Source organism: Amborella trichopoda, chromosome 4 (assembly GCF_054954075.1).
Source record: "Amborella trichopoda isolate Santa Cruz 75 chromosome 4, AtrichopodaSantaCruz75HAP2 v2.0, whole genome shotgun sequence".
Taxonomy (NCBI): domain Eukaryota; kingdom Viridiplantae; phylum Streptophyta; class Magnoliopsida; order Amborellales; family Amborellaceae; genus Amborella; species Amborella trichopoda.
Window position 1 is genome coordinate 12379534 of NC_142339.1, and position 114467 is coordinate 12494000.

The 114467-nt window shown below is 38.1% G+C and overlaps 1 protein-coding gene and 2 long non-coding RNA genes across 17 annotated transcripts; 2 read left to right on the top strand and 1 right to left on the bottom strand.

Moving 5' to 3' along the window:
- Positions 1 to 13025: 13025 nt before the first annotated feature.
- On the top strand, positions 13026 to 14920 carry LOC148782300 (uncharacterized). The gene is made up of 4 exons (XR_016054757.1): positions 13026 to 13516; positions 13657 to 13788; positions 13901 to 14017; positions 14107 to 14920. It is a non-coding gene; the product is annotated as an uncharacterized LOC148782300 (long non-coding RNA).
- Positions 14921 to 25985: 11065 nt separating this feature from the next.
- Positions 25986 to 54536, bottom strand: LOC18423183 (uncharacterized). Of its 15 annotated transcripts, XR_016053215.1 has the most exons (9): positions 54074 to 54536; positions 49358 to 49499; positions 49014 to 49115; positions 44457 to 44587; positions 35917 to 36215; positions 35730 to 35820; positions 33114 to 33201; positions 32562 to 32952; positions 25986 to 26454 (listed from the first exon to the last, which is right to left on the bottom strand). XR_016053215.1 is itself a non-coding variant. In XM_020672534.2 (7 exons), exons 1-7 carry the CDS (start codon positions 54182 to 54184, stop codon positions 26110 to 26112), a joined length of 1221 nt encoding a protein of 406 aa, XP_020528193.1. In that variant the 5' UTR covers positions 54185 to 54536; the 3' UTR covers positions 25986 to 26109. The 15 variants fall into 15 exon arrangements, 5 of the variants coding, with proteins under 5 accessions (XP_020528193.1, XP_088719815.1, XP_088719817.1 ...); XR_016053217.1 differs by lacking the exon at positions 33114 to 33201 and having other exon boundaries at positions 32562 to 32821; positions 35730 to 35809; XR_016053213.1 differs by lacking the exon at positions 33114 to 33201 and having other exon boundaries at positions 32562 to 32821.
- Positions 54537 to 58293: 3757 nt separating this feature from the next.
- Positions 58294 to 79486, top strand: LOC148782301 (uncharacterized). The gene is made up of 4 exons (XR_016053223.1): positions 58294 to 58410; positions 59305 to 59378; positions 63014 to 63081; positions 79259 to 79486. It is a non-coding gene; the product is annotated as an uncharacterized LOC148782301 (long non-coding RNA).
- The last annotated feature ends 34981 nt before the right edge of the window (positions 79487 to 114467 follow it).

Sequence of the window (114467 nt, forward strand, 5' to 3'; positions counted from 1 at the left end):
GGAAAAGGCCCATGACCCCACAATTCAGTCCCTGGACCTTCTCCTGGCTTGCAAAAGAAAATTTGTATCAAAATAAAAATTTTAAAACTACCAAAAGAATATTTTGTTACAAAAACTGAAACAGTTTCAACTTGTGCAAGCTTCAATTTTGTTTTATTTTATTTGATCTCTTTATTTCACTGTTTTTCACTTTTTCTGAATCCAAAAAGACTCAAAACCATGTTTGTCTGGGGAGACACTACCTGTGCCTAGGAGTCACCACTTGTGTCGCCCGGGAGACACTCCCAGTGTCACCTAGACCCAAAGGTCTTGAAAAATTCCTAAGACCCCACAACCCTATTTTAGAAACTTTGTTCCTGTTGCACACCAATTTTGGGGTCAAAATAAAATGTTTAAAAATATGAAAAAAATATTTTTCTGGGAAGTAGTATTAGTGTTAACCCTGCAGGATTGTCATTTTATTTTATTTTAATTTATTTTTTCTCACAACCATGATTCCCCTCCTTTATCATGCTTAGTTTAACCCTGCTTAATCCAAATAACTAAATAAATAAATAATAACAAAAAAATTGAGGTTGCCTACACCCTTCTCGAACTGCAACAGGATCGAGCCACCCTTGCTGCACTCGACTAGACATACTGCACTCGACTAGACATAGACTGTGCCTGGTTTCACTGTTTTGATTGAACACCTTCTCAAGGGTTGCTTACCCCTCCACCTTTACTGTGCTCACGAGCGAGCTCCACCTCGAAGCACACATCGGTTGACACAATTTGTATTGAGCGCTCACATTATTTCTGCTATTTGGTGTTTGCTTGCTTGTCAATTCTTTTTGTTTGCATGCTTTGTTACACACTCTTGCACACAATGGACCTGAAAAGCCCGGGAAACTAACCAAACTTTTAGAAACCCCAAAATTCGGCATTAATTGTCGTGATGGGGGCCTAGCCTTGAGATCCAAGGTTGTTGGGACTTACGTAACTTTAACAGTGAGCGCCCCTCCGTAATCCTTAGCATCAAAACAACTCCACACAGAGTAGCACCTGCTTGATTTGGTCAGGACCTTTGTGGGGACCCACTCAGCTTAGCCGCATTTGTGTAGTTGGTAACCCACTCTGACCTAGCCTACCCATAGTTTAGGGAAAAGTTTTCGAGTGTTTTGTTTGCTTATCAGAATTTATTAGTTTTAGATCTCAGTCCAGATCCACTTATGGTCCAAGCTGAGCCTTGCTGGGTTCGAGTCTAGGCTTTACAACCAGGTCCGAACCTAGGCTCCCTCTTGGTGTGACCAAAGCTCACACCAAACCTCACGTAGATCTCAGTTTGGATCCACACCCGGTTGGAATTTAAAACCTTATGGGTCCGAGTCTAGGTTCACAACTGGGTCAAAACCTAAGCTTCTTCTTTGGTGCGAGGCAAGGCTCACAACAAATCTCATCTAAATGTCAGTCTGGGTCCACACCTTGTCTAAAGTCGAAACCCTCTAGGTCCAAGTCTAGGCTTGGACTCAGCTTAGTCTAAGTCCGAACCAAGTTCACACCCTGGTCTGAACCTAAACCCCCTCTTGGACCGAGCTAAAACTCATGCCGGTCTGGTCTAGATTTCAGTCTAGGTCCTAACCTAGGTCTTGATTTAGAGTTTCCTCTAGAACTAGACAAGGCTCATCTTACTTCAGGGTCTAAACCATAATCCATTGAGTCTAGCAAGATCTCGAGTTTGTCCTTGCTTCAGTCTGAACTTAAAGTTACCCCTAGGACTAGGTTGGGCTCACCTTCGTTCAGGATTCAAACTGAAGTCTATCAAGCCTAGCTAGGTCAAAGTCTAAGTCGGGCCCTAAGTCTATATCCAAGGTTTAAATAGGGAGAAGTTACCATGTCGGTCACCCAAGGCGACTATGATGATTGCTCCACAACCGACTCCAAACCTAATCTCCTCAAACCTAGGGACCAGTATGCCGCAATCCCATGGGATTGCGACCAAAACCAGGGTCTGTCCATTTTCAGTGCTCAGGTCGTCAACTTGAGGGAGAGTCTCAAGGATCAGTTCTAGATTCTGAAATTTGTGTTGTTCGAAAAGCTAGCTCCGTCCAAAAGACTTTGAATAGTCAAGAGGTTTGACCTGGGGTCGTCCTATAAGGGCTCTTAGGAACCCAAAGTAGGAATCGAGTGAGGGAACACATTCATGCAGTGTTAAATGCTCATAACTTTAAAGCACGACGGTCTCTAAACCAAGACCCACCTAGGTTTAGGGGATCTAATCCGGCTTCGAGCTACCACAACACAGTTCATGGCAACCTCAATGCCATAGAAAATAGAGGGATCGACTTGAATCGACCCATGGGTGATATAGGTGTCCAAGTGGCCCTTCAAAGTCTTGTTGATCGGGGCTATACTATTCATGTCGTAGCACATGCATCAGTCCCAACCCTGTTTAGTGTTATAGAATATCCCCTAGGATAACCGAGTCAACTGGTTCTTCAATCTGTTTCGACAGTCCGTCCGGTCCAACAAACCATGTAGTTTCCGCAACTTGTGGTGACACTTATGGTAAAATACTTCCCTCAAGCCATGTATATCAAACCGCTCTAATGACTACGACTCACCAACCTCAAGTCCATATTACCCAAACTCTACCCCAAGTTTTGACTCATCAGTCTACACTTGGGAACCCACCAACTAGTGGGCCTACCATCATGCCGAATGCCCAATACGAAAGCACCATGAAAGCAATGCAAGATATGCTTGTAAGATTGGAAATTCACACAGTTTTACCCCATAAGGCCTATTTTCATGAGACACTCAGAGGCATGGAGGACCTTCCCTTGGGATTTGGCATCCCACAATTCTGAAACAAGTTCAACCGGAAGAGCGATCCCAATACTCATGTTCATCCATCCCTCATATCCGTTCCAACTTTACGAGATACGCCAAATCTACTGAAGGCCACATTTTTGCAAACACTGTCTGGGCCCTGAACTGGCATCGAAGAATGATGTGTTCTCAACCGTACTTCACTCCAAATGAAATGTTCAACTTATTCATCTCCAACTATCATGGATTGACACCAAGACCTCTCTCCATGGGCGAACTCAGTGCAACAAGGCAATATCCTGGATAATCCATCGAGGACTTCATCAATAGATTCTGCGAGGCCGCAATGCGGGTCATCGAATGTCCACTCACAGACCTGACCAAGATCTCCATGGCCCTAGAAAATGTCGTTCCCAAATACATGACCTTCTTCAGCCAATGTCTTATCCCCTACTCTTTCGACTCTATGATTGAGCAGGTGGAACGTCACGAAAGAACTAGAGGAACACCCCTTAACACCAAGCCATAGAACAAACCTAGAACCACTCCCCAAAACAAGATAAATAAGAACAACAACAACAGGAGTAATACTTCCGATCAGGTTAATGAAATTGTCATTAGCACGTCGGCTTGAGGTTTAGCCACTCAGCGTAACTATCAAAATCAAAATCAGAGGGGTCGACCTAGAGCCAATGCTCAAAAGAACAACCAAAGATGAGATGATAATTTTACTCCACTCAAAGGCCCTCTAGAAAAAGTGCTTGAACTATGGTTTACCTCCCAGCGCCATCCGAGTCACCATTCCAAGTTACGCACAAGAGCAAGTGGTGTAAATGACACAAATCATACTCATGACACCCAAAATTGCTATAATTTGAAACGGGTTGTTCAAGGGTTGATTGATAGGGGGTACATCACTGTCCCGCCAAAAACTCAGCCTGTTGAAGAGCCAATTTAAAAGATGTGTATCTCCACAGACCCTCTTCTGGAAATACGACCACAATGGCCGAAAAGACGGAAGCTCAAAACAACTCTAAGGGGAACATCGTCATCCATATATTCGATGATGGAGTCAAACAAGAAGACCTGACTCAATTTATATTCCCTCGTGATCACCACCTTCAAGAGCCCCAAGAGGATCTATTGGGTCACCCCTTCACCTCAAAACCTCGACAACCCACCTAAGTGGGACCAAGATGAGGATGATGTGTTGGAAATTGATGTGGTCCAGATTAACAAGAAGGGACCCTCCTCCAGTCGAGGGGCCAACGTCTCAAAGTTCCCCATTACTCTTGCTAGGGCAACCCCTATTGAGCTTCATGTTGTTGAGGTCAAGTCCTTTACTCGAGGAGGATGAATCTTGAAATCCATCCAACTGATGACCAATATCCTCGAAGAAAGGCTGGGAAACGCCTCTAAATCCAAAAAACCAACAGGAACCACAAATCATGAACCCCACAAAGATTCATAGGGATCCGCAAGCACCTACGATCTACGACTTACCTTGAGAAGATTCAGGCTCAGATCTCCATCTTGGAGCTGCTTAATAACTCATCGTCACATAGGGCCCAGATTGAGAAAGTCCTCGCTAAGACACACATCCTGAGAAACACACAACCGGAGGAGCTGTGTGGAATGATCAACCAGTTGACAACACGAACTTCGATCGTGTTCACGGATGAAGACATCCCGGGCAACTTCAATCGCTTTCATGTCCAACCATTGCACATCATTATTTTCATGCAAGAGTATGAGATACGAAGGGTATTGGTTGACAATGGGGTATCCTTAAATATATGCCCTATGAAATCGGTGAAACAGATAGGCAAGAGCCCAAATGATTTCGAACCGTGTCTGCTCAATATCGTTGCGTACGATATGACCAAGAGACAAACTGAAGGAATATTGTGGCTTACTCTAAAGATCGGTCCCGTCATCCAAGTGATACAATTTTATGTCTTAGGCATAAAACCCTCATTCAACATGATGCTAGGAAGGTCGTGACTGCAAGAGAATCTTATGGTAGCCTCTACTCTCTATCAATGCCTCAAATTTCCAGCCAAGAGCGGCATCACTAAGGTATGTGTTGATCTCTCTTCTCTTCCAAGCTCTAGTGTGGATAATGGGAAGCTAGCCGTGGGAGTCGAGCTCGGAGAAATTCCACTTGTTTCCTTCGAGCAAGTTAATTGTGCCACCTTACGACTAGAGGCCAGTGACCCCATTCCTCAAATTCTTAAAAATTCAGCATCAATGGAAGCCATCATCCGATGTCAATATTGATACAGTTTTGGTCCCGCGAGGCTTGACACATGCTCTTCTTCCAAGGCTTCCAGCCAAGCTAAGGCTTTCAAAGCCGGATGAACCCTTTATGTCATTTGGGATTTGTATCTAGAGAGATTGAAAGCTTCGATCCTCTCGATGCATGTCCTTTGAAACTGCCAAAGGTGATCCTTAATCCCCCAACAACAGATGATTCTCCTTCTACACATCAGCACACATAAGAACAACTAGGAATTGAAGACCTTCTTGCTGACCTGGATTTGAAAGTATACACAATTAGCTCTGACAAAGCCAATCGTGCTCATTCACCTATTCAAACCCAGGGGTGGAATTGCTCAATCACTCTTTTGTCTCAAGAATCGCTAGAATCATACCATTGGTACCTTCAAGTCCCAATGCAAAAAACTGGATAGGCGCGGGGTGGCCACTTAACCACCCCATGCATCCCGTCCCCAATATATCTCTTGTGAGTCCCATAAGGGACACCTCTTGTAACATCTTAAAAAACAGTGAAAATTCAAAACATGATAAAAATGATAAACGGAAAAATAGTTTTCAAAAATGACAAACACTTAGAGTAGCCAATTAACGGTGCAAAACACCCAAGTTGATGAATCAGATGACCTGGATGAAGATCAAGAGAACCAAAAGTCCCAAGAAATCCCTCAACCTGAGCAGTTCAAGAGACGGTTCGATGGTGACCCAACGGCTATCATCAAAGAGAAAATCGACGTCAACCTAGAAACAAAGAAGGACCCAAGGTTAACCAAGATTGGAACATCTCTATCTCCTGAGGAGCGGAAAAATATGATTTCATTTCTTAAGGAATACCGTGATGTCTTCGCCTGATCATACGATGATATGCCAGGGTTAGATTCCAAATTAGTGCAACACAACTAGTATTATTCGAAGGGCCAAAGCTAGTAAGGCAGAAACTTCAATATCAAAAGACCCACCTTGAGCTCAAAATCAAAGAAGAAATCGATAAATTGCTCAAGACAAAATTCATCGCCCCTGTTGATTACTCAGAATGGTTAGTCAACATAGTGGTCGTATCCAAGAAAGATGAGAAGATTCGAGTGTGTGTCGACTATAGAGGCCTAAACAATGCATATCTGAAAGACAATTTTCCCTACCAAATATAGATGCCTTGATCGATGATATTGCAAGGCACGAGATGTTGTTGTTCGTGGACGGCTCCTCGGGTTACAACCAGATCCTTATGGCAGAAGAAAACCAGATCAAAACATTGTTCATAACGCAATGGATACCTACTTCTACGTGTCATGCCCTTTGGCCTAAAAGATGCAGGGGCAACTTATCAATAGGCAACGACGAGCATCTTCAACAACTTAATGCACACCATCATGGAAGACTGTGTCAACAACATTCTGAAGTCAGATCACCTCACTTACCTAAGAACCATTTTCGAAAGACTCTAAAAACATCAACTCAAATTCAATCCACAAAAACATGCATTTGAAGTTTAATCCGCCAAATTACTAGGCTTTATAGTAAGCCAAATGGGCATTGAGTTGGACTCATCCAAAATACGAGCCATCATTGAAATGCTCCCTTCTCAGAACATCAAAGAAATTTGTGGGCTTCAATGTTACATACAGACCATAAAGCGTTTTATCTCACAACTAACAAACAAGAGTGCACCCTTCAATAGGCTCCTTAACACCATTTGTATGAGGCAATGAATGTCAAGAGGCGTTCGACCAAATCAAGGAGTACCTAACCAGACAATCCATACATATATATGAAAGACAATCCATGGGAGCAATGTAAAGAACAAACCATGTACTACATTAGCAAAGTCATGGTCGACTATGAGACGAGATACACGTATGTGAAGAAACATTACTTATCGCTTGTGTGGGCTATGCAAAAATCAAGACCCTATGTCTTATCTCATACAATCAAACTCATCTAAAAAATAGACCCACTCAAGTACCTATTGGAAAGACCAATCCTTAACGGACGTTTGATGAAGTGGAGAACGCTATTGAGCGAGTTTGAGATCGAATATGTCACTAAAAAATCGGTCGAAGGAAAGCCATTGCTAGCCACTTAGCTGAACACGCACTGCCAGATAACACTCCCATTAACACGGATCTCCCTGATGAGGACCTCTTCACAATTGAGGATCAACTTGGAAGCTATACTTTGATGGTGAAAGGAACAAATATGAGTCAGATGTAGGGGTTATACTATGCTCACCCGAGAAGGTTTTAATGCCAATAACAATCAGACTGAATTTCCCTTGTACCAATAACATTGCTGAATACGAAGCCTTGATAGCCGGGCTCGAGAATGTCATGGAACTAAAAATCCAACAAATATGAGTCATTGGTGATACCTTGCTTGTTATAAACCAAGTTTAGGGGATTTGGAATGTTAAAAAAGAAAAGCTCATACCCTATCAAGAAAAGGTAAAAAAAAATTATAAATTATTTTAAGCAAATCATCATCCCACACGTAACTAGGGAAAACAATTAATTCACTAATCCCCTTGCAACCCTTGCTTTGATGGTTGACATTCTTTTAGAAATCACCACATTGCCCTTTTACATCAGGCACAAACACAACCCTTCCCCACCAAGGATAAAAAAAGAAATAGAGTAAGAAAATGAGAATGATAAGGAAGTGTCTTTCGTGGCCTCGGATGCGCTGGTCAAAGCAAAACCATGGTTCCACAATGTATTGTCCCTGTTGAAGATGGGTCATACCCCGACGGAGCCCCTCCGAAGGTTTTCTATGGGTTTCTTATAAGAGACGATCTTCTGTTCAAGAAATCCTTTGATGACATCATCTTGCGGTGCCTCGATCAACTATAAATCAACCAAGTATTAACAGAATTAGCTAATGAAGGAGGTCACTCCAGGGCTATTTTTGGACCACCATGACTGAAGATTATTGGAAATTTATTAAGAGGTGTCCTAAATATCAACTTTATGGAGACCTCATTCATGCACCGTCTATACCACTTAACTAAACACCGCCCGTATAGTCTTTTGCCATGTGGGGTCTTGATATTATCGAAATGATTTCAACCAAAGCCTCGAACAGCCACCGTTACATACTAACTACGAAAGAATACTTCACAAAATGGTTAGATGCCGCATCATTTGTCTAAATTGAAGGTCAACATGTTGCCCGTTTCATAAAAAATAACATTGCATTCAGATTTGACGTTCCATAATCAATCATTACTGACAATGGAAGCAACTTCAAAAATGAAAGGGTCACTAAGGTATGCAAAAGGTTTGAGATAACTCATAAATTCTCTACACCCTACTACCCTCAAGGAAACGAACAAGCAGAGGCTACAAACAAAGGACTTCTCATCATTATAAATAGAATAATAGAAAGTGGCAAAGACTGGTACGATAAACTAAATGACGCACTATGAACCTATCGGACAAATGAGAAGACTCCTACTGGCATGACCCCATACTCATTATTGTATGGTATGGGCGCTATGTTACCCATTGAAGTTGAGATATTGTCCCTTTGAGTGCTCATTCATAATGATTTAAATGAGGAACAAAAGATCAAAGCACAAGTCGCTGCCCTTGATACTTTAGATGAAATATGACAACGAGCATAATATCGTAGCTTACCATCGTAGAATTGAGAGGGCCTACCAAAGAAAAGTTGTTCTCCGACAATTCATAGAAGGAGACATGGTACTCAAGAATATCTTCCACACTCCTGCAAATCCACACCCACTAGGCAAATTCAACCCTAATTTGGAGAGGCCATTCGTGGTAACCCGAGTGCATGCAGACAATTCCTATAAAATAAAAAATCATGAGGGGTATGAACTCAACGGCCCCATTAATGCAATGTATCTCATAAAATACTACCCATAACGGGCTTTAAAAACAAAAAACGTGGTAAAAACCTAAAAAGGCATCATGAAAAGAAAAAAAAATGATGGACGTAGCGAAAACTTGAAAAGGCCACCATAGGTAAAAATAGAGTCATGAAAAGAAAATCCTCAAAAAAGGTGGCCATATTTCAAGACCTCAAGTACAAACAGGTACTTGCAAGTTACAACAATACTGCATAAGCAAACCCTGAGGATGGAAACTCCTCCTAATCCCTACATGTTCCGAACAGAACCAACATCGAAAAGATATGGGAAGGTGACATGAATTGGAAACACAAGAGAATTCAATGAACCTCGAGAAGAACATAGAGACCTCTCCAATAAGGGAGCCTAACAAGAACCCAGATAACTCCTCATGGCTATGCGAACACATGATAGAAGTGCCACAGGCCAAGGAAAACTTCAAGTCCCTTGAGCTCACAACCTCACAAGAAAATCTATTTCATCATCTTTAAATAAATGAATAAAAAAGAAATAGAGAAAATGATCACCAATGGGGCCACAGGTGGCAAAACTCTAAGGCCCGTCCCTCTTTCGAAAATGCTTTCCAAAGTAATCTTTCATTTTCTCATAAATAAAATAAAATAAAAATTTCTTGGGCGACACAGCTCATGTCGCCTAGCCCAGTAGGACACGTGAGGTGTCCCCCCCTTTTCCTCCAAAATAAATAAAAAATAAAAAAATAAATTCTAGGTAGACATAGCCCGTGTTGCCCAGCCTAGGAGGACACTAGAGTTGTCGATGTTTCCCCCCCCCCCCTCCCCTTTTACTCCAAAATACTTTTTTAAAAGAAATCTTGGGCGACACTACCTGGTCTCCCCAAGAGGACACCTGAGGTGTCCTTCCCCCCCCCCCCCTGTCGTCTAGCCCAAGAGGACACCTGAGGTGTCCCCCCTTTTCCTCCAATATATATATATATATATATATATATATATATATATATATATATATTTTTATTTATTTATTTTATTTATTTATTTTTTTATTTTTTTATTCTTTGCAACATTACCCATGTCACCCAGCCCAGGAGGACACTTAAGGTTTACCCTCCTTTTCTCCAAAATATATATAGAACAAACAAAGTTTTTTTGGGCGACATAGCTTGTGTCACCTAGCGCAGGAAGACACCTTAGATGTCCCCCCCTTTTCCTCCAAATATATACAATTTTCTTTTTTTTTGAGCGACACTACTTGGATCGCCCAGCCCAGGAGGACACTTGAGGTGTCCCCCCTTTCCTCCAAAATATAATTTTTTTTTTTTGGCGACACTACCCTTGTTGCCTAGCCCAGGAGGACCGTGAGGTGTCCTCCTATGGGCGACATTATTGGTGTCGTCCAAAAACTTTCGAACAAAAATGCCCCTGCTCCAATTCTGGAGCCTTCTGAGAACCGAAATAGGTTTTGTTATGGATTTTTCTTTCAATAAAAGATTGTTTTCAAGCAATTAATTGATTTTCAACAAGTTTTAATATCCTCCTCAGTGGCATGAGTCTAAACTACTAACCAAATTGTTTTGAAAATAAACATCTATTAAAAAAAAAACAAAATGCTCCTTGGTCACACAAGCCTAAACTGCCAACCAAAATCCAGTTAAAAAAAATGTCCAACTCAAACGACGTAAAAGAGCCGAGACAGGAAAAACGTTTAACCTCGTATGATGTTAAAGGCCGAGTGTATTCAGAAAATATTTAGCCTCGTATGACATAAAAGGTCGCGTGTATCCGTCTAGCCTCATATGATGTAAAGGGTCGGGTGTATTTGTCCATCACCGCATGACACTAAACTGCTTAGAGGGCTCTATAGTTGCAGGAGCTAAAATTGCTAATTAAAAATTTGTTTTTCAAAATATCTTTCTCTTTTCGAAATGATTCACTATATGTCTTGCGTTTTCAAAAACCTTAATTTCTTTGTTAAAATCGTAAAATGTCCAAACCTTTTACTTCTATTTCAAAACTCTCCCTATATTCAAAATTTTAAAACGTCTTTTAAAACAAAGGAGCTTGGACACCCGTATATGATGATCACCGCGTTGTCGCCTCATCTCTCTCTCTCTCTTCATAATTGACCACAACAACATTTTCCTAAACAAGTAAAACCTATATAAGACATTAGGAAATACTAAGGGAATCAAAGAAAATGCCAGACTCAAGAATTATAAGTGAAAACCTCTAAAGTCAAGTGGCATGGTCAGAAAATCCAACTCGAGTTTCAAGCTTGTGTAATTGACCAGAACATCTCACGTCGAAAACCTTAGGATGAAAATGCCCTAGGTGGGTGAGCGGGGAGTGCATTGCCTTGGAAGGAAAGTTAGTGTGCCATTTAATCACGTGACATCAGATAAATTAAAATGTCAACAGTGTCTACTTCTTTGACACTCACCTGTCCCTCGAATGATAGGTAGCGCCAAAGAGGGGCAATTTTAGACATCCCATTTTGAAACCTGCCAAATTCAATGGTTTTTTATACCATAGACAACCTTAAGGCCACACTATCTCGGTAAACCCTCGGACCATAGACCACTATAGTCCATACTGCTTGCCCTATGATCCAGAATCCTACAGGACACATTATTCTAGTAATAAATCAAGTAAAAATAGAAAAACAACTTATTTTTACCTGATTTTTAGCAAGAACCATTTCAAAAGCCCCTGGATCAGCTTGGAACTGGAACTTGCTAATCTTGGGCAGATTTGGCTTGGGCGACCAGCCCAGATTGACCCAATTCATGTCATTTTTGGTATCAGCCAAGACAATAATTTTCCAATTCTAAGCATATTTGGTCTAGGTGACACACCTAGACTGGCCCAAATCGATTGAGTTTTTGCAGGCAGCATCCCAACAACCCCAAAATCAGTCTGGACAAGAATCTGATAGTTTTGGGTAGATTTGATCTCCCAGCCTAGGTTGGCCCAAATCGGTTGATTTTTGGCAGGCAGCATCCCAACAACCCCAAAATCACCCAAGACTGGAATCTGCCAATTCGGAATAGATTTGGTTTGGGCAACACCACTAGTGTCGCTCAGCCTAGACTGGCCCAAATCGGCTAATTTTTTTGTGGGTAGCATCCTAACAAGCCAAAAATCATAATGTTTTTGTGGGTAGCATCCTAACAAGCCAAAAATCACCCCAAATTGTAAACTACCAATTCGGAGCAGATTTGGCTACCCCGAATTGGCAGTTTCCTCATGTCAACCCCTCCCAGATCAGTTTTGGCCAGGTTCATTGAACCTAGACCAATTTGGTCTGGGCGACATAGGTAGTGTCACCCAAGCCTTTGACCACCAAAATGGCAGTCCAGGCTGAGAAAGCCTTTTGTTACGGGTTGTTACCCATTTTAGCTGTTTTCGCCTTTAAAAAGATGATTTCAGGACCCATTTTAGGATAGACCTTGATAAACTATTTAAGCTTTAGACTCCTTAGACTCTAAAAAATCACATGCTAAGAAACCTTATACCATGAGAAAACCCTAGATCTAGGAAAGCCTTAGCTTTAGGCCATTAAACCTGCAGCCTTCAAGCTAAGAAAGTCATTCAACCAAGCCAAGGTCTGGTCAAAACCTGAAGAGAAACAAAGAAGACACACAGCATAAACTCAATCTCTTGATACGGGAGAGGACTCGAATTCTCAGGAGTCCCAGGCCAACTGGCCTCATTTCATATATTTTTACTCTTCCTTGAATTTCTTGTCATTTGTATTTATTTTATTAGAATTAAAACATTTTTTATTGCATTTTATGGAGTATTTCGTATTTCGGATCAATGCTGGCTCTACCACTGATCCGAGAGCAGATCTTCTCATTTCTATGTAGATCTTGCCTTAGATCAAAATTTGATTGTCCCCACTCTCTATCACTCTTAAAATAACAAGTTTGTGGTTCATATCTGGTCGAATCTTATCTCGAGATCGTCCCGATCTGCATCGTGAACAATCTTTAAGTTGGATGCTTTATACTTCAAGGACCACAAATGTAAAAATGCGATCCTCGCCGCATGAAACGATTTTTCTCCCTAGTATTGTACCCATCCTCTCTCTCTAGCTGCATTCTATCTTCCTGATTTCTACAATAAGAGTTCGCCAAGCTTGGATTTCTCCAGCCATGGCAAACGATTCAGGCACTCGTGAGTACTGCCTTCGTGATTACTACCTAAGTATGGCAAAATTAGCTGATGTAGCCGAGCGCTACAGCGACATGGTTGAGTACATGACGCTCCTGATGTGCTGTGAGCATGGAGTGGTGCTTAACCCAGAGGAGCTTGAAATGCTCTGGATGGCCTACAAGAACTTCACCAACTGTCAGTGGTCGTCTTTGTGTGCCACCATTGTATCTCAAGCCAGCGAGCTAGACACACACCGTCCAACCATTATTCGAGATTATCGCTATCGCCTAGAGTCGGAGCTCAACTCTATTCTGGTGCTCCTTAACTCACACCTCATCCCTTCTTTTGTTAACTATTGGGTGTCACGGATTCAGTATTTGAAGATGAAAGGAGACTATCACCTCCACTTTGCTCGGATGATTCGTGGGTATGAGGCCAGCCAAGCTGCTATAGCCGCTTATTTTGCATATAAAGAAGCATGAGCAAATTAATCCTTGGTTTCTTGTTTCTTATTTTTTGTTTCTGGTTTTCTTTTTCATTGATGGGCTGCGGGTTTACGTTTGTTAGGGCTTGGGACAAGAGGAACACTCCCCACTCACCACATGGCTTGGCATGGATCTCAATTTCTCACTTTTGTGGCCCTTGTACCTCTACTCTGAAATTTTACACAAGCAAACTGTTACTGCAATTGCACAAACGGTGCACTTCTCCTCTCCATCCCATTTCATTGTTTTTATGTATTTCTGTTTCACTTTGAGTCCTTTATTTCTTTATTTCTTTTGTTCTTGGGTTCATTGGAAGGGGTTTTCAGGTCTTGGATGAGTACACCGTTGCGTCTTTGGAGAATGAGGAAAAGGACAAGAGCAGTAAACCCATCATTGTAACCCTCAGTGAAATCCTTGCTTCCTTGCTTCCTGGAGCTTGAAAGGTCACAATTTCACCCTCTCCTTTGAGACCAAACTCTAGCCCATGAACCTCGCTTTTTGACTTCTTTCTGCTTTCTTGATTTGGTTTCAGGGACACGAAGTTGCAGATGGACAACTAGCTTTTAGTGGAGAATACCGGATCTGGTTTTAGAATATGCTGCACGGCTTTCTTTCTTTTCATGTTTCAATTGCAAGTTCCACGATGGTGATAATTTGTTCTGAAATTCAAATTGAATGTGGATTCATTTTTGGAAATTGATATGTGCATTTGGATTTATATATAGCCATGCAAACCTTGATCTATGCATTTGGATTTATATATAACCATGCAAACCTTGATCTATGCATTTGGATTTATATATAGCCTTGCTCTTGATTTGTATATGTGTTCTCTCGTGCTGAAAATGAATCTACGTTTGGATCTTTCTTGATGATTGACCTCTGAATTGTGTTTTGTGAAGTTTTATGATACTGATCAATCGATAGCTAGCTCATTCATCAACGAATTCATCAACTGAAGAAGCAAGTTCCATATAGCAGAGAGGGCAGGCCCCAAAGAGTTCATGTGTCATATTATGCTGTTGGTGGTTACTGCTAGCGGGCAGGTGAGTAGACCCCTAGGGGGAGGAGCGAAAGCCAAGTAAAGAAAGGAGTGTGGTCCATTGGTGCTAAAAATTTGTCTTAGATTTGAAAGTTACTTTTTAGCCATAATTTTTCGTGAGGCAAATCAAGAGGCTGAGGCACTTGCCACAGTAGTTGGTGATTTGGTTTTAAACTATAGAGGTTATCAGGGTAGAATCCACTGTCTATTTTGATGTAAATAGGCTCAATTTTGTATTTGGAAGGATTTATATGTGTAAATCAATTTTGTGGGAAATAAAATCCTTTTTTAACATAAGAAAAAACTTGATAGAGATTTTCTGAAAATCTACCTCGATTTTGTTGAATTTGTGATCTTGAATCTACCTCTATTTTATTAAAAACTTGAATTTAACCATGGCGTGATCTTGATTTCCACCTTTTTAGCTATCTTTTTCGTGAGGCAGATCAGGAGGTTGAGGCACTTGCTAAAGTAGTTGGTGACTTGGTTTTAAACTATAGAGGTATCAAGCTACAATATAATGTCTATTTTGATGTAAATAGACTCAAATTTGTATTTGAAAGGACAGGGTCCCTGGGAGCGATGAAATCGAGAGGCGACCAGTTGGCGACTCCACTGGGGACACGCCACCCCCAAGTCGGTCTGCTTCGCTTCACCTAACACACATAATAATATGGCTTCGGAGTTATTTAACTCCTACTTTCAAGTCGGGGATTTCATTATCTCCACACCTGTCCACTAGTCCTCCAGGAATGGGATTTCAAAAACCTTGCTTCTCACTTTCCTTCTACGTACAAAACCGGACTGCATGCTCCTGGGCTCTGGCCCAGTCTCAGGTGAGAAGGGAACTAAAAGTCCCATCTTCCCAACCTACTGGCATCAATGGCCACGCCATTGGTGTCACTTGCATCGGTGGCTAAAGGCCACCTCCCTTTCCATTCACCTTGTTTTTTTTTGTTGAAAAGTTGCATTCACCTTGTTACTGGTGGTTCACCCTCCAATCCTAATGCTCGGGGCAGCCGAAAGGCCACCCCTCTTCCTCTCACAATCGATAGTTTGCCTGCCGTTGTCACATGTGCGTGTCGGCATTTTATATGCCACCGCCCCTTACACACATCAAACTAGTGGTTTGTTTACCAACTCATCACGATTGGGTCGCCACAAAGCCACTCCACACACCCACTCATCTCGAACTAGCAATTTTCTTGTTAGTTCAACACGAAAGGGAGGCCTTAGCGCCCCTCCCTCACACACACCTTCAAGGATTAGCGGTCCACTCGCTGGTCCCATATCTCGAGGAAAGCCTAGGGTCAGCCCGACTCACTCACACGTGCTAGGCCTCTTAGGACTCAGCCCCACACTGAAGGGCGGCCCAAAAGCCACCTCGCCCTCCATGTTGCATGACACTGACACTACTCGGGGTAGCCGAAAGGCCATGCCCAAATGAGCACACGATCGGTGACCCGCTCATTGGTTACAAATGCACATGCATGCTCACGCTTTGAGCAATATTCACAAGGCTACTACCTCACACACGCTCCAAGCAAGGCCGTAATTTCCAGAGTTGAACCCTTTGCCCCAAGTCAGGTCGACCGTAAAGCCACTTGAAACACCCTCTCAAGCCATGCACACACACACGGACTTGATAATGTCCTGAGCTTTGAGGGCAAAGGTCGGTGGTTTGCACTCTCTCCCCCTCATAACCCTTCTGCTCCACTTAAACCCCTCACCACATGGTACTCCTAGACCTTCCCACCAAGTACCCTTCTCAAAACCCCCCAATGTCCAACGCACTTGGTGGCCTTCGAGGACGAGCTTGGTGTAAAGCCCCTCTTCTCAAGAAGTTCGAGCCATCCCTTTTTTTTCCCACCAAATAGGGGCCAACCAAGACGGCAACAAAGCCTTCTCCCCTAACTCACCATACCCTCCCCAAGCACATGGAAGTGACCCTAACTTGCATAAGAAGGGCAAACCGCCTAGAAACCGACTCTCAATTCAAGTTCAGGGAGAGGGTATACTGCAATCTAAAGACCCAACACAATAAGGGTGTGAAGATTCCCTCGAAGAAGAAGAGCAAGGCACCTACGGTACCCAAACCCCTCGACCTTCTTAAGGAAAATCCCTTTTACCCATTGCAAGCAGCAACTGAGCGAAAGAGGAAGGAGAAGGCCTACTACATGGCCATTGAAGTCATTGAAGATAACCTCAATCATCGGATCCCACGGTCCCAAGACCATCACGAACAGGTGATAACTGGGTCGTTAAGTTAGGGTACTCATACATGTGACTATTTACTTATGGAAATTTGTTTCATGCGGGGTGGACTGCATTTCTACAATATAGGGTCTAGAGTTATAAAGCATCCATCTTAAAGATGGATGCAAATAGGTGGTCCAAATGTTATTTTAATATAATTATTATTTCCAATTTTCATTTTTGTTTTTCATATTCATGATCTCCATTTTAAAGATTATATACTCTAAAAATTAGGATCAAATCATATTTAAAATATATATTTTGTGTCAAGCCCGCATTTCTACAATATGCAGGCTGGCAGAGTAGAAACTATGTCCTTTATTTAATGTGCTTACCCAATAATATAGAAATTTTTTGTTTACGGGTATTTTAAGTAATTATTTAGGAGCAAAGTATAAATTTATGACAGAACGAAATAACATTTATTAACTATAATAAAAGATGACACCATCATAACATCACTCACATTGAGCAATGATTGTTTTTTAACCATTAATACATATCACTAGTTTATTAAGAAAATATCTATCCTACATCTACTAATGATGAAAAATACCTTATCCAGAATATTTTGTATTATAAAACAAGGGTATATGAGTATCCAAAGAAGATAAGTACAATAAAGGAATACTCATATGTACTAACATAATCTTATATATATATATATATATATATATATATATATATATATATATATATATATATATATATATAGGAAAATTCTTCCCAATGCCTATAGGAGAAAATGAATAGTAATTTCTCCTACCTTCATCACCGTCCAAATTTCATCGCAAGGTCATGATCGTCTGATAGTGTTTTATTTTTCATTTTTTTTCTACTAATCGGAATGACCTAAAATTTGGAGAGCATGTATATATTACTGAGACGCATCTAATAAAAATATAAAACAATTATCTACAAAAACAAATTGACCAAAATACCCCTAAAACTTTTCAGGGTATTTTGGTCAATGTTTTTCATATAAAATATTTGTTTAATATTTTTCGTAGATTCATCTATTTTTAATGAATAGACGTTCCAAATTTCAGGTATTCCTATTTGTAGAAGAAAAATGAAAAATGAAACACTACTGGACAATCGTGACCGCACGATGAACTTTGAACGGTGATGGGGGTAGGCGAAATCACTGTTCATTTTTTCCTATAAACGTTGCGTTGTATTTTCCATATATAAGTGTTTTCCATGAAAATATTGACCAAAATACCCCTGAAATATTTTAGAGGTATTTTGGTCAATTTGTTTTCACGAGTTATTTTTTTTATATTTTTATTAGGTGCGCCTCACTAATATCTACACACACTCGAATTTTCAGATCATTCCGATTTGTAAAAAAAATGAAATATAAAATACTACCAGACAATCGTGACCATATGATAAACTTTGAATGGTGATGAAGGTAGATGAAGTCACTATTCATTTTCGCCATAGGTGTTGGGAAGAGTTTTCCTACATATATATATATATATATATATATATATATACACACACTGGTAGAAAACCTAACCTTACTAACTTGAAAGCTTGGGGTTTTTGGGTATATGTGCTTATACCACCACAAAATAAAGATAAACTACAAAATAAATCTATCAAATGCTCCTTTATAGGTTATTCAGAAAATTTTAACAGATATAGATTCTATAACCATGATACTAGATCCTTAATACAGAGTTGTGATGCTCATTTCTAAGAAAATATAGAGGATGAACATATTTTAAATAAGCTTATTGACTTACATAAAATTGATAAAAGGTTAGGGTCTCGAAGACCCTGTTTCTCAACCTCCCTATACAATTGATGAGAATGATTCAATTGAAACTAGTATACTAGATAAACCTAAGAACTAGAGCCCCACCTACCATTTAAGAAAATCTTTAGGTGTTTATGAATGCAAAAAATTATTCTCCCATGAGTGAGGATACAATAAATGAACCTCAAAACAGCAGTGAAGCTATTAGCTCACATGACTCAATTGAGTGGACTCAAGTCATAGGTGGTGAACTTAAAAGGAATCAAGTTTGGGAGTTGATTGACCTTCCTAAAGATAGAAATGTCATTAGTTGCAAATGGGTCCTAACAAAAAACCTTAATGCAAATAGATCTATAGATAAATATAAAACGAGGTTGGTAGCTAAATGATTTATCAGAATTATTTAAAGACCTATTCTCCAGTAGTAAAATTTTCATAAGATCATCCTAACGTTAGTTGCATATTATGATATATAATTATTTTAAATTGATGTTCTTGAATGGAAAATTAAAAAAAGATATATACATGATATAATTAGAAGGTTATATAATTAAAAGCTAATAAGACAAAGTATACAAAATTAAAAAATATTTATATGAACTTAAAAAGTCTTTTAGGCAGTGGTCCTTTACATTTTATAACACAATCACTGAAATTGGTTATGTGGCCAATAAATTAGATAATTGCGTATATGCTTGGAATAGTGGTAGCAATTTCGTTATCTTATCATTATATGCAGATGATATTTTGCTAGCTGGTAATGATATTGGCATAATTAAATACCAAATCATGGCTAAGTTCCTACTTTGAGATGAAAGATATAGGAGAAGCCTGATATGTAGTACTAGCCATTACGATAACAAGAGATAGAAGTTCGAGACTCCTATGTTTATCTCAAGAAAATTATCTAGAAAATATTTTAAAGGCATTTAAGATGGAAAATTATAAGCCCATAGATATACCCACTTGTAAAAGCTTAAAATTGTCAAAAAGAAAAAGTGCCCATTAAATAACAATGACAAAACTGAAATGGAAAGAATTCCATATGCTCGAGCCTTTTTAACCATGCATATGGCCTTGTCAGTGGATTTTAGAATAATCCTTAAATGGTTCATTAGCAAGCTGTAAAAAAATACTCTTATATATTCAGAAAACTAAGAACTACAAATTATACTCACATACTGATAATGTAGAGGTTATTGGGTACTCTGATGCAGACTTTACAAGAGACCTAGATGATAGAATATCAACCCTAGGGCTTTTATTCCTCGTAAGAGGTGAATGTGTTTATTGGTCAAACAAGAAACAAGGTAGTGTAGCTCGGTATAATGTGACAGCCGAGTATATTGCTTGCAGTATTGCTACAACTTATGTTGTCTAGATTAAACGCTTCATAAATGACTTAAAGTTGCATATAGCTGACAGACCAGTTGAAATTTTCTTGATAATCAGATTGACATCTCATTAATTAGAAATGGAGCTTATATCTCTAAGGGTATGCATATTAAAATTGGTTATCAATATATTTATGATATTATGGAAAATAATATGATATTATGGAAAATAATCAAATAACTATAAGTTATTTGTCATCATCAAATATAATTGCAGACTCTTTAAACAATGGATTAAATGCAAAAATAGTTTCAAAACATGTAACTTTAATGGGATTTAGGAACATCTAAGTCAAGAACTCCCAAAAGAGATATTTTTTTCTTTAATGTCTTGGTCATGAAAGTAAAAACAACATTAACATGAAAAACCCCATGACATAATTGTCGATGATTTTTTATGTCATGAGATGTATAATCGTACTAGCGTGAAAAAAGCCCCATTATAAAGATTAAACCTCTAAGTGGAACAAACTTTATAGTATATCAATGTATTCAACCCTCATGGCCAAGTGGGAGATGTTGATATGTGTATGTAGCCCTATGGCCTCACTTGTACCACATTTTTTTTAATCTAATTAATATTTTAAAAAATACTATGTATTAATTAGTATTTATCTTTAAAAAGTTTTTTAGAGAGAAAATCATTTTTCCTAGGTATAATAGATAACTCCTCATCTCCCAATTATTAAAAACCACTTCTTGGAGATTCCATGAAGGGAAGGTGAACGTTAAAACGACATCCTCCCATCCCTCTATACATTATGGTTTCATAGCCATGGAGATAATCGTTCTAAAAAAACCTTAGCTCTTTACAATTTACAATCCAATGAAGTTCCTTTCAATGCCTTGAATTTTTCGGGAGTTCACCTACTCTCCTTTAAAGTTCAACATTCTATAAAGAGAAAACCGACTTGATTCCCCAACTCTATAAGCAAGGTATGTGGAGTCTATGTAGATTCCCAAGTCTGATATTTGTAATCGATCTTCTTTCTTAGGTCCTCGTACGACTTCGTGACCCCGAGATAAAGTGTTTTCCTTCCTTGTATAAACATTGTATATAAATGAACAAATGTGCTTATAAGCACTTGGAACTCTTCTTGAACTCATTTTATTTGAAGTTCTTGATTTCTTCGTGAAAACCTTAAGTGAGCTTGCTCCTTAGTGTGCTTCCCAAATTTTTGATTGGGGTCGTATTTACTTTCAATTTCTATTTAGTACAAGTTTAGGCGAAACACCCGCGTTTTTAAAGTTACTCCCTTCATTAAAACCGAATCTAGGAGTATGTTTAGGACCCATAATGTAACCTCTTCAACCTAGTGGCTAACCTCAAAAACAAAATAAAAACATTCCAAAACTGCATCTCAAAAATTGAAAAGAAAACAACAACCAATTTCAGAGGGTAAGATTCAAGTGTTGAAAAATTAAATATCTATTTTTATTTTTATTTTGAAAATTATCTCTCTCTTTTTTTCCCTTTCTTAGGGCTTCTTGCATAATCGGAAGTTCCCAAAAAATTTCACCCCCGTCCCTTCCGCACGTGTCAAAACCTTTTTCTTTTTATTTTCCCTAAAATTACCCATATAAAATTGATGTGTTCCTGTCAATTTTTATAAACCTATCCATCACACAATCTCTGTGTCTGTTACTCAGCAACCCTCATCCTGACACAAAACAAAGAAAAGAGAAACTCCGCTCATTTTTTCTTTTACATTGTTCTCATTCACTCTCATTGGGCGATTTTTAGAACATAATCCACTCAAGATTATAGAAAGAGAAAGAAACTCAGTCTTGGAGCCCCTACCTCTAGCAAGAATCACTGTGGACATGGGTTCATCTGCTGAACGTAATGGCATTTGCCATTAACATGCTTGCCAAAAATTGCACTTTGGACATTTATCTCCCAAAGATGCAAAAGAAAAATCAAAGACAGAGAAAGATGTAACGATGCACGAGAAAATGAGAGCGAGAGAGATGGAGCTCTTAGTGATGCAAGAGAAAACCAGAGAGACAGAGATTGAGATTGGGAGACCAATACTAGTGTTACAATAAACATGTAGCTCCCAATGATGCAAAAGATAAATGAGAGAGAGAGAGAGAACTGTTTGATAGGCCAATATTGATGTTTCAAGGTTCAAACTTCTAACATTTTAAATAGAAAGTGAGCTCAATGTTCCAGAGGGCCAGATTCCAACCGCGCACAAAATCCTAAATTCGTCAAAGATTAAAAAATAAAAAACCAGAGACCCAATTTCGCCTAAAGCACGTGAAAGCCAAGGACCCAAGTTTGCATAAAGCCCCAACTTCCTCCATTAGAAATTCCTCACCAAGGACCCCTAATTTCCTTCAATACCCATCAACAAGACCCTTATCCATTCAATCAAGAAACAAACCACAGAAAAATACACATAAACCTTCAGTTTTGGGAGCCTTTTAACGGTGTCTTTTCCACTAAATCTATGGGCTCTACTTTTGAGGGTGAGGACTTTTGAACTTTCCCTTAACATGTCTCAAGCCCGAATAAAAGGGCTAGATTGTGGTAGGTAGGCAGCTAACGTAAAACCTTGCCAAAACATTCATGAATCCTGAATATATGTGATATGTTTATGTTAGGGCATTTCTTGTAAGCAAAGCATTATATTAAAACATGGGTAGAGTAAGAAATGAGCAAGGGATGGCAAGGGTGTTTCCCAGAAGCGACGTGCCACGACATTGTCAGGTTATGGTGAAAAAAATGCAGGGGTTCCCTCCACATTCTAGACGAGCAAGGGTAAATAAGCCAGTCTAAAAAAATATGATTCATTTAACCACATAGAATATAGGAAAGCTTACAAATAAGAGTATGGAGCTAGTGAATACGATGAGACGAAGCAAAGTAAACATAGCTTGTTTACAAGAAACTAGGTGGAAAGGGAAAAAAGCTAAAGAAATAGATGAGTATAGACTTTGATATATAAAAAATATAATAATAAAAATAACAAGTATAATAGTAAGCTAAGATTTAAAAGATAAAGTAGTTCATGTCAAGATAATAGATAACAAGCTCCTATTAATTAAACTTATTTTAGAAGAAAAGATAATTAATGTAATTAGTGCTTATGCACTACAAGTAGGACAAGGGATAGAGTTCAAAGATACTTCCAGGATGACATGAATGGACTTAGTCCAAAACATTCCGAACGGAGAGAGGACATTATTAGGAGGTGGCTTAAGTAGTCATGTAGGGAAAGATATGAGAGGATATGAAAGCGTGCATGTGGAATAGGTTTGGTGAAAGATATGAGATAGATGAGATTATTCTAAATTTTGCTATGATCTTCAACCTAGCAATAGCAAACAATTACTTTAAAAAACGATATGAATATTTAATAACCTTTGAAAGTGGATCATATTAAAGCCAAATAGTCTTCTTTCTAGTTAAAAAGGTAAACCGACTATAATGTAAAGACTGTAAAGTTATCTCAGGAGAGAGTTTGAGTACACAATATAGGCTTGTGGTTATGGACGTATGCATAACGAGATGCAAGAGAATGGGTGAAATTAATATGTGCCTAAGAACATGCGATGGAATTTTAAAAATCATAAAGTAGAGTTATTTAAAAACAAATTAGTTAAAGAAGAAAAATAGAACTCTGAACATGAGGTCAACACTAGGTGAAATGAGATGGCTGACTGTAATAAGAAAATGACAAAAGAAACTTTAGTAGAAACTAGATGGAAAAGAAATTCTAGTAAGGAAATTGATGGTGGAGTGATGATGTTCAAAAGGCCATTAGCAAAAAAAAGATCACATTATAAAACTTAGCAATGAAATAGAAATGATCAAAACTTAGAAGAATATAAAAATACTAAAAAAGAGTATTAAACAAATAGTAAGGATAAACTTTAAAGCATGCGATAATCTATAAAGTAATCTGAAAACAAGAAAATGTGAAAAAAATGTTTTCGAATTAGCAAAAATAAGAGAGAAAAAAATATACCGATCTAAACCATATTAAATGCATTAAAAGTGAAGAGCAAAAGGTCTTGGTGAATGATGAAGACGTCAAAGAAAGATGAAGAACGTATTTAAAAAATTTATTGAATGACGAATATAATAGAAACACATGAGAGATTGACATTTAATAGCTGATCAAGCTATTCAACAAGGTGTTGAGAACAGAGGAACAGAGGGAAACTATTATAGTTTCTATTTACAAGAATAAATAAAGCATACAAAATTGTGCATACTATCTAGGGATCTAATTTATGAGCCACATTATGAACTTGTGGGAGAGAGTGATCGAGCAACGACTAAGGCACGAACCAAGTGTATCAAAAAATTAATTCGGTTTTATGCCAAGGAGGTCAACAATTAACACTAGTTTGCTATTTAAGCATTTGATTGATAAGTCTACGGCAAAGGAAAAATATATCCACATGGTCCTTATTGATCTAGATAAAGCTTATGACAAAGTACCTTGAGATTTAATTAGGTGGGCGTTCGAAAAGAAAAGAGTCTCCTGATACTATTTCAACTTGGTGAGAGACGTACAAGAGAACGCTAACTAGTAAAGAGGAGTGAATTTTCAATAACAATAGGTCTACAATCAACATTGACCCCATACCTCGTTGTATTATTTATTAACGATTTAACTAGGCACCTACAAGATGAAATACCGTGGCGTAGATTGCTCGCAGATGACATGGTTTTGATTGACGAGACTCAAAGCAACGTCAATACAAAATTAAAATTTTGGAACGATGCTTTAAAATCTAAAAGTTTTGAAACTATCCAGACTAAGACAAAGTAAATGGAATGCAAGTTTAGTAATAATAGGAGTAGAGACGAAGTAGTTATGATTGACGCTCAAGAAATACAAAAAAGATTGCACTTTTGATATCTTGGGTCGATAATCCAAAAAAATTCAGATATTTGAAAAAATTAGAGCTAGATGGGCAAAGTGAAATGTGCAACTGAAATTTTATGTGATCGCCGCACACCGATGAAGCTGAAACGATAGTTCTATAGACCAGCTATGAAACCAACGTTGCTTTTATGAGCCGGAATGGTAAGCGAACAAAAAACAACATACCATGGGATGTGTAGTAGAGATGAAGATGTTGACATAGATGATCGACAAGATAAGAAGGGATAAAATTTGAAATTAATACTTTCTCGAGAACTTTGGTATGACTCAAATAGGCAATAAGATGAAAAGAAGTAGACGTAAGTGGGCTAACAATGTGCAACACAAACCCAATACATAACCTATTAGGAAGTTCAAGTTAGTTCAAGTAGAAAGCTCTAAAAAAGCGGGAGGTAGACTCAAAATGACATGGTTAGAAGTAGTGAAAAACGATATAAGAACTCATTAACCTCACTGAAAGTAAGAGCATAATAGCAAACTAAGATTAACCGACCCCAAATAGTTGGAATAAAGCTTTGTGATGATGATTATATTGGCTCAATTTCTCTTTTGTTTCTTTTTTATTCTTTTGGAGTCTTCTTACCAATATTACAAACAAGCCTCTTAACTTGATTTTCTGCAACAAAATCTCCACCAAAAAAGAAAACTATGGGTTGGAAGGGGGGACAACGACCGGTACTTTGAGAGAGCAAAAGACGTAGACTTGAAAAACAGAAAACGACATGTTAGTATTCATAAATGTAATTTTAAGAAAAACAAAAAAGGGATTGGGCATTTAAGAAGGGGGTGGAGTGAAATATTTTGGAAGATTCTATTGCCCCTAGGGAAAAAAAAAAAAAGGCGGTTGAAAGGTAAAATATTCATTACTGGGGGGGGTTAAAAGTTAAAATTCCCCATTGTGGAAAACTGTTTGGTGACTCTTAGATTGATCCTTAAGATTGAAAAAAATGCTCCTGCATAGGTCTTTCACCCGAGGGAGTAATCACACAGTATATTCCAACGGGTGCAGAGTATGTGTCGGCTTCAATTATAGTCTTAACTCTAAAATAACCAACACTTTCCGGTAGATATCATTATATATTATTTGATTCCTCATAAGCCAATGTTTCCTATCATTTGAAAGCAAATGAACACGTACAAAATTCACGGCTATGAACCAAAAACAAACTTACTGCATTCTTTTGTGGGCACTAAATGAGATCAGCTCAAATTTATCATCACCCTGATCTTTGGAGCAATGTACAAGAACTTCGAACTTGAATGGGCTGTTCTTCCCCTGCCTGAGCAACATTTTGAGTAAAATCAACCATATTCTGTAAAGGTTTGAGCCGTTGCAACTTGCAGAGCCTTGAGTTGAATTCTTTGCAAGATGAGGGTTGCATATACTCATGGGCTTCTGGTATTGATCAAAACTTAAAGAAACCTTCTCTGCAGAAATGTTGCAAAATAATAGTTCTGCAGCCATGTTCTTCACAAGAATGGGTATATATGTTGATTGGTCCCACACATATAGCTGCATTGTTCATATGAAATATTAAATATCTAATAATGTCGTAAGGTCTATCGATTTTCACTAGAAAATCACTAATTTGTAAGACCCAAATACACCTCTCTTATAAAAATAAGCTGTTATCTTCATTCTTAATGTAAGAATAGCCTCAAGTCACCGATTCAACACACACACCCACGCACACAAACTGAAGATCATATGCTCATCAAGGAGCAAATGTACATTTGCTACCCTGGGCAAAAACCTAGGTAGGAGTATTTTTTGGGGCCACAAATATTGTGGTTGTGACCTATTCAACCTACGAACCACCCTTTAAAAGAAAAAAGTTGAATAGAGACGTTGAATCAGCCTAAAAAGAATCAAGCCCAAGGATTTCATACAAGCCCTCCAATTTTCAGAACATAGATCTAGGTATTTAGGTACTTAAATCCATTTTTACTTTTTTGAAAACATTCATCTTGTGATTTTTTTCCTCCACCAAAGAATGGTATTTGTGCTAATACAAAAAGATGCTAAACTCACTAATTTGAACCATTTTATTGAGGTCAGCGAGTAAATGTACTAGTGTAAAGACAGAAAGTAGATGAAAAGCAAAGAAAATTATAGTTGTCTGGAAGCTAGCTCTCTTATTAAAGAGATGCTTCTAAGGTTAGAGAGCTAAAGAGTTTTTCTATTTCAAATGATTGATATCTCTTCATTTTCAGTGTTTTTTTTTATTTATAATGTTAACCTTTAATTAAGAAAAGAGTGTACAAAAGCCTTGACGAACCACCAAAAATGAGCTCAAGGAGAGAAGAAAGGAGAGAAAGTGGGATCGAGGCTCCTTCGAGAAGTTAGTGTTAAGGGACAGCAACCTAAGAAAAGAAGCCGAACCACCATACAAAAAGAGTAGAAAAAGAAAAAAAAACAAAAAAGAGGGAAAGCCTTCTAGTTTCCAGTCATCTCCGCTGCTTCTTTTGCAAGGGTATCAGCTTCCTGGTTTCCTTCCCTCCAAATATGTGTCCACACGACAAACGTATTCTTGCGGAGGTAAAGAATCTGATCAACTGTATGAGCCAAAAACCAGGGGGGGAGGTTGTAGGATTGTGAGCCCAGGTGTTCCTGGAGTCACCCGCTACGATGAGAGAGGGCAAGTTGAAATGTTGGATGAGTTGTAAGCCTTCTAGAAGGGCTATCACCTCGGCCTACATCGAGTCTTTATGGCCAATGTGTTTGGAAACTGAAGCCACAGTAGAGCCGAGGTGGTCTCTAAGGATGGCTCCAATTCCTGACGGCCCTAGGTTGCCGAGGGAACATCCGTCGATGTTGAGTTTAAGCATCCCCTGGGGAGCTGGCTTCCAAAGAGAAGACCTGGAAGGGCGAGAGCAGTGATGTCGAACGACATTACTCCAACATTGGTGAAAGGCCGAGGTCGGGATGCCTTTGAATCGAGGGTGATTTGTGGCCTAGAAGATGATGGTAGATTTGAGCTTGTTGAAGATTTTGGACCAAGGGGAGTACTCCCCCTGAAAATCCTGTGGTTACGCTCAATTCATAAGGCCCACATGGATGCAGCCACCGCTGATTTCCAGAGGATAATCCTTTAATTGGGACAAGGAAAAGGCTTGATGGAGGAGAGAATCAAAGTCACTTCTGCAGGCAGTACCCATTCGACGTTGAACAACATGAGGACTGCTACCCAAAAATTGAAGGCGTAGGGACAGTGTAAAAAGAGGTGATTATCAGTTTCCTCCTCGGCTAGACACAAGACACAACGATTGGGAAGTGGGATGCCACGTCTTTGGAGCTGATCAACAGTCAGTACTCCCTTGAAGAGGGCCAACCACAAAAAAATCTTAATATTTGGGGGAGCTAAGAAATCCCAGGCCTGGGCCGCAATAGATGTGGGTGCTAGGGGAAATGTGGGAGGTAGCGACAGGCTACGATAAAAGGAGGACACCGTGAAGGAGCCACTACTAGGAGTCATCCAGATGAAGCGATCGTTGACCGCAAGAGCTAAGAAGCAGGCTTGTAGTTCTACCGATAGAGAGGCGAAACTTGAAAGCTCTAGGTCATTGAGAGTTCTCCTAAAGACTAGGTTCCAAGTGCGAGGGATCCCAGTCAACAGCATTTCTTGGGCTGTTGTTGTCCCTTGATCTCTAGCAAGATGGTAGAGATCAAGATGTTTGTCTCTAAGAGGGGTGTGACCCAGACATAGATCAACCAAAAGAGGATTCGGTTCCCTGATCTAGGATGAAATCTAATTCAAGGTATCACACCCCAAATTTACTAACATTCTTGCGGTGAGACATACTATTCTTATATATATATATATATAACAATATTCAGAATTTCTACTTATGTATTGCACCAAAACGAATTTTTCCATTTCTAAAAATTTGTACAAGTTCTACTCACAACCAATATTAACAGGAAGGTTCATTCAGAAGTTTCCCAACTGTACAAAGTACACTTTTAACTTGTGTTAGCATGAAGGTTCATACATTTACAATTTTGATAGAACAAAAATTACAAAAATATTTGATCTTGAGTACAATTTCTTCGAAGCTACTCCTGTTGTACAACGCATGATAAGGCTGTCATTACTCTGAAAAGAATTCACAACAGTTTGATGAGCTTGACTACTCAGTAAGTGGCCATCATTATCCCAAATTCATAATTGGAAAATGTAATAGTTTTTAAAAGACTTCATATTAAAACAATACGAAGAGGAACATAGATGAAGAACAGTTTTAAGTTCAGAAACACACAATTTAATATAATCCCAAGCATTGAGCTGCATACAAATACTTTGACAAAAATGCATAATACAAGAGATTTCACAAAATACCCTACTGGCGTCCCAAGTAGGTAACCTATATATCCCACTAGCGTCCTGGATGGGTCCACTTCATCCCTGCAGGTCCAATCATACCTCACCAGCGTACCGGATGAATCCACTTAATCCCTACCGACGTACTGGATAGGTTCACTTAATACCTGCAGGTCCAATCATACCTCACCGGCGTACCGGATGAGTCCACTTTATCCCTACTGGCGTACCAGGTAGGTCTACTTATACGTAAATTATCTCTGGAACTCTTTAAACATCATAAAGCAACAATATCGTATATTTAAAACATCATTGAAATCCTTAACGTGAATTCACATGAATCATTTCATAATAATCACTTTCATTGAAATATCTACAAGTCGCCAGTCAAACATTTTGGGTAATAATTTCAGAAAGGTAGTAGTTTGAAAAGACATTCTTGAAATAAAACATGATAGACAGTCTAATATCAATAGAAAAACTCTTATGAGAACTCAAAATTAAATACGGAATTCTCATAATTTATGGGAATGCAAATACGCAAATAATCATTTCACATGAATAGATAGTGTTCAGACGGACAAAATACAATTAAATACAGAAATACGTGAATCTTACAGTAGTGGCAATACTACAATCGAGATACATATCTCATGATTAGAGTGAGGTGTCTCATGGTGGCTATTATTCAAATAAAAAAAAATGACACATGGATGCCATGTGTCAAGTGTATATTGAGTCCAACCCTTATAAATACCCCATTGGCCCCTTAAAAAAAGCATCAATTGGTCCTCTCTCTCCTCTCCAATAGGAGCTCCTCTCTCTCTCTACATAAGTTCCTTCTCTCTCTCACTCATTTCAATTTCAATTATTCTTTCCCTCCCTCATCATGCTCTCATAATAGTGCAATTTTAATAAGTGGTTATTATCATCTCATCATGCTCTCATAATAGTGTAATTTTAATAAGTTATTATCATCTCATCATGCTCTCATAATAGTGTAATTTTAATCAGTTTTTATTATCATCTCATCATGCTCTTGTAATTTTCATTCTCATCTCTCCCTCATCATCTCTCATTATAATCATCATGAGCATAATTTTAATAGTTTTCAATTATTCTCTCTCTCCCTCATCATACTCTCATCATGAGCATAATTTTAATAGTTTTCATTATTGTCTCTCCCTCATCAAATCTCTCTCATAATGATAGTAATGATGTTCTCATTATTATAAAATATTACCTTCTTAGAATAGTAGTCTTAATTTCATGACATTCTCATACATTATAGTATAATGATTTCATTCCCATATATCATTGTATTCATATCGTGAATATATTAAATTATAATATTTCACTCTCATACATGATATTATTCTCATATCATCCCCATATAGTATATCATTGTCAATCCCAGAGTATTTCTATAATAGTATTTTCATTCCCATATCATTCTCATATATTATATTATTATGATAGTTTGTTCATTTTCATGACATTCTCACGCATCATCTCTCATAATTTGAATAATATACTCACGAAGTACTATTTTCTCATAACGATAGTATTATTTTAATGATTCTGTAATATTTCCTCTTCCTTATGAATATATTCTCTCTCCATAAAAAGAAAACTCATTTGACCCTTGTCCCACACCTTTAATTGAACACCAGTAATCTCGATCAAACTCTGATAGCAGTAGCCATATACCCAACTCGTGACCTATAAATATAAGTGACCTCATTCTCCTGAAAATTAGTTCGCTTTTAATAAAATTATGATATTCTGTACATCACTTTTATAAGTGTTATGCGTAAATGATTTCATTTTCTTGTAAAGTAGAACTAGTAATTCCTCTTTTAGTAAAATTGTGAGATTTCCTTTTATTGTTTTGAATATTTAGACACTGTAAAATTCATGTGCAAATGACTTCATTCTCCTATAAAATCATTATTCGAAAAACTGATATTTCTGCACTTGATTGTAGTATTGTCACTACTGTAAGATTCACACATTTCAGTATTTAATTGTATTTTGTTTGTTTGAACGCTATTTATTCCTGTGAAATGATTACGTATTTGCATTCCCATAAATTGTGATGATTCCGTATTTAATTTTGAGTTCTCATAAGAGTTCTTCTATTGATACTAGACTGTCTATCATATTACATTTCAAGAATGTCTTTTCGAACTGCTACCTTTCTGAAATTATTGCCCAAAATGGTTGACTGACTACTTATAGATATTTCAATAAAAGTGATTATAATTAATTTGTTCAAGTGAATTCACGTTAAGGATTTTCATGACATTTTAAATATATAATATTGCTGCTTTCTGATATTTAAAGAGTTCCAGAGATAATTTAAGTATAAGTAAACCTACCTGGTATGCCGGTAGGGATTAAGTGGACTCATCAAGTACGCTCGTGAGGTATGATTGGACCTGCAAGGATTAAGTTGAGCTATCCGGTACGCAGGTAGGGATTAAGTGGACTCATCCCGTATGCCGGTGAGGTATGATTGGACCTATAGGGATTAAGTGAACCTATCTAGTACGCCGATAGGGATTAAGTGGACTCATCCAATATGCCGATGAAGTATGATTGGACCTGCAGGGATTAAGAAGACCCATATAGGACGCTAGTGGGATATATAGGTGACCTACTTGGGACGCCAGTAGGGTATTTTGTGAAATCTCCTTAATTATGCATTTCTGTCAAAGTGTTTATATGTAGCTCAATCCTTGGAATAATATTAAATTGTATGTTTCTGAACTTAAAACTGTTCTTCATGTATGTTCCTCTTCGTATTGTTTTAATATGAATTCTTTTAAAAACTATTGCATTTTCCAATTAGGATGAAGACAATCACTTACTGAGTAGTCAAGCTCATCAAACTGTTGTGAATTCTTTTCAGAGTAATGGCAGCCTTATCATGCGTTGTATAGCAAGAGTAACTTGAGAGAAATTGTACTCGGGATCAAATATTTTTGTAACTTTTGTTCTATCAAAATTGTAAATGTATGAACCTTCATGTTAACATAAGTTGCAAATGTACTTCATACAGTTGGGAAACTTCTGAATTGACCTTCCTGTTAATATTAGTTGTGAGTACAACTTGTAAAAAATTTTAGAAATGGAAAAATCCGTTTTGGTGCAATACATAAGTAGAAATTCTGAATATTGTTCTATATATATATAGTATAAGAATAACCTGTCGCACCTCAAGAATGTTAGTAATCTTGGGGTGTGACACAAGGTTTAAAGAACTGAAAAGCAGAGAAGATAAACCTCCAAATACCTGAAGACCCATAGTTGGTTCTGAATTCAAGGAGCCAAGGAGAGTCATGTAGGCGATATTTGGTTTTGAGAACGTCAATCCATAGGTGGTTGCTTAGAGTCACCAGCCGCCAACACCATTTGCCAAGGAGAGCTAACACCATTTGCCAAGGAGGGCTAAATTCTGGGTTCTCAATTTTTTGATCCCGAGCCCTCCCCATTTCTTAGGTTGGCAAAGTTTATCCCAAGCTATCGAGTGGAATTTATTGTCAGAGTCTTCTCCTGACCAAAAGAACCTCCTCATTAATTGATCAATCCTAGTTCTTCATTTTCAGTGTTCCAACACTATATCCTCTTTATATCCTTAGAACTAGATCTCAACTAGTAATTTTAGTACTTAGTGGAAAAGCAATCTGGACTTAGTCAAAGGCAACAACAGAAAAGAGAAATCACGAGATAAATAGCCAACTTAATGGGCCTTAAGATGATAAAACATCAAATTTGACATTTTGTAAGGAGCGTAAGGGCAAAACTGCATTTATGCATCAAGCTACAATAAAGAACAAAGGGATACAAAGGGATAATACAGGAGGAGCTCCTGCAATTCAAACATACTCCTCCCATTCAAACATACTAAGCATTGCAGCAGCCCATCAGATCTCCTGCACAGAAGAAAGAAAGCACCTTCTAAATAAACTGAAAAATTCACCTCAATCTATTCTATTTTTTGGTTAGGTACCTCTCTCTCTCTCTCTCTCTCTCTCTCTCTCTCTCTCTCTCCCACAGCTTGGTCTTAAATACTTAAATCCACTTAAATCAGCTACAAACTTGTAATCAAGACTAAGAAAAACCCAATTCATTGCATCACCATCCGGCAATCTGGAACAAGCTTCTTAGTGGCTCTGGCATGACTGTATTCATGCATACATTGTGGTCGAATTAGACAAGTGGAACTACTGGAGTGCTGCCACCTTGGCAGGAAGAACCCACAGTTGCTCTACCACTAGTGAGTTGTGACCTAGCAAGGACTCCTTCACTGTCCTCAATGGCTTCATCATGTGCAGGAATTTCCCTCCCTCTACCCAAAAAGTCCATAGGTGGACACATGCACCCTAATTTATCTCTCAGTACCATCGTCACCTTAAGCCTCCATATTACTCTAGTGTCTATCATTACATTCTCTGTTTCTGATTTACAAAGTTACTACTCAGGAAAATTGATCCGAGCAATCCTCTCCCCAAGCCCTAGGAAAAAGCACCAATTTTACATACCATTTTTTCCTTGATTTGCATGGTTCAAGAAACAAAACCTCAGAACCCTGCTATACCAACTTTCACCAAGCTTTGACCTGCTGTATGAAGAATGTTTTTTGTTGTCCATCCCTACTTCCTCTGCACCCAGGAGACCCTTCTCATTCAAGCACAACCCTCTCAATCATCATGGCGAGGATGTAGCCAAACCAAAAACGGGCAGTGGAGGACAAGACCAAGGGCAGCTCACACCAATAGTGTCTTGGAGCAGCCTCGAAGAGAGCCTTTCCTGTCAAGTCCTTGGCAAAAAGCTCAAGACATCAGTTCTATCCTTATTTCACCCTCCTCACAAAAAAGATGTTTAGCACCAGGTAGCTTCCATGTCTCTCACTTTTATACAACATGCCGGGATCAGAGAACTGCATGGAGCCAACTGGCATGGGGTGGGAATCTGTAAGCATCTGGGACTTCCAATCTAATACCTAAAGCTACTAGAGTAAGTTTTACTGTTGCTTTAGGAAACTAATGCATTGAGCATGGCCCCCACCGAAACAAATGACAATTGGTTCAACGAATAGAAATACATCTCTATTTGATCATGGTAAGTAGTTAGTGAACCCAACCGCATTGGGATGGCAACAAACTAATTCACAAAACCTTTCCATTCATTTGTTCTCTGCCCTCTAGGATGATGCATTCTGAACCTCAGATTAGCTTCAAGTTACGGGCTGAGCAAAGTGACCAAAAATAAAATAGAATGAGATGTTTCAGTAGAACTGCACTAAAATGAGGGATGTTTTGATCTTTCCTTCTCTCAAAAATTAGCTTGCCCTTGATATCAGAGAAAGCGAAACACAATAACATAAACTGGTGAGATATTAAATTGGAAAAGTATACAAGGAGACCATTTACTTTTGGTACAAGGAGGTCACAATCACTTTTATCCCTCGGATTTCAAATCGAGTAGTTGTAAGAGTCATTGACTAGACTCAAAGTCCAAAAAAGGAAATTTCAAACTTTGTGACAAACCCCAAGCCATTCAATTTGACATCTCATGACTAGAAAGCAATTGGGATCTCCTTGTAATCAGGATAAATGGTCTCATAGTATATAATCCCTATTAAATTTCGTAAAGAAAGTAATATAGTTATTTTCATATCAAAAGGGAGGGTATTTTGAGAAAAACATTCAAAGAGTCCACCACTAAGGGTGGCAATGGTTCGGATCCGGGTCTACCCAAATAGTATTCGGGTCCAGGTTTTGGATCCAAAATTTGGGCCCATATCGGGACCCGAGGTCAAGTCTACCTGTCTGGTCCCGAGTCTGATCGGGTCCATTGCCACCCTATGACGATGAGCTTCTTTTTTTCTTTTTCGTTTGCCCTTTAGTTACCATCATACACCCACATATTATTAGCAACATTTACAGTATTACACAACATTTATGAATACCACATTCCTTACTGTTTTATGTAATAACTGAAAATTTCAAAGAAACAAACATATTGGCAACATTATGAATACCCATAAAATTCGGGTCGGGTCCAGGTTTTGGACCCGAACCCGACCTTTCGAGTCCAAATTTTGGACCCATACTTGGACTCGAGGTTGGGTCTACTCGTCAGGTCCCGGGTCTGGTCGGGTCCATTGCCACCGCTCTCCACCACAACTCCAAAGTGCATATTCGCCCAATTCCTTTTTCCAAAGTAGCAGAACTACCTTAACTTTGAATAGTAACAACACAGTTTCTTTTAAAAAGACGAAGTATAATCTATCATTCTGCACCTGTATACTAGTGAAGAGAAAGTAGAAATAGCTTTTGAGAGCAAGAGGATGATTCTTTATTGTTTTCTGAGAATGGAGAGCAAATCAAAATGTTGTATCGAACTGAAGAGTGAATGCAATAAATAATATCAAAGAAGATTCAAAAGTGTTCCTCACCAGAAATGGTGTATATATTTGGCCTACAGTATGAAGATGGTTGGAGCTCTTCTCGCAGTAGAGTTGAGCTGGATCATGCTCTGCTAAAGAACTGTTGCCAGTGCTCAATGAATTTCAAAGAAGATGCTCTAGTTGATTGTGCAAATTGGATAAAAGCAACAAAAATGAAACCCAACATCTACACTACCTCAATTTCATGGGAGAACCACAATACTTGCAACCACTGCAGATGAGGTCATCTCCAATCTTGTCATCTGCCATTACAAAGAGTCTCTTGCCAATGAACAGCTTCTCCCGTCTAAATTCTGAAGCAGGCTTTGAATTGCAAGGCAGGAAGATTTCACCAATGTTCCCATAGAAGCTCACACTGCAGGATTCTCTTAGAAAAGAAACTTCTGAAATTGACAAGCACTCCCTTGATTTGCTTTTCGCACTCAACTTCCAGTTCTTCAGTTGTCTCCCATTGGAAACACCAACCTCCATAACCTGCAGGGCATTAGGCAATTATGCACACTTTAAACTTGCATTATCTGCATAACCCCAATGTCGAGTTCATGCATGTATCTAGAGAATTTTTAAGAAGTATGGCCTTCTTGAAAAGTCTTGATCTCAGTTTGGTTTGCCTCACTTGAATATTCATTAAAAGAGCTTCATATAGTCGTGCTGATGACAAGCAAATTAAAATTGGAATTATTTGCAGTGAACTATAACCATTAGGCTGCCAACATTAATAGGGATTTGTCACTTCATCGTAGTGTCAAATACAAAAGATAGAAACTCTGTTAGATCAAACATATCAGATCACAGTAGCCTTCAATATGTTACCATCGGGACCACTCATCTTGCACTTATGGAGAGCACTAGAATTGACCTTAACAATTACATTCAGATTTCCAATGCATAACCAAGAGCTATAATAACAAGCAAACAAATGCTATGACAAAAAGGCAAACAATAAGATACACAAATGTGGGTAAGAAATGCAAAAGTAACACAAATGTTAATCATGGTTATCGCTTATCAGGCTATGGAAGAAAACCTACATTGGTTAAAAAACTGCCGACTGCATGGGTTTATTTGAGTTGAGAGAAAAGACTTTGAAAAGTAGATATAGCATACTGCTTTTCCAATTGAGAGGAAATGCAATGCCATAGTGATTGCATAAAAGGGTCAATTCCTGATGTGAAGTTAAAGATGTCATTTCATAGGAGATATACCATAACAATGTTGGAAGTGATATCACAAATCCCAAAAAGGTAGAAGGCACCATCTCATTGATTTTGTTCTTTTCTTTTTTAATGTGACATCGTCTCATTGATGCTTATAAAATAGTTTTTATTATTGCCATATTTTATGGAGTTTCAATTAAATATCGTATTTTAAACAATAACACTATGTATGAATGCTGGCATTAGTTCATGTTAGGCATGAATCATGATGGAACTAAATTGTAGAGAGCTTAAAGCATGAACCGAATGTAATAATTTGGATCCCACATTTTGAGCCCTAGTTGCAGTTCACCATGTAGTGAGCAATCTGGGGTACATTTTGAGCAAGTTAATTGCTAAGCTTAGTATCTTTTTCAAGAAGCATTGCTAAACTTCATATTGTTCCCATGAATCATGATTGATTACAAATTGTATATTTGAAGTATCAATTCACCTGCAGAGTTTATCTAGAAAATAAAAGAAAAATTATTAATTTATTACTCAGGTCACAACTCGAAGAATGCCAAACCAAGTTGATAAGAACATAGTTCCTGGAACCTTGAAGGAAAGGTCACGGACCCGCTCCGGAACCTCGATTCCGCGGTTCCTGCTAGGAATCTTGGATGGAACGCGGATCCCTATACTGTGATCGGCATTCCCAGCAGGTTCGAACCATGGTTCTCAAGTGTATGACACAATGCATATGATTTTTTCTCTATTTGGCACTGATTCATATTCAATAATTCAGTTTTGTGCCCAATGGTACTGTGAACCCACGCATCATTCTTGATCCCTTAAAACATACCATCGCGCTTCCCTCCCCATGGAATCGCGCTTCCCTGTGACAAGGATCGTGCTCCTTTGATATAGGATCGTACGGACGACGATCCCAACCACAAGGAGCTTCCAACAATTCACGGTTCCACTGGCCCGAGAACGCACGCGCACCCGCTCCCGGGAACGCACCTGCACCCACACCCGCTCCCGCTCCCGACAACTATGGATAAGAAACTTGAGCAAATCAACATATATTTTCCCTATTTTCTTGGATTTTGGAAAAACTTAAACAGAAAATAAAAAATCTAGAATTCTAGACAATTGTGGATAAGTAATCCATTCATTGATAATGTAAATTCCATCTAATTTTATCAAGTACACAAAATGTTTCTAGCTGTCAAAAAATTATCGTTGTTGTTGTTGTTGTTATAGTTGTTACTATTATCGTTATTTTTATTTTTTTACTTTTTGTTTTTTATTATTATTATTGTGGCCATTTTTGTTGTTACTATTATCATTATTATTAATAGTTGTTACTAACATCATCATTATTATTATTATTGTTGTCATTTTTGTTGTTACTATGATCATTATTGTTGTTGTTGTTGTTGTTGTTGTTATAGTTGTTACTAATATCATTATTATTATTGTTGTTGTTGTTATTGCTACTACTGCTGCTGTTGTTGTTGTTGTTATTGTGATTGTTATTATTGTCGTCCTAGTTATTATTGTTTTTATCATCATCATCATCATCATTGTCATGATCATCATCACTATTACTAGCACCACCATGACCACCACCACAACTATCACTACTATTGCAACTTCTCTTTAGGTGAAAATTACAATTAATTATGAATATCATCATGACTTGATAAATAATATTAATAGTAAAATTATCAGCATTAATTGTCAATTTGTGACAAGTATCTATACCAGAGTGTGATAAATTTGACCATATTTACTAAAAGAACATGATGTATAAAATTCACAAACTCGGCATGCTTAATTGTGAATCTAATCCAATTTCCAAATCTATCTATGATACAATAGGCAGCTCATCTAAGACCTGGGACTCACTTTCCAAGTCCCAGTCTACCTAGAAAAACAAAATGTGCACACAAGAAAAAATCGTCTGACATGGATAAAAAAATAACTTTAGAAACCAAGAAAGTTAATTTCAAGAAGCATACTTGACCAACATTTTGTTCTTAATTCAATGCTGAGATAAACCACCTAAAGGCCAGTTTTAATCACATATAAAGCGCTAATATGGCAGCTTTATATGCAGGTCCCAATCTATTGGGCGTTTGGTGCAGGATTGCTACAGAAAATCAACCCTGCTCAAGCATAAAATACGGGTAATTGCAGGTATGAATAAAACTTCTTTAGAAACATCAGGGATAAGGTGGCTTGGTGCAGTGACTTATAAGACAGAAAAGGTTAAATGATCTTAAAATAAGTGTGATACTATCAATGTCTTAAGAAGGGAGCAAAAAGCTAAACCTACTCATCATGAAGTGTATTGGTAAATTCAGGCTTTCAATCAACCCAAGAAGGCGTACTAGATTACAATAATCCAGAACTATAGACTCAATGGTGGAGGAGGCTGATTCAAAGGAAACCAAGAAAGATAAAACATGGAAAATACTAATGATTTTGATGTCAGATGATGGCATGAGATCATGGACTTACAAACTGAGTTGGGTCTGATTGAATTTGAGTCCATGAATATTGATGATTTAATTTTATTTTGCGACACTTACGAGAGATTTGTTTAGTTGTCCACTTCATAGACATGTCCAATTTTTAGGGACCATATACCATGCCTCCTAGGGAGGAAACCATCGCAATCCCTCAAAGGGAATCCACCATCCAAGGAAGGATAGCTAAGTGCCTTGTGAGCATGGTCTACATTTGCCTAATTATTCAACCTTTCAAGTTATCAAAATCTTTTCTGTCGTATGATTTTTTAATTCATAAGTCATTCTCTTTTAGAGTTCCACTTACGAACTTTATTCAATGTTCCAAAAAACGCCGGGCAGCGCCGAGGCGGGCCGGTGGGTCTAGTCTGCCCAGTGCCTAGGTAGATGCCCAAAACCTGGGCGGCCCAGGTAGAATAAAAAGCATAGGACTCAATTGTCCGACTGTTTTAGGGTCAGATTCTGTGTAAACATTAGAAATGTATATCGAGACATATAACACATTAAGAATACATAATATATAGTTCATCCATAGTCTATTAGTCCATAATTCCATACATTTCAAAATCAAAAATTAAATTTCAAAGCTCAAAGACATTAGACATTAGAGTATTAGACCATACTTCATAGTCCATACTATAATCCAAACTCCATCCACTCCATAGTCCATACACACAGTAAAAATAGGAAAATATAATCCAAGACAGTAAAACATTGATTCATCATCAAGAAAAGAAAATAAATAACACACTAATATGTCCATAGTCAACAACTCCACATACACTCCATACTCCATAAGTCCATATCGATAGTCCATACAAAGGCACAACTTTACATACATACAACTAAAAGGAGGAAAAGAAGAATGAAAGAAATATAGATTTGAAGACTCAAAGACTCTTTAGTCATCGCTCATCATCAGAAAAGCATGGTTAGCTGCATCATATGCATCGGAGTCAAGCCCATCCCTTCTCAACATAATGGTCGTCCTCCTCTGTCTCTTCTAAATCTACCTCTGCTTCCTCCTCCACCCTCGTCCTCTATGAAGAAGATCTAGTGGCCCTAAGAGGATCGGCTGCTGTCCCCGAGGCCTCCATGATCATATCCCTTGTCAATCCTAATATGTAGTATAATTTGAATTATGTACGAATTATGTACTGCAATACATATAACTGATATTGACATAACTGCAGAATCTTTATTTGGATTCAACTAGGCCGCACAGGTTCTAGGCGCCCGCCTAGGCGCTGGGCGGCCTGGAGCCCCCAGGCCGCCTAGGATCCGCCTGGTGCTTTTTGAAACACTGGTCATTTGTGTGTATATACCTATCAACGTAAAAAAAACTTGGTTAAAAAATTAACCAGCCGCATGCAATGGCCGATGTAGCTGCTTATCCCATTTCTCATCAATAATCTTCCAAACTAGCTCATAGCACCTCACATCATCATGTAAATTATGGGCTATCTCTCTCTTGCAGCTCTACATTGCCTCGTACATGTAGCCCATGAAGGGCTTGTCACTATCAACCATGCAAAGGACGTTAACAAGAAGAAAAAATACCTTAAGAGCCCTTCACCCCTCGCCAAAAAGACTTAGAAAGGATAATATCTCTCACCTTCTTCCCTTTCTGATCCTTGGCCCACTTTCATGCTCTTCAATCCTCATAAGTAAACATCTGCCACAACTGGACTCTCCTCGAATATATGTTATCTAAGCACAGGTATCAGGTAACAAATCTCGTGACCTCAAGCCTCATAATCTCCTCCTTCTTTATAAATTTGTGCATCATGCTGAAGGTGAGGGTGTGGCTATAAATGAAAGTCGTAATTAACCTAGCCTTCTTAACTGCACCAGCAATCTCGCTCAAACCTCCAATAGCCTCAAGCATGAGGTCTATACAGTGTATTGCTCATGGTGTCCAAAAGATACTAGGGTAAGTTATGGCAACAAATTAGCAGTAGCAGCATTATTTGTGACAACCTATATAACATGTTGCTCCCCAACCTCCTTGATGCAATTCTCCATCACTTTAAATATGTAATGAGCATCATGGCTATCATCAAAGGCATTAATAGACATAAAAAAAACAATCCCTAACGGACAATTCACCAGCAAATTCATCTGACTTTTTCTCTTCTTATCACTCCAAGTATCAGTCATAGTAGAAACCCCATACTGAGTGCATGCATCCTTTTGTAACTCCATAATCTCCCTCATGACATTTACCTCTTTTTTTAAAACAGGCTCTAAAGCTCATATAGGGTTGGAGGTTTCAACTCAGGCTGAAATTGGCCAATTGCCTCTACCAAGGTATAGAAGCTGCTTAGGCGAGCGGCTTTGAAAGGAATGCCGCCTCATAGAACCATCTAGCAATGCATTGCATAGTTCTCTCCCTCTCTCTCTTTCTCTCTCTCTCTTCCTTCTTGATTATGTTCTCAATAGTTGTTTGCTTCTTTGTTTTCTCACTTGCAACCTCAGGGCCAGGCCAAGGCAAAAAACAATCCATAGGCCCTAACCCAAGCCCTCTTAGGCCCCCTACCCCAAGCCCTCTTAGGCCCCTTACCCCAAGCCGTCTTAGGTCCCCCACCCCGAGAACCAACTAAAACTCCCTTTCCCTTTCCCCAAGTTTGGGATATAGCAAACTGCTCCACCTCTTCACACCCATCCTGATCATTATCATCGTCATCATAATTGACACAAACCCTAGACCTTAGCTCCATTATGGATAACTCTCTCTCCTTTTTTTCCTTTTTTACTATGCTCATATTATTTTTTATTTCCTCCCTAATCGCATCAGAAGCTTTTTTACATTGGGGCCACATCCCCCCTGATGCCAGCAAGATGTTTCTTAAACTGGTTTATACAGATTCATATGCTTCTCACAATAATTGCATCTTATGCAATTTTTATCTAAAGGATTTGGGTTATAGCCATATTTCCCACCTGAATCACCACTTCTATTGGATCCCGAAGAAGACATCTCAAAATAATCCAAGCAATTTGAAAAACAAAATTTTTCACTAACCTTGATTGCTTGATCTTCAAACTTCTACCTTTGAGAAGTTTGCCAATCTCAAAATCTTCTAAAATACCCTCTAATAGTCCTAAAAAATCTCCAAAACTAAATCTAAACTCAATAGGTGATGTTTGGATCGATTTCTCAGAACTTTGAGAACATTTGATCCTATGGAAATCACAAATTACCAATTTTTTTGGGGCTTCTCTTTCTCTAAAATGGTTCAAATGGGGTTTAGGTTGAATATGAACCTAAACCCCATGTTTTAGATACTTAAAATTAAAACAAAAATGCCCCTCAACGATGGGCATTTTTGCCCCTGGACTGCCGCCCAAGGCCGGGAGCCCGCCTAGGAAAGGGCCTAAGAGCCCGCCCAGGGACTAGCCGCCCTGCTTGCCCTCCTAGGCCTGGGTGCACCCAGGCCCCCCTAGCTCGCCTATGCACTAGGCAGGCCACTTTTTGGAACACTTGATTTTATTAAAGAGTTCATCTATGTATTATTCATATTCCACTTATAACTTTTCATTAAAAAAAAATGGCATAGGCAGTCCCTTGTCTTTGGTCCTTTGGAAGACATCCAGATCACAACCTTGAAGGTTTGCTAAAAACAAACGACACCGACCAACACTCTTTAGAAATGCTCTCATGAAATGCCCTGCAGAAGCAAATGTTGCTTCTTACTAGCAAAATTTGTTCTTTACATTTAAGAATCTAAAAATGTGAATTAAATGTTTCATAGTTTTAGTAAGTCGTAAGTTACATTTTTTCTTTAATAATGATTAAGATGCTAAGATAATTATGCATTCATTTTAATCAACTGACACATAAACACGTGTGCGCGCACACACACACACAACCATAAACAGGGGACACATGTGCGAGCACACCTGGCTTAACAACATAGCCCTGGTACATTTGTACACAACCACCTACATGCCTCTTAGCACTCTGATGTGAGAGTTTGGGGATTCTAGGCAGGGTAAACCCCAAAATAAATAGAGCAACCCTGCATTTAATGGCCTTGATTTTACAGATGGGAATTGGATGCACACGTATACAGAATTTCAGATGCTTACATAGATTGCTGTGCACAAACACGGAAATACTTGGATAGCTACGGCTTCCTGGTTGGTACTAATAGGCACTCACCTGGGTGAGCAGCAAGTGCCTCTGGACTGGTGGAGGTCAATGCACCCCAGGCCAACACAGCACTCCTTGCAGTTACAATGAACTCCAGAAACTTGGTGCACGCATGTCGCATGATATTTTATTTTTGTATTCTTGCACAGTACAGCTCTTTCTTAGTAAGAAATTGTTTGAGAAATATTTCTATGGATAATTTCAGCTCCTTAAATATCATAATGTTCAGTATATTTGAGGCCAAGCAAAATCTAATCTTAGTATCAAACATTATAACATATAAATCGATTAGGGCACTCAGAATATAATTCTTCCCAGGGAAAATTAAATACAAATCCCATTCTATTTTTTATATTTAAAACTAGCCTCATATATTTCATATTTTACAAACACGTCCCATTTTACAAGAACATAAAGTGTATATTAATTTTATCTTTTTTTCTATATATAATATTAAGCTGAAATTTGGTAGGTTCATAATTTTCATCACCATATACCTATAAAAATATTCAAAAATTAAAACAAATAAAATTACCCAACTACCATCATATCAAGGGGTCGTTTGATAATTATATTTATTTTAAATTATTTTTTAATAGTTTTATGGGTGTATGATGGTGAGAAGTATAGAGAGACCAAATATAAGCTTAATCCAATATATAAAAAAGAGATAAAATTAAAATATAATTTAAGTTCTAAAAAATGAGACTTGATTGTAAAATATAAAATATATGGGACTATTTTTAAATATAAAAAATAAAACAGGATTTATATGTAAATTTCCCTTCTTCTTATTACATTTAAAAAAAAAAAATGTATATAACATGTTTCATAATATTTCAATGACGTAAAGGATAATCAGATTAGCAGCAAAGATAAATACCGGACAGAGATGCATATGATTCAAATTACGAAGAAGTGTTGCTTGAGTTTGGCGTGCCCATTGTACCACCAACTTCATCTTATCTTTTGTTGGTCCCCCAAATCTGCAACAGGCTACTACTTCTTCCACATCTATAGAAAAAAAATAAAGTAAAATAAAATAAAATTGTTCAAGAAAAGTTTATCATCAGTTGCTCCATATAGGTTAAAATATAAAAATCTAACCTAGAAAAAACCTAAATAAAAAACTTGTGGTCAAGTATCAGTTGTATTTTGCTCAAAGAGTAGTCAATATCATGCTGGTAGATATGCCACTAGTTTAATTTGAAGTTTTGAACTGCATGTTTTAAAGGTTCTGCTGCTATTGTTGTAGATAGTAATCAACTTCTTATTACAGAACTTTTAAAGACACATGCAAGCTCCATGGATGCTGCATATAACCAGTGCTATATGTAAGATGGTTCGACACAAGGTTCAAGGATCCAGTAAACCATCTAAAACAGATGGGGCTGCATTAAAAGATGAGATGGTAAACTTCGACATGTAACCGTACATTCAAAATTTAAAGACCAAAAAAAAAACCCACTCATTGTATCTTTGAAATTAAAATACATATGCTCAATACAAATAAAGTCCTCAAGCTTTCCAAGGCACATGGAATCATGTCAATACAACATCTTGCCGCAAAGTTATAGAAGCCAAAAACAGAAGAAAAAGATGCATCTCTAAGTTGTTTTTTAATTAGGACACATTTCGAAGTTGTATCCCACAAAAATTTCAAACTATGGTAATTTAATTTCTTTATCAGAAGTGGACATGATAAAGAAGCATGATCCACACAACACCTTATCACTTCCCTTGGCCAAAACCCATTTTTCATGGGTCACACCAGGTTAAGTTACAGTAAGAGCATTTTTTGTCAAAACCACATAAGCCGAATTGACTTTCACCCAAATGACTGATAAGTCAATTTTTTTGTAGCATCACTAGAGGGCATCATTTTACATGTGACATGAACAAAAATGCCCTATGTCCTTCTGAAAAAGTAAAGGGCCTATGACATGCATGAAAACAAAATTAGAGGCGAGACACATTAAGATAACTTGTCCAAGAACAAGAGACCTTGTTGTGTGCTTTTACCTTGGAATACCAAGACTGCAGGATGTAGGATAGATTTGTTTCCATATAAACCCACAAATTCGTTATGCCATGGGACATCCTTCAAAGGAATCTCATTTTCAATATGAGTGCTGGCTCGATTAATGAAACGCCTGCCATGACGCAGACCTATATACTTTAAAGGGATTCCCTTTTGGCAAAAAATTTCATGGGATGCAGCACATAAAGACAAAAAAACAGTTTCTTACTCAAAAGTTTCAAGAGATTTTGGAGTGTAACTGCCAGAAACTAGAAGAAACAGAAAAAGAAGCCATGTGGGTGCACCCATTTCTGGTACCCAAGCCAAACTTATGCACACATTTTCGAGCAACCCAAGATTAGCAACAGAGCTGCATCTTGAGCTGAGTTGGAAAGCTGACTTTTAAGCTTTTGTTCATTTACTTCTTTAGAAGCCTTCTTTTTTGGATAATATAGAAGTCTTATGTGTGGGTGCAACCCTTCATTAGAAGTCTATTCTTCTCTTCTTTTTTCTTTTTTCTTTTTTCGATTTTCTACTTCTTCTTCTTCTTTTTCTTTTTCTTGGAATTTGTCTCCTTACTTGTCTAGGAAAGTTCCTTGTTGAATTATCCCATTTAAAAAGCATTTGCAACACCAACATATGTTTGAAGAATTTAAGTAAGATACTTGAAACTGTTTGTTATGCCGCTCAGCATTAAAGCACACTCACTCCCTTCTCAGTGCACTAAATTTATTTTCTTTGAAGCTCCTCTTCAGGTACCTTCAGCATTTGTGATAATCGACTTGTACATCAGAAGGCATGCCCTGGGTGTAAGCAAGTTGACCTACGCTCAGCAAAGCAGTCGATCTTTAAGTGTTTTGTAACACAGCTTAGGATTCTAAAGAATGGTCGAATTAAGGTCTATAAAGTGGCTTGTTGGATCAGCCTCTAAATGCGTAAGCAATTCTCTAGCTGAAGTAGACTGTGTACAAGTCATTTTGATAAAAATTCACATCTGCTCCTTCTTAATTCCATTCAAAGTTTGTATAGATTCCTCAACCTATGTGAACTCCTCTCCAGGTCCCCATGGTCGTAATCCTAGGTGATTATCCCAATATTTGCATAGGTTTCGCTCACAAATTTCTTAAAATTTTAGGTTAATTCCTCAATTTCAAAAACTAGTTGAGCTAGACCTCTAAGGCCCAACCTGTAGCGGCCATTTCATGTGTCACTTCAATGGGTAGAGACTGAAACAGTTTGCTCCTTGGATGTGCAGGGAGAAATTCCAAAGAGTTTACCCCCTGTACCCTCTCTAAGAACCTCATCAACGGCCTAAAATTAGAGACCACAACAAGACATAGCGGCATGGCTCCCAATAGATGCAAAGTGAAAACTAGTGTCTAAACAGAACTGCAAGTATGCACCCCCGGTGGAGTTTCAAACTCAATTCAGTAAAACACTGTTAGTTATGCGGGACATCACTCGTCTTATTCAACAGGTTCATGCCATTAGGCTTCAATAAAATGGGGAATTATGCTAAGATATCATTTTCAAATTAAGAGGTTTTCTAACTTCGGTTACTAATAAAAGAAACAGGGTTCCACAGGGACATAATCCCCCTTTAATGTGAAAGTGACCCAGAAGCCAACCAAACTAGACAAAAGAAAAACACTAGATACAACTCCTCATAGTTAATAATTGCCTAGACAGTTCAAACCTAACATAACAAATTTGCAAATTTAGGCAAAAATACCATATTACAAGCGCCGTTCTCTAACCACTCAAATTTATAAAAATTCCACATAATTCTCAAACTAGTTTTTCACCCTTCAATACAATGCCTTCATGTTTTTATTTTTATTTTATTTTGGGTAGTTCAGTGGTAGGAATCACACTTGAGATGCAGCATTACTAACCACTCAAGCCCAAGCCTGATACCTAATGCCTTCATGATTACTCATAAACATAATCAACCTTCTCAAATCAAACCACATCCTCATATGCCTCCTCCATGTCCAGGTGCTCTTTTAGATCCACAATTCTGGTACTTCTAGCTCATCACGATGATCATGCTGTACTCAGACCTGGGACTGTGAAAACTTAAGTAGCCTTTTCAATAGTCCCAATCAATAGTATTTAACCATACACTTGTTGCATATGATCATGCTGTAGTCAGACCTGGGATTGCGGAAACTTAAGTAGCCTTTTCAATGCCCAATCAATAGGATTTAACCATACACTTGTTCCATTTGTCAATGTCCAGAGTTGGAATCAAGTGATCAAGTCCATGCAGCTTCTTGGAAGAAAGTGTCCTCACAGCCATTGATTGTAGTGTAGAACAAGACACCATTTGATTTCCATTTATTCAAGAAAAAGATGTCACTTGATTTCTTCATCATCATCATAGCCTTTTTCCAATTAATTGGGGTCGGCTACATGAATCTTGGTTCGTCATTCTACTCTATTTAAGGCCATACCCTCAGTGAGGCTATAAGTCCCCATATCTTTTCATACTACTTTCAACCACATCCTTTTGAGCCTACCCCTTGCCCTTTTCAATCCTTCCACTTGAACTAACGCGCACCTCCTAACAGGTGTTGTATTAGGTCGGCGCCACACATGGCCAGCCCACCTAAGTCTAATCTCTCTAATCTTATCGCCTATCAGTGCCACACCTAAACTTTCCCGAATGAATTCATTTTGGATTCTATCCCTTCCTGTCTTGCCATTCATCCATCTCAACATCCTCATCTGGGTATATTGTTTTTTGTCCGCCCAACATTCCGCCCTATAAAGCAAAGCTGGTCCCACAGCTGTCCTATAGACTTGATTTCTTCTTAATCAATATAATTCATTTATTCTAATAATATGCAACATTATGAATAAATGAAAAGAATCATTTGGACTGGGAATGTATCTTACAAATTGCAATTGGTATAATGATAGCAACTGATATTGAATGTGCATGGCACGAATTATTCTTCAAAAAGTATGTGCATGATATGAACTTAGTTTTCAGATATACGGCCCATACAGATCTACACATGACCTCAAATTAAATAGTACCATATGGATTAACAATAGGACAATTCAAATCTCAAGGACTAGGTAGCAACACAGAAGAAAGAACAAAGGGCTGTCTGTTGACACAAATTTCACAAATAAAGAAGAGCACACAAAGGATTAGCTTTCAAAAGTTACACAGATCTTGATTACAATAGACGCATCCTTTTTAACAATTATGACAGATGAACCAAAAGAATATGCATTTCTTACCAATTTAAGGTGTGGAGATGCAATCTGCTAGATATATCATACCAGGACTGGTATATCAGTGACATCACTCAACCACAGAGACCATTTTAGTAAATTGAAAAAGAAGTTAGTTATGCCATTTCTGGAAAGAACAACCTATGTATATTATAACAAGCGATAATATACCTTTAGCTGCAACTAGTTCTTGTGAATGGACTAAATGCATCAGTGATGAATATTGAATTGTCAAAGCCTCCACAATACCGCAAAACTCTGAAATCCTGAAGTCTGTATAAATCCAAAGGTAACAACTTATCAAGATGTACCACAGATGTAAGCAAGACAGTTTATGCGAAACAAATGAGCGACACACTCAACTTCCAATAATATGAGTACAAAGATATGAGACAGAAGCCTATATAGATAGGGCCTTGCAAGTACAAGAGACAACCAAATTTACTTCTTACATGATGATTAAATATTAATCCATTTAAAACATCAAATATTAAGGATCAAGGGAAAGATCTCACTTTGTAATAAAACAATATCACCAGCAGATACAGTGGAGCCCATTTGTTTCTGCCACAGCGACACAGTAAAGTATGGGCATGTATTGTCACCAACCTGGACAACAATCCTCATCAATCTTCGACCATACAAAGCTTTAATCATCTGCAATTTCATCATTTTCAATTTCAGAACCAAGGCATTGCTGCTTACAAAAGTCAAATAAAAAAAGAGTAAAAAAACAGGGCTTCTCACTTAAAATACACTGTCAGATGTCTTACAAAATTATTGTAAAGGATATGCGGCTTTTTTTTTTTTTTCCTTTCCATGGGTAAATTCATAGTCATGATTTTTACCAAAATTTCAATAAATAAGCTTTGCAGATTTACAAGATAAAAAAATATCTTACTAGAAGTAATACTCGCAGAATACAGGCAGGCATGCACCACAGTCAGTCATCTGGTATTCACTTAGGTTAATGGTTCTGTGAGTCCATTGCTTCTACAATGTGCTAAAATATTTATTAAAAATCAAAAAAGTATAACTAGCGAATAAAACCAAAAAAAAAGTGAAAAAGATGTAAATCAAGTATAAAAGTGATTGCTTAATATATTAAACTCTAGAAATATTAAATGGATAGATTAATTAATACCCAGGAATATCCCAAGAAAGCGGAGAATGGCTGAAGCGGAGAATGGCTGGAGTGGTCTTTCGCCATGTATAGCTTAGCCAAGGGAGAGCCCCGGTGCTGTATGGACCCCCTGTTGTTCCAGCACATTTCGAACATGCTGGAGGATAAGTTACAGCTTATGTTCAAGGAATTTTATGACAGGAAAATCAATACAGCAACGAATTCTTCTTTCCTTGCATCGTTGTTGAAACAGTAGAAAACATTAATGACGTCTGAGCGATCAGCCTTCTCAGAAGTCTACACAAACTGATGGCCCATATTTTGTCTTCAATGTTAAGGTGCTGCCTCAGGTGATTTCATTATCCCAATTGGCCTTTGTAAAAGACAAACAAATTTTGGACCATTAAGAACTCACGAGGGCATGCGCTCTAAGTATCAGGCACCCCAAAAGAGATCTGCAAGGTAAATTTACGAAAGGCCCATGACAGGTTGGACCTAGATTTTCTGAACAGCTCACTGAGGCTGATGGGGTTCAGCAGAAAACGATGCAATAGAACTACGGAGCATCTGTCCTTCTGCCCATTACTCTATACTCATCAATCGGTTCCTGGAGGACCAAGTTCTGGGGGCATGAAACCAGTGGATGCCCTTCTTGTTCCCTATATTAGCCAAACCTGCTAGATGGGGTATACACATCATCATCGTCAGAGCCTTTTCCCTACTAATTTGGGTTGGCTAAGATGGGGTATACTGGTACTCATAATTGGTCAAGTGTACATTGACAATTTTGTATACTGCTGTAACTTACTATTGCAATTGTAGTTCATATTCATAGTAAAGCACAAATATTTCATTTCCGTATTTACTTGTATGCCCTTATCTAACCCGTAATTAATTAGAGTATGAAACAATATAAATATATATATTTGAGTGCAGCCTTTCAAAAATTGATTATATCACTCTTCTTTGGCTTCCCCTCCATCTCTCTCTACTGTGCCACAACTTGCTATTGTCTCTCAAGTATTCAAGGTGATATATTAACATGGTATCTGCGCAAGGTTCAATTACTAATGTGACCCATTGATCAAAGGTATCAAGATCTCTCCCTTTCCCTACAATGGATGGGTCACATTGATGGATCGTGCAAGGCACCACCATAGTTCATCACCAAAGTGGAAGTGAGTACAGAAGAAAAGAGAAAAGAACTTGTAACTCTTAACCCTAGATTTGATCATTGGCTTGTCAAGGATCAAGGATTAATTGGGTGGACTAACTCCACATTGTCAAAAGCACAAGTGGTTGATATAGACACTGCTGAAGAATTGTGGAAGGAATTACAAAACTCATACGCCCAACAGTCCCGAGCTAGTCTAGTGCACTTGAGACAGGAACTTTTGAATTGCAAAAAGGAAGATTGGTCCATATCTGAGTACTTGGTCCAAATCAAAGGAATATGTGATCAGCTTGCTATAATTCAACATCCCATTAGGGAGACTAACAAGGTGTGCATTGCCTTAAAGGGTCTCGGAGGTCAATATGAGATTTTTGTTCCTAGTGTTACCTCTAGACCACCATATCCACTTTTGCTGAATCATGTCCTCCACTTGTTCAATGTGAAGCTATGTTCCCCAATAAAAAAGATGGGACAAAATCAAGTTTGAATTTCTTATGATTTTTGTTTACCAACAACAATTATTCATCTTGTGAGAATGGTTTTTGCAGAGGTGGCTGAGGAAGAAATGACAGAGTATGAGATGGTCGTCGTAGAGGTGGAATCTATAGAAATACTGCTGGGTGTGACATCCTACCTCCACCTAACAATAACCAGAATGGGAGTTCCAGTCAAGTGGTATAATGTCTTAGATATATGGAAGGCGTAACCACCAGACTGCTAACTGTTATACTAAATATGATAGATACCTGGGACACGATTAAGGAATCAACCAGCATACTATAAATATTTATGTTGATAAGTCCTGTGAGTAATGAAGATGGAGATCATAATGTTGGAGCACAGTAGCTACACTGAAAATATATATCTGCTTCCAAACGTGAACATTGTGTGGTATACTTCATCTGCATTAACTCTCTTGTCATAGATTCACAGCACAAACACAATATCTGCTTCCAAGAGTGAACATTATGTGGTATATTGTTTCTTACTTTCTTGGCCTTTGAGGGAACAAGAGTTTTGCCCCACCAAAAAAGATAGCAGCAGCAAACTGTGAATCATGTAGACTTCTGCCACATTAACACCTACTTAGACAACAATCAACTTGACCAACGCAGAGAAAGATGTTTCGTCTTGAATCAGAGAGAACGCCCTTTCTGAAGGTCATGAAGTTCTAGAGACAACAGCCAAAGAGTGGCATCCTTGGGTCCCATTTCAACTATAGCTAAATGATCCAAGAAAATTGTTGATGACTAGTTTGGTGAAGGTGAGATAAATAAGAACCCCTCCTATCTAGTACTAAAGGTGTACTTTAGGGGATCCAACTCCTATTAAACTAGTTCAAAATCTTTAGAATAAGCTAAACTGTACAGAATTTTCTTGTTATAACAAGGCACATTTTGGGGATATCCTTCTCTCAACCACTCCCAAGCTTAACTTGCCCCACCTCATCGGAATGAGGTTTCCATGTTTAAAATATTAATAAGTTTTTTTCTTTTTCCTTTTTGGTAGTTCAGCAGCAGGATTCGAACTCGAGATGTAGTGTTGAAATCATCAACACCTTAAACATTCAAGCCGAAACCCAAATTCATAATGAAAGCACACATCTAAGCTTATTAATTGATAAATTACAATTATAAAGGGACATGCTAAGCTCTGAGAGGATAAGTAACTGTATAGACTTTAGAGCTAATGAAAGCAACAACATATACAAAAAAAAAAGAATCAAACTATGGGACTTGCTTAAGACTCTGTACATACAAAGAGATGGTATATTAATTTATGCTTCTAGTATCAAACAACGGAACATCAATATATACATAATTTTTGTCCCTTTCTTTTGTATATAAACTAATTTAAATTAGGGAGGAACTGAATACAGTATATGGAATGCAAGTTTAGTAATAATAGGAGTCGAGCTGTAGAGACGAGGAAGTAGTTAAGATTGACAGCCAGGAAGTACCAAAAAGACCGCACTCTCGATATCTTGGGTTGATAATCCAAGAAATTTGAGAGATTGGGTAAGATGTTGCACATAGAATTAGAGTTGGGTGGGCGACGTGGAGATGTGTAACCAAAATTTTATGTGATCGCCACAATACCAATGAAGCTGAAGGGTAAGTTCTATAGGACAGATGTGAGACTAGCTTTGTTCTATGAAGTAAAATGTTGGGCAGTCAAAAAATAATATACCCATAGAATGAGTATAGCAAAGATGAGGATGTTGAGATGGATGAGAGGTAAGACAAGAAGGAATAGAATTCGAAATGAATACATTCGAAAAATTTTAGGTGTGGAATAAGTAGTAAGAAGGGAAAGAGTAGACTTAGTTGGGCTGGCCATGTGTGACATAGACCCTGTATAGCACCTGTTAGAAGGTACAAGTTAATTCAAGTGAAAAGCTCAAAAAGGGCAAAGGGTAGGCCCAAAAGGATTAAATGGAAGTAGTGAGGGTAATGACCCTTAATAGCGTAGAATAGCATATCAGATACGTGTAGCCAATCCCAATTAGTTGGAAAAAGGCTTTGACGACGAAAACAATGAGGAACCGGACCTTCGATCTTACTCATACAAATTAGGTGTCACACCACGTATGGATTTCATAGAAGTTATCGAATTAGGTAAAAACAAAATAACCAACACGAAGAAATACCTTCAAATATTATCACGACTTTTTGGAATATATACTGAAAACTAGCTCAATCAAATCAAGAGAATGCTATAAAAAGATAAGTTTCTCCAATGTCCCAACCCCTAAAGCAATTGCTTTTCTTTATATTCTAACACAAATCTGGTCTATCAATATCAAGTCGAAACGTTTCCTCAAAGTATCAATAAGAAGTATCACCTCAATTAAACCCCAAAAAGGGAAAGAACAAAAATGCATTATAAAAAAAGAAATACGACTACAGAAGTAAAGAGCACGAAACATGGAACCTGAGGAGGTCGACACATATGAACGAATACCAGGAGCTGAACATAGCTACCAATGTGAGAACCCGCATCCTTGAGATCAATCAGAGGTCCATACCAGTCTACAGCCGCCATTACTGTGCTTAGCCAGTGAGTAGTTCTTTGTTGCTATTAAATACAGTACGAACTAACCCTAAATTGGCCAAAGAGACTAAGAATGATGACATTCCAGAAACCCTAATATTTCAGCAGATTGAGTTAAGGATCTCTGTAAATTAGGGCATATTCTTCGGCAGGTTAGGATAACTAATTCAGTAAATTAGGGCCATATTAGACGACTACTTCAATCTCTGCAACTCACAACATAATGCTTCTAGCGAGCGTTTGAGCAACTTCTCACCATTTCAGTGTGCAGACCCATGCACCACTGGTGTATGCACGTTTGGCATCGATTACCTGTTCCTAGACATCGACCACAGGACCGTTCGACACCATTGTTCCAATCAATAGTTTAAAAAGCGGACCGGAGACTCCGATCGGGCACCTCAAAAATCGATTCGGGTCCGAAAATCGGTTGAATCGGTCGGATTAAAGCTTCAAATAAATCCAAAAAAATTATTAAAATTCATTATAAATGTTGTTTTTTACGAATCCAATAAAAAATTAAAGTACTACATTATTAACTTTCATTTTTTTTATCAATTTGTGAATATTGAGATGTTCTTTCCCTGTATAAATTTATTTTAACTATTAAATTTGCATCACATAAAAGAAAAATCATGGAATTATTATGGATAAAATATATAATTATATATGGACTATTATAAAGAGTAGACTAATCAGTGAAAGAATGGCCATTAAAATCTCGTTTTGGCGAAAAACCATAACCAACTAAAAAAGCCCAAACTATTACAGCCTAATTAATTATAATCCAAAATTATTACAACTTCACTAATTATAATATTATATATTGAAATTATAATTATTAGTTTATATTTTATAATTATTTTATTAGACAAATAATAACAAATTAAAAATATTTTATAATATTATCTAATTTAAAATGTATTATTGACAACTGTAAGAAAAATAGTATATTACATGATTTATAACGTAAAAATTCATAAATAAAATAAAAGATTTGGTTATCAATATAAAAATTATTAAAATGCGTACAAATTTTGAAAATAACACTTCAATTTTTCAAAAATTTATTTTTTTAGGTTTCTATGATAAATTTAGTAAGAGAGATTGTTAGTAGAAAGATGGAGATTTCAAATAGAATAAACTTTTTATTTTTATTTTTTTATGCCTTTCATATTATTTACAAAAATAATTATACCACTATATACAACAAAAATTAACTGTTATATGAAAAATTAAATTTTTTTTTTTTCATTTTTTTATGTCTTTTATATTATTTACAAAAATATTTATATTTATACCAACCATTATATACACAACAAAAATATTTATATTTATAGCAACCATTATATATAAAACAAAAATGCAACACATACCCAAGGGGATTCGAATACAACAAAAATATTTATATTTATACCAACCACTATATACAAAAAACAAAGTCATAACCATCAAACCATCTAATTACATGTGATTATAAATTGCTGCTTAATAGACTATATTTACATTTCATTTTCATTTAATGATGTTTGGAAATTATCCCACATCGAAAGATGGGTATTCAACTTTGGTAGATAAATACCTATGCAATATGAACTATAAAATGTATATAAGAATATTAGGGCAACCTCGCACGTGCGTTTGGAAACACGTGTGAGTGTGTGTGGGGCACGCTCGTACGTACGCTCAGACACACGTGTGCCCGTGTGAGTGTGCGTGGGGCACGCTCGCATGTGCGCTCGGATACACGTGTGCGCGTGTGAGTGTGCGTGGGGCACGCTTGCACGTACGCTCAAACACACGTGTGCGCGTATGAGTGTGCGTGGGGCACACTCGCACTTGCGTGTCACACGTTACGTGTGTGAACCGGGCTGAACCGGATGGGAACCGACGGTTCCACTCTAGAATCGGGCTGAATCGAATGGGAACCGGCAGTTCCACTCTAAAACCGGGCTGAACCAGATGGGAACAGGCAGTTCCACTCTAAAACCGGGCTGAACCGGATGGGAACCGGCTGTTCCACTCTAGAACCACACTGGCACGTGCGTGTCACACGTTACGTGTGTGAACCGGGCTGAACCAGATGGGAACCGACGGTTCCACTCTAGAACCGGGCTGAACCGGATGGAAACCGGCAGTTCCACTCTAAAACCGGGCTGAACCGGATGGGAACAGGCAGTTCCACTCTAAAATCGGGCTGAACCGGATGGGAACAGGTGGTTCCACTCTAGAACCGGGCTGAACCGGATGGGAACCAGCTGTTCCACTCTAGAACCGGGCGGTTCCCAGTTTTTGGGTGGAACCGGCACGGGCCAGCGTGTTTCCCAGTCGAACCGGACAGTATTTTAAAACACTGGTTCCAATTAAAAGACGATTTTTTAAAGGGTGCGGTTTCTATAAGGTTGCAACCTTAAACAATCCAATTAAGGTGCACCTCTAAATTTATTATAACATGTACTTTTGATGTAAACAATTATGAGGATTATCTTAAGATCTATTTTCATATCTAATTAGAAAATCTTAAACTTTAAAAATAGCTAAAATCAAGGAGATTTATAAACATATGAAAATCTTGAAAATGAACGACCTAGATAATCTTGAAAATGAACGACCTAGATAATCTTGAAAATGAACGACCAATTAAGGTGCACCTCTAAATTTATTATATCATGTACTTTTGATGTAAACATTTCTAAGGATTATCTTAAGATCTATTTTCATATCTAATTAGAAAATTTTAAACTTTAAAAATAGTTAAAATCAAAGAGATCTATAAACATATGAAAATATTGAAAATGAACGACCTAGATAATGTGTTACAAGATGCATTATTTCTGAGACTCAAAAACTTTTTGCTTTAGCAACCTCTTGATCCGGATTGCCTGCCATTTACTTTGCAGAAGCAAACATTGTCATGTGTCTCATGACATCTAATATTTTTAATTCAGATAAACCATCTATTGTCTAATTTACTATTGATCTTCCTGAATAGGACACAACTTGTTGTATAGCATCTTCTTCAAGTTGAACACCAACAGGTGTAGGTCTTTTATAATATGGTAAAGCTGTAATTGGTTTCCAAGTTTTATCATAAGCTATTCTGTTTAGATCAATAGGTGTGGTATCCATAAAAGCATTTTCTTGGTTTTGGATAGTATCCTCTATGATTGGTTCTATTTCTTTCTGGAGCATCATTGTTTCATGCTCTGGTATTTTGGATTTTCCTTTATCTGAAGATTCTGGTAATGGACTAGGAATAGTTGGCATGGGCATACTGAGTTTGGGAGAAGGAATTCCTTTTATGTCTAATTGGGCTAATTTGGCTATCAACTGATCCATTAAAGTTTTATTATTTTCACCAATATGGAATTTATTTTTATTCAATTCTGGTGGTGGTTTGAATATGACTGCTTTAGGAAGGGATGGAGTTACCTCCTTTGAGACTAGTCGTTCTATTCTTTCTGCTTGTTTCCCTAAAGACTGCATATATAAATTAGTATAATTGTTTTGTTCCACAATATGAGGAATTAGTTCTTGTTTTTTCCCTAATTCTTTGGGTAAAACTTCATATAGTGTAGCAATGATATCATATAATGACTGTGGTGGTTCTCCTTTACTTGATGGAGTTACTCCTTTGAGTATTATACTTTTTTCAGGAGGGTGTGTACTAGCAGTAGTAGTACCATCTGTGCTTATATATGTTTTTTCTTCTAGTGTTTGAAGATTATCAAATGAAGGAATATTTATTTTATATTGAATACATATTTCTTTTAGCCATATAAAAAATCATTTTGTTTCTCTTTCTTTTTTGAGAAATTTGTTATATTTTTTATGCATTAATTCTATTAATCTTGGTTGAAAGGTTTGAAGATACCATTTTCTAATATTTTGATTTTCTATAGACAGATAATCTTTTTTCAGATAATCAATATTAATTTTCTTCTTTTTTCTCTCTATTTTAGCAGCTAAATATGCTGCGATATATTCATCATTATATGTGTTACTAGTATTTATTTCTTCCTCTATTTCATCTTCTATTTGTAATGTAAGGATTTGGAATTCTTCTATATTTGGTTCAATAATATATGTAGGAAGAACTACATGATCAGCCGTTTTTCTTACTCCTTGTAGTTGAAAGTCTGAAGATGGTGTCGTTTGGGAAGAAGAAGAAGGGAGTATGATGACATCAGGAGTAATATGACAGGATTTTCTAGTAGGTATTAATGGTTTTTTATTTCTTTTTCTATTAAGATCTATATCATCCTTTACGCTAGATTGTTGGAACTTTATTTCAATATTTCCGTCTGGATGTTCAATTATTTGGTTTGGAATATTATTTCTCGGTACTTCTTGGGGTTGGTTTGCATGTTGTAATGCCCAAGACTAAGGTAGAATAATATTTGACCAATTAATTGTTTTGGGTACAATTGCATGTGATTTTTCTATATTTGTTTGAAATAATATAGTCTGATCTTTTTTATCCATTTGCATAATATTAGGACAGAGAGTATTCATTACTTTGTAATAAATTCTATAGACTATTGCTAAATTCTGAGAGCCATGCATCATATTGAATCCATGAGTTTTCAGATTTATAGATAGTATATCTAATATGTTTGGATCTGTTAAAGAAACAGAAAAATTTGGAAAACAATTAAAGTATATTGGTCCACTACATAGGCTGAATTCGACCATATCTAGGAATGAATCTGCGAAGTTATTGTGTCTTGTATCTCTTAGGCATACAAGTACAGAAGTGTTTAACCCTAGTCGGGTTAAAGGTTTGATGGCTATTTGAATTAACCCAATGTGTAAATATTTATAATTATTTTCTTTATGTTTTCAATAATTTTTCTTGAGCATAGTGGAAAGTCTTCTTGATTCTGTGTTACAGATAAACTTTCTTCTACTGTTTTTATAGCATATCCTAATTTGAATTTAAATGATCCTTTTTGATAAATATCTTTTATTGGTACCTTAGGAATATTCCAATTTTAGATATGATCTTCAATATCATTTATAATGATCTGTTCTTTATTTTTAACTCTTAATGTTTGAGATTGAATTGCAATATTACCTTTAAGATTCCTAATTAAATTTGTCATCTGTAGGTTGCGGATAATGACAATCTGGACGATCAAGGGTCCAGCGTGTTTCCCTAAGCGGCTCTTCTTGGCCTTAGCGGGTACTTTGCCTAGACTTGTCCTTTCGTCTCTTGTCTTAACTCTCGGACCAACTTTCTTAGATGTAAATTTAAGTAGGTTTCTACAGTAATATTGTAACTTTTTACTCTTAACAGTTTTCTATTTTACTGTGGCTCTGATACCAAAACGCGTCAAGATCTCCAGTAAAATCTTATGTATTTGTTTAGAGTAAATATGTGAATATTAAACTGTTATATTCAACTATTTCTTGTAGAATTTTGTAAAAATTTAGACAAAAGAGAACTATGCAAATAAAAGGTAGATTGATATATCAATAACTATCCACTGTGTGTGGTTGAAATCTCCTATTTTCAAACTAAATAATATTTTAAATTGCATAACATCAATATTTCATTTAAGCAATAACTATATTCAAATTGATACCAACTGGTACAAACTGTTACAGACAATTACAAAGAAAACTATATGAAATATAATAACACACTTACTGTTTACATATGCAACAACTAGAAAATAGTTTCCAGTGTTGAGGGCAATAGGAGGGAAGAGAATTCAGATTGCAATCACACATGCTGTTATAAAGATAAGGAGGAGAGATAGAACCTGGTAGGTAAATTGAATATGGAGCTATGAGGTCAGGATAGCTTGATGAAGTATCTTCAGGTAAAAGAGAGAGAAGAAGGGGAAATACTGAGAAGAAAAAAGAGAAGAGGGAGAGTAGTAGAGCGGAGCAAAGCTAAGGAAAAACTCGGAGAGGCTTGCGACCTGCGAGCTGACTTGCGACCTGAGGTAGGAATAAGAGGGAGCCTCCTTATATAGAGGAGTTTACTTCGGGATGAAGCAAATGAGTGATGAGACCGAAAGGGGGAGAGGACATAAAGTAGAACCGGAGAAGACATAAAGTAAAAGCAAAAAAGGAAAAAGACAAAAAAAAGAAAAGATGATGCTTAAAAGAGCATCATGTACAGTGACTTGTTTGTTTCTTATGGAAGTGGCCACAGTAAAAGGCATCTTTGAACAGTGGCTTCTTGTCTTTTTCTGTCGGTGGTGATGGTGAAAGGGTATCCTTATACAGTATGTCGGTGGCTTCTGTCGGTGAGTACTGTGGAGCATTTGTTAGGGTCTTTGGCTAAACTCATCTGGGTCTTCTTCTTCTGGATCTGTTTCTTCTTCTGGATTTGCTTCGTCGATATATTCAACTTATACACTTGGAGAACTCTCAGCAGAAATATGTGCTGAAGGATTAGCCTTATGTACTGATCTTAAACTCAAAAGGCAATTAGATAAACAACAAATTACCAAACGTAAAGAACTTGGTGATTTTTGTGAACAATTTGGATACTATTTAGATAGGAAAAATATGCCTGAAAAATTATATAAGAAAAAGAAAAAATATAAAAAAGAAAAATATAAATCCAAATCAAATAAAGTACATAAACAATATAAAAAGTCTAAGAAAAAATTTATAAATAAATTCTCTCCAAATACAAAGAATAAAAAGAAACTTCCAGTATGTTATAAATGTGGAAAGGTTGGTCATTATAAACACCAATGCAAATTAAAAAAGAAAATAGAATCATTACATTTAGACGATTCAATTAAATCAAAATTATATAACATAATTAATTATAATTCCCTATCTTCAGATTCCACTGAATCACATATAGAACATATTCAAGATGATGATCTTTTATGGACAGAATCATCTGATTCCTCAGACTCCTCAACAAACACCGAATCATCCAATCCAATGAAAGATACTAATTGTAGTTGTCCTATACCTACACATAATCTTCATATGCTTACTCAATAAGATAATTTAATATTAGATATTATTGAAAAAATTACAGATCCAGAGGAAAAAAGATCTGTAATCACAAAATTTATTACATTAACTAAAACAAAAGCAAAAACACCTTATATATATATATATATATATATATATTTATATATTAATACATCTCGATGTCGAGATGATCAAATAGAGGGTTTTTCAACATTAAAACAACTTTTTCGATAGATTTTTGAGGTGCACCTGTAATTCTACATTTTAAGGTTGCAACCTTATATAAACCTTTTCCTTTTTTAAAAATGAAAAATTGGTATAGAGTCGTGCTCTAATTAATCAATTTAGAGCCTACCTCAAAAATTTCACTAGAAGAGGTTGTTTTGATGCCCAAATATTTTCAAATTGACCATCTCGACATCAAGATGCATGGATACGAGAAAAAAATAGAATTTAAGTTTTGGAAATAATGTATATTGTAACGTATTTTTGGGCTGTTAATTTAAAAAAAAATCCAAAAAAATTATTAAAATTCATTAGAAATATTGTTTTTTAGGAATCCAATAAAAAATGGGGGTACTCCATTAAGAATTTTCATTTTTTTTATCAATATGCGAATATTGAAATGTTATTTTCCTGTACGAATTACTGTTAATCAATAAAGTTACATCACACAAAAGTAGAAACATTGTATTATCATAGATGAAGTATATAATCATACATAGATTACAATAAATTAATAATACAAACAAATTAATTTACTGTTATAACAAAAAGAATACATTATAATACTTTATAACACAAAAAAAGTAATAAATAAAATACAAGATTTGATTATCAATGTATATTTATTATTTATAATATTATAACAACTATGATTCAAAAAATATTAAAAAATACTTCCATATCATACGATAAAAATTAAAATAAAATCCCTTATAAATGTAAATATTATGACATTACAAAATTATTCAAGAAAAGATTTTCACCTAAGAATACAAACTAACTATGTCAATGTTAAGAAAAAAATATAAATTACACTTCATATATCCTAGTATTTTGCAAAGTATAAGATATATGCTACACTTTTTATGTCAATAAACATTGACAAGGGGAATCTGAAATTAGTCCCACATCATTTTCATTGAGAAGTAACTCTACCTATAAAACGTAGATTCGAATTTGTTTAAGCATTTTGTTACTCTTTCAACACATAAAAAAGCTAATGCTTTTTTTATGCATAAAAAAGTTTGATTAATTTCATTTTTATTTTTTATTTTTTATTTCATTGATGTACACAATCTAACATTTTGGATGGAGTATTATTTTATATATTTGGGTATTTGTATTTTCTTTAAATTAACTACGAACCTATATTGAGGGTTTTTTATTTTTTTCTTTGAAAAATAATCTTATACCTTGGTTTACCATTCTTGTTATTTGCTAATTAGTTATTGTATTCAATATTGTTGTTATTGTTTCATTTTATGCTTCTAATAAATTTATAATAGGTTTTGTGTTGTGACAGCATAGTAAGAATTGTTGCTAGATTTATTAAAAGTTCAACAAAAAATTGTCAAGTATTGCTCTAATAACATTACTAAGGCTCTAAAATTATTGTTTAATTGCTGTAATATATCTATACAATAGATGCAAATCGTAATCTCATATTGTATCATATTTATATAATCTGATTTTTTCACTACGCTTTTTTAACCAAATTTGAAATATTCATGATCCTATAATTTACCTTATTTTCTTGCGATCTCTTTTTTTACCCAATTTTTCCTCCAACTTTTTAAAATAAAACCGATTTATTACCTATGTTTTGGTCTGCTGATATTTTATTATTATCCGACTTGCTACTAGGTTTGAGATTAGATATTGAGATAATGTCGATTGATGTCGGATCTTGTCGCCCATCATCTGTACAGACGGTAAATATAAATCGATACCATTTTATTATTCCATGCAATAGTGGTGTATGGTTTGATATTACTAATTGATACCCCTGAACTTATGTTTTGGATATTATTGAAAAGTATTTGATGTGCCAGCACCCGTTCATTTATAATTGACTATGGAAGTGAGGTCTCAATCTCAATTTTTGGGTGTGATTTTTATCATTGATGGATATGGCAAGGGATGCACTCTAGAATTATATCTCATGAGGCCTAAAACTGGACACTTATATAGAGGGATTGTGCTTTATAATACTATTTTTCTAATTTTGGAAGTGCTTCTTTGCAATTATAAGAAAGAAAGATGAGTCAAGATAATTTAGTTTATTCAATGAAGAAACAAAGTAAATTATTGAGTTTCTCTCACTCACTCGCTCTTGTTATAAAAAATAGAAGAGAAGTCCAAGCACAAACCTCATAATCTTGAAAGCTCAAATGATCTATCCAAATCAAGGATTGGAGTAAACTACTACATTATTAACAAGATTGGACATATGAAAATAGAGTGTCGAAAATTTAAGATAGAGATCAGGGAAGGAAAAGGTGAGGAAAAATGAGAAAACAAGGAAATTGCTGTAGTTTTTTTTATTATGATACTATTATCCTCTCATCTAGTGATAAGGTTTTTCCAGGGGCTACATGTCATGATACAAACAATATTATTGATACCAATACTTCCTACTATGGAAATGATAACTTTACATCTTACAAAATCTTAAGACCTTGGCATTGTAGGGATGAGGAATAATGGGACATCAAAATTTATGTGCAGATAACTTAGTTTACTTAACGAGGAAACGAACTAAATTATTGAGTTTGTCTCACTCACTCGCTCTTGTCACAAAAAATAGAGGAGAAATCCAAGCACGAAACCTCATAATCTTGAAAGCTCAAATGGTCTATCCAAATCAAGGATTGGAGTAAACTACTACATTATTAGCAAGATTGGACATATCAAAATAGAGTGTCGAAAATTTAAGATAGAGATCAGGAAAGGAAAAGGCGAATAAAAAGGAAAAAACAAAGAAATCGCTATAGTTCTTTTGATTATGTTGCTATTATCCTCTCATCTGGTGATAAGGTTTGTCCAGCGGCTACATGTCACGATATAGACAATATTATTGATGCCAGTACTTCCTACTATGGAATGATATCTTTACATCTTAAAAAATCTTAAGACCTTGGCATTGTAGGGATGAGAAATAATGGGACATCAAAATTATGTGTAGATAACTTAGTTTATTTAACGAGGAAACAAACTAAATTATTGAGTTCCTCTCACTCAGTTGCTCTTGTCACAAAAAATAGAGGAGAAGTCAAAGCACGAAACCTCGGAATCTTGAAAGTTCAAAAGGTCTGTCCAAATCAAGGATTGGAGTAAACTACTACATTATTAGCAAGATTGGACATATGAAAATAGAGTGTCGAAAATTTAAGATAGAGATCAGGGAAGGAAAAGGCGAAGAAAAATGAGAAAACAAGGAAATCGTTATAGTTCTTTTGATTATGATATTATTATCCTCTCATTTGGTAATAAGGATTGTCCAGGAGCTACATGTAACGATACAGACAATATTATTGATAACAATACTTCCTACTATAGACTGATATCTTTATATCTTACAAAATCTTAAGACCTTGGCGTTCTAGGGATGAAAAATAATGGGCCATCAAAAATGATGTGAATGAGTAATATTTGTATTGAAAACAATGTTAGGTACAAATTGGGTCTCATGAAGGTAAGCATGTATTAGATTCTAGCCCGAATTTAATTTTAGCGACAAGTTATTTGAATAAGGCTATAATAATTACTTTCTCTTCTAGTGGCAAGAGGAAAGAACGGTGCAACTCTTTATATGGTGCAAGTATCGTTATATATAAATAAATATTATTGAGAAAACTATCAGCTGATCTGTGACATAAGCGCCTTGGTCACATGAGTGAGAAGGGCTTATAAATTCTAATAGACAAATAGATTCTCCTCGGCTTGAAAGGTATCACCTTTAAACCACTATGGTCCCATGAATGTTAAATATGTTAATGTTGCTTCTTATTTTGTTGCTTTTATAAACTATGTTTAGAGAAAAATATGGACATTAGTTATAACAAAAGATGAAGGCCTTTACATTTTTTAAATATTTTCATAGTAAAATTGGAAGAGAAACGGGAAAAGCCTTAGGGCTTGATAGTTAAATGAGAAAGTTGTTTTCCTGGAGAACCTCTAAGAAATTAGAAAGCTTGATAAAAAGGAAGAAATAGAAAACTCATAATGGAAGTTGGAAACCCTTGTTTGGTAACATGTATATTAAAAGCAAAGAAAGCTTGGGCTAGAGCTTATGCAAAGAGAGATTGAGAGGGGATAGAGATCATGAGGTTAAAGAAATAAAAGGGTGGAGATGGGGCGCTCGCATTCCCCCCCTTTACCTAAGAAATTAGCGGCAAAGGGTGTGTGGCAGTTTTCTATAAAATTGAGGAAAAGTGGAGAAATGCGCTGCTCAGCGTTTCCATGCTTTTTCCCATTCCCAAATAGGGAAAGCATGGTAACTAAGAAAACAAGTCGTTTTCTCTTGTTTCCTCAATGGTCAAATAGGACCTTAAAGTGTATTTCACATATAGTTGTGGGATATATGCAGTAAAGTTATTTAGGGAATAATGCAGAAAGCACAACATCAGATATGAAAAGACTATTCCTAATACCCATCAACATAATGGTATAGCAGAAAGAATGAATCACATTGTTGTTGAAAGAATCAAGTGTATGCTCTCAGTTGCCAATCTGTCACATCCTTTTATGGTGCAAGTATGTGCACCACATACTATTTAATTCCCTTTCTCCTTCAAATCCTTTGGAGGAAGATTATCTAAGAATAGTGTGGACCAAAAAAGATACAATATATGAACATTTGAAAGTGTTTGGTTGTAACGTGTTTGCTCATATACCAAAAGAACAGAGGCGAAAACTTGATGACAAATACATAATTTTTGGGCTACACAGATGAAGAGTTTGGCTACCGATTGTAAGAACCAGTAGAAAAGAAAATGATCAGAAGTTGGAATGTGGTATTTTATGACGACCAAATAATTGAAGATTTTGAAAAAGTCGAGAAACCACAAGCTTTTGTGGATGACTTTATAGATCTCAATTCAGTCCTTCCTATGATGGCATGTGATGCTAAGGAGATGTACATGAAGATCATAGAGAGTAGTTGGTGATAATTCTCCCATACAATGATGTTGAGTAAGAGGAGCAAGCCACTAAAGAACTCCCACAAATGGCTCAATTGAGAAGGTCAACTAGGGTGAGTCAATCGTCAAAAAACTACTTTGCTACTGAGTATGCTAGAGCCGTAAGCTTAGATCTATATGTGAAACAATTGAATGTCAAAATTACCTTCCTGGTGACTTGAAGGAAGAGATTTATGTGGAACAGTTAGAAGGCTTTGAAGTAAGGGTACGTTTGCAAGCTAAATAATGGATTGATTATTATGAGCCATGAGTATAAAAAAACAATTGCAAATCATTGTGTTCATTTTTTTAAAAAAATTTAATAGTGACTTTATTATTCTTCTACTTTATGTTGATGATAAGTTATTGGGCTTGATCTTCAAATGATTAACATGTTAAAGAAAGAATTAAGCAAGTCCTCTGACATGAAGGATTCGGGGTCAACGCAATAGCTTTTAGGCATGAAGATCAAACATGACATGAAAACAAAGAAGTTGTAAATTATATTAAGAGAATGCTTGAAAAGTACAATATGAAGAATGCAAGGCAGTTAACACGTACATGCATGTCACTTTAAGTTGAGTGCAAGATAGAGTTCTTCAAACTAAAAGAAAAATAAAACAATGAAAGATGACCCCTACGCTTCAACAATATGGAGTTTGATATATTTCATGGTGTTTAATGAGCCAGATATTACACATGTAGTAACGTGGTCAGTAGATATATCGAGGAACATTAGAAACGGTGAATTGAATTCTTGAATATCTCAATGACACATCAAAAATATGATTACGCTCTAGAAGTAAAAACTTGTGCTTGAAGGATATGCAAATACAAATAGGGATGGAGATATCAACACCAGGAAGTCCACGATGGGACACTTGTTTGCTATTGCAGAGGAAGGTAGGTTATGGAGGAACAAATTGTAAAAATTTGTTGTTGTCTCTACAACGAATGTAGAATATATGACAACTACTGAAGCAGACAAAGAAAGGTCTTAGATGAAGAGGAACTTAAAAGATATGGATTTGAAGCAAGAAACGTATGTAGTTCAGTGTGATGGTCAAAGTGCTTATACCTAAGTAAGAACATTGTATATCATGTTGAGATATAACACATAGATGTCTTGAAGAATCATTTAATGAGATTAGAGAAAATCCATATCGACAACTGGTTGAATATTGATGATGACCAAGGCCCTAACAAACGACCAACAAGAACTTCGTAAGGACTTGACAAGCATGAATGCTACTTAAGAACTTGTACATTGGGCACAAGATTAATTAAGCCAGTAAAACCCTCCTCATGGATCCAAAAAGGGAGATTATTATGGTATTTTAGCCCCATCTGAAAATAGCCGATTTTGAAAAAAAACAAAACTAAAAAGGGAAACAATGCTAAGGAAAAACAATGCCAAGGAAATTAAGGTTTTTTTTTTTTTTTGTCGGATGATCAAAGAAAAGGAGAGATGTTTGGGTTTTCTCATGGGTGCAGTTGGCATACGGATGCATCCGTATTTGTAGAAGTAAGGTGCACCTTCAAATTTTATCATGGTACATAATTTTGATGTAAAATGTTATTAAGATTATCTCAAAATCTATTTTTATATGTAATTATAAAATTTTAAATTTCAAAAATGGTTTAAATCAAGTAGATCTATAAACATATGAAGATCTTGAAATCTTGAAAGTGGACAGTGTAGATAATATGTTGTAAAATGCACTTAAAATCGTTTTATTTTTCATGGTCATACATCTCGATGTCGAGATGATCAATCAAAGGGTTTTTCAACATTAAAACTACACTTTCCGATGGATTTTTGTGGTGCATCCATAGCTATAGAGGTAAGGTTGCAACCTTATATAAGCCTTTTCCTTTTCTCACTCTAGGTTTTGGAAGTGTTGAAAATTATAGGGCTAATCTTTTACTACTTAGTTAAGTGCCTCGATCTCGCCCTCCGGATCTGGATGATCTGGCAGCACGTATCTCGGGTTTTTAGCGAACCCGGGATTTGAGATCGCTCTCTTAGAACCTTGCTCGAGAGCAAGGGCAGGTATATCAACCGATGAGAGAGAAATTGAAGATGGGTTCGGGACTTACTCGGGCTGGCTCGCGTGGGCGCCCTCTTAGATCACGAAGAAAGCCTTCGGAATCGTCTCCCTTGACCTGATCCTCTTGTTTTCTGCACAACACTTTTATGGTTAATTTGTAAGACATGTGGGTCAAAGAGACCCACCCTTGTCTTAGAACAACGTACGTTCATGCGAGAGGGTGATCAAGTGTAAGGCTTAAATAAAGATAGAAAAGAGAAGAAAACTTGATGAAGAGGTGAGACTAGCGTGACAGCCGGGAAGTTATCAACTCGGAGTGGTAGCAAGATAGGTATGGTTCTCAAGACCAGTACTGCGGCACTACTATTCGAAACCGAGACCGATATGGAGGTGCTAGGCTAAGTCTACCCTCAGTCAAGTGAAAAGAGAAAAGAGAGTGAAAAGAAGACATGAGATGACAGAGAGATAAGGTCCCAACGACACTAGGTGTCGCCACTCACAATCGTGGAGTAGCAGCGTTGTGGCCCTTGGGTGGTGCTCGACGTTATTGCTCATGGCTAGAGAGTGAAAAATGAACTACAGATGGTGCTAGGTATCGCCATTGGCAACATAAGAAGACAACACGACCCCCGGCGGGCGCCGATAGTCTCTGATGAAGGGCGAGGCGATGGTCATTCATGAAGCGAGCGATGGTAATCCTCACAAGACGCAAGGTGATAGGCGTTGCCGAGGCCTCTAGCAGGCGACGAAGGGTATTGCCATCTACTATAGACACACAACGAGGAAAGACCCCTTTGGGCGGCAACGTGTTTCGCCGTCTAGATTCTTCATTGAGATGTCAAAGCTACGTCTGTGAATAGCGATGGGCAGCACCATCTACAGGCCTCACTGAACAAAAGAGATAGAAAGAAAAAAAAAATAGGAGAAGGAGACTTGCGCATGGCATTGCCATCACCATGCGTGACCGGTGAGACCTCAGGGGAGGCATGCACGACACTGCCACTGCCGTGCATGACCCCTACGAGGTATTCAAATGGAGAAAGAGGGGGAAAGAGAGGAAAGAAGAGAGAGAGAAGAAGAAAAAGAAAAGAAGAGAGAGAAGGTTTACTTCAAACCTAGGGGTACCGGTCGAAAGTTTCTCTCACCTCACTCACTCTCTCAAACGTGACCCAATAATGAGAAAGAGAACCTTGTAGTAAGTAAAAACTCTTTCTTTTGTGAAAGGTTGATTCCTCTGGTGCGTACAATGTTGGTACGTATATATAGAATTTGCCCCAAACATGATTGGATGATCAAAACTAACCCTAATTGCTGGAAATTACAATTAAATTGAATTAAAAAAATTAAAAAAAAGGGTACAAAATGATAGATTTGCCCCTTTCTAACAATTCATGAAATTTCAAAACAGTCCCTGTGCTGCCCTAGAACTTGTGTGATCTTGCATGGCTGATCCGGGGTCATTCTGATGCCCGGTTGATCATAAGATGATAGTTTTCTTGTAAGGCCCGGCATGGCGATTGATTTGATATCAATTTTGAGCCATGGATCGTGTTTTTAGTGCACAATCATGTGTCTTAAAATTTGAATGGATCTTGAAACTTTGGATTGATAGTGTATTCGCTCCTTGATGTTTTTCGGTGATCTCTGCACTATATTACACTGAGCATGCCATTACAATCGCGGGGCAACAAACGCAGCTCGATTTCGTGTCTGAACGAATATTTTGCAACTTTGGAATTTTGGCCGGAATCTGAAATTCCAACGACGGAATTTGTAGTTATTTCTTTGGCTTTGCGTCCAGAATCCGACCATTCATCACGCCCGAGGTTTGGGTCAGTGATAGCCTGAGACCTTACGGACACTAGGGAATTGGTCTCACGACGATCGGGCTCGCGAGCTGTGTGATTTGGCCACTTGAGCGAGGCAAAACGCTACAGAATTTCCTGCACTTTTTTCACGAATCAGCAACTTCTCTCTATCTTTTTTCGTGCTCGAGTGTCGTCACAGGGCGTGCCACATATCGAATCGCTCATCTTGACTAGATGAACATGCTCACCAAATTTGAGCACGATCCGACTTGGGATGGGTGAGATATAAGCATCGAAATTCATTGGTCGTGACTTTCCCTTCCATGGCGTGGAGTTGCAAGGTGGCCGCACGGGAATAGCGGGCGGCCCCTCCTGTTTCACTCTTTTGCCTATAACGTCTTCCTGGGGGTTTTCGGTTGTGTCGGATCCAATGGTAGTGGTCTGATATTGATTAGAGACACCAACAATGTAGCTCTAGTTATAGGGGCCGTTTCAGGATGCTAGAGGTCGATTTTGCCGGAACTGTTTCTCAATCTGCACTGCCTTAGACATGTTGGACTATGAAGAAACTTGGCAGGAGACTTTTGAGAGACCTTATGAAGATCTTGGCCGATTCTTGTGCTATAATGAGACTGCCGAAATTTCCACTATTTGCTAGGCTTTATTGAGCGGAGGCCTCCTGTTGATAAAAATACCTTCCAACAGCATGCCCTGCCGAATGTTGTGCTTCTAGAGAACCGAGAAGTACAATCATTCGAGAATTTTTGAGGGATCTTGTCGAAGTCCTCACCCTCAATGGACTACCACGCCTTTTTTGAAGGCCGAATACTATGAACCTTTAGTCGGCGTTGTTCGTTGCTACACCAGGTTTTCTTTTGATGCTCAGGGTATCTCTGTAGGTCCCATCTAGCGAGGTCCAGTTGGGGGCTTCTGACCTATCCAGAAAGTCTGGTCCCATGTAGGCTAGGGGGTTTTGGCGAGACGTACCCTAAAGCTTGTGGCAAGTTAGACCCTGGCTTCGTTAGTTTCTTGCCTTCGTGATAGTCCTTAGCATTTCTGGAGGAATATTTTAGTCATCATCCTTACCCTCAAGGACTTTTATTGTTGTTGAACTTGGGAGATCTTATGCAGCTCTCACTCCTTGATGAGCCATGTTGAAGCGTGGGGGATCTTATGCGGCGCTCACCCCTTGATGAGCCATGATGGTTGGGAGATCTTATGCGGCTCTCACTCCATGATGATCCATGTTGAAACGTGGGGGATCTTATACAGCTCTCACCCCCTGATGAGCCATGATGGTTGGAAGATCTTATGCGGCTCTCACTCCCTGATGAGCTATGTTGAAACGTGGGAGATCTTATACGGCTCTCACCCCTTGATGAGCCATAATAGTGTTGCAATTAAATGCTAGCTTTTGAGTATTTTAGGCAGACCTCATTAGCCACGATTGTGACTATTTGGAGATTGAATGCTGGCTGAGGCGGTGGTCGTGCATCAGCCTGTCTTGTCGGTCCAAGCGTCCTTTTGCAGTTTTCACTTGAACAGGGGAAATGGCACCGTGAAGACGGTTTTCACCAACTTCTGCTATTTTCGGGCTCTTTTATCCATGACCTACAGTCATATCCACCCTTTTCATCCATTTTTACTCACGATGCCCTTTTGGGGTTTTCACCGTGCCTGGATTTTGTTTTCCATGGAACTCTCTTACTCATGGTTTCGTGACCATACCCGTCCGTCATTTTTACTCATGGCTTTCCCTTGTCAGGTGTACACCTTGCCCATTTTTTTTTCATGTGAAGGTGTATTTAGAGTCGTGCCTTCGAGACCTGTGCGAAGCCTTTTAACGTCATGCAGCCAGGACACACACTATAGTTTAGAGTCATACAACTGGACTGTAATAATGGTGAATGGTAGTTTGTGGAGGCCATAGAGTGAGCTTAGTGATGACTTTGACTCACTTGGGAAGATGGCATGAAGTCACCTTGTAAAGAGTTGATGATGGATGGATGGTGGGTGAACAATGGTGACCCACTAGCTGACGGCGAGCATGGCTCATGGAAGGGTCGCCGTTTGGTGAGAATGAGTAAGACTCACTAGAGGAAAAGATGGTAATGATGGTGACGGTGGTGCGTGCACACGAATGGTCCGGCTAAGGAAGGCGTGCATGAAGATGCACGTAAAGGGCGTGTGCACGTATGAAGGCTCACCGGGGAGGAAATGGATGTGGTATGCCCACACGAATGGGTCGGTTAGGGAGGACGTGTGTGAAGATGCACGAAAAAGGGGGTGTGCACATATGTGAGGGCGTCTTTAAGGTCATGCCTCTTGGATCTGTGCAAAACAGTTTAACGTCATGCGGCTATGACATGCACTATAGTTTAGGGTCATACAGCTGGACTGTGGTTATGCAGTTTAAAGTCATGCAACTAGGACCGTGCAGTTTAAGATCATGCAACTAGACCTTTGCTACAGTTTATCGTATAGTTTGGACCATGGTTATGCAGTTTAAGGTTATGCAGCATAGACCATGGCTACGCAGTTTAAGGTCATGCAACATGGACCATGGCTATGCAGTTTAAGGTCATGCAGTATGAACCAGTGTGTGGGTCGTCATGTAGGTAGAGCTACATGGGGGATGGGTTGTGGATAGCAATCTGACTCCCTGGGGATAGAGTATACACAAGTGAGAGGTTTAAATAGAGATGGTGGCACTCGAGGAGTGGCAAACGGACGTGATTTCACCGAGGATTAGGTGGTCAAGTGTGACCTCTTGGGGATGATGAGCAATGGCAAGCATGTGACTCTGCTAAGGTTGACAGGCCAGAGCGCAGATGAACCTCATGAGGGTTGAGAGGATAAGAAGGGCCCTAAGCTCCTTGAGGATAGTGGGTCATAGTAAGACGTGACTCTTACTGGGATGTTGGCGTGAAACAAACCCATCAGGGCTTAAAGGGGTAGGTATGACTTTTGCACATATCTAACTCCACCGGGGATGTTGATGAAATACCCTTTCAGCGAGGAGGTGTTCTATCTCTCAATTGGAGTTGTGCATGTGGACCCTTTGTCGTGCCGTGCGTTACTATTTTAGGGTCTTGTAGCTTGGACCATGGCTACGTAGTTTAAAGTTATGCGGCTAGGACCGTGTAGTTTAAGGTCGTGCAACTAGACTTTCGCTACAGTTTAAGGTCGTATAGTTTAGACCATGGCTGTGCAGTTTAAAGTCATGTAGCATGGACCGTGGTCGTACAATTTTGAGTCATGATACAAAGACTATGTAGTTTCAGGTCGTGCAACTAGACCTTTGCTATAGTTTAAGGTCATATAGTTCGAACCATAGCTGGACAATTTAAGGTCATGTGGCACAGACCATGATCGTACAGTTTTGAGTCATGAGACAAGGACTATGCAGTTTAAGGTCATGCAACTAGACCTTCACTATAGTTTAAGGTCATATAGCTCGGACTATGCAGTTTAGGGTCATGCATCTGGACCGTGGCATAGTGAGGGAATTTGACTCCATGGGGAATAGAGCCATCACCGGAGGATGGACGGCCCGAGGAGTGAGGCTGTGTTGCAGGGGATGAACTTCCTAAGAGTACAGGTCGATGGTCCAGCTGAGAGTGCCATGGCGTGTGTGGCAGTAAGTGTCAGATGGCACACGCGACATTAGGCCCCTTGGTGAAGCATGCAGTAGTGGCCCTTGGCAAAACGTGCAGCAATAATTCTTTCAATGAGGCACACGATGATGGCCCGTGACGAAGGCATGTGGCGATGACCCTTTGATGAGGGCGTGCTGTGATGACCCTTGACGAAGGCGCGCGACGATGGCACTCTAGATGAAGGGCAGGGCGCGGCGATAACCCTCTCGAGTCTCGGGCTTGACCCGCCCCGACCTAGTCTTATTGCTGCCAAGAACTAGGGACGGGAGCATCATTTCATGTTTGTCGAGGGCAGTTTACGGCCCTGCTGGGTATAAAAGGGGGGAAAACCCCACTTTACTATGTTACCGAAGGGTAAAACAGTATAGGGTTTTTAGAGAGGGAGGGCCAAAGCTTTTGGGAAGGTTTTCGACGAGAACTTCCCAACCAAAATTTGCAGAGACAGGCGGTTAGGAGCTTTTCTAGTGAGCTTCAGGAGGTTGCGAAGCTTCGTGCCATGATTGTGATCCTTTTCGAGGAGTGCCGAGGCTTTCTGAGCAAGGAACAGAGCTTCTTGGGGCCTTAGCAGGATTTGCAAAGGTGCCCTGTTAGGGTTTGAATGCTTCTCCGATCGTTCTGCTTCTGAAGGGGAGATTGCAGCAAGTCTAGAGGGCTTTGTCGGTCCTCTGGTTATCAAAGGAGAACAACAGTGGGCTCACCGGGAACTTAGCAGAATTCTGGTGAGTCGGTGGTGAACTCACTGAAGTGGGAAGAGCAGGGAAAAGGGAGATCCGCAGGGTCTCAGGGAAGTCTTCTGGGAATTCCGATGGTTTTTCGCTAACTCTAGCAGCGAGTGGAAGGCAGGGAAGGGGTTTTCCTGGTGGACGAGAGTGGATTCTTGGTCAGGAGGGGAAACATCGGTGGGAACTCGAAGGGTGGTGGGGCCGTAATGGTCGAAGAGACGAAGGGTCGCAGGACGGCGAACGATTGTCCATTGCATGCGTGGTGACAGGTCACGTCGCAAGTGTCAGGCGGCGTGCCCAAATTTCAAGGGAGGCACGTGCGACACCTGTTGACAGCTGGAGCGAGGCATTAATACACCTTGGTCGTGGAATGGCGATAGCCCTTGATTGATTTTGAGGTGGCGATTCCCTCCTGGTGGCAAACGATGATAGTCCGGCCTTTGACTATAATTAGTGTCCTCCATCAAATGTCTTCTCGACGATCGGCCAAGGCTTATAAAGCTGCCAGGAGGCAGGCTTCTTCAAGTAGGGACCCTATGGTTTTTCAGGACGAGGAGCCTCTTGTTACTGAGAATGAACCGCATCCCTCTCCTCAACCTTCTGTCTCTAGAGGTGAGAGCGAGTATGACCTGATAATCGTGGGAAACAAGGCGATCCCTCTTGCCACCTTGAGAGGGAGCCACACATCTCCTGCTCGAAGGGAACTTATCATAGGCTCAGCTTTTATAGTCACCTTCTTTTCAGGACAAGTTATTCATCCTATTGTCTGACGCATCCGGGGAGGCTTTGTTGCTTCGCAGGCCATGATGCCTTTCCCTAAACAACTCACTAGGCTCAATAGCAGTAATGTCTCTATAGACAACGGACGTGATCTTCTTAGAGCCGCTTATCAACTTTTCAGCTGGGCTTCTCTCTTTGAGCTGATCATGTTCCCCTCTTTGGCGAAGAGGCTGATAGACAACCTTTTAGACTTCAAGGTTCCTTCCATAGACCTGTTTGAAACGAAGGTGGCTGAAATGGGTCGATAGGCTCGGGAAGTTCTGTCTTTAGAAGAATCGGCTTTTATTGAAAAATATCCCTCTATTAGGTGTTTACTTAAGTTCTTTCCTGGGCCTTTGACTGTTACCAATTCTGCGATGGCACACTTGGGTAACATTAGAACCAACTTGCTCATATGTCAGTTCGTTCACCCTGATTTCAAGATTTTGCCTTTAGAAGTTCATTCGATTGTTAAAGAAATCGCATGTTTTGAGAATTAGAATGACATGGTGATTCTTGAATGTAACATCAACGATTTGGAAGGCTTGCTTGCTGTTGCCCGTGAGGTAGGAAAAGACACATTTTCTCCTCAGTTGGTACGTGGGGAATATCCTCCTTTGGTTGCCCTCCTTCAGGCGGCAGCCCTGAAGGATGGAATTAAGTGGACAAAACGAGATCATTATAGGCTTAGTCTTGAGGCTTGAGTGAACAATCTCACTTATCACTCTTTGTACACCAATTCTTGGTATTGATAATGTCGACTATTGTATGAATTTTGGGTTTTATGAATGAAATGTCACTTTTTGCTTAGAGTGTTATGCGACATGTCTCTCGCTCTTCTGTCTTCTTCTGTTTTATTGCTTTCATCCTTTGTTAGTGTGAGACGAAAAAGAATATCCCACCCCTTGCTTTACCTTGTGGCAACCTGTTGTGGCTTCAATGGCCTCGAATGGTGGAGCAGTTGCTTCCTCACCCCTTAGTGTTTGATTGGAGAGGGGTTCGTAATTCATGGTTCTCATGATTTGAGGAGCTTGTTCGCTATAAATGCTCTAGTCTGGCTTCGATTCAAGGTGCATTAGTCTTGAGCTCGTCATAAGTCTTAGTCTCAAGGACAAACCCCTTTAAGTGCTTTGAAGCAATATGCATGACTTTCAATTGGCTCTAGAGGTTGCGAACCTCACTTCTCAGCTCTGCTGTGACGTCTTGTTCTTAGGAGCCAGAGGGATGCCTCTTGTCTGACTGAACTTCTTCAACAACCCCCGAGAAGTGTAGGAACTTCTTTTGGCTACTGATAACACCTTGTTCAAGGAGGATGGAACTTGGAGTACCTTCCTTGGTGGTTGGTATGTCAGTTCTGCTTCTAGAAGAGCGATAGGAACATGTAGGACCTTTTGCTGGTCTGATGTATAGGTGACCCTCGGTATTGGAAGGTTGACCTCTGGGGCTTCCTCAGGCTCGGGGGCCACTTCTAGCTCGCCATTTCGTTCTGGAGGAGTAGAAGTAGAAGGGGAAGCTTTGTCTTCAGGAGAGGATACCATGACCTCGGAGAGTTGGCAAGGTATACTTGGGTGGATAGGGGTCAAGGGGAGGATCTTGCCTTATCTTTCCTCTTCTTTGAATATTTCCGTGATCATTTGCCCCAGATCCTCAACGCCATCATGAGACGAAGGTCCTGTCTCTCTCACAGGCTTCCAATCGTCATCCTTTGACTTTTCTTACGTTGAAAGTTCTGTGAAATAGTACTTGGCTTCGGCATAGTGAGTCTCAGCTACGGGGAACGATCTTTTATCAACATAGACCGTGTGTTGCCTTCCATCTTGGCTGTATTTGAAGCATTGGTGGAGTGTGGAAGGAACCACCCCCTGGTTGTGAAGCCAAGGATGACCAAGCAAAACATTGTAGGAGGTATCGATGTCGATTACGTGGAATTGGGTGTAATAATTGAGATCTCCGATCTCGAGACGAAGGTGCACTATGTCGGCTGGCTTTCCTCTTGACTAGTTAAACCCTTGCACAGTGATGTGGGTAGGAGTGATGACCCAAACTCAACGCCGGTTGAGTTGTGGCCAGTGTCGATTGAGTTGTGGCTAGCGTAGGCTGAGTTGTAGGCAGCGCCGGTTGAGTTGTGGCCAACGCCAGTTGAGTTGTGGCCAGCGCCGATTGAGTTATCGTGGGCAGCGTCGGTTGAGTTGTGGGCAGTGACGACTGAGTTGAGGGCAATGCCGGTTGAGTTGAGGCCAGCACCGGTTGAGTTGTGGCCAGTGCCGGCTGAGTTGTTGTGGGCAGCGCCGGTCGAGTTGTTGCCAAAGCCAGCTAAGTTGTGGGCAGCGTTGGTTAAGTTGTGGTGGGCAGCGTCGGTTGAGTTTCCGACGTGCATGTGTTGATGATGCAACTTGTTGAATGCATGTTGTTTGAGTGCCACTTGTTCAGCTTTTGAAGTCTTTTGGCACCAGGTGGGCTGCCACCCCACCTTTACAAGTTCTTAAGCCTCTTCTCTCACCCATGCTATTTCATCTGTCTCTCTAAAACTCATGGTGTGAAGAAGTGACTGTTGGAGGGCAGCCATTGTTGGGCGGGTGAGAGTTGTGAGAAGAGGATTGGAGAAGGCACCGTTGTTGTTTAGGTAAGTGGATCCATCATCATTGCATGGCAGTCATAAGGAGTCATGGGAATTTATGCATGTGAAATAAGCAAGGAAAGTATATGTGATGTAGAAAAATTTTCATTGAAATTTGGGGGTTTTGTTCTATGATGAAAGTGGTTGCTAAGACTGAATATATGATTCTAAGATTTGTGAGAAATGCATGTTATGTGTGTACATTGTGAGCAAATGGTTGTTATCATGTTCCTCACCATGAAATGAAGGTCATGGAATGTATTCTTGAGACATGTTATATGCCACTATGAAATTCCTGAAATAGGTGTATTCTTGAAAGAGGTTTTTGAATTGCCAAATGGGGTCCGATTAACCTCAAACCATTGCCATTGGGAAGATATGCGAGTCTAGTAAAATGTTTGTTTTTTCCCATTGCTGAAATTCTTTACAAAAATGAAGTTATGTTTCAAAATGAGAAGGTATATCATTATCGATTGTTTTCCTGGGTTTTCACTAATACCACTGTGGTCACTGATTTTAACTAACCAAATGAAGTGAATTTTCAGCCAAACCATAGCCATTTTGAAAGATCATTGAAAGGGCTAAAACTTGCTTGAAGAAACTATTTTTCTTTTTAGATTGAAAGTTATACTTCATTTTCTGAAGGTATGTCACTGTTGATAGTGTTGATAAAAATTAAGAACTATCACCTTATTTGGCACGAATCTTTGAAGCAACCAACGAAACCCAAATAATTTCCAACCTGCTTTGTTAAAAAGATATATATGTCTCAGCTTAAAATTTTATTTTGGAATCGTTACAAGTTGCTTTACGGTTTGAAAGTTAAAGTAATATGAAGTAGGGTACATCATTGTCCATTGTACATAGCAGGGTGCAGTTAGTTAACCCTGGCCTCTTTTGCCCTTTAAGAGGTCAAACGGGGCCCAATTTTCGTCAAACCAATTTTATTTTAAGGATAGGAGTGTTTAGTACAAAATTGGTTTTGGAATCATCTTCAAACTCTAAACGGTCTAAAAGCCTTATCGATGTGCCTTCTACTTCGAGAGTAGGGCCTTACTAGTTTTGTAACTATGATATGTTATCCTTATTGTTTTGCTTTAAGTAAAGTGGTTATGGCTTATGTATTGTTTATTGAACTGCTTTTATCATATTACTATTAGAGTATTAAGAAGCATGATGAGAGACTTCCCTTGATACCTTGTGAATATAGATGCATTACATATTGTTATCACTGTTATGCTAGTTGAAATGCAATGGTGTTGATTTGCTTATTGGGCTTTTAGCTCACCCCACCTCATTTACATAACTGTAGAGTGAAGGCTGGTGGCGTCTCTATTAAAGGTAGGTGGCAGTTTGAGGGCTTGAAGCCCGAAATTAAGAAGTTGAGGAGCCGTCTTCTGAAGACTTTCACAGTATGTTTCGGTGGTTTTAACAACATGATGTATACTTCATCTTGTGTATGTTAGGCCAGTAGTGCCTTGATGAAATTGTAAAGACTTTTAATCTTGAATGAATGAGATGACTGCATCGTTTGGATTGATTTTTGTTTTATGAGTGGATTTATTCTAGTTTTCTTTCTTGGTTTGCTCTCGATTCCGTGTTTTTATGCGTTAAGCCACTCCTACCTGTGTGACATTCGTGACCTTCGATCACGATCCATCGCTCTGTCGCCCTTCAAAAGGGGTCAGGGAGCGGGGTCGTGATAGTTATGGTATCATAACAGCTAGAATAGGATTTTTGGCCTAGGGAGTCTTAGGAGTGTCTGTGGGAAAGTTCTTTGATAGGTCAGTAACTTGATGTTTATGTTTTAGGTTGGAGATGCAGACGACTCGTACCAACCATGCGAGTTCAAGTGATGGGAACACCAAGGGATTAGGTGAACTCATCAGAGCTTTGGGGGTTGTGACCCAAGCAATGAGAAACGCTGTACCCCCATTTATTTGATTGACGATTTCGGGGACCAAATATTTTTTAAGGGGGGATGATGTGATAACCCAAACTCAGTGCCGGTTGACTTGTGGCCAGCGCGGGCTGAGTTGTAGGTAGCGTCGGTAGAGTTATGGGCAGCACCGGTTGAGTTGTGGGCAGCGTCGGTAGAGTTATTGTAGGCAGCACTACGTTGTGGCCAGCGATGACTGAGTTGTGGGCAGCGCCGGTTGAGTTGTGCCCAACGTCAACTGAGTTGGGGGCAGCACCGATTGAGTTGCTGTGGGCAACGCAGGTTGAGTTGTTGCTAGAGTCGGTTGAGTTGTGGGCAATGCCACTTGAGTTGTGGTGGGCAACACCGGTTGAGTTTCTGACGTGCTTGTGTTGATGATGCAACTTGTTGAATGCATGTTGTTTGAGTGTCACTAGTCAAGTTTTTGAAGTCATTTTGCACCACGTGGGCAGCCACCCCACCCTTATGAGTAATTAAGCCTCTTCTCTCACCCACGCCACTCATTCTTACTTCATCTCTCTCTCTCTCTCTCTCAAAAACTCAAGGTATGAAGAAGTGACTGTTGGAGGGCAACCATTATTGGGCAGGTGAGAGCTATGAGAAATGGATTGGAGAAGGCACCATTGTTGTTTAGGTAAGTGGATCCATCACCATGGCATGGTAGTCTTAAGGATTCATGGAAATTTATGCATGTGAAATAAGCAAGGAAAGTGTATGTGATGTAGAAAACTTTTCACTGAAATTTGGGGGTCTTGTTCTATAATGAAAGTGGATGCTAAGGCTGAATATATGATTCTTAGAGTATGTGAGAAATGCAAGTCATGTATGTACATTTTGGGTGAATGGTTGTTGTCATGTTCCTCACCGTGAAATGAAGGTCATGGAATGTATTCTTGAGCAATGTTATATGCCAGTATGAAATTCCAAGAATAGGTGTATCATTGAAAGATGCTTTTGTACTGTAAATGGGGCCCGATTGACCTCAAACCACCACCATTGGGAAGATATGTGAGTCGAATAAAATATTTGTTTTTGCCCACTGCTGAAATTCTTTACAAAAATGAAGTTATATTGCAATATGAGAAAATATATCATTATCGACGGTTTTCCTGGAATTTCTCTAATACCACTTTGGTCACTGATTTTAACTAACAAAACGTGAATTTTAGGCCAAACCACATCCATTTTAAAGATATTTGAAAAGGCTAAAACTTGCATGAAGGAACTATTTTGAAATTCTTTTTAGATTGAAAGTTATACTCCATTTTATGAAGGTATGTCACTGTTGACAGTGTTGCAGAACTATCACCTTGTTTGGCATGAATCTTTGAACCACAAAACGGAACCCAAATGCTTTCCAACCTGCTTTGTTAGAAATATATACGTCTTGGCTTAAACTTTGATTGTGGTACCGTCACAAGTTGCTTTACGGTTTGAAAGTCTTAGTATTATATGAAGTAGGGTACATCGATGTCCACCATACAAAGCAGGGTGCAGCTAGTTAACCGTCACCTCTGTGGACCTTCAAGAGGACATACGGGGTCCAATATCTTCAAACCAATTCCATTTGAAGAATAGGAGTGTCTAGTACAAAATTGGTTTTGGAATCATCTTCAAACTCTAAACGGTCTAAAAGTTACGACCCTCACGGTGAGCGCATGTTATTGCCTCTGATGGCAGGAAATCGAGCTATAAGTCTTAACTGGAATAATGTCATCATTACTATGGTACAGTCATTATGATATTACTTAAATGTGATATGCCACTATCTAATGTGATATTGTTGCTATCATGATGAAATATTGAGATCGTCATAATGTGATATCATGACGTTATTGTGATATGTGAATGGATACTTACTGTATGAATGATGGTATGATGTTGTTTATGTGAATGGATACCTACTATGTGAATGATGGTATCATGGTGTTTATGTGAATGGATACCTATTGTGTTAATGATGGTATCATGTTGTTTATATGAATGGATACCTGCTGTGTGAATGATGGTATCATACTGTTCATGTGAATGGATACCTATTGTGTGAATGATGGTATCACATTATTTATGTGAATGGATACCTACTGTGTGAATGATGGTATCATGATGCTTATGTGAATGGATGCCTGCTGTGTGAATGATGGTATCATGTTATATGAATGGGCACCTACTGTGTGAATGATGGTGTTGGCAGCTGCTTGTTGAGAAGGGTACTTACTGTTTGAATGATGGTACCGGCAGCAGCAATCTTCCCTTGACTCCCCATGATAGGATGAGACTCTTGATGTGAGTAGTTGAGAGGGTCGCACCCCCCAGATCTATGTGGGCACTACGCATTAGGTCACCTAATGGTAGTGTAACGCTCTCTCACTAGAAGGGCATAAGGAGCGACTTGTGTCTTGCAAGGCCTCTGCCTATCAAAACCCCAAAGCGCGATGGGGATTTGTGCGTGTGTAAGGGCATTACGGAGTGGGCCATCCACTTGTCAATGTCCTCCCTCCTGAATGAGGGTAGAAGTTCCAAGCTTTGGATTGGCTTAGCTTGATCGATGTGGCTTCTATTTCAGGAGTAGGGCCTTACTAGTTTTGTAACTATGATATGTTATCCTTACTGTTTTACTTTAAGTAAAGTGGTTATGGCTTATGTATTGTTTATTGAACTGCTTTTATCATATGACTTTTACAGTGTTGAGAAGCATGTTGAGAGACTTCCCTTGATACCTTGCGAATATATGTGCATTGCATAATGTTATCACTGTTATGCTAGTTGAAATGCAATGGTGTTGATCTTCTTACTGGGCTTTTAGCTCACCCCACCTCATTTACGTAACTGTAGAGTGAAGGGTGGTGGCATCTGTGCTAAAGGAAGGTGGCTGTTTGAGGGCTTGAAGCCCGAAATTAAGAAGTTGAGGAGCCATCTTTCGAAGACGTTCACAGTATGTTTTGGTGGTTTCAGAAAACATGATGTATACTTCATCTTGTGTATTTTGAGCCAGTAGTGCCTTGAAGAAATTGTAAGGACTTTTAATCTTGAATAAATGAGATGATTGTACCTTATGGATTGAGTCTTCTTTGATGAGTGGATTTATTCTAGTTTTCTTTCATGGTTTGCTCTCGATTTTGTGTTTTTATGCGTTAAGCGACTCCCACTTGAGTGACGTTTGCGACCTCCGGTCACGATCCCACACTTTGTCTGCCTCCGGCAGGGTGTCAAGAAGCAGGATCGTGACAGTTATGGTATCAGAGCAGCCAGGATTGGATTATTGGCCCAGGGAGTCTTAGGAGTGTCTGTAGGATAGTTCTTTGATAGGTTAGTAACTAGGTGTTTATGTTTTAGGGTGGAGATGCAGAGGATTCGTACTAACCACGCGAGTTCAAGTGATGGGAACACCGAGGGCTTAGGTGAACTCATCAGAGCTTTGGGGGCCGTGACCCAAGCAATGAGAGACGTTGTACCGGCCCCATCTACCCCCGCCTCTGATGTGAGTGACAATAAGCTGATAGAAAGGTTCAGGAGAATGACACCTCCAAACTTTGTAAGGCATGGGGGAGTATAAAAGGCTGAGAGGTGGAGAAGGCAGATAGAAAAGATCTTTGAGGTTCTAAATTTCATCGATTAGCAGAAAGTTAGGCTGGGTACTTTTATGCTCGAAGGAGAAGCTGAGCACAGGTGGAGCTCAGTAAAATAACTGCTGGAAGGGTCATAAGTTGTGACTACTTGGGAGAATTTCTAGAAGTCTTTTATGAGAAATACTTCCCTGACTCGGTAAGTGAAAGGAAAGAGGTGGAATTCATAGAGCTGCAACAAGGGAATATGTTCGTTGAGCAATATGCAGCGAAGTTTGCCGAACTATCTAAATATGCGACGCATATTATCAATTTTGAGGCGCGAAAGGCTAGTAAATTTGAGAGGTGCCTTCGGGTAGATATAAGTGATGTTAGTATAAGACCAATAGGCTAAAAATGCAATCTTTTTTAAAAAAATTCCATTGTATAAAAACTCAAGGGTTTAAATGCATGAATATCTCAATACAAAACCATAATACATATATTCCAGCCTACAAACATGGTTTATACACATTTGAATAATAAAATTTAACCCTAATAGGTCCCTTACAAATCCCTTACTAAAAAGTACCATTAAACTGAATACAATGTTCAAATATTCACATTATACATCTCTATAACATATTGCATGACTTGTACTTGTAATTCCTTATTATATCAAAATTATATGATAATTTTATCTTCATTCTTCATCCTCATCATATATCATAATATCTCATACACATCATACACTTGATCATAATAATTCAATAAAATTTCAATTCGCAAAAACAATAATGCATAGCATTCAAGCTCATATCACAAGATAAAAAAAAAAAAAACACGATCTCAATATTCATACAACATACTCAACTTAATCAATCATGAATCCATTTAATAACTGTAAATACATCAAATTAACATGCAAACATACATGGGGAAACCATAGTTCGAACCCCTTGTGCCCGGGCCACGAAATGGCCTTTTAAGGACTTAATTTTGTCCCATTGTCCAAGGCATGGGTGATAATAATAACTCAAGGAGATCAATTCAATGGGAACCAAATGATCATATTTATTTCACTTAATGGCAATCAAACTATGAGAGAGACATGTATCAAAATAGCCCTTCAAAGTTTGAGAGAGATACTACAAAAAATAAATAAGTTATGATGAAACTACACCATGTGGTCTCTAAGGGACCATACAAACTTTTCATCATTAAAAAAGGAACTCAATGGACTATTTCTTATACTCAAATATGATGAAATAAATATCTCATCAATTGTATATTCTCCATAAAAAATTCCATAAAAATAAGATCAAGAAATCAAGTTGAAACTACTCGAGATGATGGAGTAAGCAAGCTAGTCTACACATACTATGTGTATGGACTACACTATTGCTTTGGGACTCTTCAAATATCAAGTCTTCATGACCAAAAGTGAAGAAAGGTACTATAAATTAAGAATTACAGCAAGCTTTGATAATGAAAATGACGTAGGAATTAAAAATATGAGAAGAACAATTAATACCTTAATGAAGCAATGGTATGGGCTTGATCACATAAATGATAGACTACTCCATGGAAGGGTTTCAAATGAAAGCTCAAAGAAGAAAATAGTCTCATGGGTAACCACATTTTGTCAAGGGTTCTCTCTCTCTTTCATTCTTTGAAGTGAATACTCAAGTTAATGTAATATTTGATCCCATAAGTTACATTTATACTTAGATCATAAAGATGAATTTGATCTTGATCATTGATGCTTTTGATTAATGGCACATCCAAGTCACTCATCCATATCTTATCACCAAGATCAATGGATAAGCTTTTGACACCCTTCATTGCTTAAAACCTTGGTTGATAGTCATTTTACCTTGAAGCCCTTAGCTCCATATTTTATTTTTCATTAAGTCCAAATTCATGTTTACACTTATGCCTATGGTTTTTGAATAATTTGTGAGAGTCAATAAAATACAAGGACATGAATATAAAGGTAATATGAGACATCTACACATGTGAATAAAATGTCTTATGACACCACCAATAGGATTTTAACAACACTAAAGTTTCCCATGGGTCAAGCTCATAAGGTGGTGCCACATAAGATATACTCACATGCTATAAAATTATATGTGGATAATAATATGAATTAGATTAATTCTCAAAATCCCATGACTTCACACATGCCAAAAATGATACATATGAGCTAAAAACAACATGTGACTTAAATCAAACTTAAGTCATACCAATATATAACCCTTTAAATAACAAGATAATCATGTTATAACAAAATATCATAAAATAATTAATGACAAATAGGTTCCCACATGGATATAACGTCAGCATGATGTCATCCACGAGTGGGGAGGTGGGGGTGCCATGTGGCATCCCTATGGCCACTTGGGATCCATGTGGCATCCCCATAGGATGTCCTTGTTTGGTATTCATGTCAAACAAATTTTAAAATCACATTTTTTATTGTTTAAAAAACTCTGAAAAATTCTTCAAACATCTCAAAAATTCTATAAATGATTTTTCAATATTATTACATAATTTTTCATCAATAAAAAATCTTTTCTCGTCAATTTTAGATTAATTTGGGCCAAAGGTAAATGAGATCTCTAGACTCATAACACTAGTCGGAGTCTTCTAATGGGCTAACCCAAATGACGTTCCACCGGTGTCTCAAGCCGATCCAATGGACCTATGTTCCATAGTCTATGGTAGGGACATATAATTGGGCACATCAAAGTCGTTGAGCTAGAGCTTCCCGTCACCGGGGGTTCAATGGATTACTAGTGCACCCCTGTGGGACATGTTTCTACTCAAATACAAGGGTCCTCTCAAAGCACATGTGCACTAGCTCTTCTAAGTCGGATAATAGTATAGAAGAGTGGCTTCCCCATACGACTGTGGGTGCACATACTTTGGAACGGTCCCGTATTAGGAAACGGGCTCATGTCCCATGAGCTTGCCATTCCATGCAGGGCGAATACTCTTTTAAATAGTCGGGTTCTATTATTCTCGATTGGATTCTCTAGGCCCTGGCTTATCACAACAACTATGAGGCATTCTAATCAATATATTCCTGACTGGGAGATGACCCTCACACCTTCCCAAGAGTTCACACTCTCAAAACGTATACTCTCAATGCCTCAAATACTCGGGGTATATGAATCTGGGCCCCAGTGCGCCAAGCACCCATATTCAATTTCTCTCTAACTCCTACTGAGCGTAAGACTATTGACTTTAAGGCCTTGAAATATCACATAGCCAATAATAAGGAGAAGATTATTGCAGCAAACCACAAGACCTTTTCTCCGCTGGTGGATCTGGCCCTAAAGATGGAGAGAGATGATGATGAATTTCGGGTGAGAAGAGTTGAAAGGTTGGGTGTCACCTAGTCTGGGAGCTTTAAGAAAAAGGCACGACCCCCTCCAAGGAGAGAGTGGAATGGGAGAAACAATCATGGTGGTATCAGGGTCTCGGGGGTTGTCCCAAATGATGTAAGGGGCAATCGATGCCCAGTCTGCCCTCACTGTGGATTGGGAAGCCATACGACGACATAATGCTTCAGAAAGACCAAGACTTGCTTCCGGTTTGGAAAATTGGGCAATGAAAGACTGCCTGGTCAAGGGATCTAAGGACTGACTGAGGGCTCAAGGGCGGGTGTTCACCCGAATCGAGCAAGAGGCTAAGGCGTCAACCTCTGTGATTTGAGGTACGCTTTCTAGATGTGGAATTGAGGCAATAGTTGTAATTGATCCTGGATCATCCCATTCATTTGTTGCACCACACTTTGCATGTCATTTGAATGTTAAGCATGTACAACTTATTTGTAGTATGTACGCCTATGGGAGAATCAATAGAAACTGATGTAATGTATAAATAATGTGGGATTGTGATTGAAGGGCATTTACTGCCTATAGATTTCATATTGTTAGATATTCAAGACTTTGAAATTATTTTGGGTATGGATTGGTTATCTACCCACCATGCTACAACGAACTGTTTTGATAAGATTGTAACTTTTGGACGCCAGGGTCAACCTGAGCTATATTTTAAGGGCATTAAGAATGTTGCTCCCTTGCATATCATGTCAGCCCTTAGGGCCTCTCGCCTATTGGCCAAAAGATGTGTTTGATTCTTGGCTTATGTAGTTGAAAACCAGGATGTTTAGTCTAAATTAGAAGAGATACCGGTGGTGAGAGAATATCCAGAGGTCTTCCCTGAAGAGTTGACTTCTCTACTCCTAGGTAGAGAGATTGAATTTGAAATAGAGGTGGCCCCCAGTACTACTTCTACTTTTAAAGCCCCATATAGGATGCCCTAGCTGAGCTAAAAGAGTTAAAAGAGCAATTATAGGAAAGTGTGTCACCATGGGGCGCACCGGTTTTATTTGTGAAGATGAAAGATGGGTCTTTGAGACTATGCATTGATTATAGATAGTTGAATCAGGCTACAATAAAGAATAAATACCCGTTGCCCAAAATTGATGAGTTATTTGATCAATTGCAAGGGGGCCAAATATTTTCTAAAACTGACCTTCAGTCTGGATACCACCAATTGCTTGTTAAGGAAGAGGATATCTCCAAGACAGCATTAAGGACTCATTATGGCCATTACGAGTTCTTAGTCATGCGTTTTGAGTTAACAAATGCACTGGTTGTGTGTATGGATCTAATGAACAGAGTTTTTACCCTATCTGGATGATTTTGTGGTGGTCTATATAGATGACATTTTGGTGTATTCCAGGAATCAGACAGATCATGAGCAACATTTAAGAGTGGTCCTCCAAACACTAAGAATGGAGAAATTGTATGCTAAGCTCAATAAGAGTGAGTTTTGGCTCTCAAGCGTGGTGTTCCTTGGGCACATTATTTTCAAAGAAGGGGTTGCAGTTGATCCTTGTAAGATTGAAGAAGTGCTTAAATGGGAAAGATCAATGAATGTATCTAAAGTTCGCAGTTTCTTAAAACTAGTAGGGTATTACAAGCGATTTGTAGAGGGGTTCTCGAAGATAACACTTCCCTTAACTCGCCTAACCCAAAAGGAAGTTAAGTTTGTGTGGTCAGATAACTACGAGAGAAGTTTTTAGGAACTGAAAAAGAGACTAACAACAGCCTCGATACTGACTTTACCGGAGGGGAATGAAGGTTCTGTTGTTTTTACTTATGCCTTGAACGAGGGGCTTGGGTGTGTACTGATGCAAAGGGAATTGTTATAGCCTATGCCTTTAGGCAGTTAAAGCCTTATGAGCAGAACTATCCTACTCATGATTTAGAATTGGCAATTGTGGTTTTTGCGCTAAAAATTTGGAGACATTATCTGTATGGGACTCAATTTAATGTGTTCACCGACCATAAGAGCCTCAAGTACTTGTTTTCTCAGAAAGAATTGAATATGAGACAAAGAAGATGGATGGACTTGCTCAATGATTATGATTATACCATCAATTATCCCCCTGGTTGGACCAATGTTGTGGCAGATGCTTTAAGTAAGAAGCCCGTAGTGTCTATAGCTCACATGATGATCCGAGAAATGAAGCTACTGAAAGATATAGTAGAATGACACCCAACTGGGTGAATGATGGTATCATGCTATATGAATGGGCACCTACTGTGTGAATGATGGTGCTGGCAGCTGCCTGTTGGGAAGGGTACCTATTGTGTGAATGATGGTAACGGCAGCTGCGATCTTCCCTTGGCTCCCCATGATAGGACGGGACTCAGGATATGAGTAGTTGGGAGGGTCGTTCCCCCCCAGATCTATATGGGCGCAATGAATTAGGTCCCCTAATGGTAGTGTAAGGCTCTCTCGCCAGAAGGGCATAAAGCGAGAGTTGTGTCGTGCAAGGCCCCTTGCCTATCGAAACCCCAAAGCACGTTGGGGATGTGTGCGTGTGTAAGGTCATTACGAAGTGGGTTATGCACTTGTCATTATCCTCCCTCCTGATTGAGGCCAGAATTCCCAAGCTTAAGATTGGCTTAGCCTGATCGATGTGGCTTCTACTTCGGGAGTAGGGCCTTACTAGTTTTGTAACTATGATATGTTATCCTTACTGTTTTGCTTTAAGTAAAGCGGTTATGGCTTATGTATTGTTTATTGAACTGCTTTTATCATATTACTGTCAGAGTGTTGAGAAGCATGTTGAGAGACTTCCCTTGATACCTTGTGAATATATGTGCATTGCATATTGTTATCACTATTACGCTAGTTTAAATGCAATGGTGTTGATATGCTTACTGGACTTTTAGCTCACCCCACCTCATTTACGTAACAGTAGAGTGAAGGGTGGTGGCATCTGTGCTAAAGGTGGGTGGCAGTTTGAGGGCTTGAAGCCCGAAATTAAGAAGTTGAGGAGCTATCTTTCGAAGGCTTTCACAGTATGTTTTCGTGGTTTCAGCAACATGATGTATACTTCATCTTGTGTATTTTGGGCCAGTAGTGCCTTGAAGAAATTGCAAAGACTTTTAATCTTGAATGGATGAGATGATTGTACCTTTTGGATTGATTTTTGTTTGATGAGTGGATTTATTCTAATTTTCTTTCGTGGTTTGGTCTTGATTCCGTGTTTTTATGCGTTAAACCACTCCCACCTGAGTGACATTCACGACCTCCGATCGCGATCCCGCACTTTGTCGCCATTTGACAGGGGTCAAGGAGCGGGGTTGTGACACCCTAATCCCAATCAGGTGAGGATCCTTCTTGGTATTAGGTTGACTGTTGACCCTCCGTTTGTTGCTCAGTCGGCGTGTTTTGGGTTGATGAGGAAGTAATAGGAGCTTGTATTAGGGATGCAGAGGTTTGAGGTTGAGGTTTAGGGGAATGCGGAGGACCAGGAAACTTGAGCACCTTGAGCTTTTGAGGTGTGGGCTATAGCTTTGGCCAGTGCTAGCAGGTACCTCCAAGATCTGCACCATGTGGGAGGTTTCTTTGGAGTAGGAGCCTAAACATGACTCGTTTTTTGCTCGGGTTGACAGGGCGTCGGCGGCTGTCGAGAATCCAGCCACCTGGGCCAGCTTCTCGTTGAGGTGCTCTTGTTGGGCTGGTGTCTTCGAACTCTTTGTTTAGAGTGTCAAAGTCTGGGCACCGTCGAGCTACACCTTTGGAGAAAATAAAAGAGGAGGGAGGAGAAGAAGAGTTAGAACATTCCAGGCAGCTTTTTACATCGTCGCTGGAATGGGACGTGCCTATGGGATATTTTAGGTCTTGCCCCGGGTTTGACCATCCTGGGGTGCTAGCATCATGACCCATATTGAGGGAATCCCAAGCTGTTGGTGACTTGGGGATGTCCGCTTGATTGGATGAAAGGACGAAGCGAGCTGCGTTTGGGATAAAGTCTTGTAAGATCGGCAGTGGAGGAAGGGGCTTGAGGAATTCTTCCTCAACTGGTGGCGGAGGAGGACGATTCCTTCGACCGGTCGACCTAGGTGCCTGTCGTCTCCTTTGGGGTCCTTGAGAGGGTGTTTGGACCACCCTATCAGGCTGGTGAGTAGCCCTAGCTTGGTAGACTGCCTCACGTTTCAAGGATTTGAGCCTACTCCTCCCATGGTAGACTTTCCAGGGCTGAGAGGTCGAAGGCTCTGAGGGTCCAGTGTATACTTAGGAGGGGCTGGTAGTGTGGCTTCCTTTGGAATGGGAGCGACGGATTGGGCGCATTCCAAGAGAACCTCACAAACGATGTGGCCTTGCTGAACTTTCTCCACGACTATAGCTTCGAACCCAGAGCATTCATTGAGTTCGTGACCCCATACTTGGTGATATGGGCACCAAAGTTTTTCCATACCCTGGGCAAGATGCCTCGGCTGCTTGGTGGGCTTGAGAGTGACAAGGCCTTATTGGAGCATTGCCTTGAAGAGGGCCTGCAGAGAGTTTGGCTCAGCGCTTCATTGGGCTTGTGTCAGAAGGTCTTCTTGCTCATGCGGAAGAGGGAATCAAGGGTGTCCTTCTGGGTTGCCTTGAACTTCCTGGTAATGCTGCATTTTCTCTACAAAGCGCTTGTGGAAGCCAGTGCATTCGCTGACGTCATGGCCTCGCATGTGGTGATACGTGCACTAGAGGTTCTCGATTTCTGGAGGCAGGAACTTGGACTGCCTTGCCGGCTTGGGAGTGATAAGCCTTGTTCGAGCACTATGGAGAAAAATCCACGAAGGATAGCGGGTGCCCCGTCTTCCTCTTGGATCATGACTATGTGAGAAACCTCAGTTGCCCCAAAAGCTTTCTTCAACTCTTCGAGCTTTATCGGACCCTTGTTGATAAGGGCTTCGATCGTGTCGTTGAGCTTATAGCAGTCATAAGTGTGGTGGCATACCCTCCTATGATAGCCGCAGAACTTCTCATTTGCCTCCTGCCTAGCCAACTCCACAGTATTGGCCTCCGGCAATTGTATCATGTTTTGTTCTAGCAACAGTCGAAGTAGTGCAGGCGTCCATTCTATGTCGAAGGGGTAAACCTTATTTTGGTGCTGGGCCTAGTAGTCGTTTCGTCTAGAATTTTTAGGAGGCGGGACGCTGCTGTAAGACTGCTGCTTATCCCCGGCCGAAGACCCATGTGCCTTGAAAAGGTCCAAGGTTTGAGGGATAGCGCCTTTGGTGTCAGCCACGGTGACGGCCGCGCTGATTACTGTCTTTTGACTGCCCCGACTGTTGGAGCGAGAGTTTGAGCTGGTAGGTTGCTGACGAGGGTTGCCACGATGCTTGAATAATCCCTCAATACAAACTGCCTTGGAGATGAGCTCTGATATGGAGAGTGGATTGGATGCCTCGACATGTAGAGCGATCTCGGGAAGCATGTTCCGTATGTAAGTCTGAACCTCTTCCTTCTTGGTCATGGGAGTGGCATGGAAGGTTGCCAACTTTCTCTAGCGGGTCATGAACTTGTCAACCGGCTCATCAGGGTCTTCCACCAAGGTGAGGAGTTCGATGGTCTCCACGTTCCTTTTGACTTCGTAGAAGCACCGGTAGAACAACTTCTCAATTTCTTTCCATGTGTGTACTGAGTTGGGAGGCAGTCGAGCATACCACTGGAAGGCTGGCCCTTCAAGAGTTTCGATGAACTGGTGGACGAGGAGTCATCCGTCAGTTGCCATCTCCCAATAGGCTACCTGGAAGTGAGCAGTATGCTGGTGCAGAGACGTAGTACCGTTGAATAGGGGGAGCTTCCCCTTTTAATAGTTTGGAGGAAGGGGTACTTGGTCTATGTACGAAGGGTATGGGTTTTCATAGAGAGGCATCTCCTGCATGCCTAGGACCTTGTTCTTGAGGCTATGGGCCACCATAGCATCTACGTCAGTTTGGGAGACCCCACGGGAGGTAGTACTGTCTTAGAAAACTGATGGAGGAGTTTTCCTAGGAACTGTGTCCTCACCAGTAGGGGAATCGGTCGAAGAAGGGGACCTGGAGGCCTCTAGGCGTTCCATCATTTCCTCGAACTTGTTCATTCGCTCCTCTTGAGCATCGTCCGGGTCGTTGATCACCATGACAATGACCATCTCTTATGGAGGATCAGAGCCTGTGACAGTGGACTGCCGAGGTCAACGAGTGGTCCGTGGCAAGTCAATCTGGAGGGGTTCGGCCTGCCCCAACTGGACTCGAGCCTTGCATGCCGATCTTGTGAGGACCGGTTCTTGATGGTCTTGGGACCGTGGTTTCTGAGTAGTGATGACCCAGTAATACTCTTGGAATCGGTCAGGCTCTGGAGTTTAGAGAGGGAAGAAGGGGTTACAAGGCTAGAGGTCATAAAAGGTGGTGGCCTCGATTGCCTTGGAGTCTTCTTTGGTCAGGATCTAAAGACCTCTCTCCTACTTAACCCTGAGACGACTATGGACTTCTCTCCAAAACTGAGACTGAGACCTAGACTGCCCTACCTTTTTCGAACATGCAAGGGCCGTGCCTATGAGCTGGAGCAAGGAGTGGGCTCCAAGGACAGAAGGCAGCTTGGGTTTTTGCCTTAGAGGCTGGAGGCCTCTGTTTGACATCAGGTCGTTGCCTCGAGTTCCTTTGTGGGGCCCATGTGCATGGTTGACTTGAGGCTGGCTCAAGATGGTTCTCTTGGGGAAGACCTTTGAGTACCAGGGATCGAGGTGCTTGCCTAGTGTTTGGAGAGTGATAGAGGGAGGAGCTAGCTCACGATGCCGTCTGAGTTGAGGTCGGAAACGAACCTGCCAAGATGGTGCGTGTGCACCTTTAGAGTTAGCCGTCCGGGTGACTTGGGGGTCTACCCGGGCCCAGTCAATGGGTTTGACCTGAGGAGGTCGAGATCCACGAGCTTGTGTCAGTGAGGGGTGAGGCAGAAGCTCATCTCTCACAGGGTGAAGTTGTGTGGGTTGGGAGGGAGAACAGAGTGGTCGACCCTCATGTGCTCGAGGTGGTGTAGAGCTAGTGCTGCCTCGGGTTGTGGAATGCATGGCACACGTAGGGTTTGGCCTTAGAAGGCCTAGCTTTGGATGTTTGCTCAAGGTAACGTGAGGGTTGCTCCGAGGTGCGGCTCGAGTGGATGGACCATGAGCCCTTGGATGTGTGCGAGGGGTGAAGATATCAGAACCTCCGCCTCTATGTGCCGACCCTCTAGGTGTGGAGGTTCGAGGTCGTGAAGGAGCCTAAGGGGTTGCCTTTCGACAAACCTCAGGAGCGAGGACAACTCGCTTGCCTTTCCCGGAAGTGATGGGGGCAGCCTTCCGGCATACCTCAGCACTATGACCAGCAAGAGATTTGCCGATAGCAGTGTGTGTGCTATGTGTGGTGGCAGATGTGCCACCGATGCAAGAGGCCTTAGTGGAGGGTCCACCAGGGCGAGCCAGTGGGGAGGTGGGGACTTTTAAATCCCCTCTCACACCGATCCAGTGAATCCTGACTCGGGAGGAGAGTAGGGAAGGAAGCTTGAGCAGTTTGCTTCCCTGTGACGGTCACGAGTGTGGGGATAAGGAAGTCCCCGACTCGAATGAATGGGTTGAACAACCCATGTGCCCTATAAATTAATGTAGAAAGTAAAAGAGGATACTGGTCAAACAAGATAGAGCCGACTAAAGGGTAGTAAGTCCCCAGTGGAGTCGCCAAGCTAGTTAAGTACCTCAATCTCGCCCTCCGAATCTGAATGATCTAGCGGCACATATCTCGGGTTTCTGGCGAACCCCGGATTTGAGATCGCTCTCTCATAACCTTGCTCGAGAGCAAGGGTAGGTATACCAACCGGTGAGAGAGGAATTGGAGGTGGGTTCGGGACTTACTCGGGCTGGCTCACGCGGGCGCCCTCTTAGATCATGAAGAAAGCCCCCAGCTGTTTTAGCTAGTTCAGAATCATCTCCCTTGACCTACAATCCTCTTGTTTTCTATACAACACTTCTATGGTTAATTTGTAAGACAGGTGGGTCAAAGAGACCCACCCCTGTCTTAGGGCAACATATATTCATGCGAGAGGGTGATGAAGCGTAAGGTTTAAATAAAGATAGAAAAGAGAAGAAAACTTGATGAAGAGGAGACTAGCGTGACAACTGGGAAGTTATCTAATCGTTGTGGCCCTTGGGTGGCGTTCGACGCTGCTGCTTATGGATAGAGAGTGAAAAATAAACTACATATGACACTAGGTATTGCCGTTGGCAACATAAGAAGACAACACACCCCCGCGCGGGCAGCGATGCACGGTGATAGGAGTGGGACGTACGAAGGACGCGATGAACGCCGAATAAGTGAAGGACGCTTTGCGGACGGCGATAAGTGTCGCCGAGGCCTTTAGTCGGCGGTGAAGGGTATCGCCATCTACTATAGACGCGCAACAGGGAAAGACCCATGCGGGCGGCAACGGGTTTTGTCGTCTGGATTCTTCACTGAGACATCAAAGCTACGTCTGTGAACGGCGATGGGCAACGCCGTCTATAGGCTTCACTAGACGAAAGAGATAGAAACAAAAAAAAAAAGGAGAAGGAGACTCATGCATGACACTACTATCGCCATGCGCGACCGGTGTGACCTTAGGGGAGGCATGCACGACACTGCCACTGCCATGCATGCCCCCTGCGAGGAATTCAGATGGAGAAGGAGGGGGAAACAGAGGAAAGAAGAGAGAGAGAAGAAGAACAAGAAAAGAAGAGAGAAGGTTTACCTCGAAACTAGGGGTACCAATCAAAAGTTTCTCTCACCTCACTGTCTCTCTCAAATGTGACCCAATAATGAGAAGAAAGAGAAACTTGTATTAAGTAAAAACTCTCACTTTTGTGAAAGGTTAAGTCCTCTGATTCGTACAATGCTGCTACGTATATATAGAATTTGCCCCAAACATGGGTGGACGATCAAAAGTAACCCTAATTGTTGAAAATTAAGATTAAATTGAATGAAAAGAATTTAGAAAATAGGTACAAAATGACAGATTTTCCCCTTCCGAACAATTCATAGAATTTCAGAATAGTCCATGTGTTGCCCTACAACTTGCGTGATCTTGCATGGCTGATCTGGGGTCGTTCTGATGCCCGGTTGATCGTAAGATAATAGTTTTCTTGTAGGGCTCGGCTTGACGATCGATTTGATACTAACTTCGAGCCATGGATCATGTTTTTAGTGTATGATCAAGTGTCGTGAAATTTGAATGGATCTCAAAACTTCAGATTGATAGTGTACTCACTCCTTGATGTTTTTTGGTGATTTCTTCGCTGAATTACACTGAACATGCCATTACGATCGCAGGGCAATAAACGCAGCTCGAATCCGTGCCTGAATAAATATTTTGCAACTTTGGAATTTTGGCCAGAATCTGGAATTTCGATGACGAAATTTGCAGTTGCTTCGTCAGCTTTGTGTGTAGAATCCGACCGTTCATTACGCATAGGGTTTGGGTCAATGATAGCCCGAGATCTTGCGCACACGAAGGAATTGGTCTCACAATTATTGGGCTCGTGAGCGGCGTGATCTGGTCACTCTAGAGAGGCACGATGCTGCTGAATTTCCTTCACTTTTTTCACGGATCAGCAACTTCTCTCTAGCTTTTTTTCGCGCTCGGGTGTAGTCACAGGGAGTGCCACATATCGAATCGCTCGTCTTGACTAGACGAACATGCTCACCAAATTTGAGCATGATCAGACTTGGGACAGGTGAGATATGAGCGTCAAAAGTCACTGGTCATGACTTTCCCTTTCATGGCCTGGAGTTGCAGGGTGGCCGCACGGGAATAGCGTGCGACCCTCCTTTTTCACTATTTTGCCTATAACTTCTTCCTAGAGTGTCCGTTTGGGTTGAAATTTGACCCCTAGGGGTTTTCAACCGTGTCGGATCTAATGGTGGTAGTCCTACAATGATTTAACACACTAAAAATATAGCTCTAGTTATAGGGGCCGTTTGAGGTGTTAGTGGTCAATTATGCTAGAACTGTTTTTCAGTTTGCACTACCTTAGACATGTCAGAAAACATGGCAGGAAACTTTTGAGAGACCTTATGAAGATCTTGGCCGATTCCAGGGCTATTATGAGACCGCCGGAATTTCCGCTGTTTGCTAAGCTTTATTGAGCGGGGGCCCCATGTTGATGAAAAAAACCTTTCAGCACTACTCTCAAAAGTACTTTTGGTGCTCATTACTCTCCAATGAGGCTTAGAAAAATGTATTTACTACCTCTTTTTGGAGAAGGGGAAAAATATTAGGAAATCGATCTCATAATGGTAGCAATGTATTTATTTATTTCCTGTTCCTAGATCCTCAAGCTATATTCTTATAATTGTTTTTATGGAAAATATACAACAAGACAAACTACTTTTCCTTTAAGGAGGTCACAATTAGTCTTTGCCTTTCGATTCAAAATTGGGTGTCTAGAGGCATACCATTGACCAGGCTCAAAGTTTAAAGGAAGATTTGTCAAACTGTGTTGACACCCCAAGCTATTAGATTTGATATTTGATGGCTATTGATGATTGTGGCCTCTTTATTCCAAAAATAAATAATCTTATAGTATACAATCCCTCATTTTATTGTTTTGTGAATATATTTTGTAGTGCCTGATGGTTTTTTTTTTTTTGAAAGGTTTCCCATGTCAATCCCGGTTTTATGATTGATTTTTAAATTATTATAACTTTCTGTATTTTTATTTTTTCCTTGGAAGTAATTATATATAAAAAAAACTTGTCTATGATACACACAATACAGGGAGGCACTTGCTTCCAATGAAGCCATTAGGTTAAGGAAGTTATATACTTGAAAATTAGGAATATATTTGCTTTTTGGATGCAAATAGAATAGCATCCATAACATGTAGACGCAGGAAGGATGCTCAAGCACCCTTCAACAATTTAGATTAAGAAGAAAACGCATATATATTCATGATTTAGTATATATTTTTATTTTAACTTTTTTATATTAATTGGATTGACATGAAAATTTGAAGGTGTTTGTGCCACACTTAGGTGCACTAAAAAATGTAAAAAATAATAATAAAAATAAATTAATTTGAATGCCTCCAAAATTTGTGTATATATATATATATATATATATATATATATATATATGGAAGATACTACAAAGTGCCTATAGGCAAAAATGAATAGTGATTTCTCAAATGAATAGTGATTTCTCCTACCTTCATCACCGTCGAAAGTTCATCGCATGGTCACGATTGTCCGATAGTGTTTCATTTTTCTTTTATTTTTTTACAAATAAGAATGATCTAAAATTTGAAGTGAAAAAATAGGCGAATCTACGAAAAATATCAAAAAAATATTTTACATGAAATAAATTGACCAAAATACCACTGAAAAGTTTCAGGGGTATTTTAGTCACTTTTGTTTTGTGAATTATTATTTTTATATTCTTATTAGGTGCACCTCACCAAGATGTATACACTATCCAAATTTTAGATCGTTTCGATTTGTAGAAAAAAATGAAAAATAAAACACTATCGGACAATTGTGATCGTACGATGAACTTTGGACGGTAATGAGGGTAGGCAAAATCACTATTCATTTTCGCCTATAGGCGTTGACTCGAGGTACATGTCAAGACACGGTGCAATGAGGGGTATCGGGAAGCCCGAGCTAAGCACACCTACGCGATATGGGTGGACGGGCCAAGGGTAGCCAAGTTGGGGACACCAACGCGGCGTTGGGAAGACTTTTCATATATATATATATATATATATATATATATATAGGTATATTCTAAACTTCACAACTCTTCAAATTACAGAGGTTCAAGATATAGAGGATTGTGAAGGGTGGATTTATTAATTTTGTAGTCTATTTATTTTAAAAGTTACTTTTGTAGGGCAATTTTGTAAATATTACTACAAGACAAATGGTACTTTTGTTATCGCCGTAAGGGCTAAAATTGAAATTTTAACTAAAAGACAAAGGCACTCCACAAATAAAGTTTCAGAACACTAACTTCAAAAATGTCATTTATACTTTTGTAAAATTTTCAAATTTGCCCTTCCTTAATCATAAAATTAAGTATTTAAATAATTTTTTAATAAAAAAAGTAATGATTGTTTTGATAAATACACCCATTACAACCCCTTCGAGCTTGAACATTTGTATTTTGAAATGTTGTTAACTCTAAACTTCATCGCACGGTCCCAATTGTCCAATAGTATTTTAATTTTTATTGTTTTTTATTAATCGAAATGATTTGAAATTTGGACCGTGTGTACATCTCAATAAGGCGCACCTAATAAAAATATGACAAAAATAATTCTAAAATATAAATTGACCAAAATAACCCCATAAATATTTGAGGGTATTTTGATCAATTTATATTTTGTAAATTATTTTTTCATATTTTTATTACGTACGTCCCACTAAGAAGTACACAAACTTCAAATTTCAAGTAATTTGGATTTGTAGAAAAAACATGAAAATTGAAATACTATCAGACAACTGTGATCGTGCGATGAAATTTGGATGGTGATGAGGGTATTCGAAATCACTATTCATTTTTGCCGATCTGACGGTCACGACATCATTTCATACTTTAATTTTAATTTTTTTCTACAAATCTAAATAACTTGAAATTTTAAGCAGCTATTCTTCTCATCAATGCACACTTAATACAAATATTTAAAAAATAATTCACAAACAAAATAAATTGATATTTTTATTTATTACAAGTTATTTTATTTATTACTTGATGTTTTTGTGGTATTTTGGTCAATTTATTTATTACATGGGTGTGAGACTTGACTTTTCGATAGATCCGTGCCAAATTTAATGGTGATCCTTTGGGGTCCTACACACATGAGTGGGGAAGGGTCCTATAGGATCATTTCTTATATATATATATATATATATATATATAATGTACACCTCAAAAATTTACTAGAAAAAGTTGTTTCAATGCTAAAAAATCTTCAAATTCATCATCTTGACCTCAAGATGCATGGACATGAGAAAAAATGGATGTTAAGTCTTGCAAATAGTGCGTCATGTAATGTACTTTCTAGACCATCAATTTTCAAGCTTTTAGTGTTCATAAATTTCTCGATCTACACTATTTTTAAGATTTAAATTTTACAATTAGACATAAAAATAAATATTCAGGCTACCATAAAAATTTCTAGTACGTAAACAACATCTTTCGATAATATTTGAAGGTGTGCCTTACTTTGATTGTTTAGACCTCAAACTTATGGTAAAAATATATGTTTTTACTTTTATATAAAATAAAATTTATATATATATATATATATATATATGAAAAGATCTTGTCAGCCCAATGGCACACTACTACAGTAAACACCAACGGCCCAGATTGAATCTGGGCCGATCTGACGATCCTGGAAGTCCAGTAGTGTTTGAATTTTAATTTTTTTTTCAAAAAATTGAAATGATCTGAAATTTAGATTGTATGTACATAAAAAAAGGTGAATCTTTGAAAAATGTTAAAAAAATGTTTTACATGAAAAAAATTGACCAAAATACCCTTATAAAATTTGGGGGTATTTTGGTCAATTTAGTTTTTACAGATTATTTTTTTTTTATATTTTTATTAAGGTGCGCCTTGATGAGAAGAACATACACCAAAAATTTAAAGTGATTAATATTTATAGAAAAAAAATTAAAATTCAAACACAAAAAGATGTCGTGACAGTCAGATTGGCCCAGATTCAATCTGGGCCTTTGGCATTTACTATAGCGGTCAGCTAGTAGGCGTAGAGAATCCCCTCCCATATATATATATATATATATATATATATATATATATATATATATATATATATATATATATATATATATATAGTAAAGAAAATGATTCTGTGAGTGAGTGGGCTCACAAGTAAAAATGAGTCCAACGGTTCAGATTGAATCTGGGCCGATCTTACGATCACGGATGCCTGATAGTATTTAATTTTTTTTTTTTCTACAAATCAAAATCATTTGAAATTTTAAGCATGTATTCACCAAAAATAGGTGAATCTTGGAAAACTATCAAAAAAATATTTTGCATGAAAAATATTGACCAAAATACCCCCATAAAGTTTCGGAGGTATTTTTGTCAAATTGTTTTTACGGATTATTTTTTTTATATTTTTATTAGGTGCGGCTTGATGAGAAGAACACACGCCTAAAATTTTAAATGATTTGGATCTGTAGAAAACAAATCAAAATTTAAACACTACCAGACATCCGTGATCGTCAGATCGGGCCATATTCAATCTAGACCATTGGGCTGATTTTTTCATTGAGCCCACTGGCTCACACAATCATTATATATATATATATATATATATATATATATGTTTTTATTCATTAACAATTTTCATAATAAAAATATTTAATTATTATATTTGTGTGTTGAATTGCGCAAATTCTATATCTAATATAGATTATAATTAAATAGAGTTCATATAGAGGTATGATGACATCTATAGTCTCTAAATATAGTATATAAATAGGTTATATAACTATGATTTAGAGTTGAATAATTACATCGGGCTGGGATAGCAATTCAGGCTCCGGTCTGGGCCTCAAGCAAGGAATTGGGCCGAGGCCTTAGTTTAGCAAGGAGCTAAAATATGCTCTGCACACTTTTCGCATTTGTTACCCACTTTTACTAGCAAAGTGCATATGATCTGAATCGAATCTATATTAAGTAACTTTTTATCCGTGTCTTTTCTCTGTAACGATATCCTGATTATGTCATTTATCTAAGTTCTCTATCTCTAGCTCTATTCTTTGTCTCTTTCATTCTTCTCCATTAACCGTGTCCATTTCTTCTGATTGCAATCTCACTATATTCCCTTTTTTTCCCCTAAACATGTATTTTTCTATATGTGACCATTCTTTATATTCTTTTTCAATATAATTTATAATGGGCTTATTATTAAAATCTATTTCTATACATGAAAATGAATGAAGCTAGTCCCACATCCTTTATATTAACTTGGGACCATCCTACGTCCAAAATGTAGTCTCTTAATAGTCTATAACTAATCTACTTGCTATGATTTTATTAAAATGTTTTATATCGATACAAAGCAGACTGCTGCTTAAACCAATGTAATGTGTCACTTTTGTAGTGGTACTATATTGTACTACCTTTATGTCGTATTTATTTTAAATAAGTATTAATCTTAAGGGAAAGTAAAGAATGAGACCATTTACTTTTGGTGCAAGGTGGTCAAATCAATCTTGACCATTAAATGTGAAATTGGGCAATTGCAATTATTTTATTGACTGAGTTCAAACTTCAAAAGAAATTTTCTCGAACTTTATGACACATCCAAGCTATCAAACTTCATATCGGTTGGTTGCAAGTAACTGTGACCACCTTGTATCCAAGGTAAATGGTCTCATTGTATACAATCCCAAGCTACTACTTAGAGTAGTGTAATATGTCCTTTTTGTGGTAGCATTATGTTTTTTTTACCAACATTCAATTTTTCTTTTGATAACTTAAAAGGAAATTATATCGTCAGAATAGTAAAAGAACCATTAGAAACCCCACCCTTCGCTAATGCATCAGCAACACCATTAGCTTCACGGTAGATATGGGAAAAAGATTTAGATATAGACGCAATTGCATCTATAACCTGCAGCCATAAAGATCGAAGTTCCCATGGTATCTTATGCTCCTTCCAGCACCATCTAATAGCATTCAGAGAGTCTCTTTCAATTAAACAGATGGTCCCCAAATTACTTTATTGAAAATATTCACACCCCTAAGCAAGGCACTTAATTCCACAAAATTAGTTGTAGTAATACCAATTGGTCCCGCATAGGATAAAACAATATTTCAAAACAATCAGGAATAACACCCCCAATACCAGCTGGGCCCTGATTCCCAAAAGAACTCCCATCAAAATTTAGCTTCAGACAACTATAGGCGGAGCAAACCACAATCCCTTAGGCCAATTATTCACACTAAGAGAAAATAGATTAGAGAGATTGAGCATAACATCAACTTTTGAGATCCCCCATCCCTCCTTGGACGCGGAGAGACTTGACCATATGGAAAGTTTGATTAAATGGATTAACTTGTTAAACGGCAAGACGGACCCCTCAAAAGTTCTCCTATTTCTCTCCTTCCAGACTTCCCAAAGGATCACTCCTTTTGCAATTTTCCATATTACACCACCAAGTTTAGGCAAAAAGGGGAGCATGATTTGAGAAACAAAATCAAGCAAACTATGAGGCAACACTAAGGAAACTCCTACCAAGTCCATCAATCAATGCCAAATTATTGAAGTAAAAGAGCAATGGATCAAAAGATGAGATATTGATTCCCTGTCATGTGTAAAGAGCAAACAAATGTTTGGCAGAATCTTACCCCTTTTCTGAATATTATCAATAGACAAGATTTTGTCCTGCACAGCCAACCAAACAGATACTTGAACTTTATGGGGTTTTGGCCATTTCCAAATTTGGGCAATATTATGACAAGACCATCTCCACCGATCATGGAAAAACAAATTATAGCAAGATTTTACTGAGAACTTACCATCACTTTCAATCTCCCACACAAACATATCTTCTACGTCTCGTGAAATATATACTTTGTCCAAGAGTTCCATCAGCAAACACCATCGGGACAACATCAAATTATTTAAATATCCATATCTGAGAGATATATTCCATGAATATCGCTGGCTTCTCCTTTCCACTGTTTCACAAATCAAAAGATTTGAGTTAGAAACCACATGGAAAAGGTCAGGGAAAACATATTTACGGGGATAATCGCCAAACCATTTGTGATGCCATAACAAAACCTACCAACCACTTCTAACACTTTACATAAAGTAACCAGAAATCATGGGCCTATAGTTATAAATAGCCCGTCACATATAAGACGTCTCCTTACCTCTACCACCACTAGGCCATAAATCAAAACAATCCATTCCATATTTAGGAACCAAAACTTAGTACCAAAGATGATCCTTCAAGTGTATACTATGCCACCACCATTTACACAAAAGAACTTGGTTAAACATTCTAACATTCCGAATACTCAATCCCCACCTTCGCGCTTGGGGGTACAAACTATATCCCATTTTAACAAATGGAATTTCCTATTCTCTCCATACGAACCTCACAAAAAACCTCTCATCGTCTTCTCAATTCTTTTTCTTACAGAAGCTGGAATTTGGATCAGCGACATCTGGTACACTGGAAGGTTGGCCAAACAAGATCTTAAAAGCGTAACCCTACCCTTAGGGATAGATATTTATGCTTCCACATATGAAGTTTGACATGCACCCTCTCAATGATCCTATCCCAAATAGTAATAGAAAAATTTGAATCTGAAATTGGTAAACCCAAATATGTAACGGAGAAAGAACCCACTTTGCACCCCATTACAAAAGCCAGGTTATTCATCATCGATTATGCACAATTTATGCACACCAGGATGACTTATGGAAATTAACTTTGATCCCCAAGGTCACTTCACAAATTTCTAGAAATCTTGCAATATGACCCAACTATAGTGCCTCCGCATCACAAAAATAAGTGTATCATCAGCATATTATAAGTGAGATACTATAATATTAGAATCTGCAATCTTGAAACCCGTAAAGGCTCCTACCCCTCTCCACCCTGGTCAACATTAAGCTAAAACATTCTGCATAAATGGTAAATAAGAAGGGAGAGAGTGCATCACCTTGACGAAGACTTCTAGAGGCATTGAAAAAACAATAGGACTCCCTTTAAATAGTACAAAGAACTAGGTTGAAGAAAGGCAACCATAACTTTAACTCCTCCATCTAACTCCAAAACCCATCAACTTCATAATCTCTAACAACACCCCCTACTACATCCTGTCATGTGCCTTTTCCATATCTAATTTCAGTAAGACAACCGATTCTTACTCAACACCCGAGAATGAATACATTCTTGCGCCACCAGAACACTATCAGTAATTTGGCGGTCCTGAATAAAAGCTGACTGTGAGGTTGAGATGAAAAAAGGAATGACCCCTTTGAGGTGCTCAGCTAGAATTTTAGCAATAATTTTATAAACACTTGACAAGAAACTAATAAGTCTGATATCTGTAAGCTTAGAAATCACAGCTTTTTTTGGAATCAAGGCCAGAAAGGTTGAGTTAATTCCCTTAAAAATATGACCTCTAACGAAGAACTCTTTTACCAGCAACAGTAATTCATCCTTAACAAGATTACAAAATTCATGGAAAAAACTTAATGGGAATCCATCCGGGCCTAGCGCCTTGTCACCTGGCATTGCAAAAACAACAATTTTTACTTCCTCAATGGTGATCTCTTTCTCCAAAAGACCTTTACGCTCCACATCCAACATCTTAAAAGGAACATTAGCAAAGTTGGGAGTCAAAGTCATCTCCTTAGAAAAGGCATCCTTGAAATGCTGTATAATTCCCAACTCCATGGCAACACTATCATCAGAATCAGTCCTTGGAATGGTCAAACCCGAAATATCATTTTGTCTTCTCCTGGCACTAACAATTGCATGGAAATACTTAGTGTTAAGATCTTATTCCTTTAACCATTTATTTCTAGATCTTTGTTTCCAATAGATTTCCTCTGATCTTCTTAACTCCTCTAACTCCTTAAGTTTCATACTACGCTCACTCACTGCTTGCTCCGTCAGCACTCCATTCACTTGAGTGTTAAGATACATCACCTCAATCTCAACTAGGAACCCCTCAATCTTAGCCTTTAGGTCGACCTTATTATCTTTCTTCCACGGAATTAGTTTATGTTTGACATTCAGCAGCTTCTTGTGAAGTTGGAAATCCATGGAACCAACTACCTCAATATTTAACCATGTCCTACTAACAAGATCAACCACCTCTTTATCCTCCAACCAGCTTAATTCAAATCTAAAAAGTTTTGGCCCACCTCTGAGGCTCCCCATATTGAGTAAAATAGGTAAGTGATCGGAGGATAAGCGCACCAGAGATTTGACATAAACAAGAGGAAAAGAGTCCACCCATTCTACCGTAATCAAGAACCTATCAAATTTCGACATTACAAGATTACCTACACTATTATTGGACCAAGTAAACTTAGAGCCAATAATAGGAGGATCCAGGAAGGCATTATCTTCAATGAACCTGTTAAACCTTCTCATAGAAGTGTTTATAGGGTGGCCTGCTAAACATTCTTCAGGCCACCTAAAAAGATTAAAATCCCTCCAATTACAACAGGGTAAGAAACAAACGAATGACCTCATTCATAGTATTAATAAAACCCACTTTTAAAGAAGAGATAAAATGCCCATAAACATTCATAAAACCCTAAGAAAAACCCGGATTAGTGCCCATAAAATCCAAAAGTAATAAATTGTCTTTAACAACAGACTCAAAATTATTAACCATGAAAGGATCCCAAAGGATCCAAATCCCACCAGAGTTTCCAACTGCATCAATACCACAAAAACAGACCGCCCCTAAGCCCCAAACTTCCCTAGCCCCAAAAAGAGTAGGACTAGGAAGTTTGGTCTCCTGTAAAGCCAAAATAACCAGTCTAAACTTAGAAACTAAAAACAAAACATCCCTTTTCCTCCTGGGGTCACCTAACCCCTTAACATTCCATGACAAAATATTCATCAAAAAGAAGATGAACGAAAGGAAGAAGAACTTGGTCCAGACGGACCACTCCCAAGGTAAGCATCTTCCAGCATCATGGATTCCAGGTTATCTTCATCTGTAGATGACACAGAGGATGAGTCAATGTCCACCACATCTGGGTCATGAAAAGCAATCGCAACAGTCAAGAATCCTCCCTTAGGGATACCATGTGCCTCCAATCTCGCCAACGACAGCACACCGCGCTGAAAGACCTTCTTCTTTTTCTCGGTTGCTGGCGCTTTATCTGTCGGGGTATTGACCACAACTTTCTCTGAGAAACTCTCAGTCACATTCTACTCCACCTTATCTTCCACCTCACACTTTGCCTTTCGACGCTTTCTTATCTCCTCCATTACCACTGTAAGAGGAATATCCTCTATGCTCATGTCCACTAATATTTTTTGCACTAACAATGAGTCATCAATATGTGCTTGAATGGGTATAGGAATCTCGTCTGTAATCGGAGGATTAACATCCAAAAGTAACGCCGCAGGGACACCACCAATGACATCTCTAAAGGTACAGGAACCACCTCCTCCTCCAAAACCGAAGCTTCACCCTCCAAAAGCAACTATGGCTCCTCATGATCTACAACCACTATGGCCAAAGGGTCAATTAACAAAGGGTCAAACCGTGAACGACTTTTCATCTGGCTCTTTGTTGTAGCCAACGAAAAATAAATGATGCATCTTCAAGTTGAAGAAGGCAATCACATGCAATAAACACTAGGCTTGACCCACTTTGTTTCGGTGAGCAAGAAGACAAACCAGAGAAACCACTGGAGAGGAAAAAGGCAAATTGCAGCTATCAATCTTACCCTCTATCGCAGCAAAAGAAAAAACTTCCATCTGTACAAGGAAATCTTTCCCAACGATCGTTTGCTGACAGGTAGTCTTTTCCTTATGTGAGGATATCTCGAGAGCAAAACCTACAGCTAGGAAATCACTTTTTACGGTGATGCTAAATTGAGAATGAGGTGGACCTGCATGATCACCAGCTACCAACGGCTTGATCCCACCAACATATTCCTACGTATGATAATCCAGAATCCAATCTTTCGAGACTTTCATAACGTCATTCAAACTTTCTGCTTTTATATTTATCTTCATGCCACCATTTCCTCCCTTGATCAATTCATGGGAGTTACTAATTGATTTCGAAAAAACCGCTATAAAATCCGGAAACCTACCCACTGGAATCCACCTTTTTGAAATTTTGGGAGTTACAAAATTTTTAAATTCGAATTTCCCAAATTGCTGGCAGAAATGACTCGTCGGAGGAAGCCTTCTCAGAAAGATGACCGGCAACTTCACCTTCTCTAGCAACTTCCTAACCTTCCTGGATTGACCACCAAAAACCCTACCAGAAACATCCACCCCCCTTGAGTTAGACTCACAAAAACCTGAATAACGAATAAATCATCTCCAATGGCAAGGAAAATATGCTCTGGGAAATGGGAACCTTTAACTATAAGCATTTTAACACACGCCCCATTACATACCAGATTCAAAAACGAATCCCAATCCATATCTAAAAAGGACCTCAAAGCTCCTACAATCCTTTTAATGATGGCCAAGTTCCAAGCATGCAGTGGAATACCACAAAGACGAACCCAAACAACCTCTTTCTGAATAAAAGATCCATGATCAGCCGACTTCCATAAATCTAACGAGAGTAGACTTCCTTGGATTCTACAAAAACATTTTTGTAGTGCTCTACTAACATCATCCTTGGAACGAAGTTTAAAAACGATTTTATTCTCTCCAATAACCTTAACATCGGGACGAAAAAGAGAGATTTCATTCCCTCTGAGCCTAGTCAGAGAAACCATAAAAGTCACCGATAGGAGGAGGAAATGAGTTTACTATTAAGCTGGTCCCACTCTGATTTTTCAACCCGCACCACCGTGGGGAAAGTAGACATACCACTAGCTTCCCCCAAAACACCTTCAGTAGTAGCCATCTTCCTCATCCTTCAGGATCATGTCTGCAATTCCTTACCCTCCTTTTTGTTTTTCCAGGATATTTGAGGTCTTTAGCTTTTAGAGAGAGATTGTTGTATGGAAGCATGGATTTCTTTGACGGATGGGAGTGATTGGTAGCATTATGTTGTGCTACCAACTTATTTGGGTGAAATTATTTTAAAGAAGTTAACATAGAATTTATTTAAACTAGATATATTATTTCATATTTGAGTTTAACGGGGCATATGTGTTGGATTGCCTAGAAGTTGAAGGTTCGAAGTTCTTTATTATGGTCTTGTAGACTATGTTGTAGGTTTGTCTTTAATTAATATTAAAATAGTGTAATGATTTCCTTTTGTGTTGGTACTATATTGTGCTACCTGCTTATCTTGTGTCAAATTTATTTTAACAAGTTAATATGAATGTAGAATTTATTTGAATTGGATATATTATTTCATTACAAAATGTAAATGAACATGCGTGACAAATTGACACAGGGGCTTTAGGTTTAATTGTGTACAACTGGAAAAATGAAAGTTGTTTTTATTGTGGTCTTACTAGACTATATTATAGTTTTATATGTAATTAATGTTATGTTTAGTCAATATTAGACTTATTAATCAACTTTTCTAGAGGTTGTTCTAATTATGGGTTAATAGGTCATAAAAACAATTTAAATATATCTATAAGACATAAATGTATTTAGCTTAAATATATATAAAAAAGATAAACTAATAATTTTATAAATTATAGTTATAATACAATAGTTTTAAAATTGAAGTATACATTCCATTGTTTTTGAGAAATTTTATGTTTACAACATGATATTATAAAATTAATCAATTAAGATATGAAATTTTAGCAAAAAATAATGTAAACAATTATTGATTCTCATTGGAGTCCATCAGTTTCTTCATCAAAGTTCGCTCATCCATAAAATGTCATTTACTATCGAAAATAAGATTACAATTTTTTAAAATAGATAAAATCGATATTTATGTCATTTTCATGAAAAACCGTGATTTTGTTTTTTAAGACCATTTGAAAAAGAGATTTTTTCATGTTTCCAAAAGGTAAACGATATAAGATTGATTGAAAAATCATGTATTAATTGGAGATTTGCTAACAACGTTCGAGACTCCAAGTTATAGACCTCTTTTTTGTTTCATTTTTTCTCTAATTATTAATCTACAACTTCAAGTTCTGAATTTGTTCTTTATGTGAATGAGCAACTTGGAATTCAAAGTTGTGAGACATGATATTTGTTAAAATTTCTAAACTTCAATTTTTTAATAAAACATAGTTTGGAATTCAAAGTTTACCTTATTCATTCTATTCGTGTTTAAAAATATTTATAAATTCGAATTTATTTTTTATATTAATTGATAATATTGCTCAATTATAAAATTTTAATTAAAATAAAAATTTTAAATTTATTGTTTTCTCTTTCACACATACACACTAATATTTCATGAATGCTCTTCTTCAGAGTAAATTAATGAATTTTTCTAAAGTAGACATGTTATTAAAATCCCCTATGAAGTAGTTGTCCAAATCTTTGGGATCGGCTAACAATGTATAGCTAATTCGGTTACTACAATTTTTTTAAATATGGTTTTTTAGATTAATGTTAAATACGTAGGCAGTGCAATGTGCTATGTTTGTAGTGGCACTATGTTGTGTGTTATGTTTGTAGGGGCACTATATTGTGTACTTAACGTGTGTCGTAGTTTAGTTGTCAACTCTAAGTGACGCAGGAGGTACTAGGGGAAAATTTAAAATAGAACAAATGCAATGTAAAAACTTAAATTTCATAATTCATTGGATAAGTTGATATCATCCTTACAAATAGTTAATTAAGATTCAAAATTGAACATTTGATTAATAGGAACTTACAAATCAATTTTATCACCAAAATATTAAGTAAACAAAGAAAATGTGAGAAGTTTTATATACACCTGTTATAAAAAATAATTTTATTTATGAGTAAATTTATAATTTTAATTTAATGTTATTAATTAATTATTATATTACTCGATTATAAATTTTAATTAATAGTAATAATTTTAAATTATTTTATTAACTAATTTTTAAAATTATATTTTGAAATTATTTTATAGTTTTAAAATAAACTAGTGTTATACATACGCATTGCACGTGGTCTTATATAGCCATAATTGGATAAATTTTCATTCTTAAAATAACAGTTAAAAAAACGTATCATTCAATTATTGAGGGAGAGAGAGGGGTTTGATGAATCTAAATCTATGTAATTTCTTTTATTTAATGCTAATTAGAGCTAAATATTTTCAAATAAGCTTTTGACTCTATTCCAAAAAATTATAATTGATTACAATGAGATAGAAAGGAGTTAGATTCCAAAAATAAGAAATTTTAAATATTTTAGTATCTTAATTTCCGATATTCAATAGTTTGTAAATTTGTTATGCTATTTCTTAATGAATTATGCTTGCGTTACAAATAATATTCCACTAATACATGTTAGCTGTTTTTTTAGATTTTTTAAACTATTTATAAAAATTTGCTAAATATTTAAGAAATAATTTTTTAATTATTATAGTTCAATATGCCATTGATAATAAAACATGTTGCATTTACTATGAAGAAGATTGATAAATCCAAAGAATTTTTTATTACCTTATTTTCTGGATTTCACTGGTTTTAAAAATAACTCTCGAAACTGGGGAATTGTGGGTTCCCTATGTCCAAAACATATTTATGTAGTATAAACTTAAAAATTGAAATATAATTAGTAGGTTTTAAAAAAAAAATAGATATGAGGATTTCTCACTAGTCATTATAGAATTGGTAATAAAACTTGTTGTCTTTTCTATAAATAAGAATAAAAAATATTAAAAATTTTATTATCTTAACTTCTGATATTCACTAGTTTATAAATTGACTATGCTATTTTTTAAGAGTACGGTTTCTATAAAGTTGTGACCTTAAAGAATCAAATTAAGGCGCATCTCCAAATTTTATCATAATAGGTAAGTTTTGGTGAAAAAAATCTTAGAGTTATTTCAAAATCTATTTTCATATCTAATTATAAAATTGTAAACTCCAAAAGTAGTTAAAATCAAGCAGATCTATAAACATATGGAAATCTTGTAAATGGACGGTCTAGATAATATATTGCAAGATGCACTAGTTTTAGGACTTAAAATATTTTTTTCTTTCACATTCATACATTTTGATGTCGAGATGATCAATTAGAGGTTTTTTCAACACTAAAACAACCTTTTTAGATGGATTTTTGAGGTGCATCTGTGATTCTACATTTTAAGTTGCAACCTTATATAAACTTTTTCTATTTTTTAATGAAAGATGATTGTGTTATAGCAAGATACATGCAATTTTTTCATTGGCTACTTTCTCTCACTAAATAAATCATCATGATTTACTATTTTGAAATACAAATATTCCACTAACACATGTTGGTTGTTTTTTTAGGTTTTTGAAATTATTTATAATAATCGTCTAAAGATGTAAGATATTAAGTTATATATATATATATATATATATATATATCTGTGCGTGTGTCATTGGTAATAAAACATGTTGCTTTTACTACGAAAGAAGAATGATAAATCCCAATAATTTTCTATGAAGACAAAAAGATTGATTGTGGACATGCATGCGAAGGGGTAAAAGTATGGTAGTCTATAAGATGGTAATATAGAAAGTAACATGACTAAATTTGTGAAGACAACAAAGCTAATTAAATATAGAGAAATTATCGCAAATATACCTTTATTTAAAGTAAATTGGAAAAAAAATTCCAAATTTTTGTTTATCTCGTCTACCCCATTTTTTCCTCATTGTTGACTTTTTTGGACCAAAATGACCTTCACGGTTGTCTTACTACCATAATACATATCATTTTATACCGTAGTAACTTCAAATAATATTACGGTACTTTAAGTACCGTAAAACTCTGGCCATACCGTGAAGCCAATTACGGTAGTTTAAGTACCGTAAAAACTAAACCCCATTATACGGCATTTTAAGTACCGTAAAAACTAACCCATCTTACACAACACTTAAAATACCGTAAATCATTTTCTCATCATGTTTATATTTATCTCTTTCATCTCTAAATATCTCTTTTTTTTTCTCTCTAATTCTTTTTAATATTTATCTCTTATTTCTCTCTTTAATTCTTTTTTATCTTTTCTTTCTCTTTCTACAATCTCATCATCGCTTCTTTAGATAGATCATGTCCTCTGTTTTGTAGAGCTGAAGTCAATGTTTGATTACTCTCTCTAAGGAAACGATAATGAGATTGTAGAGAGAGAAAGAAGAGATAAAAAAGAATGAAAGAGAGAAAGAAAAGATGAATATTAAAAAGAATTAAAGAGAGAAAGACTAGATAAACATAAAAAGAATTAGAGATGAAAGAGATAAACATAATGAGAAACGGATTTACGACATTTTAAGTGCCGTATAACATGGGTTAGTATTTACTATACGTCACGTTAGTGTAAGTTTAAGGTACTTAAAGTACCGTATAAAATGCCCTCAGTATTACGGTACCAAAAGTACCGTATGAAATTCCATAAGTATTACGGTATAACTTGCAGTAACTATTACGGTTATACGACTATCGTGAATATCATTTTAGTAAAACAAAAAAAACAAAAATGGTGCAAACTAGATAAACAAAAGTTTAGGGTTTTTTTTCCAATTAAACTTAAATTAAGATATATTTGCGATAATTTCCTTTAAATATATTACATCACCTATATCTGGACACTTACACCATCTTGCAGATCTACTATGCCCTTTGAAGATTAGCCCCGCTGTAAGTTTGTTCCACTTAGTTTTGCATCCTGAGTAAAAAAAAAAAGGTTTGGATTCATGGCAAATTGATAAAAAAATTCTTAGTCATCTTTCTTTTCAAGAGGAAGATTGTCTTTACGCCATATGGCTCGTGGATCTCATTACCTATAATACATCTTAGCTGTTTTTTTAGGTTTTTGAAAGTACTTCTAATAATTTTCTAAATATTTTAGATATAATTTAAATAAGGATGCGGTTTGTATAGAGCTGAGGCTCTAAATAATCAAAGTAAAGCGTACCTTCAAATAATGCCGAATAATGTGGTTTCAATACTGGAAATATTTGTGATAACTTTAAAATATATTTTCATATCTAGTTATAAAATTTAAAGCTTGAAAAGTAATGTAGATCGAGTAGATCTATAAAATCTTGAGAATCTTGAAAATTGACGGTCCAAATATGCATTACAAGATGCATTATTTCTGAAACTTGAAATCCAAATTTTGTCATGTACATGCAACTTGATATCAATATGATAAATACCAGGATTTTAGAGAGAGAGTTTTGAAGACGTTTGAAATTTGAAAAGGTTTTGAAGACGTTTCAATTTATTAGGAGAAACGGTAGGGAGTTTTGTAAATATGTAGAAAGAGAGGAGATCAAAAATAGACATTGGGGAGGGAAGTAGAAAGACTTATTATTAGGAGGAGAGTGATTAGGAGAGGGAAATGATAAAAGAGAGAGAAGAGATACGTGGGAGGAGAGAGGAATTAGGAGAAAGGGAGAGAGAAGGTGAAACGTAGGGGAGAGAGGTTAAGAGGTTTTACGAAAGTTATAAGAAGAAAAACGTGTGGAGGGAGATTCATTAGGAATGAAGGAAGGTGGGACACGCGACACAAGAATAGAGAGGAGAGATTTAAGGAAAGCTGCATCATCAACAGTTGGTATTCCCCTAAATGTGATGAGATAGAATAAAAAATTTACATGCATAACTAGTAATAATTAAAGAACTTGATATTACAAAAACAAGAAGAAGACGAGCTTGATACAAATGAAGCGTTATTTCCAGAATATTTGCATGCATGTCTAATAATAAATAAAAATGCCATAAATGCAAAAACAGTCACCATGTTTGAAAGCATTATAAATGCGAATTTATAAACATTTCTCAGGTTTTAATGTTCTAATAAATATGAACATGCAAATGTGCGTGCTTGCCCTTTCATGCTTGCATTAGATGAAATACAAACATTTAGCT

Coding starts and splice junctions, on each gene's coding strand:
- LOC18423183 (XM_020672534.2), bottom strand. CDS start 54,184: ATGGCGGCTGTAGACTGGTATGGACCTCTGATTGATCTCAAGGATGCG. Junction 49,500..54,073: donor ATATGTGTCGACCTCCTCAG/GTTCCATGTTTC, acceptor ATGAAATTGCAG/ATGATTAAAGCTTTGTATGG. Junction 26,455..35,729: donor AAATATATACACCATTTCTG/GTGAGGAACACT, acceptor TGAACAATGCAG/CTATATGTGTGGGACCAATC.